General features: G+C 34.4%; 5 protein-coding genes, 1 long non-coding RNA gene and 4 pseudogenes across 7 annotated transcripts; 9 read left to right on the top strand and 1 right to left on the bottom strand.

Annotated features, from left to right (window-relative positions):
* Nucleotides 1-20,147: 20,147 nt before the first annotated feature.
* Nucleotides 20,148-52,472, top strand: LOC115974211 (annotated as a pseudogene).
* Nucleotides 26,642-29,335, top strand: LOC115974210 (annotated as a pseudogene).
* LOC115974213 (patatin-like protein 2) lies at nucleotides 31,696-46,033 on the top strand. 2 transcript variants are annotated; one of them, XM_031094456.1, is made up of 4 exons: nucleotides 31,696-31,952; nucleotides 45,303-45,470; nucleotides 45,641-45,803; nucleotides 45,954-46,033. In XM_031094456.1, the coding sequence occupies exons 2-4, from the start codon at nucleotides 45,339-45,341 to the stop codon at nucleotides 45,995-45,997; spliced, it is 339 nt and encodes a 112-aa protein (XP_030950316.1). In that variant the 5' UTR covers nucleotides 31,696-31,952; nucleotides 45,303-45,338; the 3' UTR covers nucleotides 45,998-46,033. The 2 variants fall into 2 exon arrangements, with proteins under 2 accessions (XP_030950316.1, XP_030950317.1); XM_031094457.1 differs by lacking the exons at nucleotides 31,696-31,952; nucleotides 45,303-45,470; nucleotides 45,954-46,033 and adding exons at nucleotides 41,382-41,561; nucleotides 41,875-42,051 and having other exon boundaries at nucleotides 45,641-45,728.
* Nucleotides 31,945-34,911, top strand: LOC115974208 (patatin-like protein 2). The gene is made up of 7 exons (XM_031094452.1): nucleotides 31,945-32,126; nucleotides 32,297-32,478; nucleotides 32,616-32,805; nucleotides 32,982-33,143; nucleotides 33,294-33,596; nucleotides 34,250-34,422; nucleotides 34,547-34,911. The coding sequence occupies exons 1-7, from the start codon at nucleotides 31,995-31,997 to the stop codon at nucleotides 34,668-34,670; spliced, it is 1,266 nt and encodes a 421-aa protein (XP_030950312.1). The 5' UTR covers nucleotides 31,945-31,994; the 3' UTR covers nucleotides 34,671-34,911.
* LOC115974217 lies at nucleotides 46,410-48,462 on the top strand. The gene is made up of 3 exons (XR_004087859.1): nucleotides 46,410-46,492; nucleotides 46,743-47,589; nucleotides 48,376-48,462. It is a non-coding gene; the product is annotated as an uncharacterized LOC115974217 (long non-coding RNA).
* A 13,017-nt stretch (nucleotides 52,473-65,489) lies between the features above and the next one.
* On the top strand, nucleotides 65,490-68,715 carry LOC115974214 (annotated as a pseudogene).
* Nucleotides 68,716-71,102: 2,387 nt separating this feature from the next.
* On the top strand, nucleotides 71,103-74,277 carry LOC115974207 (patatin-like protein 2). Its single transcript, XM_031094451.1, has 7 exons — nucleotides 71,103-71,437; nucleotides 71,616-71,797; nucleotides 71,923-72,112; nucleotides 72,280-72,441; nucleotides 72,593-72,895; nucleotides 73,548-73,720; nucleotides 73,843-74,277. Exons 1-7 carry the CDS (start codon nucleotides 71,306-71,308, stop codon nucleotides 73,964-73,966), a joined length of 1,266 nt encoding a protein of 421 aa, XP_030950311.1. The 5' UTR covers nucleotides 71,103-71,305; the 3' UTR covers nucleotides 73,967-74,277.
* A 30,487-nt stretch (nucleotides 74,278-104,764) lies between these two features.
* On the top strand, nucleotides 104,765-107,853 carry LOC115974206 (annotated as a pseudogene).
* Nucleotides 107,854-122,754: 14,901 nt separating this feature from the next.
* Nucleotides 122,755-127,359, top strand: LOC115974205 (26S proteasome non-ATPase regulatory subunit 14 homolog). The gene is made up of 6 exons (XM_031094450.1): nucleotides 122,755-123,017; nucleotides 123,250-123,427; nucleotides 124,267-124,348; nucleotides 125,723-125,899; nucleotides 125,986-126,153; nucleotides 126,876-127,359. Exons 1-6 carry the CDS (start codon nucleotides 122,876-122,878, stop codon nucleotides 127,065-127,067), a joined length of 939 nt encoding a protein of 312 aa, XP_030950310.1. The 5' UTR covers nucleotides 122,755-122,875; the 3' UTR covers nucleotides 127,068-127,359.
* Nucleotides 127,360-132,771: 5,412 nt separating this feature from the next.
* On the bottom strand, nucleotides 132,772-134,007 carry LOC115978255 (probable carboxylesterase 2). The gene has a single exon (XM_031100278.1). It carries the CDS (start codon nucleotides 133,859-133,861, stop codon nucleotides 132,899-132,901), a length of 963 nt encoding a protein of 320 aa, XP_030956138.1. The 5' UTR covers nucleotides 133,862-134,007; the 3' UTR covers nucleotides 132,772-132,898.
* Between the last annotated feature and the right edge of the window lie 3,234 nt (nucleotides 134,008-137,241).

The raw sequence follows: 137,241 nt of genomic DNA, 5'->3' as shown, positions 1-137,241 counted from the left end.
TTATAATATATTTTTGTAAGGACACGATTCCTGCGCGGCCCAGTGACATTTTTGGGTTCACGCGGGAGAGATCCCTCACAATACAATTTGTAGAGAGTGGGCTTGAAAAGCTTGGGCTTGGTCACGGGACGATGGTCCGGTCTGGATTTCAGAGAGGTCCCGGTGGAAAGTGGACTGGGCCTAAACGTTTAAAGCCCCGCCGTGCTGCCACTTCTGAGAATGGGCTCCTCGGACTTGATCCGAGGACCCTTGTGGTCCTTTCCGGCTGTCCAACGGAGGACCTTCTCTATTCTCTGCATGGATCGTTCCGGCGATCTTATTCATGAAGTCTTTCTCTTTTCCTCCCCCTCCCACTAGATTCACTTACTTCTCCTTTTATACTAGCGTGCGTTCGATGTCCTTCGTCCACGTGTAGGGTCAGTCTTTACAAATACTGACATTGGTCCCATCAGTCTAATCCCGGAATTGTTGGGGATGACTTGATAAAGCTGCAGAGTACGGTTCTGTCAGGCATTGGGCCTTATCCAGAAGGGTATTTAGGGTAATCGCCCCAAGGTATTTTGGATTTCCTCCCGAATTTGTCCCTTTATTCTGGGGGGATTATGGGCCTGCCGAGGACTAGACTGTCCTCGGCTGCCTCCCAAAATTGGTCTGTGCTCTGCGTCATGGAGCTTGGGCTACAATTCTCCTCGGATTGGGCCCTCGGACTCTCTAAGGGTGAATGGGCCTGGTCCACGAATTGTTGGGCCCCACAATTTTAATTGATAAAGTGGAAGAGAGATGAGAGAAAAGAAAGTGAGAGAGTTGTATTGGAATATATTATATTATTTTAGTGGGTAATATATATTATTTTAATCAGTAGAATAGAAAAATAAAAGTTGGGATGTTGGTTGTATTATAAAATGATATGATATAATTAATAAAATAACTTTTTGAGATGGTAAAATAAAATAAGATGGAAGTTGCGAATGCAAATGTGAATGCTCTAACTTATTCAAGTGCGAATCACAATTTCAAAGACTCTAGGGTTTGGCTCAAGTTCCAAAGGTTTCATAAAGTTAATTTAAACTAATATGATAAACCAATGGCGAAGCCAGAATTTTTATTTAGGGGGCAAAACTAAAAGATAGTGTTAAAATAATGAACTTAAAAATGTTAATCGATATTAATAACAAAAAAAATAAAAAGTTGCAAACAAATGTAATTGTCATACAAATTTTAATATTAACAAAAACTATAATTTATTTTTTTATACCTAGTGCAATTTACTCAACAATCATATTTGTTTTTTCATATTTTAAAATCGCTACATGATTTTTTTCATTCTAAATATTCTAACAATTAAAGCAAGAGATTAATCTAAATACCTAAGGTTTATACATGTAATTTTATTTATTAAAATAAATGACAAAAAAAAAAACCAATCTAAAAGTGTAAAAAATATAGCAATATACCTACAAAATTGGAAACACAACTCACTACACTAGTTTGTTCTTAAAAAATATGTAGAATTCAATAATTCTTTCTCTCTTCTTTTAGGTCTTTAAAATTTGGGTATAGCAAATTTATAATTTGATACTATGAGGAGTCAAGAAAGTGGAGAATGGAGATAAAAAAGAAACTGGATAGGGCTTTATGGTTTTAGACTTTTTTTTCTCAAAAAAAAAAAAAAAAGTAGACATTTAAGTAGTTTTCAATTTGTTATTTTGTTGTATAATTAGTTAAAAACCTGTGCTTTGTATGGTTTTATCATAATATATAGAAGAAGAGATAAATAGAGAAAAAGAATCGTACGGTAGGTTCGCTTTTTTCTGTTTTTTAGGTGTAGTAATAGAGTTTAAATAAATAAAAATAAGAATGAGATGGAACCCCCCCCCCCCCTTTTTACGTGTGTTATGTTTGACTTTTTTTTTTAGGTGTAGTAATATAGTTTTAAAAAAAAAAGGATTAGATGAAGAATTTGGATTGTAATCAAATTAAAATTATTATCAATTTAGAAATTATAGGAGAAGAAGAGAAGAACCAAAAAAAAAAAAAATTATGTATCTAGTGAATTTTTTATAAATCTAAAAACATTTCTACAATTATATCTAGTGAATTTTTTATAAAATGCATAATTATGTATGTGGGGCCCAACAATTCGTGGACCAGGCCCATTCACCCTTAGAGAGTCCGAGGGCCCAATCCGAGGAGAATTGTAGCCCAAGCTCCATGACGCAGAGCACAGACCAATTTTGGGAGGCAGCCGAGGACAGTCTAGTCCTCGGCAGGCCCATAATCCCTCCAGAATAAAGGGACAAATTCGGGAGGAAATCCAAAATACCTTGGGGCGATTACCCTAAATACCCTTCTGGATAAGGCCCAATGCCTGACAGAACCGTACTCTGCAGCTTTATCAAGTCATCCCCAACAACCGGGATTAGACTGATGGGACCAATGTCAGTATTGTAAAAACTGGACCACATGGACGAAGGACAATCGAACGCACGCTAGTTATAAAGGAGAAGTAAGTAATCTAGTGGGGGAGGAGGAAAAAGAAAGACTCATGAATAAGATCGCCGGAACGATCCATGCAGAGAATAGAGAAGGTCCTCCGTTGGACAGCCGGAAAGGACCACAAGGGTCCTCGGATCAAGTCCGAGGAGCCCATTCTCAGAAGTGCAGCACGGCGGGGCTTTAAACGTTTAGGCCCAGTCCACTTTCCACAGGGACCTCTCTGAAATCCAGACCGGACCATCGTCCCGTGACCAAGCCCAAGCTTTTCAAGCCCACTCTCTACAAATTGTATTGTGAGGGATCTCTCCCGCGTGAACCCAAAAATGTCACTGGGCCGCGCAGGAATCGTGTCCTTACAATTTGGCGCCGTCTGTGGGGAAGCATGCGCGCTTGGCGCAGGTGGCGGTGGAGTCAACTCTCTACTAAGCAAAAATTCACGGAGCTTCCGCCGTCTCTTTTGACGTGCAGCTGTTGTTCCGACATAAACTTCTGCTAGGGGCTACTCCTTGCAGCGCCCATGGCGTAGGCCGCCCTAGGGGCTCTTGGCCTCAAGCCGGCTCTCCCCGCCCTGATCTAGGGGCTTACATCCGAAAAACAAACAAATACAAAAAACAAATCTCATAAACTTTGGACAGAACCAAGGTCTTGCATGGTCCTCGGACTCAAACCTATGGGGAAACCAAGTACAAGAGATCAATATCAAAAGTTTTGGACAGAACCAAGGCCTTGCATGGTCCACGGACTCAAGCCTGTGGGGAAACCAAACACGAAAAACAAATCTCATAAACTTTGGACAGAACCAAGGTCTTGCATGGTCCTCGGACTCAAACCTATGGGGAAACCAAGTACAAGAGATCAATATCAAAAGTTTTGGACAGAACCAAGGCCTTGCATGGTCCACGGACTCAAGCCTGTGGGGAAACCAAACACGAAAAACAAATCTCAAACTTTGGACAGAACCAAGGTCTTGCATGGTCCTCGGACTCAAACCTATGGGGAAACCAAGTACAAGAGATCAATATCAAAAGTTTTGGACAGAACCAAGGCCTTGCATGGTCCACGGACTCAAGCCTGTGGGGAAACCAAACACGAAAAAAAAATCTCATAAACTTTGGACAGAACCAAGGTCTTGCATGGTCCTCGGACTCAAACCTATGGGGAAACCAGTAAAGAGATGATATCAAAAGTTTTGGACAGAAACCAAGGCCCTTAGCATGGTCCAACGGACTCAAAGGCCTGTGGGGAAACAAACAATAAAAAACAAATCTAAACTTTGCGACAGAACCAAGGTCTGCCATGGTCCCTCGGACTCAAACCTCATGGGGAAACCAAGTACAAAGCCAGACATCAATATCAAAAGTAAGACAAGATAACGCTAAAAGGAACCTGGCGCGCACCGCGCCCGCTCAAGCAGTGGCGAAGGGAAACCAAACAAAAACAAATCTCATAAACTCTGGACAGAACCAAGGTCTTGCATGGTCCACGGACTCAAACCTATGGGGAAACCAAGTGCAAGAGATAAATATCACGAGTTGTGGACAGAACCAAGGTCTTGTATGGTCTTCGGACTCAAACCTATGGGAAAACCAACTACTCGTAAGGAAAAACTACATTACGTAGAATTTGGATTCATCTGAGGAAAGCTCTCCACTCGCCATTGGGTCAGTTCCCAAATTGCGGGGAATCGCAAGTCTGCTCTTATATCTGCAGCACCAAGGGAATCGACGCGACGTAGGGCAATACGTCCTCTGAGCAAAAGGGAATCGACGCGACGTTACGTCCTCTGAGTTCTTTACCCTCCGTCAACTCCTCGGACGGTACTCATATTTATCACAGAATATTCAATTGTTATCTTTGCTAGTTTCCTGAGTTAAACTTGCTATGAATTATTGCCGTAATGTTTGGTAGTGTTGGTACATTAGAATTGATTGGATTATGTTTCAAAACTTCCTGCTCTAAGTATCATTGAAGAAACAAACACAGGGAGCACACCCTTCCACAAAATAATGTTGCCAAAAGAGCAGTATTCAAAATAAGTAGGCAAAATTTCCTTTTTTATTAAAACAAAGAAACAGTACAGCATACAACAGAAGCTGAAATCAACTTGTGATAAAACTTGCTACATGATAGAAAGGAAAGTTGCAAGAAAGCAAGAGAAGGCCGAGGAGGTAGCACAGACGAGAGGTTGGCTACTGCTTCGAGGCCTTGTCCCTTCCCCCATGCTTTCGCATGCCCATAGCTCCGGCAGCAAAGGAGCCCAACTTGAGCCTCACGCCGCAGTGGGAGGATGCAGGTAGCACAGAGGAGAGGTTGGCTACTGCCTCAAGACCTCGTTTCATCCTCTACGCTTTCACGTGCCCGAAACTCAGGCAGCAAAAGAACCTGACCTCAGGCTAACACCATCTACAAAGAAGGTGCAGGGAGCCGGAAGTTGGGGAGCCCCCGCAGAAATTTGCCGGCTACAAGGTAGACAGTGCTGATGGTAGAAATTCCTTCTTCGGACATACCAAAAATCTGGCATGACCAGAACCTGCTTCGGATTTTGACTAAAAGCGTGGGAAACACCCTCTCCCCTCTGTCATAAGGGAATATCTCTTTGAATCTATGCCTTCGTTGCCCGTATATCACTCTTCTGAGCCTTAGGAGAACGTGGCGCCTTTGCGGCGGAGAGAGTTTTTCTTCCCCGACCCTCGTCTCAAACATGACTTACTGCGGAAGGGAGCTGAAGGAGGAGACTAAGGAGCTGGTGCCTAGGCAAAGAAACTTGCTCTCTTATTTATTTGAGGAGATAGGGTGGTGGCATTTAATTAGCGCAGCTTCCCAAGGAACGCTACAGACAAAACGTCTCCAGCTCGACTTCCAACAAACCTCTGCAACGACAAGACTAAAGGAGCCTCGTGGAGGTGCACCTCGAACATCGGGACACCCAAAAGTGCCGCGTGGCCAAAGACTATGGAAATATCTCCTGATCTGTGGGCCTAGAAAATTCGCGGCCCATGCCCCTGCTACATGATAGCCCACGGACTACGGCCCACGCCGGGTAATAACTAATGCCAGGGACAACCTCCTGCCCGGCTGCGTACGGGGTACCTAAGGAGAGGGAATGAAACAGAACCAAGGCCTTGCATGGTCCTCGGACTCAAGCCTATGGGGAAACCAAGTATAAAAACTATTATTATTACAAGTTTTGGACTGAACCAAGGCCTTGCATGGTCCTCGGACTCAAGCCTATGGGGAAACCAAGTATAAAAACTATTATTATTATAAGTTTTGGACTGAACCAAGGCCTTGCATGGTCCTCGGACTCAAGCCTATGGGGAAACCAAGTATAAAAACTATTATTATTATAAGTTTTGGACTGAACCAAGGCCTTGCATGGTCCTCGGACTCAAGCCTATGGGGAAACCAAGTATAAAAACTATTATTATTATAAGTTTTGGACTGAACCAAGGCCTTGCATGGTCCTCGGACTCAAGCCTATGGGGAAACCAAGTATAAAAACTATTATTATTACGAAGTTTTGGACTGAACCAAGGCCTTGCATGGTCCTCGGACTCAAGCCTATGGGGAAACCAAGTATAAAAACTATTATTATTACGAGTTTTGGACTTGAACCAAGGCCTTGCATGGTCTCGGACTCAAGCCTATGGGGAAACCAAGTATAAAAACTATTATTATTACGAGTTTTGGACTGAACCAAGGCCTTGCATGGTCCTCGGACTCAAGCCTATGGGGAAACCAAGTATAAAAACTATTATTATTACGAGTTTTGGATAGAGTCAAGGCCTTGCATGGTCCTCGGACCCAAACACGGCATCAAACCTCCAGTTCTCTCCTCGGCCAGCATGGTAATTATTACTTTTCACTGGTCGGCCTTATTGGGCCAAACACTTATATTAAAGTTATGGCAACATCTTTTTATTATCAAGTATTTTGGTCTTAGTTGTCATCGGTTTTAGATACTTTCTCATTGAGCCGAGCAGCGTTTACCAATATACAAAAACATAAACGGAATATGCAAAATGAAATAGTAAACACTTTTATTAATATAAGAGATTATTACAATGTACGAAAAAGGGCTCAAACAAGCCTATACAAAAGAAGAACTGCTAAAGCAACGATAACACTCGCAGTACAGAGAAGTAAACAGTCAGGCTTCTTCTAAACTCATCTTCAAGGTCTCTTCAGTCTCTGTCTCAACATTGCTCATATCGTGACAAGAACCTCCTTCGGAAAAGGATGAAGAACAAGGGAGAAGAACTGAAGGAGAAGGAAGAAGAATTGAAGGAGAAGGAAGAAGAATTGAAGAAGATGGAGGAGATGAATGAGGAAGATGGAGGACATGAGTAAAGAAGGAGGAGAAGAAGAGAGTAGGGATGAAAAGAAAGAAAAGGAACAAAAGAGGGAAAAGGGAAGGCACCAAGACGGAACTGGTGCTGGGAAGACTATAAGAAGAAGGTGGAGGAGGGCACCGAGGAGCAAAAGAGGGAGAAGCAGAAGCACTTAGCCCCTGCCTCAGCCCTGACTCCTAACACGTTGGTGCCATATTAGGTACGCTCATGAGGAGCCGGGTGGTGCTGATATTGGGTATTCTCGACTCAGTCACGCCAAGAGTTCGGCGTGATGAGCCCCTGCTTCGGATTTTGGCTAAAAGAGAGGCGGGACGGATCTTAAGTCTGCGCCACCCTTGCCCTGATCGAGTCATTTCAAGTTTTATCAGAATATGGTGTCTAGAGGAGGGGCATGATTTCTTCATCATTTGTCGTGATCTCATAAGAAGGGAAGGGGGTTAGTACGAAAGTGATGGCCTCCTGCTTGCCTACTTATAGGAAGAGCAGAACGGATGGCATTAAATGTATTCAACTTTCCCAAAGAATCTGAAGAAAAAAGAGGCGTCCGTTTCACTTCTCCACCTTATCAAATGAGCCGCCGGATATAAATGAGCCTCGTTAAGGGGATTCATTAAGGGCGCGTCTGGGACATCCAAGCGGCAGGAGCAGATTCTGAGCGGATTAAAAGGAATCCCCCAAAAACCGCCTAACTTCCTGGGAAACCGCTCACATAAATGCGGGATCAAGCTAAATGGGCCATATTAAGGGCCCGGGTTTGCCAAAACCCTCCTTTCCAATCCGGAATTCGGATAGAAGGGTTTTGAGGGGCTATTGTGGGGCCCAACAATTCGTGGACCAGGCCCATTCACCCTTAGAGAGTCCGAGGGCCCAATCCGAGGAGAATTGTAGCCCAAACTCCATGACGCAGAGCACAGACCAATTTTGGGAGGCAGCCGAGGACAGTCTAGTCCTCGGCAGGCCATAATCCCCCCAGAATAAAGGGACAAATTCGGGAGAAATCCAAAATACCTTGGGGCGATTACCCTAAATACCCTTCTGGATAAGGCCCAATGCCTGACAGAAACCGTACTCTGCAGCTTTATCAAGTCATCCCCAACAATTCCCGGATTAGACTGATGGGACCAATGTCAGTATTTGTAAAGACTGACCTACACGTGGACGAAGGACATCGAACGCACGCTAGTATAAAAGGAGAAGTAAGTGAATCTAGTAAAGGGAGGAGGAAAAGAGAAAGACTTCATGAATAAGATCGCCGGAACGATCCATGCAGAGAATAGAGAAGGTCCTCCGTTGGACAGCCGGAAGGGACCACAAGGGTCCTCGGATCAAGTCCGAGGAGCCCATTCTCAGAAGTGGCAGCACGGCGGGGCTTTAAACGTTTAGGCCCAGTCCACTTTCCACAGGGACTCTCTGAAATCCAGACCGGACCATCATCGTCCCGTGACCAAGCCCAAGCTTTTCAAGCCCACTCTCTACAAATTGTATTGTGAGGGATCTCTCCCGCGTGAACCCAAAAATGTCACTGGGCCGCGCAGGAATCGTGTCCTTACAATGTTATATATTTTTCAAGCATACATATTTATTACTATTAGTTTATTAGTATATGAAAAAAAAAAACTTATTATTTATTTATATAGTTTAAAAATTCTTAATTAAATTATTTATGATGTCATCGGTTTGATCCTAGTCGAACCATAAAACCAATAAACAGTCCCTTTTGCAATTCTTTGACTGAATCAATTTTTAAAACCATAAGTTTACTGTAATTTCCCTTATAATTAAAATGTCACGCAAATTTAAAAAAAAATTAAATGTCACCGTAGGCGATCTTTTATCCAAGCAGCAATTATATGTTTAAATTTCAGTTGAAAAACCTAATGTATTAGGAATTATTTTGAGTTTCAATAAAAGCTTATTAAGCATCAATTTTTGACTTTTATGAGCTGATAAAAGCACACACAAGTTTTTGTTAAATACTAATAAATTGAATGAAAAATGGTTTTTGTGCTTGAAAACCCATTTTTACCCATCTAAACGCAATCTACGATAGGGCCTAGAAGAAAAAAAAATTGAGAGAGAAAAAGAGCCCAAAACTCTCTAATTGGAATAAATGAGATTTTTTTTGGTTAAATTCGATATTTACAATGAGGAAGGAGAGATTTTAATACAAGGTGCTCTCATTGAAACACCAGAAAATGTCAGCTGAGCTATGAGACTCTTGACAATTGGATGAAAAATTAGCTAACCTTAATTTCAACAATGGACTTTTCTATGATAATAAATGAAGGTTTTAGATTTGGATAAAATTTTAGTGCTATCTCTATCAAGAATTCATTGCTGGACCAAAATGCAAGATATTATGGTCTACCAAAAGGTTGAAATTTTTTAATAGAGGTTTAGAATGCATTTTGAGCAAAACAATACTCTCTCTCTCTCTCTCTCTCTCTCTCTCTCTCTCTCTCCTTTTTCTTTTTTGTTGAGAGTGCCACATATTTTTTTGTTATGAGAATTAATTAACTTTACTTGGATGTTTTTCAAATGAATGAAGGAAAGGATTTGAATCACTTATTTTTAATTCTCTTAAATGAAAATAATTTAAGTGGTTTCACTAATTTTAACTTGTCAATTTTCCTCTTATAATATTAAATTATGTCCATGTCTTAATATTAATAAAGATGTAGTTTAATTAATATCCTAGTGTTAATGGTATCATTTGCGGTCTCATATATATGGTTTCAAACCCTACCTCCCCCACCCCCAACTACCTATTAAAAAAAAGATTGGTATAATTATTAATTTATACAATTTTCTCTTATTTTCATTTTAATTTTTAAAACATCTAAATAAATAATTATATTTATTCTCTTCACCTTAGCTTTTAAAATATTCAAATAATGAAAAAGGATAATTATTCCCCCCCCCCCCCACCCCTCATGTCTGCTTCCCCCTTTAATTTAAAGAAACAAAAATACACGAAGAGAAGGAATGTGATTTCAACATAAAAATACACCACAAATTTAATTCCAAAGTTATGATAACTTTTAAGAAATATAATAGTAAGTTATGCTATATGATAGGGATAAATCTCAAAGCAGATGGATCCAATTAACGGAGGCAGTCATAAGTGACAAAGTCACCAAAAGAGACGGCCTAGGTACTCTACCAAGCAAAGAACTAGTAGACAGGCTCATAGCCTAGACGGAGAGGTAGGGCTACAAATGAACTCCTTAAGGTAGATGGATCCAAGGGAGACAATTTGTTGAAACCACGTGGCATGAGTGGTCTCCAAGAATCCTAGTATGGAAATGTCTTGCATTCTACACCCAACCATAATCAGAGGAATAACTACAAGGAAAGAATCCCATAAAATACAAGTATTAATGAGAATCTTCTATACAAGGAAATACCTTCTCCGCCAAGAAACGGAGGTCAGCTTTGTGCTACTATAAAAACCCCTAAAGCCCTCATAAATCAAGGTACGCATAATTCCCTAGCTCTAGCACTCTAAAGTTGCAGAAATTCTTTTTATAACTTAACCTTCGGAAGGTACTTGACTAGTACCACACCAATACTCTCTATAAGGTCTTCTCTGTGTTTTTCATTTCGCGGGTTCTGTTAAGAGCACATGAGGACTGTGCGGCTCATTGATGATTTTTTACATCATCACTATACACAACACAATTTATTAAATAATGAGGAACAATTATTCTTTTCTTCTTTTAAGAAACAAACATACACACAAGAGATAGCGCAAAAAACAATGGATAATGACGAGTAGCATACCACTGATTGTCCATCATTCGCAAATCGTCACTAACAGTGACGAGTAAGGGTATGAACGAGCATACATGCATTAACTCCAAGCAATAATCAATAATTAAGCAATGAATAGCACGAAACCATTACCTTCATCTAATAATGCAGAATTAAGGATCAGTTATAAGCAAAAAACGTTAGAGTTAAATTGTCATCTTTGTTGAGGACTGTTTTTTCAGCCCATGTGGCATTACTTCATTGGCACCCCATGCCACATCAACATATTATTGGTTTTTTGGGTAAATCTATTTAAAACCCAAAATAAGCTCATATCTCATTCAACCACAAGGATTGGGCTCACATGGCCTGCAAGAACCTACTTCAAGAAAAGGATTCATGGTCCACATTTCCTCTTCATCAATTGGGATCATAACCCCATGACATTATCAACATCAACATATGGATTGGGTTTAAGCAATGAATCAAAGCTCATGACCCATATTACCTCTCTTACACTTATGGCAAACGGCTTCTTCAACAAAAGCCCATATTTACACAAAATGACAACAAAACCCGAGGTATGTCATCTCATCTTCGGCTTATGACCCAAGCTCATAAGTCTCTTTAGGGAAACTTTGGAAGTCGTGGTTTGGAGGGCCAAGAGGTATATTCAGTAAAACTCCAACGGTTTAAAGTTGATAAAAGAAACATGTTGCTTGGCGTGTCTTCTCCAACTCCCTAAATTCTGACGAGTCCGTGTGTAGCGGGTAACATATGGTAAGCATCTCTTATCACATAGCACTTTAAATGATAAAATTCTCAATTGCTCTTTTCCTAAAACTTAATATTCAACATGTGACAAATACTCAATATCTCCAGCCATCTAACTGCTAGGAGAATAATTGTTCATTCAACTCCTAGCTGTTGCTATACAAATTTAGAAACTTCATTATATTATTCTACATAAATCTCATTACTTCTTTCAGCTAAAATCCAACTCAAACACATGGCCTAATCTGATTGGCTATCTTTTATCTCTCTCTATGCAAAATATTCATGATATCTCTGATACCCAACTTTTGTCTGCCATAATCTGACCATATATTTCTCTGTCAGCTACTAGAGCAGAGCATCAAATACTCTTCTTACTCACCAAGATTATGTCACAACCCAATGAGGCCTTGACTAAAACTCCAAAGCTTCATTAACTTTAAATCTATCCTTCTATTGCTTGCTAAAAATGTATTGTAATGGAACCTTATACCAAAAACACAAACACTCCAAAAGGAAACATTTCCAGCTGAACCCCAGCAGTGTATTCAGCACTTGACACCTGGCTGGAAGTGATGTCATCAGCCATTTAATGCTGAAATCCCAGCAACCAGCTGTTATACCAAAAATAGCAAGATACCCTTCAAAGAGATCTTACCATTTTTTCAGCCAAATTCATCCAATAAATGCTGAAAGACCTCTCCAGCAGTCTGAAATCACCCATCTGACATCATTGGCTTCTGCCCAAAGCAAACAATTTTTCCTAATAGCTGGGACAGCTTTTTCAGAATAGCTGTCACAGCTTTTCCATGATAGTTGTCACAGCTTTTTCTGACAGCTGGGACAGCCTTTTTCAGAACAGTTGTGATAGCTGACCTAGTAGCCTGAACATTACTAATTTTTCCTCATTTGGCTAAAACCAAAACCAACTATTGAAACTACCTTTCTCTTGCTAAAATACTTTCCTCTTCTGCTACTCTTTCCCCAATGGAGTTGCTAAATGTTTGGGGGCCTTTTTCGGATGCCTAGCCATGTGTGGTCCGTTGGAGGGATTACCTTATTAGGCCCGGGTTCTTTTTGAGGAGTTGCGTCCGGAACTCAACATTGAGCCACATGGTCCAACGGCTACCGGCATATTTTTAAGCCTACAAAATCACTAAGGCCAAAGTCTAAGAATCACGATAATGGTCGAATAAATATGTAATATGCGTTTGATATGATAGCTTTGATTAGTAATCGTGATAACAATTGAAATAAAGTATTTATTTAGAGGTAAAGTAATAATGTACTCAATAATGTAAATTTAAAGATAAAGAAGAAAAGTCACTTATCTTTGTATGGTTTATAACTCCAGCTGTGTAACATCAGTGAGCTAATAGAATTCCAACAGACTGCCAGCGATAGAGGCTAGTTAAGCTTGCCCCTCTTATCATGCATTTAAATGAGTTTAAGCCTTGGTTAATAGTTGTAATAGTAGTTGGAATAAAGTAATAAGTATTTAAATGTGAAGTAAACATGTATCCAGTGATGTAAATTTAAAGATAAGGAAGTAAAGTCACTTATTTTTGTATGGTTTGTAGCCCAGCTGTGTAGCATCAATGAGCTAATAAGATTCTAGCAGAGTGACTCCAGCGGTAAGGAGGCAGTTTACCATGATAACTTCGTGATTGAAGGGGGAAAATTGGTGCAACTGGAGGGAGAGAGAGTATGTCCAGCTATCAGCTATGTGTAGGAGTTGGCTAAGCTTGCCCCTCTTATCATGCACTTAAATGAGTTTCCCCTTTGACAATGCTCTTTTAATTGTTGTGAAATTATGAATAGAATTGCCTTCCATGAGAAGGGTTTTTGTATGGAGTATATGTGCCTTCTAAGAGAAGGGCATTTGTAAGAAGTAGTTGTGCCTTGTAAGAGAAGGGCTTTCATATAAGATCTTGGTGCCTTCTAGGAGAAAGGCTTTAGTAATAGAAGTTCATGCCTTCCATGAGAAGGGCTTTTAGTATGAGTGTTTGGCATCTCTTGAGAAGTGTAGAGATGGTAAAGACATAGATGTTTTGTGGGATGTAATATTTGCAATATGTATGATATATGAAGTATGAGAAATATGGAGGTTAAAGATAGTAAAATGTGAGATTATAACTGCTGGAGATGTTGTAGAGATTGCTTTCCAAGAGGAAAGATTTTGTAAGAGAAGAGTATGGAAATGAGTTTAGGCATTTGGAGATAGAAGCAGTAAGATAAGTGTAGAAGAGTATTGAGATGTGTTTATGAACAGCAAAACAGTAGAATTTCAGAGTGAGAGAGTATGAGAGAGGAGCTTAGAAGAGTTGTGGTGTGTTATATGTAATGGTGTAGTAAGTGTGTATGAGATTGTGTAAGAGAAGTGAAGATGTTTAGAGATATGGGTAGCAAGATATATGTATTTTCATAATATGGAGAGTGAGATAATGAGTATAAGAGAGTAATAGTGTTGTAATGTGTTTAGCAAAGCTGCTGGGCTGCTAGAGGAGGTATGAAGGCTTATGAAGGCATTTATGAGCTAAAGGCTGAAGAGTTTAGTTCCTAATCTGGAAACTAAAAAACTTAGAAGCCTAGAACTTCATTAAGAGTTTCAGAAAATTATTAAAGGGAGAAAGGATAGGGAAGTGTATGGGAGAGTTCTCCCTTTTGGTCTCCCCCCTTGAGGTGTTGATGAAGGGTTCCATTAAGCTGAGTTTAAAGGGGTATTTTAGCAAATAATATCAGCCAAAATCTGTCCCAAACAGCAATGAATTTTCAGAGAATCCATCTTAAGATTTGGCCAAAATGGTATGTTTAGCTTCAAGGTATTTTTTTTCTATTTTGGGTAAGAGTTGCTAGGGAAAAAGTAACAGAAAATGAAGGTATTTTAGCAAGAGAAAGGTAGTTTCAATAGTTGGTTTTAGTTTTAGCCAAATGTGGAAAAATCAGTGATGTTCAGGCTGCTGGGTCAGCTGTCACAGCTGTTCTGAAAAAAGTTGTCCCAACTGTCAGGAAAAACTGTAACAACTATCATGAAAAAGCTGTCCTAGCTATCAGGAAAAGCTGTTTGCTTTGAGCAGAAGCCAATGAGGTCAGATGGATAATTTCAGACTGCTAAAGAGGTCATTTCAACATTTGTTGGATGGATTTGGCTGAAAAATGGTAAGATCTCTTTGAAGGGTATCTTGCTATTTTAGGTATAACAGCTGGTTGTTGGGATTTCAACATTAAATGGTTGATGATATCACTTCCAGCCAAGTGTCAAGTGCTGAATGCATTGCTGGGGTTTAGCTGAAAATGTTTCCTTTTCAGGTGTTTGTGTTTTTGGTCCAAGGTTCCATTACAATCCATTTCTAGCAAGTAATAGAAGGATTGGTTGAAGGCTAAGGAAGCTTTAGAAATTTGGTCAAGGTCTCATTGTGTTGTGACATAATCTTGGTGAGCAAGAAGAGTATTAATGCTCTGCTCTAGCAGATGGCAGAGACATAATCAAATACTCTTTTTGCTCAACAAGATTATGTCACAACCCAATGAGGCCTTGACTAAATCTCCAAAGCTTCATTAACTTTCTTCACTTCTCTAAACATCTCTTTCTTCACTTCTCTTACACAATCTCATACACACTTACTACATTATTACATATAACACACCACAACTCTTCTAAACTCCACTCTTATACTCACTCACTCTGAAATTCAACTGTTTTGTTGCCCATAAACACATGTCAATACTCTTCTACACCTTTCTTACTGCCTCTATCTCCAAATACCTAAACACATCTCTATACTCTTCTCTTACAAAATTTCTCCTCTTGGAAAGCAATCTCTACAACTTCTCCAACGGTTATAGCCTCATATTTTTACTATCTTTAACCTTCATATCTCTCATACTTCCATATATCATACATATTACAAATATTACATCCCACAAAACATCTATGTCATTTACCATCTCCACACTTCTCAAGAGATATCAAACATTCATACTAAAAGCCCTTCTTATGGAAGGCATGAACTTTTATTACTAAAGCCCTTTTTCTAGAAGGCACCAAGATCTCATATCAAAGCCTTTCTCTTAGAAGGCACAACTACTTCTTACAAAAGCCCATCTCTTAGAAGGCACAACTACTTCTTGCATAAAGCCGTTCTCTTAGAAGGCCCAAATACTCCATGCAAAAACCCTTCTCATGGAAGGCAACACTATTCATAACTTCACAACAACTAAAAGAGTATTATCAAGGGGAAAACTCATTTAAGTGCATGTTAAGAGGAGCAAGCTTAACCAGCCCCTATACACAGCTGAACATACTCTCTCTCCCTCCAGTTGCACCCATTTTTCCCCTTCAATCACAAAGCTATCATGGCAAACTATCTCTCTACCGCTGGAGTCATTCTACTAGAATCTTATCAGCTCACTGATGCTACACAGCTAGGCTGTAAACCATCAGAGATAAGTGACCTTGCTTCCTTATCTTTAAATTTACATTATTGAGTATATGATTACTTCACATTTAAATACATATTACTTTATTTCAACTGCTATTACAACTATTAACCAAGGTTTAAACTCCTTTAAATGCATGATATACTAGCCCTTACCGCTGGCATTCTACTAGAGTCCTATCGGCTCGCTAATGCTACACAACTGGGCTATAAACCATCAAAGATAAGTGACTTTGCTTCCATATCTTTAAATTTACATCGTTGAGTACATAATTGCTTTACCTCTAAATAAATTGCTTTATTTCAACTACTAATCAAAACTATTATATCAAACACATATTACATATTTATTCAACCGTTATCAAGATTCATAGACTTTAGCCTTAATGATTTTGTAGGCTTAAAAATATGCCAGTAGCCGTTGGACCCCGTGGCCCAATGTTGAGTTCCGAATGCAACTCCCCAAAAAGAACTCGGGCCTAATAAGGTCATCCCTCCAACAGACCACACGTGGCTAGGCAACCGAAAAAGGCCCCTGAACAATCTTTAAGTATTGATTATCCAGCTACAACATAATGGTTTGCTGAGTATGAACTCAACCTAAGGCTATATAAAGCCATGGAAAACAGGTAAAAGGACATGAACACATACAACCATACAAATTACAGTTTTTCCAGAAAGAGAATAAGCTAACTTAAGTATCGGAGGGTCCTAGGCAGGCCCCACACTGGTGTCCTTATCCATTGAATGCTTTCTGTGACACAGGTTTTACAAGTTGTCTTTCAACTGACAAGAAACATACTAACGAAGCAAATTCTTGTTTCATCATATAATACCAAACATCGGATAATTTCTTATCAATAAATAAAACAAATGTGATTATTCGTATTTAATTTCACGTGTTATTCATTATCTACATTGCGTGAATTATCAAAATTTGCCCCCATTTCATGATGTCAAATCGATTCACACACGTCATTTCATCTAATGGGCATTGATTTTTATTTTTTCGTGCACATGTGCAATTGTTTTGTGATTTTTAGTATTAATATCTAATTGATTTCAAACATAAGAAAAGAATGCCGATTCATTTAGGACTAATTAAAATCAGGCACAGTTATATAGCAAATCATCATTTTAATGTTAACTACCAACTAAACTAGCCGCCAACATGCAGTTCATTGCATCCAAACAAGCATGATCACAACCTCAAACTCTACACGTACGGCATATAGACATGGCAAAACGGGCGGGTCGGGTCGGGTTAATCGGGTTATGGATCAAACAGGTCACGGGTCAAAACGGGTCATTTTAAGCGGGTTGAAAACGGGTTCGGGTCAATCGGGTTGCGGGTCAGGTGGGGTTAGGTCGGGTTGACCCGTATTTTTCACATGAAATTTTTTATTTTTTATATTTTTTTTTTATAAAGAAAACAATATGTATTTGCCATTTGGATAGTTATGCAACATATTACTTGATGTAAAATGCATTATTTTGAATTCACTACTTATATCAAGAATAAACTCAGTTAAACTTATTAATACTTATTCAATAATTTTAAAATTATACAAATCCTAATATTGCTATGTAAAACAAAACAACACAAAGATAAGTAAAACAAATATACAAGTTTTATTTTTACACAATATCAACATTCCAAAAAAAAAATTACAAATGACTTATTGGATAACTCATTTGATAAAGAATAAAAACATATAAGAAAGTTACAATTTTAAAATTTAATTTTATAATCTATTATCAATTGTGGTTGACACTCTATTTCAATTTGAGATATACATTAAAGTTTGATTGCTTACTTATTTATACCTAGTCTCTTTTATGAAGATCATATCATTTTTAAGCAGCACACACTCTAGGAAATATCATAATTTATTTTGAAAAGCCGTTTATTTTGAACATAAATTATTAAAAAATAGATCTAAGCATTCATAATTTATGCTAATTTGATACTTTGGCTTTACTATTTTCACACTTGTGAATGTGTCTCACACATATCTACAATTTTAAATCTGTTTTTAACTTTACTATAACCAGATTATCTTGGCATGTACTTTGCTATTTGATATCTAAAAATCTTTACTCATTACAGAATGCTCAACCATTTATTTTTCAATTAATTTGCATGCAGTTATGTAAATGTATCAATTGCTTCCTTAAAACTCACAATAAACAATTAAACCAATATTGTCTTAATTTCACTATTTTTTTTTTTTTTTTTTACCCAAAAAAAAAAATTTTAAAAAAAGGGTTCGGGTTCGGGTTCGGGGTCGGGTTGACCCGCAAAAACACGGGTCGGGTCACGGGTCAACCCGTTTTTGCTTCAGGTAAAAAAAAATCGGGTTTGGGTCGGATATTTTTCGGGTCAGGTCGGGTCGGGTCAGAAAATTCTGACCCGTTTTGCCATGTCTAACGGCATATACATTATCTTTTGAAGCAAGTGAGATCTCTAAGCAATATATAAATGTCATCTATATACAAACCATTAATTAAACATGAAAGAGAGGGTTTATCTTACATCATATATATGATCTAATATTATTTGTAATGTTCTAAGTGCAATCACCCTTTGCATTTCTTTAATCCAAATCGTAAGCCATGCCATTATGGCATGGTCACCAAAGCTGATAAATTCTTTGCCGTAGTGGGTCACCCATGGCGTACTTATAATAATATGTTCATTATGTACTTGATCTAAGATCAGACTATCTATTTCTAAGCTTTAATAAGTTAAATATAAAAAAGTTCAGACTACATATATGCATTACTTTACGTGAAAATATTGGTATCTACCCCTCAGATTACGAGTCCAAGATGGCAAAGTTCGTCAGACTGCAGATAAAGCCTCATAAGTTCTTTAGGATAAAACCTAATTTATGAATGGCTAGGTCCCATTTCAGGTCTCTTTTTGCTAAATGAAAGATAAAGATTACATTTATTCATTGTACGTATTCCATCACTTAATGGAAACGTGTTACGTTCAGTTGAAAAAAATTAATCAAATTAGAGTAATGCATATTGGCTATCATATGCTGCTAGTGAACCCATTCTTATAGTACTACTATTAGACTGTTAGGTAGAGTCGGGTATACTATTACCATTAAGTCTTTTGAATTATGATCATCTTAAAGTAACTCTAGTTAGAAAATAATTTATTTTATAATATCTCTTTAAAGGATTGATAGCATAGTAAAATTTAAACCATTCATTTAAAAGTCAATAAATTCCATGATGAACTTGTACAAAAAATTTTAAAGGGTCTCAATTCTTATGATGTTCTGATACGTTGGTTGAGTTTGTTACAAAATTTGAAGCGTCCTTCTCTGCATAGATCAATCCATGATATTCGCAGAGGAAAGAAATCTTATTTACTTCTTAATTTGTTCTTATTTGGGTCCAAGTCCAACTCACATATAAGCTATGAAGCACGGGTGCATTTCGGGACTCGGGTGCGGGTGCGGGACTCGGCAATTATTAAAAAAGTAGGGTGTGGATGTGGCGAGACTCGGCGATTAAAAAATTATTAAAAATATTTTTATTTATATTTTCTATATATTTTTACTATTAAAAATTTTTAAAAAAACACATTACTATGCCTTTGAGGTGAGAATTTCAGCTGTTCCGGCTAGATTCAAGGCCGATTTCGACCTGTTTCGACTGTTTCCGCCCTGTTTCGGTCACCGGCCGATACGACCTAATACGGCCCAATTCTGGCCGAATCAACTCGATTCGGCGTGAATCGAGCCGCGTCGACGCGAATTGAGTTGAGTCAGCGCGAATCCGAGGGAAAAAAAAAAAGCTCAGACATGGCACCGACGCGCGAGCAACAAAGTCGGACGCCGCGTCCTGCGTCGGGCTGTGTCAGACTCGGGTGCGGCACCCTCCCAGCCGCGTCTGTGCTTTCTAGCATATAAGTGCACAACTAATCATAAAACGGCTTCCAGTTCGTGGAACTTATATATTGGATAATTCTCAGTTTCCCATGGGGGAAAATTCAAATTTCTTTTTGATAATTGAATCCAAAAAGACATACACAGACTAGGAGATTGTTTGGTCTAGAGAAAGATTCAACGTGAAACTAGATAAAGTGGAGTTTCTTGTTCTACCATGCACCTTTTGACCATTGCATAGTTCCCTGAACTTTCATCTTTCTATAACCACAACTTAAGGCTATAAATAGGTCGTTGATGGATCAAAATTCAAATGTAAGAACAAAAACTTAGCTTTCTTTGATCTTATTCCTTACAAAACCTAAGGCATTCTTTTATATTGCAACTTAGTTTCTGATCACTTGCCTACCATTTTCATCTTCCTTATGGAAAAAACATTGTCATTTCAACTTCAACCCCCAACTTATGGTAACTTGATCACCATTCTCAGCATGGATGGGGGAGGTATCAGGGGGATCATCCCTGCTACTATCTTAGCTTTCCTTGAATCACAAGTTCAGGTGGGGTTAAGTCTTAATGTATTCGAAGACATAATTACTAGCTAGCAGCTAGGGCTTTCAAAATATTAGTATTACGCAATTTCTTATACTTGAGCAAGTGTATATTATTAAACTAGATCCATGAAATAAAACTCGATCATTATATAATAATATTTATATAAGAATGTTGTGAATGTTTACAGGGTTGTGTTGGTCTTATGTAAAGTATTCAAAGACATAATTGGTATGGCTTTCAAAATATTATTTATTGCACAATTTCCTATACTTGTGGACGTGTGTATTACTAAACTTGATCCATGAAATAAAACTCATCTCGTATAAAATATTTGCATTAGAGCATTTTAAGTTAATGACATGTATATGTTTGAAAAAAAAAAAAAATATATATATATATATATATGTATATAATGTTATAACAGCCATATTAACTATACATAATTTGACAATAATGGTAGGAGTTGGATGGTGAGGACGCTAGACTTGCAGACTACTTTGATGTCATTGCGGGAACAAGCACAGGTGGTCTTGTAACTTCCATGTTAACTGCTCCAGATGAAAACAATCATTTGCTGCTAAAGATATTAAGCCCTTCTATCTTGAACACTGTCCTAAAATTTTCCCACAAAAGAGGTAAATCTTCATACTTGACTGCCCTTATATATGTATACACGTATGTATTAGAATATGGTATCAGGGTTCGGTGGTATATCTATAGCGACGGCTCTAAGAAAAATTTTTAGGGTGGTCATTAAAAAATTTAAATTATAAAAAATTTAATAAAACGATAACTTAAATATTTACTACAACTACAAGACGAGTCATTAAAGAGAGCAAAATTTTTGCGATTACAAAGCCAAAAAAAGTACCATTGTTGTTGTCACCATTAAGGAGATAACTCACAACCATAATATTCTTTTTTTAGTATCATTTTTTTAAGGAAAAATATAATTGGAAATTATTTTATTGAATAAGTTGAATGATCTACAAATTTATCTTTTTGTTTTATAGTAGGCTTTTTGTTGAATAATTTGTTCAATTCTTGTTGTTTGGTCTTATCTTGTTTTTATTTGATATATGTTTGTTGATTTTTGGGCTAATATTTATTGTTGTTATTTAAGCTTTTTTTTATTTAAAAAAAATGATTAAGGATTAGGTTTGGGGGTAGAATTAATTTTGAAGTAATGCTATGTCCACAACATTTTTATAATAAATCTTATGTAAAAAGCTGTTACTGGTGGGTAAAAAAATAATATCATTATTAGACCTAGATTAGAATCAGTACACATTGGATTTGTAATTCTCAAGTCAAGGTATTCAAAAATTTATTTGGGTAGTCACAATAAGTTATTTTAACATATAATTTTTTTTGGGAGAAAGTATATATATATATTCATTTTTTTGCAAGTCAGGGTGATCTTGTGACCACCCTAGCTTGCATCTAGAGCTGCCACTGTATATTTGAGCTTTGTTTCATGCTTTGCATCTTTTGGATTTGTAAATATTAACTAACCAATTAACAAGAGCATGCATATATTGGTTTCAATGGCAGAGGCTTTTGTGGAGCAATCCAAAAAATATACAGATCACTGAGAGGACCTAGGTATGATGGGCAATACCTTCACAAGGTTGTGAGGGAGAAATTAGGAGAGACTCGGCTGCATAGCACATTGACGAATGTTGTGATAACAAATTTTGATATCAGGCATTTACAGCCAACCATTTTTTCATCCTATGGGGTCTATCTCTTTAACTATCCAAAATCGTCTTATTTGTCAGCGCCATGCCACGAAGTTTGACCCTCTTGAAATGTTTCCTTCTATAGACTTGTATTTCTTCGTACTGTACAACAATTGAAATTTTGAAGTCTTACAAAGGAAATATATAGGGCTAGTTTAGAATAGACATTTTCCTTTGCTGAATAGACTTTAGAGTTTAGACAAAGAAAATTAATGACACTTAAAAACTTTTAGGTAACAGAAATCTTTCACTTTCAATGGCAAGGCAAACTAGAAAAATAGAACAATGACATTGACTCTGCGCCACTTAATTGACATAGTATATTAGGTTTACTATTCAAGTTCAAAGATTAAAATTATTTATGATGTGGTTATAACTCAATTTTTTCTTAATTCAATATAGGCAAAAGATATTGAAAAAAAAAAGAAGGAAATATTAATTTCAATTCACAAGTATATATACTATGATTTTTCCTTTAAAAAATTGTGTTGCATGGATGTTGAAACCTTATTATTTAATATTGTTCACTAGTCGTCTAGTCCCATAATTTGAAGTGCATGAAAGAGTCTAAGGAGCTTCTCTTGAAATAAAAAGCTATGGTGAAAAAACCTAATGATTTGTTTGTATAAGTGAATTTAAAGAGAATGATTTGGACTTTATTATTTAGTTCCAATGACTTGAATATAGAGTATGAAATTATTATATAATTTTTTTTATTGATTAAATTTAGGAAGAGAATTTCCCTTTGTTAATATGTGCATTTGAAGTGAATATGTAAAGATGTCATTTCAAATTCATATTATCACATGTTTTTGCTCAAGCAAAATTTTCAAAACTCACATCATCATGTGTTGATAAATTTATATTAAGCAATTTATGATAACGATTGTTTTTTAGATCCCTTGTTTGTAAATTCTCAAATCAAAACGCAACCTAAGAGAAAATTCTAACTTCGTGCAGGTGAAAAACTTCCCTTGTTTGGATGCTCGATTGTCCGACATATGCATCGATACTTCGGCAACTCCAACTTATCTTCCTGCCTACCAATTCAAGAACCAAGATAATGAAGGGAATGTTCGAAAATTCAATCTTATAGATGGTGGTGTTGCTGCAAACAATCCAGTATATAATCATTTAGAGAGATAAAGTAAATTTAAATTACATATTTGATGCTCAACTTTTGACATTTATTTGAAAATCATCCTTATATACCTAATGGATAAAAAATTTTATATATTGAACTGAATTCATGAAATTGAGGTCACTTTGATAATGTGGAGCTTATGATATGGCATGAATTATGTTTGCCATATTACATTTTTCATCGATCAAATGACATTTTTTTTTTTTTGGTTGAAATATTTAAAGTAGAGGGATTAAAATGAAACATTTTAAAGCATATAGATGATTTTGTAAAGAAAAGATCAAAAGTTGAGAACAAAATATGCAATTTATTCTGAAGTTAAAAGTTTCAATACAAGAAAGCCTAATCTTTATAGTGTTTTTCTTTTCTTTTTAGGGACCATGGTCCAGACATTATTAGCCATAAACCAAGTGACTAAACAGGCCTTTAAAGAAAATCCTGATTTCTTCCCAATTAAACCCATAGACTATGGCCGCTTTCTAGTAATTTCAATAGGCACCGGCTCACCAAAGACAGCAGAAAAATACAATGCTAAAAAGGCAGCCAGGTGGGGCACTCTGGGTTGGTTACATCATGGTGGTTCTGTACCATTGGTGGATTTGTTTACTCAAGCAAGTGCAGATATGGTAGATCTCCATATTGCTGTGCTGTTCCAAGCTCTCCGTTCAGAACATAATTATCTTCGAATTCAAGTAAGAAAAATTCTGGTTTTTCTCCAGGTTTATGTTGAATTCATATAAAGTTATTTAGTATTGACTAGTCTTTTGAAATATGACATTAGGATGACACCTTGACCGGGACAGATGCTTCAGTTGATGTGTCTACAAAACAAAACTTGAAAAAACTTCAATATATAGGAGAAAGAATATTGAAGAAACCAGTATCACGGGTGAAATTAGAGACAGGTTTGTCAGAACCAGTCGAAAATGGAGGCACAAATGAGGAGGCTTTCAAAAAGTATGGAAGAGCATGCATGCATTCACACGTACACAATTACATGCCATTATATTATATTTATATAATCTATAAAATATCATAAAATATATATTATGCCATTATCATAAAATATTTCTCACAATACTAATTTCGCGTAAAATTTTTGTTACTTACAGGTTTGCAAAAATACTCTCACAAGAAAGGATGCTTCGAGATGCAAAATCTCCACACACGAAAAAGCACTTCTAATGCCGATTACTACATCAGATTATTAATGATCTCCAGTCTATATGTCTAGTAGTCCAAAAATGGTACCTTAGGCTGTGTTTGAATTGGGTGAAAACCGTTTCCAGAAATTATTTTCTGTAAAATCCACGTGTTTGGCTGTCACGGAAAATGATATTTTCCGGAAAATGACTTCCGGTTGACCAATATTTTCACCTTTGACCCGGAAATGATTTTCTCCCTCATTTTCACTTCAAATCATTTTCGGAAAAAAGAGAGAGAGAGAGAGAGCCCAGATCAGAGAGAGAGAGCCCAGATCGCGCCGCGCTGATCTCGCGAGCTCCAGTCCGACGACCGCGATCGACACTTCGCGAGATCGCGCCGTCAATCGCGATCTCCAGAAGCATCGATCGCGATCTCGCCTTCGCGAGATCGCGCCGGATCAAGATCGTGATCGACGGCGCGATCTCGCGAACATGAGATCGCGACGTTGATCGCGATCTCGCCTTCACGAGATCGCACCGGCGAGATCGCCATCTTGGATCGCGATCGTTGATGATTTTTTTCTGGGTTGTGGCTTGTGTTTTTCTGGATTTGTGTTTTCCTTCTTCTTTTCCAAACACCAGAAAATATTTTCCGGAAAATTTTTTGAAATGCAACCAAACACATGGAAACATTTTCCTTTTCCGGAAATTAGCATTTCCGGAAAATATGTATTTTCCGGAAAACGTTTTACAGCAACCAAACACAGCCTTAGTTACTTTGCATAGAAAGAAAGATAGAAATAAATGTACATTTATTAATTCAAATGATTCTTTTGATTTTTTATTTTTGGTTTAAATTTCTGACTACAGTTGTGCGTACAAGTTGACAAGAAAAAGAATTCATTATTCGTTCATTGTTTTATGTTATGATGGAAAAGCTACAAACTAGCCACATGTGATTGCTATTTTTTTATTATTATTATTAAATGTGCAATAAGGTAATTAAGCTGTATGATTTTGAAGAAGAGCACTGCTTAATCAAGTCCAAAATCAAAAACATAAAACGTATAACCAATGAAACCGAAATTAATTTTGAACCTACAAATGCATTGTGACTCGTGAGTATGCAAGATCTAAATTCTAGATAGTTTCGATTATTTTAATCCAACATCACACCCTAATTGAAATTCAGAATATATTGTAAAACAAGTTGTACCAAACTAGCACTAAATTAACATTTTAGATTTGGATTTACTATTAATTAGATCTTATTTAATAAATTTAATGTGTAAAAATACATTAAAAAATGACAATAATTTAAAATTTGACCAAAATTTAGTAAACTATATAAATATTTTGAAACTTATTATTGTGACGAGAATAGGAATTTAGATCAAATGTTTAAAAATATCAAAAATGAGTAGAATCTTAATATACTTAGTAATTATATACAACCATACCTATGAGATGATAGATTTTGATAAGAAAAGTATGAATTGCTCAAAGGAACCTAAATGACCTAATTAGAAATGTGACCCAATGAACATCATTATGCATTATATCTTTCAAAAACCGGCGTGATCAAAATATTGAACTTTCTGCATTCCAATCATCATAGTTTGCTAATTATTGAGCGCAACAAGTAGACATTTGCCCTAGAGTGTGCACATGGACACTTACGCACTACAACTTGAGATTGAAAATCAACAACTAGACATTTGCCCTAGAGCGTGCACATGGACACTTAAGCACTAAAACTTGAATTGAAAATCAACAGAACAATGTTAGAGGTGCCTAACTTTTTTACATGGACTCATACTAATACCATCATTTTATTATACATCAAAACATATCATCTCCACTGTTATAAAAGAAGCTGTGAAAAATTTTATATCCCTAGACTTATTGAAATTAAACCAAAAAAGAGTCATTGGATAGGATTTTTATATCCAAAATATTGCCCTTGCTAGATAATGAAATCCACTATCCACATTGCCATTAGGATATCATCACTTCACCTAATTCTTCTTACCTACAATTCTCCTGGAGTCTCAACTACAATTCCTGTATATGTAGAGCCTAAGATGCAATTTCTTCTTTGCTAAAGAAAGATCACTATAAGGAAATGGAATACTCTGTTGAAACTGTCGATGATAAAGCTACATATCAACTCAAACCATATTGAAGAAACCACCATGTATGCATATGGTCCATATTACAGCATTATTAGTCCCATAAAAATGATGAAAATGTTGAAACTTAACTGGCACTTGAAAGCTTAAAGGATTATAAATAGATTGGCACTATGTAGTTTCCGGCAGCACAGCAACTAACCTCCTAGCTCCATAATCATATTCTCATCCCAATTCCTTATGGAAAAAGCAATATCACCCCTGCGGCCTCCAACACATGGAAAGTTCATTACTGTTCTTAGCATTGATGGAGGTGGAATAAGGGGGATTATTCCAGGAATCATACTTAGCTTCCTTGAGTCTGAGTTACAGGTTACAATATTGTTATATACCAGCCAGTTGGCACATGTCATCTATGTGTATAAAGTTCAAATATTAGTTTTCAATCTAAAGTTCTTATTTAATAGAACAGAAACCAATCATTGGTAGCTTGCATAATTGCTTTTTCTTTTTTTTTCTTTTTTTTTTCCAAATAAAAAATGGGTTTGATTAGTAACTTTCATCCCAATATAGTCATTTACAAGACATGCGTGTAGATTAACTTCTAGAAGACCATTTGACAAGCTTGAGCTTTATAAAAATTGACTACAGTGGTACTACATATAAGTCATTCAAAATAGTAATGGCAATTAACATGACTATTTTTTTCACATGGTTTTTTTTACATTTTTTACCTTGTGGTGCAGAAAATTGATGGCCCCGAAGCTAGAATTGCAGATTATTTTGATGTGATCGCAGGGACAAGTACAGGAGGTCTTTTGACTACCATGCTAACTGCACCAAATGAAAACAAACGCCCCATGTATGCTGCCAAAGACATCAAGGCCTTCTATTTTGATAATGGACCTAAAATCTTTCCTCAAGATCGGTAACAATTGAGCCTCAATGTTTTTCATGCTATCACTATGTCTTATTCCATATTAAATGACACTATACTAATATGCTTAAGCAACAGTTCTCCATTTGCTCAAGCAACAAAATTGATCAAAGCCATAACAGGACCAAAATACGATGGAAAGTATCTTCATAGCCTTCTGAAGGAAAAACTAGGGAATACTCAATTACGCCACACACTGACCAATGTGGTAATCCCAACCTTTGACATCAAGCAACTCCAGCCAGCCATTTTCTCCAGCTATGAGGTTTTTAAATTAATCCAAGTTTTTAACTTTACCTGAAATTAATCCAGTCTAATGAGAAGGAATTAACACTTCACATAAACCAAAAAGAACTAACATATATTTGTATCCATGCCTTAATTAGGTGAAGAACCATGCACACTTTGATGCCTTACTTTCAGATATATGCATTGGAACCTCAGCTGCCCCAACATATTTCCCTGCCCATAATTTTGATACCAAAGACTCAACTGGAAGAGTGAGAAAATTCAATCTTATTGATGGTGGTGTAGCTGCTAATAATCCGGTAATAAGTTTAGTATACGTCGCTTTTTTATTCTCTCTGAAATCATACTCTCTTATCAATATCATTGTCTAATTCTCATATGATTCTGTAGGCTTTGATTGCCATTGGCGAAGTGACAAAAGAGATTAACCGGGGGAGTCCTAACTTCAGTTCCATAAAGACAGCAGATTATGGTCGATTTCTGGTTCTATCACTAGGAACTGGTTCAACAAAAGTTGAAGAGAAATACACTGCCAAAGAAGCAGCTCGGTAGGGTATATTCGGGTGGTTAACTAGTGGTCACTCTGCCCCATTGGTGAATGTGTTCACTCAAGCAAGTGCTGATATAGTGGACTTTCACCTTTCTGTTGTTTTTAAAGCTCTCGATAGTGAAAATAACTACCTCCGAATTCAGGTAATAATTAAATTTCAATGCTTAAGTCCAATGTGTGCAGATACTACTATACACAAGTTTTATTAAATTCAGTATTTCATTGATTGATTTTAACTGATGCCTTGAGTTCAAAAAGTGACAAATTAATACCACTAGTTTGGCAAATTAATATGAGAGTGACAAATTAGTTACCACTTGTTCTAAAAGTTTAAGTCTATGGAAAAAGACAACTTTAATCATTTAAAAATTATTTTAACATTGACATTTCAGGATGATACACTAAAGGGAGAAGTGTCTTCTGTTGATATTTCCACCAAGGAGAATATGGAAAATCTTGCAAAAGTTGCAGAAGGATTATTAAAGAAACCGATCTCGAGGGTGAACTTAGAGACGGGCAATCTGGAACCTTCTAAACATGAGACTAATGAGGAGGCTCTCATAAGGTGTAAGATTATTCAAATTTTTGTGAAGTAAAAAAAATCTGCATTGTTAATAATAACAATAGCTTTTATCTAAATAATGCAGGTTTGCAAAGCTACTCTCAAAAGAGAAGCACTGTCGCGAAACCTCATCACTGCAGAAATGAGATGCGAAACATAACTGATGCTAATCTAAGAACTGCAGAAATGATATAAAGTTAATGTAACATATTTCCATGGAACTTTGAACAGGCTTCCAGTGCAATGAAATGGAGCCTAGTCAGTAATTTGCTCGATTCCTCTTGTTAAAGTCTAAAAGACTGTGTATTAAACTATATAGAATAAAGTACAAAGGTCTGCCTTTTATATAGGTAGACAAGATACATTGTATAAGTAATATAAGTGTAGTGGAGACCTAGAATAATTGGCCTAAGCGCCTTGGGCTTATATTCTAACAGCCTCTCACAAATTCATTTGGGTGAGTGGGGACCAACTTGAATTTGGCAGCTAATGCACTAAAACATCTTGGTGGAGGAAGTTTGGTAAAGATATCAGCTAGTCTTGTGAGAGAGAGATTGAGCTTTAAGTTTTAATGTATTATTTATTATTGTTCTTGTTCTTGTTTTTAGTATTTATTCTAATTGGTGTTTTGTTTATCCTGAGTTGGATCTATAGCCATCCATGTGAATTGTATTGTCTTTGCTCTGGCAGCAAGCCTTCAGCCATGCATTAAAAAAATGTCTGGCCGCCGGGTATGGGCGCACTTACCCTTATCAAGAATGTTATTGTTAGTATTATCAGTTTGTGCAGCCAAAATTGGGTAATAGAAGACTCATCTTTCACAATTTACTTATTTGGCTTCCACATTTGTGCATTTTCCTAATATAAATTAAAAAAAAAAATTTAAAAAGCCAAGCTTTAAACCTTTAGTAATATATCATTACCACTGCGCACCTTTGATGCGGTGGTCACTCCAAAAATATAAGTGCTTTCAAGTTTCTAGGAAGAAACTTCACACACATATATACTTAAATTATGCTATAGTAAATTCTCTATCTTGTATAAAAATAAAAAAATAAAGTAATATATCATTTATTATATACCACCCGTGCACTTGCTTTTGTGATGTATGTTTTTTTTTTTTTTTTTTTTTTTTTAAATTTGATGGTCTTCTGTGATGTAGGTTGATGCATCTTTTTCAAATGTTGTCATCATGCTTATTCCTAATGTGATAAAGTCTAACAGGAAATATATTATCAATTTCCATACTTAATTTGTTCCCTTCTCTAAACATAAATTAATCTTCTTCCTACCTTGCTAGTAAACTGCAAATAATTGATTTAAAAATATTGCAGCAATACAAATATCAGTTAATACTAGATTGGAAATGCAGTAAGTCAAATACTGCCATAGAAAATTCTAAACAGGTGGTGCTAAATCTATGTTCCTGTCAAGAAAAAACTTAGTAAACTCTCAACATGAACTACTTACAGTTAGAATAAAGGCTAAATGATTTAATTCACCATTTTCCTATTAGTTTAAGCTCTAGAGGCAAGTCACATAATTTCATGCTGCAGTTCTTTCATTAATCTCTACTGTAATTTTTTTTTTCTTTCATTAATCTCTACTGAAGGTCCTAGAAATGATCAAGTTTTGAAAACAATGCATAAGGCCAATCGAATGACCAAGTTTTTACATTTCTTTTATGCAGCGCTTGAAATTGAATGGTACACATACGTTGAATTGTTGAATTCTAACAAGTACTCGGTTGCTAGAATTGCCTTTGCAAGTTATCCTCTGATAATGGATATAATATTCTTCACGTTTAAAATTCCATTTGCCCTTTCTTCACGTTTGTTTTAGCCAAAGAGAAAAGGAAGCATAACCTAGACAACGCTCTCAAAAGTTTGACTATGTCAACTAGAAAATTTTACCAAAACCAAGTACGTAGCTATAAGACTTACTACTTTTCCTTTTTGACAGAACAATCAAATCTTTTAAGAATGAATAACCATGCATGTCGGATTCGCAAAATGGTATAGATACATAGGGTCAATAATTCAACACAATTTGAAGACAAAATTCATAAGGCCAATAGAATTATCAAGTTTTTCACATTTCCTTTAAGCATTAGATGTAATTGAATTGTACACATTTGTTTAAATATTTAATTCTGACAAGTACCTCAAATGACTTTTCAATGATATGATAACCGGTTGGGTGTATACGTGTTATTGAAGTTCTAAATTGAATAATAATATTAATAATAAGTGGTTAATATAATATAATTGAACTCATAGCAGTTAAACCTTTTGAGTTAAGTGTGTCTTTATAAATTAAATACTCAAAAAGTCTCCTTAAAGTGTTTTATCTCCCCCAACATCACCATCATGTTGGGAAGATAATTCTTAGGAAAACTCCAATTCAGCCCAAGGTGTTTATCTCCCCAACATCATCATCATGTTGGGAAGATAATACTTGAGAAAACTCCAATGGAGTCCTTAATATGACATAGGAGCTCCACTATATTATATTAATTTCTCAACTTCACTTCTTTTTCTCTACATGAACATTCTACTCACACATATTTATCCAACACATCTTTTGGTTACTTGAGGCGCCGCCTTTTGCGAATCAAATTAACGTGTAAAAGGTAAAGACTTGTTATTCTTGAATGTTGCAACCATTGAATGTAGGAAAAGCAAAGCTTGAGAATAATAATAAATTTAATTTTAGCCACTAGGTAGGGATTAACTTGGGGGTAACCATTCATGAGCGCCTTTGTTAGGCCTGTTGCCTTTATGGTCTAACCAAACTCATGCTTACCTACAATTCTTTTGAAGTGGTCTCACCTACAATTCTCACTTACAGTGACCATAGCCTAAAGGTACAATTTTTGTGACAATGTAAGAGGCAATGCTTGTAATTCACCCGAACTTTCCAATCACTACATTGGTTTATGAATTTTCAGTATATATGTACGTAAACAATATCAGCAAAGGTACAAGTTATTGGTCAAATTTGAAACACTTTGATCCGATGACTTTCTTTTAAGGCTTATGGCCCAATCCAATGACGCGGTTGAATCTTTGGACAAGGAGATGTGAGGAGTATTATAAATACACAACTTCCATGAAAAGAAGACATATCAAGTCACATTATCCTCTCTTTTAAACTTCCTTAAAAGTTCATAGTTTTTCTAAAGCTCTTAAATCCTCTCTCTCTCTCTCTCTCTCTCTCTCTCTCTCTCTCTCTCCTTACCTGCATCTTTATCCCAATGGGCTCAATAAATGTACCCCTACAACCTCCAACTTATGGAAACCTAATCACTGTTCTCAGCATTGATGGTGGTGGAATAAGAGGGGTTATCCCAGGAACTATCCTTAGTTTTTTAGAATCTGAACTTCAGGTAGAAAAATATATTATTTATTAATCATACATGTTTCATGCCACAAACCTAAAGAAATTCAACACTTTTTTTCATTCACTAGTGAAGTTCTGCTTTGTTAAATCATTTATAAGGGTTCAATATGCAATCTTTCCAAGTACTTACTCTATATTTGCTTATGTATGGTGCAGAAACTGGATGGTGAAGATGCAAGAATAGCAGATTATTTTGATGTTATCTCAGGAACAAGCACAGGTGGTCTTGTCACTGCCATGCTAGCTGCTCCAGATGAAAATAACCGACCTGTCTTTGCTGCCAAGGATATCAAGGATTTCTACCTAAACCACTGCCCTCATATCTTCCCACAGAACAGGTAAAAATTAGAGTATGAGATATAAAAATATCAATAAAATCTATATATATATATATATATATATATATCTGTTTGATTATTGACTTGACCCCATTTGTTTTGGTTTTTAACATGATATTATTTTTCCCAAATTGCAGTTGTCCAGTACTTCCTCATCTTTCAAAGATTATCAAAGCTCTAGCTGGACCAAAGTATGATGGGAAATATCTGCATAACCTTGTTAAGGAAAAACTAGGACATACAAAATTGGAAAAGACATTGACTAATGTTGTTATTCCAACATTTGACATCAAAAGACTCCAGCCAACCATTTTTTCTAGCTATGAGGTTTGTCTTCTTCTCATTAAAATGGTTTTTTATATGGTTAATTACCCCAGTACTTTTTTTTTCCTTTAATTTCCACAATATATGTAGTGGTTCAGATTAACCCTGGATAAGAAAGTGACTGCAAATGATGGAGCTGAATTGTACTAACATTTACTTTGATTTGGTCATGAAAACAGGTAAAGAAAAACCCAAGCATGAATGCCTTACTCTCAGATATTTGCATAGCAACCTCAGCTGCCCCAACTTATCTTCCAACTTATTACTTTGAAACTGTAGACCCCGAGGGAAATGTGAGAGAATTCAACCTTACAGATGGTGGTGTTGCTGCTAATAATCCGGTATATGTCTTTTTCAAACCTCACATGACTCCTAATGATTATTATATATAATAAATTTCCTAATATTTTTTTATTATAAATCTGTTTAAAAAATAATAAATTTAATCATTTAATCGTTATTCTAGTATTACTAAATTGGTGCAATTTCAGGCTTTACTTGCCATTGGTGAAGTGACAAAGCAAATCATTCGAGGAAGTTCGGACTTCTTTCCAATAAAACCAATGGACTATGGAAGGTTTTTGGTGATATCATTAGGAACTGGCTCACAAAAAGCCGAAGGAAAATACAGGGCACACAAGGCAGCTAAGTGGGGCTTGCTGGATTGGTTAACAAGTGGTGGTTCCACCCCAATTATTGATGTATTTTCTCACGCAAGTGCAGACATGGTTGATGTCCACCTCTCTGTGGTTTTTCAAGCCCTTCATTCTGAGAAAAATTACTTGCGGATTCAGGTACATATATATCATTCAGAGCTTCCATACATTAGAAAATACTACAACTATTACCAATTTTATTACCCAAAAAAAAATTTGATAACTTACATGTCAATAAATGCAATTAATGACACATCAATAATGTAGTAATAAATAATTTTCTTAATTACTCTTTGGGTGAGACTAGGGGTTAGTACATATTTTATTACACAAATCCTGTAAATCGATGTTCATCAATTGAGTTCTTCTATGGGCACAACAAAAATTCACAACATTTTCTCAACAAGTTGAGGTATCAATTCATCATCAATCAATAAAATAAGGTTATACACAAATCCACTACAACTAAAAATAAACGTATCATAAGAATATTGTGAGATTTTTATTGTATATCAAGACTTTCTCATCATGAATTTAAAAAAAAAAATGATTTAAACATTTATTTATTATTTGTTGAAGTGACAATGATCACATTTATTATTACGACGTTAGTTTGAAAACATTTATGGTAAAATTAATAAAAAATTTGATATTTTTCTTACATTTTTTGTTTTGTATTTAAGAATTGACACATTGTTATACAAGTCTTATGTAATAAAATTCATGGTATAAAAGTCAAAAGTTCTTGTTCACTTAATTAACATAGACAAGTTTGAATCAAAACAATGCAGGACGATACCTTGGTTGGGACAGTAACTTCTGTGGACGTGGCCACAAAACAAAATATGGATGATCTTGTGAAAGTTGGTGAAGAGTTGCTAAAGAAACCAGTTGCTAGGGTGAACTTGGAGACAGGAGTTTATGAGGCTTCTAACCATGAAACTAATGAAGCTGCCCTCATAAGGTACTAAAAATAAATATATCAAACTGTTATTATATATATATTCTACAATTTCTTTAAAAAAAAAGTTTTGTTTTTAGTTTTCACATTAAGCTAATCCAAAAGCATATAATTAATGTTGTTGCAGGTTTGCAAAATTACTCTCTCAAGAAAGGCACCTTCGCCATGCAAAGTCCCCCGCCGGACATGCTCATGATCATCAAGCCACCAGTACTCACAAAACAAATGGTCTTAGTAGACTAAGCATATAATTTTTTTGCTAATGTTGTATTAAGGATTGAGATTATATCTAATGCATCAATATACTGGACATATTAAAATGTGGACACATGTTCATATTCTAATGTGTTTAGTGTATTAGTGTATTGGACATAAATCGTGTCTTTGTATTAAAGTATTGTAACATTGAGAATGGGACACAAAAATCCCACCTTTTTATTCTTTGGTAGTATTGGTCTAAATAAAATGTTAGGTAAGATAACTTGACACCGACACAATTTTTTTTTTTTTTTTTTTTTGTGGGTGATTTGTAATTGATAAATGAAAGCCAATTTAGCTTCCATGTATTCTTTTTGTTAATTCAAATGAATTTTTTTTAAATCTCGTTTCTTTAGTCAAATTTCTGAACACTATAGTCCTTGTTTTGTAGTTCTATATTTCTTGGCTCGTGCGTGCATGTAATTGTATGGGTTACGACTTACGAGGAAAGAGAAGAAGAGAGAGCTTTCAATAAATGGTAATATGATCAAATTTTCACAATTGCGTGACCAAGAAAATAAAACTCTAGTCCTTGATTTCACCATTAGTGGTTGGAAATTGAAATAATCAACAATGACTTTAGTGTTGATTCAATACCAGGAAAGTGATTTACTTAATATATTAATCAACCTTTTAATAATATCACCAAATCCAGATATTTCCAAAACTAGTTGAATTTATGTAAGCGTGCTGTCAGCTTTGAAAAGCTGCTTCTACTTTGTGGTTTGTAGTGAGCGTTATCAATAACCATTAATTATACATTCAATTTTTTGTTGTGAGAGCATTATCCATACCCATTGTACATTCAATTTTTTGTTGTGAGAGCGTTATCCATACCCATTGTACATTCAATTTTGTGTACGAACATATATGGGCCATGAAATATTGAGAGAACTGTATGTAAACAGCATTCAGAAGAGGAAAAAAAAAACTGTATGTAAACAGCACTCATTAGCCAACAATAACAATCAATGCTGAGCTACATAATAATCCCGCCGGATAAGGTAATCAAGTGCATCAATTGACTTTGTTTAACATTGTCAAATAAATACACCATTAAAGAATAAAATGCGCATGAGTTTACAATAATGGCCATGTTAACGATGTATTTAGGCCAATTGTTAATGGGTCATATTAACATATGCTCTTAGGACAATTGTTAATAAATTATAATGAAAAAGTTTTGACACCACTTTTATAGAAAATATAAAAAGTTGTCAACAACATATATTATTATTTTATTATTTTCCGAATAAAATGTTTCTAAAAATAATTCATAAACCAATGCTTTAACCAATGCCCTTAGAGCATTAGTTAACAATTCATATTGTTAATAAACCATATTAAGAAAGTTTTGACATCATTTTTATTGGAAATATAAAAAGTTATCAATAAAATTAATTATTTTATTATTCTCATAAAATAGTTCCTAAACCAATACCTTATGGCATTTTTTAACATTTCCATATAATCAAAGTGGGGGCATTACACTAGTGGAAGGTTTTTTTTTTTTTTTTTAAAAAAAAAATTGTCAACCGAAATTAGTGTGCATTTGGGAATAAGTTGAATTAGTGGAGATAAGCTAAATTTTTTAGCTTATCTCCACTTTTAACTTATTTTTGCTACTATTCATGGGTCCTACTATACTTTTTGATACTATTAATAGGTCCCACTGTACTATTTAGCTTAATTTTTAACTTTTTTTTTACAGTTTCAACAAAAAATTTTCAATTTCAACTAAATAAACTTATTCAAACACTAAATGTGGTAAATGTTGATTTTTCTATGTGATGAATAAATAACCTTTTAGCTTTACCTCACTTATGGCATAGACTATGCAAATCAGCTACTAGAAACTACATGATACATAAAAACTATGCAAATTAGCTACCAGAAACTACATGACACCCAAATGAATGCAAATTCCTTCCTTAATCCTACTTCATAGTATATAATATAAAATATATATATATATATATATATATATATATGTGTGTGTGTGTATATTAATCCTTTTTAAAAAAAATTTTATTATCCTCAACACAATTTTTTAAATTTTCAACAAAAGTAAGGTCTTGCAATAACATTATACTCATTGCTTGAGTAGGATAGTTTTATATATATATATATATATATATATATATATCTCAAAAGTAAGGGAAAAGTATTCGATACTCCTGAAATACAATGACGTGATGCTCATTCTTCTTAAAGTTCCTAATAATTACTCAAGAGTAAGGGCATACTCTCTTTACTTAGAGTATATTATACAATTTTTTTCTCATTTTTAGATATTTTGTCATCTCTAATGTAAAATTATCAATTGTCTTAAAAGCTTAATTTATTTCAATTGTATATTTAATTATAAGATTTTAATACCTATTTTTTTGGTGGTCAAAGAGTATATTTTCTTGGTGGTTAATGAATACTTTTCTTGGACAAAACAAAAATACTATGATAAAGTCAAATTAGAATTTTAGACACTATCTTACATACCAAATCTCCATATTACCTTATCAACTCCATATAATAAATCACAAGACTCACAAACAAAGCTAACCTCTACAACACGACAACACACACCACATTGCCATGCTTATCTATTCATCATAGATATATGGCATGTTTGGAAGTTTAGAGAGGGAGGAGAGTAGAGGGGAATGATTCCCCTCAACCTTGTTTGGATGTTTTTAAAATTAGTAAGGGGGAAGGGAGTAATTAGCCCTTCCCCTTATTTGGATGTTTTAAAAATTAGGATGGAGATGAGAGGAAATGATTAAAATAGACAAATTTACCCCTATTTGATAATGGACTTGCAACATTGGTCTATTATTAATTTAGAAATGGTAAATTGAGAAATTTATCTAGTCAATAATTTATTTACTCGACTCTCCCTCCAAACTCCTCCCCCTCCTTCCTTAAAAAACTTCTAAACAAAGTAATTGAATTACTCTCCCTCCCTCTACTCTACTCCCCCTTTTTATTAACTTCCAAACAGGCCAATAAAGTCCATCTTCTTATTGAGCCCCATCCATCAACATCATGAATGTTACCGGACTTAGAAAAATCAATTACCAAGGTTTTGTAAAGTTTTAAAAGGAAAACGACAGTCAAAGATCTTAATTATATTTATTTTTTTAGAGAAAAAATCTTAATTATGTTTGTGGATGGCGTTTCAGAATTTTTTTTTTTTTTTTAAAAGATTGGTGAAGGAGAGAAAAAAAAAATTAAGTCATGTTTGAAATTGAAAAGTTTTTTTTTTTTAAGGAAAAATAAAAAGATTGATGATATATATGCCATAAAATAAAACAAAATGTAAGCATTAACATATATAAGAACATGTGAGTACTTGTTGCTACTCCACTTGACATGAATAGGGCTATAAACGAGCCGAGATTTGTCGAGTAGTGAATGTTCAAACTCGACTAGACAACAAAAGTAGAATGTTCAAGTTTGGCTTGAGCTTGATACGAGCCTACAAATAATATTCAAACTTGAGCTTGTTATAAAGTATAAAAGCTTGAGCTCCGCTTGGTTTGGCTTGGTTCATTAGTCAAAACCAAGCTCGAGCTCTATATCAAGCCCAAACTCAAGCTCGATATCATGTTTTTGAGCTTGAGATCCTACACAAATATATTATCAAACCTACATCAAGTTTATTATCCAACCTATTTTGTTTGGATGAGTGGTCTCAACTTATAATTAATTAAAATTTTAAAAATATATGAATTCATATGTCAAGCTCATATCAATTTTATTACCAAACTCATAAATAAGGCTAGGCTCAACTTGTTTTGTTACTTTTGTATCAAGTCTTAGTGATCACGAGCTTGTTCATGAACAATACTTTTTACTCAGGCTCGACTCGTTTATTAAGCAATCCTAAAACTAAAGCTTAAGCCTGATTTGTTTATAAACAAACAATCATGAAGAGCTTTTTATTGAACCAAGTCCGAACTGTTTATGAACGGCTTAATTCATTTACAGCTCTAGACATGAATATGATTGATAAGAACACTAAAAAAGTCTAAAACTATACATTTTAAGAATCATAAAGATTAATATAATTCATACCATTAAAAAAAAAAATTGGTGACTTTTTTAATGCAAGATGCCAAGAGTACTGATCCTTTCATATGAGACAATTTTCAATTCCTCTGCCTAATAAATAATTCTTTTGGTGAAAGGGAAAAGTTTTTGCCCCGTGCGGAAATAACTCACCCTATGGGACCTCCGGGAAGACGTGTGTGATGATTTTTCAAGCAACAATTTAATATGGTTTTAGATTTTTAGAATAATTAGGACTTTTTTAGAATTTTTTCTAGAATCAAGATTTAAGATTGTTATCATTGATAGAAAATCAAACAAAATAGCATGAGTTATTTTATGGGTTGTGTTAACGGGCATAACAAAATAGCATGAGTTATTTTATGGGTTGTGTTAACGGGCATTGTAAGGTGCCCGTTAACAAGAATATTTTTGTATTTTTTTTGACAAAATTTTTTGTCACTATTCACCTTAATGTCGAATTTTTAGCTTTTTAAGTACCTATGGTGTTCTTTTTGACTTTTTTGGACCAGTTTCTTTTGTCTTTTTTTTGCCTTAACAGGCACCGAACCTGTGTTTGTTAACAAATTCCTTATTTTATTTGTGATGGAACAGAGACTTATTTGATGGAATAGTATGGTGTACCTTCTTATCCACAAAAAAAAAAAAAAAGGTATGGTGTACCTTCTTTCATAAAAAAAAAAAAAAAAAGACTATTGGATTTTTTTTAATAGTACCGTGGCTGCTGCAGTTCAAATCAACCCCTCACTTGGCTAAAAGCCTAAAATTATATAAAAATTTTTTTTTTCACCTTCAAAATAAAATTTTTAACGTTCTAATCCTAAATTTTGTTTACTCCCCCATTGAAATAAATTTGAATATAATTATTTTAGTGTTATTTTCACAATAATTTTATAATAAAAGTTAAGTGACAAGTTTTAACTGATTTTTATCTAAACTTATAAATAACATCACTTTTTTATACATCTTTAACAACTTGTTGTCTAAATTTTTCTGTGAAAGTATTATGTAAGTAGCTAGTTGTACTCTTAAAACTTCTACTTCATTTTTAAAAATGAATAAATAAATCTTTGCTCTGAACTCTAACTTATTTTATCATTGACTGCAAAATGAAGTTGTTTTTTCTGCAATTTTCTTCTTTATTAATAAAAAATTATACAACTTTTAACACATAAAAATTACAACACAGACCCTTAGAAAAAAAAAAATCCCGAGCGGCCGCTGATAGTATATATGAGACTTGAACAGTTGTACTCTTCTCTCCTCTTCACCAATCTTTTTTTTTTTTTTTTTTTTAGGGTGTGGTGGCAGAAATGAGCAAGAGACTTGTCTTTGACTTGAAAAAAAACATGATTTCTACCAGTCAACATAGATAGTGTTATTAACTTTGACTTGAAAAAAAAAAACATGATTTCTACCGGTCAACATAGATAGTGATTGATACCAATTATTCTTTTATTTTTTATATATGACTAGTTTGTGATTTTCTTTTATTTATGGGTATTTATTTCTTTTCACCCAGGAGGCAGGGGCCTATTAAATATGTGGACTTTTCAATGACAGGGAGCAGCAGTATAAAAATTCACAGGTTAAAATTCAGGAATAGAGTTTGATTCTCCTTTGATATAATATCCTTTGCATTGTTGCAATCAAATTGAACTTATTAAAGATTTCCAATTAAAACAACATCTAGAATTTCTTATTGATTGTACTATGATTTTGTTGCGCAACATTTTTTACACCTAAATGGAAATAAATAACTTATTCTTTAGACTCAATTTATTTATTTATTATTTTTAAGAATACTTCTATAACCAAGATCAGAGGCATCAATTTCAACAATTTACCACTAGTGTCTTTAGATTGAACTATTATTTGATGCCAAGTGTCCTTAGATGTTTAATGCATTCCACTTGCATGCTAAGTGTCATTCCATTTTGCTTTGTATCAATTATAATTACACTCAAATTCATGCCTAAACTTAGAAAATGTTAAAAAAAAATCAATTTGAATTTATTATATTTCTATGTAATATAATGAATGTATACAATATATTATTTATTTAAACAAAAAAGTTCCATAGATACACATACAATTGTAGTTATTTCTAATAATTACATTTGTGGATATACAAGAATTATTAGCTAGTAAATGTATATGTTTGAGAAGTAATTATTAAGAACTCTCATATTATATATGGTGATAAGGTGCTCTTTCAACTCACTCATATTCATAGTGAGTCTCATTAATTAAATTTATTGCGAGTCCACTATATATGCAAGAGAATGGAGCATCATGTTACCATATTCTATACGTACTTAATAATTTTTCATATTTGATGGATTGAGACTAATTTAGTTTAGACTCCCTGTACATGTGGGATGGGCTTATAATAAGATGTTAAAATTTGCTTGGGACAGGATCTCTTTAAATTTTCTTTTACCAAATGGGAAATTTTACGGGATCGTTGGGTTTTTAGTTTTAATGCCCTATCATGACCCAAAAAAAAACCCCAAGTCCCTATATTTGGGCCTAGATCTGCAATGAAAGAATTTAAAACTGGCCTAGCCCAGATATCCCTATCGGCTGAAACACAAAACATAAGCCCATTTATTTTCAGTATGGGCCATAAGAAAGAAAACTCAGAAGAGAGAGAGAGAGAAACACACCCTGTATGTCAGGTATGGAGAGATTGCAGCGAATGTTCGCCGGCGCCGGTGGTGGTTTGGGCCATCCGCCACCAAATTCGCCGACTCTAGATTCGTCGGAGCAAATCTTTATCTCTTCCCTCGCTCTCCTCAAAATGCTCAAACACGGTACTCCTCTCTCTGTCTCTCTCTGTCTCTCTCTCTAGCTCTCTGTATATATTGAAGACTCTAATCTTAAACCCTAATTGTTTGGTTATTCTGGTTTTTTCTTTTCAATTTTAGGGTTTTGAGCTAGGTTTAGCTTTTTGTGTGTGTTTGTTTCAATTTTTAGGGTTTTGTATCTGATGAGTACCAAAATTGTTAATAATTATGTATTATTGTGAGTTATATAGGGAGAGCTCTCCCTATATATATATATATATAAATATATATATATATATATATATATATTTTTTTTTTTACTTATCAAAAAAAAATATAGGGAGAGCTGGGGTTCCCATGGAGGTTATGGGATTGATGCTTGGGGAGTTTGTGGATGAGTACACTGTTCGTGTTGTCGATGGTTTGCGATGCCGCAGAGTGGTACGGGCGTTAGTGTTGAAGCTGTCGATCACGTATTCCAGACTAACATGCTCGATATGCTTAAACAGACTGGACGGTAATTCGTGTTTCTATTTTTGTATATGTTAGATTTGATTGTTATGTTATTGCTTGCTATTAGTGGAATGTGAAATCCTAATCTTGCTTGGTAGATTTGTAGGTTATGGGTGTTTTGGGTTTTGCTTATTCTTTTTAAATTGCAATTTGGGAGAATGTAGCTGAATTTTGTTCAATTGGGCACTGGATTTATGAAGGATTTAAAGGTTAGACGATGGTTAAAAGAATTGCAATTGCATGAAACCATTGTTCAAAATTAATTAAGAACCATTAAAATTTAATGGCTTTATGTAGAAACATGAAATTTATGAAACTTCTATTTCCATAATTAGAATTTGTGGCTGTGGATTGGTGGGGTTTTAAAATACACTTTTTTTTTTTTTTTAATTTTATTTTTATGATGGTCTTCTGTGATGCATGTTGATGTGTCTTTTTCAAATGTTGTTATCATGCTTATTCCTAATGTGATAAGGTCTAACAGGAAAGATATTATCAATTTTCATACTTAATTTGTTCCCTTCTCAAATCGATTTAATCTTCATACTTAATCTTCTTCCTACCTTGCTAGTAAACTGCAGATAATTGATTTAAAATATTGCAGCAATACAAATATCAGTTAATACTAGATTGGAAATGCAGTAAGTCAAATACTGCCATAGAAAATTCTAAACAGGTTGTGCTAAATCTATGTTCCTGTCAAGAAAAAACTTAGTAAACTCTCAACATGAACTACTTACGGTTAGAATAATGGCTAAATTATTTAATTCACCATTTTCCTATTAGTTTAAGCTCTAGAGACAAGTCACATAATTTCATGCTGCAGTTCTTTCATTAATCTCTACTGTAATTTTTTTTTTTTTTCCTTTCATTAATCTCTACTGAAGGTCCTAGAAATGATCAAGTTTTGAAAACAATGCATAAGGCCAATAGAACGACCAAGTTTTTACATTTCTTTTATGCAGCGCTTGAAATTGAATGGTACACATATGTTGAATTGTTGAATTCTAACAAGTACTCAGTTACTAGAATTGCCTTTGCAAGTTATCCTCTGATAATGGATATAATATTCTTCACATTTAAAATTCCATTTGCCCTTTCTTCACATTTGTTTTAGCCAAAGAGAAAAGGAAGCATAACCTAGACAACTCTCTCAAAAGTTTGACTATGTCAACTGGGAAATTTACCAAAACTAAGTATCGTAGCTATAAGACTGACTTCTTTTCCTTTTTGACAGAACAATGAAATCTTTTAAGAATTAATAACCATGCATGTTGGATTTGCAAAATGGTATAGATACATAGGGTCAATAATTCAACCTGATTTGAAGACAAAATGCATAAGGCCAATAGAATTATTAAGTTTTTCACATTTCCTTTAAGCATTAGATGCAATTGAATTGTACACATTTGTTTGAATTAGGCCTGTCCACGGGTTGGGTTTGTGTCCAACCCGGAACCGACTCGACCGGATCGGATGGTGAAAATTTGCAACCCGCCACCAACCGAAGTGGTTGATCAGATTGGACAGGTCGGAGCTTTCATAGATGTCTTGTGGATCGGTCGGGGTTGATTATTTGGAAAACGGCTAGAATTCGGCCAAGAAAAGATGAAAAACGGCAGAAATCCGACGAGAAAATTTTGAAAAACGGTAGAAATCCAGCCAGATTTCGCCAGATCCAGCAAGGTCTTGGCTAGATCTAGCAAAATCTCGCTGGATCTAGCTTAAATCTTCCCAAAAAAGACTCAAAACTCACCGGATCTACACCTTCTAGCCGGAAAAATGATGTGTCGGTTGGATCGGGTTTCTCAGATTTGAGAGGAGGAGATCCGATCTCTGACCCGTTGATCTCGGATTTTGGAGAATGAAATCCGTCACCGACTGTTGGAGCAGTCGGTTCGGTCGGCAGTAGCGGGTGGGTCGATTCCGGCGGGTCCTTGGACAGCCCTAGTTTGAATATTGAACTCTGACAAGTACCCCAAATGACTTTTCAATGATATGATCAACGGTTGGGTGTATACGCGTTATTGAAATCCTAAATTGAATGATGATAATAATAATAATAATAATGAGTGGTTAATATAACATAGTTGAACTCATAGTTAGACCTTTTGAGTCAAGTGTCTCTATAAATTAACTACTCAAGAAGTCTCCTTACAATGTTTTGTCTCCCCAACATCACCATCATGTCGGGAAGATAATACTTAGGAAAACTCCATTTGAGTCCAAGGTGTTTGTCTTCCTAACATCATCATCATGTTGGGAAGATAATACTATTGGGAAAACTACAATTGAGTCCTTAATATGACATAGGAGCTCTACTATATTATATTAATTTCTCAACTTCCTTTCTTTTTCTCTATATGAACATTCTACTCACATGTATATTAATTTCTTAGCTCTCTTTTTCTCTGTAATTAATGCTTTTTTGTTTTTCTTTTTGTTTCTTTTCATTTTTGTACTTTGTTTTGCTGGTGTTTTTTTTTTTGGCATCTAGCAGTTTTTTGAATATATTTTTCTTACCTATCAAAAAAAAATATATATATATATATCCAACACATCTTTTGGTTACTTGAGGCGCCGCCTTGTGCGAATCAAATTAACATGTAAAATGCAAAGTTTGAATCTTGTGTGAATCAAATTAACATGTAAAATGCAAAGTTTGATTCTTTTGTTATTCTTGAATGTTGCAGCCATTGTACATTGCAAAAGCAAAGCTTGAGAATAATACTAAATTTAATTTTAGCCACTGGGTAGGGATTAACTTGGGGGTAGCCATTCATGAGCGCCTTTGTTAGGCCTGTTGCCTAATCAGACCCATATTGCGTTTATGGTCTAACCAAACTCATTCTTACCTACAATTCCTTTGAAGTGTTCACCCCTACAATTCTCACTTACAGTGACCATAGCCTAAAGGGACAATTTTTGTGACAAAGTAAGAGGCAATGCTTATAATTCACACGAACTTTCCAATCACTACATTGGTTTATGAATTTTCAGTATATATGTATGTAAACAATATCAGAAAAGGTACAAGTTATCGGTCAAATTTGATGCACTTTGATCCGATGACTTTCTTTTAAGGCTTATGACCCAATCCCATGACGCGGTTGAATCTTTGGACAAGGAGATGACTGAGGAGTACTATAAATACACACACTTCCATGAAAAGAAGACATTTCAAATCACATAATCCTCTCTTTTTAACTTCCTTAAAAGTTCATAGTTTCTCTAAAGCTCTTAAATCCTTTCTATCTCTCTCTCTCTCTCCTTACCTGCATCTTTATCCCAATGGGCTCAACAAATGTACCCCTACAACCTCCAACTTATGGAAACCTAATCACTGTTCTCAGCATTGATGGTGGTGGAATAAGAGGGGTTATCCCAGGATCTATCCTTAGTTTTTTAGAATCTGAACTTCAGGTAGAATAATATATTATATATTAATCATACATGTTTCATGCCACAAACTTAAAGAAATTCAACACTTTTTTTCATTCACTAGTGAAGTTCTGCGTTGTTAAATCATTTATAAGGGTTCAACATGCAATCTTTCCAAGTACTTACTCTATATTTGCTTATGTATGGTGCAGAAACTGGATGGTGAAGTTGCAAGAATAGCAGATTATTTTGATGTTATCTCAGGAACAAGCACAGGTGGTCTTGTCACCACCATGCTAGCTGCTCGAGATGAAAATAACCGACCTGTCTTTGCTGCCAAGGATATCAAGGATATATACCTAAACCAGTGCCCTCGTATCTTCCTACCGAATTAGAGTATAAGATATAAAAATATCATTAACATATATATATATATATATATATATCTATATATATCTGTTTGATTATTGACTTGACCCCATTTGTTTTGGTTTTTAACATGATATTATTTTTTCCAAATTGCAGTTGTCCAGTACTTCCTTATCTTACAAAGATTATCAAAGCTCTAGCTGGACCAAAGTATGATGGGAAATATCTGCATAACCTTAAGGAAAAACTAGGACATACAAAATTGGAAAAGACATTGACTAATGTTGTTATTCCAACATTTGACATCAAAAGACTCCAGTCAACCATTTTTTCTAGCCATGAGGTTTGTCTTCTTCTCATTAAGATAGCTTTTTAATTGGTTAATTACCCCGGTACTTTAACCCAGTACTTTTTTTTTTCCTTTAATTTCCACAATATATGTAGTGGTTCAGATTAACCCTGGATAAGAAAGTGACTGCAAATGATGGGGCTGAATTGTACTAACATTTACTTTGATTTGGTCATGAAAACAGGTAAAGAACAACCCAAGCATGAATGCCTTACACTCAGATATTTGCATAGCAACCTCAGCTGCCCCAACTTATCTTCCAACTTATTACTTTGAAACTGTAGACCCCGAGGGAAATGTGAGAGAATTTAACCTTACAGATGGTGGTGTTTCTGCTAATAATCCGGTATATGTCTTTTTCAAACTTCACATGACTCCTAATGATTATTATATATAATAAATTTCCTAATATTTTTTTATTATAAAAATGTTTAAAAAATAATAAATTTAATTATTTAACCATTATTTTAGTATTACTAAATTGGTGCAAAAACGCTTCTATAGTGTTTTTCCTGTAGTCGCAAGTTTTAATTGCAGCTATAGGTTGAACAATTTTTTTTTTTTTTTTTTTTTTTTTTTTTTTTTTTTTGATAAAGGGCCTATAGCCTGCCTACAGCAGTGTTTCAGTAAAATTCGGCTTAAACCATGTCTATAGCTGCATTTCTTTAAACTCGGCTACAGGTTTGGTATTAAAAAAAAATAAAAAAAAATAAAAAAATAAAAAAAACCTCAGATTATTCTCTCTCTAATCTGGTCTCTCACTCTCCCTTTGACTCCAAACCCTCACCGCCGATCCCCCCCTCTACCACCGATCCTCCTCACCATGGCCGAAGCCTTTCACATCTCAGCCTCAACTTCTCTCTAAAACCAAAACCTATAAACTCTCCCACTCTAGATCGGTCTCACCCTCTCTTCGATCTAAATGACGCACAGCCTCCTAGCTCCGTCGTGAAGCCCAGCCGCCACCACCACGATGGTGGTTCCCAATCTCTCATCACTTCACGGATCTGCCAAGAACCGTGGCAGATCCAGTTCCAGTTTCAGTTCCAGGACCAGGTCGTTAAAATTATTGGGTTGATTTCAATCCAACCGTTTTTGGGCAGAGAGGAGAGAACAGATTCGGAGATTTGGTTGCAGAAAAGTCCAATCGTTTCGTTGGAACGAACTGATTGGCCTTGGAAGGTGTTTTTGCCTCAAGGGTCGGATAAGGATCATGAGGCAGTCAATGTGAGTGGGCCCAACGCGGTTGATATTTTGGGTTTGGAGTATCCGGAAACAGTTGTGTTTGTTGGGGGATTTGACCCATTACAGGATTGGCAGAGGAGTTACTATGAGTGGTTGAAGAAATCTGGGAAACAGGCTCCCTTAATTGAGTATCCAGACATGATGCATGCGTTTTATGTGTTTCTGGAATTGCCTCAGTCGTCTCAGTTGATAGCACAGGTCAAGGATTTCATTTCCTATAAATGCAAAACTTCCAATTCTTATTAACTTTATTCCATGCGTCTTATGGAGTTTATGCTTTTCATGTAACATAAAGTAAATTTATATGCACCCATTTCAATACTGATGGCCATTCTACTTTGGTATCCATTATAAATCTTCTTTTGAGGAATAATAATATTACTACTAAATCTTTTTTTTTTTTTTTGATGTTTTAATAGGGTTGAAAAAAAAAATGATAATTGTAATTGAAAAAAGCTTTTCCTTAATTCCTAGATATTACCGGTTTGATAGTTTTGTTTCTCTTATTGTGTTCTTTTCTCTCCACAGATACTAAATAGTAAATATATGCCCATATAAGCCTGTGTTTTCTCATTTAGACCACTGTACTAATTTGCTGCAGAAGATAACAATAAAGAGACTGAGCTACAATTCTCATATGATGAGGAGACACTAGTTAATTAATATAGTCCAAACCGGAAATTTAAACTGTTTTTGCTTCCTTTTTATTATAAATAAAATGAATACTGGACCACTAGTCTCTAGTTGAAAGGTCGGGCACATACAGTTTCATTTCATTAAACTTGGTATTAATGCTTCAGCTTTTATATAACACTTTTTGGCTTAATCATTTGATCCTCAAGTTTTTGTTTTTGTTTTCTTCTCCCTTTTGACATTTTGTCATATGAATCTCATTTATGCAAATTTCATTTACATAATTTCTTTTGTAATCTAAATGATTATATAATTGGAGTTAAACCACAAACTCGGGGGTACCTTTTGCAGCCAGCCTCCCCTCCTGAGTGCTATGGTTCATGCCATATACAGCAGGACTAGTGATATGCAATTGGTTAGAAAATCTCTCCCTGCACTTCTCAAAGAGTATCACTTTTGGAATTCAGGTACCATAATATATATTTTCTTTGATTTTAAGTGGAATTATGTTTACATTTCTTCCTAGCTTCATTTTTTGTGGCTTGAACTTTTTAACTATTTCCTTTTCTGCTGTTGTAGGAATACATAAGGTGACCATTCAAGATGCTCAATCTTGCAACCACACCTTGAATCGGTATTATGCAATGTGGAACAAACCCAGGCCTGAATCTTCAACAATTGTATGTCCTTCTATCTAGCTTCATGCCTTAGCATAAGATCTTTTGTATATATAAATGGTGGATAACATTTAGAGGTGTAATATTTAACCAATTTTTATCTCGCAGGACACAAAATCTGCTTCCAACATCTCAAATTTCTATGAAAAATAGTATGAATGTGATAATTATGAAAAATAGTTTCTGTCTTCCATTCTCCTGTCAGGAAAAAAATGAGTCTTGGTTCAAACTATGAGAGCACCTTTGCAAAGCCATTGCACAAGATATCCACACTGATGTTGATCTGGTGGATTCAATTTATGGTTTATTTGATGCAAGGGAAAAAGTGTCAAAAACTGTTTTAAGTAATCAATCTATTATAACGCCTTTAATTCATGCAAAATAGACAGAAAACTAATCTTAATAACAATCATTAATACGCCATCTGCAATTCTGAAGGATATTCAATTCATAAAATGCCTTTTCTTGAATATGCGTGGATAACTAGCAAACATTTGGGATTGAATTTTATCATAAAATTTCTTCTTTAATAACATTCTAGTTATGGCATACCTTAATGGCATTGGAGTATAAATTATTAGACAAGTTTATTGTTCTGTGCTGCTTAAGCTGAAATCTTGTTCTTTTGAATTGAAAAGCAAAATTTTATTTTGTTTATCATCAATATTCTATTTTGATGTTTGAATTATTCTACCTTTTGTTGCTCATGCCTTCCTTACCAATGAATTTATTTTTTCAAATCTGTTTCTTGAAATATCCAAAATTGTTTAGTAAAGTGTGATGTTATATTACAAGTTTTTATTTTTCATTTAAAGGTTTATTTATTTGATGTGATTCACTGAAACCTATTAAGTCATGTAGCAGGACGGTTCATTACTTCAGCGTATAGGTTGATTCTTCATCTTTCTAAAGATTTTATTTTTTATTTTTTAAATTTTCATATTTGCTCCATTATTATACTTTGTTATATTATGCTGCAATTAAGTTTTGAAATTTTGATTAATTTTTCATTTTTATTTTTGATTGTAATAATGGAATGGGAAATTTTTTGATGATGTACGAGTAAGTGAATTATGTACTGAAGTATGAGTACACTATTTGGTCAGATTGACTTTTCCCTAATCAGATATCTTAAAAATGCATTCCACTTAAATGCAATAGAAACAAAAGGGTCATCCTGTACGTCGAAGTGTCCCTTGTGACTTACTTTCAAAGGTTAATTGCCATTTCATTATAGGCTTTTAGTGATTTGGTTCACTTTTACTATTCCTCTTTTTTTTTTTAATGGGAAAATACACTATTTTATTCATATTTAGAAATGGAAAGTACATCATGCATTATGGTAAACAATACAAATTCAACAGCCAAGAAGGGGGTGCTTTGAAATACGAGAAAAAGGTGGCGAGACATTCATCAGTCTTCGGGTAAACAATACAAATTTATTTGTTTGTGTTTTTTTTTCCATTGTGTTGACCTTTAGATGCATTATGCATGTCAAATCTGGTTTTCCTCAGTATGTTGTTCTTATGATGGCTGTTGATGTAATTAGCTTGAATTTTCTGCCCCTTGGAAATTGAATGGGTTTTTTGTATTCTACATACCATTAATTGCGATAATGAATTACAGTTTTGTTGTTGAAAAGGCTGCTAGGAATTGTCTCATGAGAATATTAGGTGACATGAGTATAGGGAATTAGCCGCGTGATTGGGCAATAGGTGATCATGTGATTGGGCAAGGGAAAGAAAAAGGAAAAACAAAACAGAACAGAATAGAACAAAACCTATGGCTGTAGCTGCAGCGGCGTTTTTTTTGTCTATAGCTGCGTTTTTAAAAACGCAGCTACATTTTTTGTAGTGATATCTATGATTTTCCCTTTAAAAAATTGTGCTGCATGGATTTTGAAACCTTATTATTAAATATTGTTCACTAGTCGTCTAGTTCCTTAATTTGAAGTGCATGAAAGAGTCTGAGGAGCTTCTTTTGAAATAAAAAACTATGGTGAACAAACCTAATGATTTGTTTTATAAGTGAATATAAAGAGAATGATTTGGACTTTATTATTTAGTTTCAATGACTTGAATATAGAGTATGAAATTATTATATAATTTTTTTTTTTTTTTGGTTGATATTTATGAAGAGAATTTCCCTTTGTTAATACGTGCATTTGAAGTGAATATGTAAAGATGTCATTTCAAATCAATATTATCACGTGTGTTTTTGCTCAAGCAAAATTTTCAAAGCTCACATCATCATGTGTTGTTAAATTTATATTAAGCAATTTATGATTACAATTGTTTTTTAGATCCCTTAAATGTAAATCCTCAAATTGAAATGCAACCTAAGAGAAAATTCTAACTTCATGGAGGTGAAAAATTTCCCTTGTTTGGATGCTCGATTGTCCGACATATGCATCAATACTTCGGCAGCTCCAACTTATCTTTCTGCCTACCAATTCAAGAACCAAGATAATGATCAAGGGAATGTTCGGAAATTCAATTTTATAGATGGTGGTGTTGCTGCAAACAATCCGATATATAATCATTTAGAGAGAGTTAATTTTAAATTGCATATTTGATGCTCAACTTTTGACATTTATCTATTGAATTGAATTCATGAAATTGATTACACTCTAAAACTGTGGAGCTTATGATATGGCATGAATTACGTTTGCCATATTGCATTTTTCATCCATCAAATGATGATAATTTTTTTTTTTTTTTTAAATATTGAAAGTAGAGGGATTTAAATGAAACATTTTAAAGCATATAGATGATTTTGTAAAGAAAAGATCAAAAGTTGAGAACAAAATATGCAATTTATTCTAAAGTTAAAAGTTTCAACACAAGAAAGCCTAATCTTTATAGTGTTTTTCTTTTCTTTTTGGCATCATGGTCTAGACATTAGTAGCCATAAACCAAGTGACTAAACAGGTCTTCAAAGAAAATCCTGATTTCTTCCCAATTAAACCCATGGACTATGGCCGCTTTCTAGTAATTTCAGTAGGCACCGGCTCACCCAAGACAGCACAAAAATACAATGCTAAAAAGGCAGCCAGGTGGGGCACTCTGGGTTGGTTACATTATGGTGGTTCTGTTCCACTAGTGGATGTGTTTACTCAAGCAAGTGCAGATATGGTTGATGTCCATATTGCCGTGCTGTTCCAAGCTCTTCGTTCAGAACATAATTACCTTCGAATTCAAGAAAATTTCTGGTTTCTCTCGGTTTTTATGTTGAATTCATATAAAGTTATTTAGTATTGACTAGTCTTTTGAAATACGACATTAGGATGACACCTTGACCGGGACAGATGCTTCAGTTGATTTGTCTACAAAACAAAACTTGGAAAAACTTCAATATATAGGAGAAAGAATATTGAAGAAACCAGTATCACGGGTGAAAAAGTATGGAAGAACATGCATGCATACACACGTACACAATTACATGCCATTATATTATATTTATAATCTATACATTATCATAAAATATTTCTCACAATACTAATTTCACGTAAAATTTTTGTTACTTACAGGTTTGCAAAAATACTCTCACGAGAAAGGATGCTTCGAGATGCAAAATCTCCATACACGAAAAGGCATTTCTAATGCCGATTACTACATCAGATTATTAATGATCTCCAGTCTCTATATATATATATATATGTGTGTGTGTGTAGTAGTCCAAAAATGGTACCTTAGTTACACCTGCATAGAAAGAAAGAGAGAAAGAAATGTACATTTATTAATTCAAATGATTCTTTTGATTTTTTTTTTTTTTTTTGGTTTAAATTTCTGACTACATTTGTGTGTACGCTGTACAAGTTGACAAGAAAAAGAATTCATTATTGGTTCATTGTTTTATGTTATGAAAAAAGTTAGCTGAAATATATAGATTTGAAAGTTTGATGGAAAAGCTACAAACTAGCCACACGTGATTGCTATTTTTTTTTTTTTGGGGGGGGGGGGGGGGGAACTTGAAAGTTTGATGGAAAAGCTACAAACTAGCCACACGTGATTGCTATTTTTTTTTTTTTTGGGGGGAACATTTTTTATCCCTACATGGAACAATTCTCATTTTGGTTCATAAGTTAATTTTGCTACTAATGTAGTCTCTAAAAAAAGAAAATCGATTTTATTTTGGTTCCTGTCGTCAACCCACTAACAGAAACATCCTACATGGTAGATGGAGTTCATAGATGACATGCTAGATACTGACATAACTAATAAAATAATATTAAAAATAACACGTTAGCATAAAATGCCACATCAGAAAATTAAAAAACAATTAATGAAATAAATTTTTTAAATATAAAAAAATTATCAATTTTAACCCAAAAAAAAAATAGTATTAAAAACCAAAAATAAAAAAAAAATGGAGATTTAGATTTACATTGAACAGTTATCTTTAAAATATAAATATCAGATCCTTATCAACAAAAAAATTAAACACAACTAAATCCAATAACCCCACCCAGCCACACTTATATTTTCCAATTTTGGTATATCTCTCTTTGTCGACTAGAACTTTTTCCCTCTAAGGTTTTTGGGTCTTGGTTTGATCTGGGTTAGAGATAGAGAGAGGCTAAGATCAGTTTGATTCGGGTTAGAGAGAGAGGCTGAGATCAGTTGCTAGCGGCGGTATGGCTAGTGGTGACACGATGCAAGACCAGTGACAGCAGAGCTTAAAAGCTCTGATTCCTTTGGATCGATGAAATCAAGGTCTAGAAACCACCGTGAAGTGGTGGTGGGTGATGAAGCCCAGACATATTGGGTCAAGTTTTTGCTAGATCTATCCCCTTTGAACAGATAAAGATTTATCCCCTTTCTATCTCTTTAATCTAAATGGAGATTCAGTCTCTCCCTCATGAGCATCGCCATGACAGCCATCACAACAACAAAACCAAACCCAATGACATCTCGGACTCTCGCTCTCTTTGATCTACATGGTAGGATTGGGTTTTTGCTATTTGGTTTTCATTTGGGTTTGCTTTGTTTAATTTGGATGAAGGTGGGTAAGGTCTTTGTGTTTGTTGAAGGTCTTTGTAATTTGAATCTTTAAAGGTATTTGTGTTTGTAATGAGAATGTGAAAGAATAAACTTATGCTCTGTTTGGATGTTTAAAAAAGGAGGGCGAGTAGAGTAAGGAAAGGAGAGTAATTCAATTACCTTGTTTGGAAGTTTTTTAAAGAATGAGGGAGAGGGGTTTTGTAGGGGTTTTAACTACCTCTAACCCCTCATTTTTAATTCCCCAAAATTGGAGAGATTTGGAGGGAGAGCAAAGTAAATAAATTATTGACCGAATGAATTCTCCAATTTACCGTTTCTAAATTAACAAAATTACAAACTGATTATATAAATAATCTTTGTTTGTTCCTGAGAAAATTTAAGGGGAATGGAAAAAAAAAATGAATCTCACTATTTAGATGTCGTCGAGTCATAGGTCGTTGATGACGACGTCACCAAGTCCGCATCACTTGCGGCGATCGGTCTCAAGTTGGTGGCTATGCACAAGATTGGGCATTTGCTTGGGCTCGGACATTCATCAGTGGTGGAATCGATCATGTACCCTGCAATCACGTCTAGGACTAGGAAGGTTGAGCTTCATAGTGATGATGTTATGGGGATTCAGTACTTGTACGGAACAAACCTGGCGGGTAACAATGGTTCATCTCCGCCGTCATCTGGTCATGAAACTAGTGATGGTGGTGGCGCCTTGATTTCGATCTCTCTGTTAGGCATTAGAGCCTTTTTGGCCATTGGGTTTGGATTTTTACTCTTTTTTAGTTTTTAGGTATATACTTTATTTTTTTAATTTTATTTATGCTTCTCCAAAAAAAAAAAAAAAAAAAAATTCACTAACATATTCTAAGATTTGGACGAATGATAATCAAGATCAAAATTTTACCAAACTGACATATTAATCATAGACCAATGTTGCAAGTCCATTTTCAAATAGGAATAAATTTGTCTATTTAAATAATTTCCTCTCCTCTCCATTCTAATTTTTAAAACATCTAAACAAGAGGAAGGGCTAATTACTCTATTCTCCCTTACTAATTTTAAAAACATCCAAATAAGGCAGAGGATAACCATTCCCCTCTACTTTCCTTCCCACTACTCTCCTCCCCTCTACTCCCCTCTTCTCTCCTCCCTCTCTAAACTTCCAAACAAGCCATTAGTAATTGTTGAATGTCTTTGTGTTTTGTAAATCTAAGTAATTTTATAGGTTTGGTTGTTAAGGAAATATAAGAAAAGAGAAAAAAAAAAAATCTTGATTCTTTATTTTTTGGGCAAAGTGAGATGATTGACCGTGAAGAACACATGTTCTAGTTCTTCATGTTCTTCCCCAAAAAAAAATTTAATTTAATTCTTTTCTTTTCTTAAGGTTTTTTTTTTTAAATTATTTCATCAATTGATTTTTTATTTTCTGAGGTTGCATTTTATGCTGACGTGGATGCTGATATGCTATTTTTAATATTATTTTATTAGTCATGTCAGCACTTAACATGCTACCTATGCACTCCGTCTACCATGTATGAGGTTTCCATTAGTGGGTTGATGGCAGAGACCAAAATAGAATCAATTTTATTTTTTTAGGGATTACATTAATAGCAAAACTAATTTAGGGACCAAAATGGGAATCAACCCAAAATGTAAGACCAAAAGTGTATTTTTGCCTTTCTTTTTTTTTTTTTTTGGTTAAATGTGTAATAAGGTGAGCTATATGATTTTGAAGAAGAGCACTACTTCAGAATCTTAATCAAGTCTAAAAACAAAAACATTAAAAGTATTATCAATGAAACCGAAATTAATTGTGAACCTGTAAATGCATTGTGACTCATGGAAAATTATTAGGTATACTCCCAGAGTACCATAAATGCGTACTCCTTTCTCTCACATGAATGGTGGGTCCCACTTTGAATTTAATTAGTGGGATCCACCAATTATGTGAGAGGAGGGAGTATGCATTTATAGTACTCTGGAAGTACATAATAATTTCCCGTGACTCGTGAGCAAGATCTAGATTTTAGATAGTTTCGATTAATTTAATCCAATGTTACACCTTAATTGAAATTAAGAATATAGTGGAAAATAACTTGTACCAAACTAGCACTAAATTAACATTTTAGATTTGGATTTACTATTAATTAAAGCTTATTTAATAAATTTAATGTGTATAAATACTTTTTTAAAATGACTATAATTTAAAATTTAACCAAATTTAGTAAACTATATAAATATTTTGAAACTTATTATTGTGACGAGAATAGGAATTTAGATCAAATGTTCAAAAATATCAAAAAGAGTAGAATCTCAATACTTAGTAATATACAACCATACCTATGAGATGATAGATTTTGATAAGGTAAGTATGAGTTGCTCAAAACCAAGGTTATGAAACCTGGACCGGACCGCACGGTCCGACCGGAAAAACCTCAAACCGTTCATCTTTGCGGTTCTTTTAGCCTCAAGAACCGTTCTATGGGAAAAAAACAGGCACCCGTGCGAACCGCGGTCTGACCTCACGGTTCTGAGAACCGTGATCAGACCGCTTCTCACGGTTCTCTACTTTCCATTGTATCTAAAAAAAAAAAAAAAAAAAAAAAAAAAAAAAAAAAAAAAAAAGGCAACAAAATGGACATTTTAGACAGTGCATGGGTTTTTCGGTCAGACCTGGACTTTTTGTTTGAAAATATTCACTGAAAACTTGTCGGAAGTTTTGAATCTTTCATCGTCGATGGGTCATCTTGTTCGCTAGAAGCCGAAAGTAGCAGATCTTGTTCGCTAAATTGATGTTTTGGGGGAGATTTTGCTCGGATCTTGTTCGCAGACGATGCAGCTCCTTCTTCTTCTTTGTTTCTTCACTGCTTCTTCAGTTCTTCTTTCGTTCTTCATGGTCTCCTTCCTTCAGTTTAAAGCAGATGACTTCTTTCAACTTTATTTTTGCTTTTTAGTTTGGTGAGCCTAGCACGTGTGACATGACAAAGCCTTAGAAAATTTCCATCTCATTCTGACTCATTGCCCCTCCCAACGTGATATGATGGAGAAGTGAATGAGCCTAATTTAATATTAATATATGATTGTTTTTGAAAGTTTCTGGCTCATTGCCGTGTGAGCCTAGCACGGGTGACATGATGGAGAAGTGGATGAGGACAAAAATGAGTTTGAAAGTGGATGAGCCTAGCACGTGTGACATGATGGAGAAGTGGATGTGAAAGTTTCTGACTCATTGCTCCTCCCAACATGAATATTAATATTATTATTATTTTTTTACTATTAAGTTGGATTTTGAAACATTATAATAGAATTAGTGATATAAAAATGCATTTAAAAAAGTATTTATTTAGATTATTTTAGTCAAATTTTCAATTTTTACTAATTTAATATTTTTATTTATATTTAAAATAATTATTAAAATAATTATGACGTCATTACGGTTCGATCCCGGTTCGACCTCGGTTCGACCTCAAAAACCTTGAACCTCTCTCTTTTACGGTTCAATGAACGGTCCGGGTCTGAAAACCTTGCTCAAAATGACACTAAATGACCTAAGAAATGTGACCCAATACACATCATTATGAATTGTATCTTTCAAAAACCAGTGTGATGTAATGATTGAACTTTCTGCATTCCAATCATCATAGGTTGCCACCACTTGTGGAAAAAATCCAGATTTCAACCGGTGCTTAAAATGTTTGCCAATTATTGAGCGCAATAACTAGACATTTGCCCTAGAGTGTGCACATGGACACTTACGCACTACAACTTGAGATTGAAAATCAAAAGAACAATGTTAGAGATGTGCCTAACTTTTTTACATGGACTCACACTAGTAACATCATTTTATTATACATCAATCATAACATATCATCTCAACTGTTGTAAGTGAAAAATTTTATGTTGTGAACTTATTGAAATTAAACCAAAAAAGAGTCATTGGATAGGATATTTAAATCCAAAATATATTGCCCACCTTAAAATTCCTTTTGCTAGATAATGAAATCCACTATCCACATTGCCATTAGGATATCACTTCACCTAATTCTTCTTACCTGCAATTCTCCTGGAGTCTCAACTACAATTCCTGTATATGTAGCGTCTAAGATGCAATTTCTTCTTTGCTAAAGAAAGATCACTATAAGGAAATGGAATACTCTGTTGTTCCTGTCAATGATAAAGCTACATATCAACTCAAACCATATTGAAGAAACCACTATGTATGCATATGGTCCATATTATAGCATTATTAGTCCCATAAAAATGATGAAAATGTTGATTCTTAACCAATACTTGAAAGCTTAAAGGATTATAAATAGATTGGCACTATGTGCAGGGGCGGAGCCACGTTGCCCCTTGGGGGGGGCCGTGGCCCCTGCAAAAAAAAAAAAAAAAAAAAAAAAGTCCACCAGCATATATACAAATTTTAATTGGGCCTCCCAATGATGTATACCCGGCCCCCCCTCCCATTTCTGTTCAATACTTCAATTCACTCCCAGACTCTAGTTTCAAGTGTAGGCCTTTTTATCCTCTAATAAAACAAAACATGGCCCATAGCCCACTTATATTTAAATACCCAAAACACTACCCAACAAAACATCATTTTATCACCCGTTCTCCAACTCAAAATCAGAAGATTCAAAACCATTTCTTTTGTTTCTCTTTTTACTCTCTTCTTGTCTATTGTGTATACACGCTACCGCCCACTCCACTGGTTTCAGCAGCCCCCAAACAAAACAAAACCCTCAGCTCAGCTTAGCCCTCCTCTCAAACTCAATCCTTACGATCCCACAAAAAAAAAAAAAAAAAAAAAAAAACTAACCATTATTTTCTTTCTTCTTACTTTCTTAAAATAAATCATTCAGAGCAAGGGTGTAGTCGGAGGATGAGTTTTCAGTTTCCACTTCATCTCTTTTTAGTGTTTTTTTTTTTTTTTTTCTCAACTATCTAAATGTAAGGGCACGATTCCTTTGCTGCCCATTAACATTTTTGGACTCACACACGAAAGATCCCTCACAATATGATTTGTAGAGAGAGGGCTTGAAAAGCTTGGGTTTAGTCGCGGGGCGATGTTCCGATCTTGATTTTGGAGGGATTCCTATAGGAAAAGGAGTTGGGCTTGAACATTTAAGCCCTAAGGCGTCGCACCCTATGGGATGGGACTCCTCGGAGTTGATCCGAGGACCATTGAGGCCTTATCCCGGTTACCCAACGACGGACTTTCTTCAGTGAGATCCAGTGTTGTTGAGAGGTTCTCCCCCATGTAGTCTTTCTTTTTCGGAGGTGGGATGGGACTCGCTTTAGATTTACTTTCCTTCTTCTTTTATACTCGTCTGCGTTAATTGTCCTTCGTCCACGTGTAGGTTCAATCTTTACAAGACTGATATTTGTCCCATCGGTCTAATCCCGGAATTGTTGGGGATGGTTGATAAGGCTGCAGAGTACAGCTCTGTCATGTGTTGGGTCTTATCTGGAAGGGTAGTAAGAATAACTTCCCCAAGATATTTTGGATCTCCTTACAAATTCGTCCCTATACCAGTTTTACCCCTTTATTCCGGTGGGATTCAGGATCTGCCGAGGACTGAACTGTCCTCGGCTGCCTCCCAAAATTGTTTTGTGCTCTGTATTGTAGAGCTTGGGCCACAGTTCTCCTCAGCCCGGGCCTTTGGACTCTCTAAGGGCAAATGGGCCTGGTCCATGAATTATTGGGCCCCACAATAGCCCCTCAAAACCCTTCTATCCGACTTCCAGGTTGGGAAGGAGGGTTTTGGCAAACCCGGGCCCTTAATGTGGCTTATTTAGTTCAACCCCGCATTTATGTAAGCGGTTTTCCACCTGTCCAGGAAGTTAGCCGGTTTTCAAGGGATTCCGTTTAATCTGCTCGTGATCTACTCCTGCCGCTTGGCTGTCCCCGACGCGCCCTTAATGAATCCCCTTTACAAGGCTCATTTATGTCCGGCGGCTCATCTGATAAGGTGGGGAAATGGAACGGACGCCTCTTTTTTCTTCAGATTCTTTTAGGAAACTAGAATGCATTTAATACCCTCCGTTTTGCCCTTCCTATAAGAAGGCAAGCAGGAGGCCATCACTTTCGTGCAGACCCCTTTCCTTCCTTCTGAGATCTGAAACTCGTAGCCTCCTTTAGCGTCTGCTTAGCTCGTTTGTTATACACCATATCAGTATACGCCTACCATAATGAATGATGAAGGAACCATGCCCCTCCTCAAAACACCATGTTCTGATAAAGCTTGAAATGGCTTGATCAGGGCAAGGATGGCGCAGACTTAAGATCTGTCCCGCCTCTCTTTCAGCCAAAATCCGAAGCAGGGGCTCGTCACGTCGAATCCTCGGCGTGACTGAGTCCAGAACACCCAATATCAGCACCACCCGGCTCCTCACGAGCGTACCTAACATGGCACCAGTGTGTTAGGAGTCAGGGCTAAGGCAGGGGCGAAGTGCTTCTGCTTCTCCCTCTCTTTGCTCACTGGTGCCCTCCTCCGCCTTCCTCTTATAGTCTTCCCAGCACCAGTTCCGCCCTGGTGCTGTCCTTCTCCCTCTTTTGCTCCTCCCTTTGTCTCTTCATCTCTCCCCCTCTTCTTCTCCTCCTTCTCTTACTCATGTCCTCCATCTTCTTCATTCATCTCCTCCATCTTCTTCATTGATTTCTTCCTTACTATTTCCTTCTTCTTCATTTTTTTTTTGAAGTGAGTTCCTCTCTTAGTATGAGCAACAATGAGGCAGAGATTGGAGAGACTTTGAAGACAAGTTTAAAAGGCGCTTGACCGTTTGCTTATTTGTACTGTGGATGTTAGTGCTGCTTCGGCAGCCCCTCTTTTGTATAGGCTTGTTGAAGCCCCTTTTTGTACATTGTAATGATTTTTCATATTAATAAAAGTTGTTTCTATTTCATTTTGCATGTTTTGTCTCTGTTTTATAAATTTGCAAGCGCCGCTCGGCACAATAATATAGCATCTAAATCAATGACGACTAAGACCAAAATACTTAATAATAAAAAGATGTTGCCATAACTTTAATGGAAGTGCTTGGCATAATAAGGCAGACCAATAAAAAGTAATACTTACCCCCTTGGCTTTGGTCCGAGGACCATGCAAGGCCTTGGTTATGTTCAGAACTCGTAATAATAATAATTTTTTGTACTTGGTTTCCCCATAGGCTTGAGTCCGAGGACCATACAAGGCCTTGGTTCTGCCCCAAAACTTGTAATAATAATAATTTTTTGTACTTGGTTTCCCCATAGGCTTGAGTCCGAGTACCATACAAGGCCTTGGTTTTGTCCAAAACTTGTAATAATAATAATTTTTTGTACTTGGTTTCCCCATAGGCTTGAGTCCGAGGACCATACAAGGTCTTGGTTCTGTCCAAAACTTGTAATAATAATAGTTTTTTGTACTTGGTTTCCCCATAGGCTTGAGTCCGAAGACCATACAAGGCCTTGGTTCTGTCCAAAACTTTATGCTCTCCCTTTTTTTTTTATGCACTTGTCTTTCCTCAGGTGTCTCATAAGCTGCCGAGCAGGAAGTTGTCATCGGCAACGGTTATTCCTTGGTGTGGGCCATAGTCCGTGAGCTTCCATGCAGAATGGGCCTGGGCCGCGAATTTACCAGGCCCACAGATTTAGAGGCATTTCCGTAATTTTTGGTCACGCGGTACTTTTTGGCGTCCCAGTGTTCGAGGTGCGCCTTCTCGAGGATCTTCAAATCCTACGACTGAGGATGAAGTTGGAATTGAGCCAAGTCTGCTTCGTCCGTAGCGTTCCTTGGAAACTTGCACGAATCAAATGCCACCGGTTAACTTCTGGGTATAAATAGGATAAGGGATCACTTCACTTGCACATGAACTCTCCTACTCCCCTCAGAACCATATTTCTTCCATATCCGCGATCTCTCTTTCTAGTGCCACTGCCTTAAAGCAAGATGTTTGAGGCGTGGATGGGGGTGAAAGGTCTCCGCGTGCTTCAGAGGCACCGAATCCTCAAGGGGATACGGTATGGACAAGGATGGCACAGATTTGGGCCAGTCCTCCGTTTTGACAGGAGAAAAATGGGGTTCCTCCCTCTTTTAGTCAAAATCCGAAGCAGGCTCTGGTCATGCCAGATTTTTAGTATGTCCGAAGAAAGAATTTCCGCCATCAGCGCCGTCTGCCTTGTAGCAGGCAAATTTTTACGGGGGCTTCCCCACTTCCGGCTCCCTACACCTTTTCTGTAGATGGTGTTAGCCTGAGGTCAGGTTCTTTGGCTGCCTGAGTTATGGGCATGTAGAAGCGTCGAGGAATAGTTTCCTTAGACAACATCTTGGAACAGTAGCCAATCTCTCCTCTGAGCTATCTCCTCGGCATCATCTTCACTCTTTTGTACTTTTCTTTTGCTTACGCAGTTAACTCTAATGTAAGCTTGTTTCAGCTTTTATTGTACACTGTACTGTTCTTTTGTCTTAATAAAAGATGTGTTTATTTCTTTATACATACTTTTTTTTTGCAACAACCACTTTGGGTCGGAATATTAAGTCTAAGCCTGCCTTTAACAGTATTCTGGGCAGAAGAACACTTTAACACCAACCCTTATTAGTTTAAACTCGCAAATATTATCAAGTATAACAATGGTAATCCTCAATAGATTAAATTCATGGAACTAACCGAGATAGCTGTTGAGCGCTGCGCGATGCACGCTAGACCAATTCCCGAGAACGATAAACTCTAAACAATTCGTCTGAGATGATAGTCGAGTAGCGAAGGACTTTGTGCTTTCGGGTAATATGATGTACCGTAGCGCATCATTCCCTTTGGTACGGGGGATCCGAGGGTAGACCGGGGAACCCATGCAATTAAGGGATTGACCCAATTGTTAATGAGGAGTTCTCTTCGGATGGATCTTGAGGTTTACGTGCCATAGTACTTGGTTTCCCCATAGGCTTGAGTCCGTGGACCATGCAAGGCCTTGGTTCTGTCCAAAACTTGTGATCTTTTTATGTACTTGGTTTCCCCATAGGCTTGAGTCCGAGGACCATGCAAGGCCTTGGTTCTGTCCAAAACTTATGATCTTTTTATGTACTTGGTTTCCCCATAGGCTTGAGTCCGAGGACCATGCAAGGCCTTGGTTCTGTCCAAAACTTATGATCTTTTTATGTACTTGGTTTCCCCATAGGCTTGAGTCCGAGGACCATGCAAGGCCTTGGTTCTGTCCAAAACTTATATTTTTTTTGTACTTGGTTTCCCCATAGGCTTGAGTCCGAGGACCATGCAAGGCCTTGGTTCTGTCCAAAACTTATAAGATTTTCTTTTTGTACTTGGTTTCCCCATAGGCTTGAGTCCGAGGACCATGCAAGGCCTTGGTTCTGTCCAAAACTTATTTTTCTTTTTTGTACTTGGTTTCCCCATAGGCTTGAGTCCGAGGACCATGCAAGGCCTTGGTTCTGTCCAAAACTTATAAGATTTTCTTTTTTGTACTTGGTTTCCCCATAGGCTTGAGTCCGAGGACCATGCAAGGCCTTGGTTCTGTCCAAAACTTATGATCTTGTACTTGGTTTTTTACTTGGTTTCCCCATAGGCTTGAGTCCGAGGACCATGCAAGGCCTTGGTTCTGTCCAAAACTTATAAGATTTTCTTTTTTGTACTTGGTTTCCCCATAGGCTTGAGTCCGAGGACCATGCAAGGCCTTGGTTCTGTCCAAAACTTATGATCTTTTTATGTACTTGGTTTCCCCATAGGCTTGAGTCCGAGGACCATACAAGGCCTTGGTTCTGTCCAAAACTTATAAGATTTTCTTTTTTGTACTTGATTTATTTATTTATTTTTTTTTCCATAAGCCCCTACACCAGGGCGGGGAAAGTTGGCTCGAGGCTGGAAGCCCCTAGAGATGCCCGTGCCCTTAGTACTGCGAGGTGTAGCCCCTAGCAGAAGTTTTCGTCGGAGCGACAACTATATGTCGCCGGAGATGGAGGAGATCCCAGAAATTTCTGCTTGCCAATGAGTTGATTCCACCGCCACCTGCGCCAACGCGCAAGCTTTCCCACAGACGGCGCCAATTGTAAGGGCACGATTCCTTTGCGGCCCATTAACATTTTTGGGCTCACACACGAAAGATCCCTCACAATATGATTTGTAGAGAGTGGGCTTGAAAAGCTTGGGTTTGGTCGCGGGGCGATGTTCCGATCCTGATTTTGGAGGGATTCCTATAGGAAAAGGAGTTGGGCTTGAATATTTAAGCCCTAAGGCGTCGCACCCTATGGGATGGGACTCCTCGGAGTTGATCCGAGGACCATTGAGGCCTTATCCCGGTTACCCAACGACGGACTTTCTTCAGTGAGGTCCGGTGTTGTTGAGAGGTTCTCCCCCATGTAGTCTTTCTTTTTCGGAGGTGGGATGGGACTCGCTTTAGATTTACTTTCCTTCTTCTTTTATACTCGTCTGCGTTAATTGTCCTTCGTCCACGTGTAGGGTCAATCTTTACAAGACTGGTATTTGTCCCATCAGTCTAATCCCGGAATTGTTGGGGATGGTTGATAAGGCTGCAGAGTACGGCTCTGTCATGTGTTGGGTCTTATCTGGAAGGGTAGTAAGGATAACTTCCCCAAGATATTTTGGATCTCCTTACAAATTCGTCCCTATACCAGTTTTACCCCTTTATTCCGATGGGATTCAGGATCTGCCGAGGACTAAACTGTCCTCGGCTGCCTCCCAAAATTGTTTTGTGCTCTGTATTGTAGAGCTTGGGCCACAGTTCTCCTCGGCCCGGGCCTTTGGACTCTCTAAGGGCAAATGGGCCTGGTCCATGAATTATTAGGCCCCACACTACACTTAAATAATCACATGCTCTTTAATTTTTCATAGATTTTTAAAGAAATATATGGTTGAAGGCATGGGCATAGTGAGGTTGTTTGTGATGAGTCTTGAAGGGAAGATAAAGTTTGCACTTTGTGAAGATAAAGTTTCTAAGGTAAAATTTTTTTGATTTATTACCTATTTTTGATTAGTTAGATATCATGTGACAGTGGGTATTGTTAAACTTTTTTGGTTTATGCTGTGTACTTGTGTGTTTAACTTTTGCTTTTGTTTGAGGGGTTATTCTTAATTAAAAAAAAACTAAAATATAGGAAAATTTGAATAATAGGAATGATGATGGGTTGACTATTTAAATTATAGTGGAAATTTTATTTTTTTCTTGAGTATGAATAACATCCATATAATTAAGTAAAAATTTATAATTAAGATTTTATTTTTTAAGTTCTTTTCGGGTTAATTTTTGAGTCATATTCTTAATTCTAAAAGAATTATGAGCAAACGAAAAATAATTGATGCATTCTTAAAGAAAAAAGATGTTAGCAATTCAAAATTTAGGACATTTGTGGCTGTAAAAACAAATGTGGCTATAGAAATAAATGTTGATACTTCAATGTCTGATGAACACCCCTCCAAATGTTCAAGAATTCAATTTGAATAGATAGATCGTGATCTAGGATCACGTAAACAAATATGTGAATTTTCTATCAACAAACAAGATGAAATACGACGAGCTTATCTCAAAGAAGGTCCATATCAACCTAAATATATAGATTGTCCATACAACGATAATAATCATCGTCGTCAAAAATCGGCCCCCCATGTAAAAAATCATGGCTACGCCCCTAGCTATGTAGTTTCCGGCAGCACAATTAACCTCCTAGCCCTATAATCATATTCTAATCCCAGTCCCTTATGGAAAAAACAATATCACCCCTGCGGCCTCCAACACATGGAAACTTCATTACTGTTCTTAGCATTGATGGAGGTGGAGTAAGGGGGATTATTCCAGGAATCATACTTAGCTTCCTTGAGTCTGAGTTACAGATTACAATATTGTTATATACCAGCCAGTTGGTACATGTCATCTGTGTGTATAAAGTTGAAATATTAGTTTTCAATCTAAAGTTCTTATTTAATAGGAAAAAGAAACCAATCATTGGTAGCCTGCATAATTGCTTTTTTTTTTTTTTTTTTTTCAAATAAAAAATGGGTTTGATTAGTAACTTTCATCCCAATATAGTCACTTACAAGACATGCGTGTAGATTAACTTCTAGAAGGCCATTTGACAAGCTTGAGCTTGATAAAAATTGACTAAAGTGGTACTACATATAAGTTATTCAAAATAGTAATGGCAATTGTACGGCACTGTGGTATCCAGACCCATTTGGGCCTTGGGTTTTGACTCAGCAATGCGGTCTATGGCCCCAGCCCGAACCTACAATAGCCACGGGCCCAAGCTTTGTACTGCTTAAAAGTCTGAAGAGTAGACAATCTACATTAGCATGCACCTTGTTTTACCACCTGGTCCTTGCTCGGTGAACCATTCCCAAGCAAGAAGAAAGGCATTCAGATACACCATCCCTTGTATGCCCAGTAGTGCCTTGGGGAATATCACTACCGAGCATACCTACTAGAGTGGGAACCAGTTCCAAGGCCACTCTCACCTCACCCCACTCCTACCTAAACACCCACTTACGATTAATGATATTGGACCTCCTATTACACTAACTTTGAAAGCAATTATAATCCCTCCACTAACGCTTGGCTATAAATATGAGAAGCTAAAGGAGGAAAAGGGGTTGGAAAGACTTGCAAAGAAACAGAGAATAGAGTGAGGTGAGTAATCCAGAGTGATAAAAATACAATTTTGGTGAGTCTCTGTGCTAAGAACAATCCAACGTAGGAAATCCAAACCCACTTTACAAATGGATTGTGAGCCTGAGTGAGGCCCAGCCCAATAGTCTCATTTTTTGCACGTACAGCAATTAACATGCATGACTATTTTTTTCACATGGTTTTTTTTTACATTTTTTACCTTGTGCAGAAAATTGATGGCCCCGAAGCTAGAATTGCAGATTATTTTGATGTGATCGCAGGGACAAGCACAGGAGGTCTTTTGACTGCCATGCTAACTGCACGAAATGAAAGCAAACGCCCCATGTATGCTGCAAAAGACATCAAGGCCTTCTATTTTGATAATGGACCTAAAATCTTTCCTCAAGATCGGTAACAATTGAGCCTCAATGTTTTTCATGCTATCACTATGTCTTATTCCATATTAAATAACACTATACTAATATGCTTAAGCAACAATTCTCCATTTGCTCAAGCAACAAAATTGATCAAAGCCATAACAGGACCAAAATACGATGGAAAGTATCTTCATAGCCTTCTGAAGGAAAAACTAGGGAATTCTCAATTACGCCACACACTGACCAATGTGGTAATCCCAAACTTTGACATCAAGCAACTCCAGCCAGCCATTTTCTCCAGCTATGAGGTTTTTAAATTAATCCAAGTTTTTAACTTTACCTGAAATTAATCCAGTCTAATGAGAAGGAATTAACACTTCACATAAACCAAAAAGAACTAACATATATTTGTATCCATGCCTTAATTAGGTGAAGAACCATGCACACTTTGATGCCTTACTTTCAGATATATGCATTGGAACCTCAGCTGCCCCAACATATTTCCCTGCCCATAATTTTGATACCAAAGACTCAACTGGAAGAGTGAGAAAATTCAATCTTATTGATGGTGGTGTAGCTGCTAATAATCCGGTCATAAGTTTAGTATACGTCGCTTTTTTATTCTCTCTGAAATCATACTCTCTTATCAATATCATTGTCTAATTCTCATATGATTCTGTAGACTTTGATTACCCTTGGCGAAGTGACAAAAGAGATTAACCGGGGGAGTCCTAAGTTCATTTCCATAAAGACAGCAGATTATGGTCGATTTCTGGTTCTATCACCAGGAACTGGTTCAGCAAAAGTTGAAGAGAAATACACCGCCAAAGAAGCAGCTCGGTGGGGTATATTCGGGGGGTTATCACTCTGCCCCATTGGTGAATGTGTTCACTCAAGCAAGTGCTCATATAGTGGACTTTCACCTTTCTGTTGTTTTTAAAGCTCTCGATAGTTAAATAACTACCTCCGAATTCAGGTAAAAACTAAACTTCAATGCTTAAGTCCAATGTGTGCAGATACTACTGTACACAAGTTTTATTCAATTCAGTATTTCATTGATTGATTTTAACTGATGCCTTGAGTCCAAAAATTGCAAGGGATGTAACTTCATAGTCAATACCCATGTTGGCACATTAATATGAGAGTGATAAATTAGTTACCACTTGTTCTAAAAGTTTAAGTCAATGGAAAAAGACAACTTTAATCATTTAAAAATTATCTTAACATTGACATTTCAGGATGATACACTAAAGGGAGAAATGTCTTCTGTTGATATTTCCACCAAGAAGAATACGGAAATCCTTGCAAAAGTTGCAGAAGGATTATTAAAGAAACCGGTCTCAAGGGTGAACTTATAGACTGGTAATCTGGAGCCTTCTAAACATGAGACTAATGAGGAGGCTCTCATAAGGTGTAGATTATTCAAATTTTTGTGAAGTAAAAAAAATCTGCATTGTTAATAATAACAATAGCTTTTATCTAAATAATGCAGGTTTGCAAAGCTACTCTCAAAAGAGAAGCACTGTCGCGAAACCTCATCACTGCAGAAATGAGATGCGAAACATAACTGATGTTAATCTAAGAACTGCAGAAATGATATAAAGTTAATGTAACATATTTCCATGGAACTTTGAACAGGCTTCCAGTGCAATGAAATGGAGCCTAGTCAGTAATTTGTTTGAGTCCTCTTGCTAAAGTCTACAAGACTGTGTATTAAACTATATAGAATAAAGTACAAAGGTCTGTCTTTTATATAGGTAGACAAGATACGTTGTATAAGTAATATAAGTGTAGTACAAGAAACCTAGAATAATTGGCCTAAGCACCTTGGGCTTATATTCTAACAGCCTCTCACAAACTCATTTGGGTGAGTGGTGACCAACTTGAATTTGGCAGCTAATGCACGAAAACATCTTGGTGGAGGAGGCTTGGTAAAGATATCAGCTAGTCTTGTGAGAGACAGATTGAGCTTTAAGTTTTAATTTATTGTTTATTATTGTTGTTGTTCTAGTTTTTAGTATTTATTCTAATTGGTGTTTTGTTTATACTGAGTTGGATCTATAGCCATCCATGTGAATGTATTGTCTTTGCTCTGGCTTCAAGCCCTCAGCCATGCATAAAAAAATGTCTTGCGGCTGGGTATGGGTGCACTTACATTTATCAAGAATGTTATTGTTAATATTATCAGTTTGTGCAGTCAAAATTGGGCAATAGAAGACTCATCTTTCACAATTTACTTTTTTGGCTTCCACTTTTGTGCATTTTCCTAATATAAAAACAAAGAAAGCCAAGCTTTAAACCTTTAGTAATATATCATTATAATCGCATATCTTTGATGCGATGGTCACTTCAAAAGTGTAAGTGTTTGTAAAGTGTGGAGGACAAAAGTCGAGATTTAAGTATTTAAAAGGGAGTTTCACATACATATATACTTAAATTAGGCTAAAGTAGATTTTCTATCTTGTATAAAAAATAATAATATATCATTTAATATATACCACCCGTGCACTAGCTTCTGTGAATTTTTTTTTTTAACTTATGATGGTCTTCTGAGATGTATGTTGATGCGTCTTTTTCAAATGTTGTCATCATGCTTATTCCTAACGTTATAAAGTCTAACAGGAAAGATATTATCAATTTTCATACTTAATTTGTTCCCTTCTCAAAACATAAATTAATCTTCTTCCTGCCTTGCTAGTAAACTGCAAATAATTGATTTAAAAATATTGCAGCAATACAAATATCAGTTAATACTAGATTGGAAATGCAGTAAGTCAAATACTGTCATAGAAAATTCTAAACAGGTGGTGCTAAATCTATGTTCCTGTCAAGAAAAAAACTTAGTAAACTCTCAACATGAACTACTTACGGTTAGAATAATGGCTAAATGATTTAATTCACCATTTTCCTATTAGTTTAAGATTTAGAGACAAGTTGCATAATTTCATGCTGCAGTTCTTTCATTAATCTCTACTGTAATTTTTATTTTTTCTCTCATTAATCTCTACCGAAGGTCCTAGAAATGATCAAGTTTTGAAAACAATGCATAAGGCCAATAGAATGACCAAGTTTTTACATTTCTTTTATGCAGCGCTTGAAATTGAATGGTACACATATGTTGAATTGTTGAATTCTAACAAGTACTCGGTCACTAGAATTGCCTTTGCAAGTTATCCTCTGATAATGGATATAATATTCTTCACATTTAAAATTCCATTTGCCCTTTCTTCACGTTTGTTTTAGCCAAAGAGAAAAGGAAGCATAACCTAGACAACGGTCTCAAAAGTTTGACTATGTCAACTGGAAAATTTACCAAAACTAAAAGTATCGTAGCTATAAGACTTACTTCTTTTCCTTTTTGACAGAACAATCAAATCTTTTAAGAATGAATAACCATGCATGTCGGATTTGCAAAATGGTATAGATACATAGGGTCAATAATTCAACACGATTTGAAGACAAAAATCATAAGGCCAATAGAATTATCAAGTTTTTCACATTTCCTTTAAGCATTAGATGTAATTGAATTGTACACATTTATTTGAATATTGAATTCTGACATATACCTCAAATGACTTTTCAATGATATGATAACCGGTTGGGTATATACACGTTATTGAAGTCCTAAATTGAATAATAATATTAATAATAAATGGTTAATATAACATAATTGAACTCATAACAGTTAAACCTTTTGAGTTAAGTGTGTCCTTAAAGTGTTTTATCTCCCTAACATCACCATCATGTTGGGAAGATAATACTTAGGAAAACTCCAATTGAGCCCAAGGTGTTTATCTCCCCAACATCATCATCATGTTGGGAAGATAATACTTGGGAAAACTCCAATGGAGTCCTTAATATGACATAGGAGCTCCACTATATTATTAATTTCTCAACTTCTCTTCTTTTTCTCTATATGAACATTCTACTCACATGTATATATCTAACACATCTTTTGGTTACTTGCGGCGCTGCCTTTTGCAAATCAAATTAACATGTAAAATGAAAAGACTTGTTATTCTTGAATGTTGCAGCCATTGAATGTAGCAAAAGCAAAGCTTGAGAATAATAATAAATATAATTTTAGCCACTAGGTAGGGATTAACTTGGGGGTAGCCATTCATGAGCCCCTTTGTTAGGCCTGTTGCCTAACTAGTCCCATATTGCCTTTATGGTCTAACCAAACTCATGCTCACCTACAATTCTTTTGAAGTGGTCTTACCTACAATTCTCACTTACAGTGACCATAGCCTAAAGGGGCAATTTTTGTGACAAAGTAAGAGGCAATGCTTGTAATTCACCCGAACTTTCCAAACACTACATTGGTTTATGAATTTTCAGTATATATGTAAGTAAACAATATCAGAAAAGGTACAAGTTATTGGTCAAATTTGAAACACCTTGATCTCATCCGATGACTTTCTGTTAAGGCTTATGGCCCAATCCAATGACGCGGTAGAATCCTTGGAGTTTGGACAAAGAGATGACTGAGGAGTACTATAAATACACATACTTCCATGAAAAGAAGACAGATCGAGTCACATAATCATCTCTTTTTAACTTCCTTAAAATAGTTTCTCTCTCTCTCTCTCTCTCTCTCTTACCTGCATCTTTATCCCAATGGGCTCAACAAATGTACCCCTACAACCTCCAACTTATGGAAATCTAATCACTGTTCTCAGCATTGATGGTGGTGGAATAAGAGGGATTATCCCAGGAACTATCCTTAGTTTTTTAGAATCTGAACTTCAGGTAGAAAAATATATTATATATTATATATTAATCATACATGTTTCATTCCACAAACCTAAACAAATTCAACACTTTTTTTTCTTTCGCTAGTGAAGTTCTGCTTTGTTAAATCATATATAAGGGTTCAACATGCAATCTTTCCAAGTACTTACTCTATATTTGCTTATGTATGGTGCAGAAACTGGATGGTGAAGATGCAAGAATAGCAGATTATTTTGATGTTATCTCAGGAACAAGCACAGGTGGTCTTGTCACTGCCATGCTAGCGGCTCCAGATGAAAATAACCGACCTGTCTTTGCTGCCAAGGATATCAATGATTTCTACTTAAACCACTGCCCTCATATCTTCCCACAGAGCAGGTAAAAATTAGAGTATGAGATATAAAAATATCAATAATATATATATATATATATATCTGTTTGATTATTGACTTGACCCCATTTGTTTTGGTTTTTAACATGATATTATTTTTTCCAAATTGCAGTTCTCCAGTATTTCCTTATCTTATAAAGATTATCAAAGCTCTAGCTGGACCAAAGTATGATGGGAAATATCTGCATAACCTTGTTAAGGAAAAACTAGGACATACAAAATTGGAAAAGACATTGACTAATGTTGTTATTCCATCATTTGACATCAAAACACTCCAGCCAACCATTTTTTCTAGCTATGAGGTTTGTCACTTAATCTCATTAAAATGGTTTTTTAACCCCAGTACTTTTTTTTTCCTTTAATTTCCACAATATATGTAGTGGTTCAGATTAACCCTGGATAAGAAAGTGACTGCAAATGATGGAGCTGAATTGTACTAACATTTACTTTGATTTGGTCATGAAAACAGGTAAAGAAAAACCCAAGCATGAATGCCTTACTCTCAGATATTTGCATAGCAACCTCAGCTGCCCCAACTTATCTTCCAACTTATTACTTTGAAACTGTAGACCACGAGGGGAACGTGAGAGAATTTAACCTTACAGATGGTGGTGTTGCTGCTAATAATCCGGTATATGTCTTTTTCAAACTTCACATGACTCCTAATGATTATTATATATAATTAAGTTTCCTAATATTTTTTTATTATAAACCTGTTTAAAAAATAATAAGTTTGATCATTTAACCGTTATTCTAATATTACTAAATTGGTGCAATTTCAGGCTTTACTTGCCATTGGTGAAGTGACAAAGCAGATCATTCGAGGAAATTCTGACTTCTTTCCAATAAAACCAATGGACTATGGAAGGTTTCTGGTGATATCATTAGGAACTGGCTCACAAAAAGCCGAAGGAAAATACAGGGCACTCAAGGCAGCTAAGTGGGGCCTGCTAGACTGGTTAACAAGTGGTGGTTCCACCCCAATTATTGATGTATTTTCTCACGCAAGTGCAGATATGGTTGATGTCCACCTCTCTGTGGTTTTTCAAGCCCTTCATTCTGAGAAAAATTACTTGCGGATTCAGGTAAATCTATATCATTCAGACCTTCCATAATCAAAAGAAATACATAAGAAAATACTACAACTATGACCAATTTTATTACCAAAAAAAAATTAATAACTTACTAAATGCAATTAATGACACATCAATAATATAGTAATAAATAAATTTTTTAATTACTTTTTGGGTGAGACTAGGGGTTAGTACATATTTTATCACACAAATCCTATAAATCAATGTTCACCAATCGAGTTCTTCTACGAGCACAACAAAATTTCACAACATTTTCTTGACAAGTAGAGTGTCAATTTATCATAGGTCAAAATAAAATAAGATTATGCACAGATTCACTACAACAAAAAATAAAGGTATCATACAAATATTGTGAGGTTTTTATTGTGTATTGAGACTTTTTCATCATGAAATAAAAAATTGATTTAAACATTTATTTATTATGTGTTGAAGTGATAATGATCACATTTATTATTACAACATTAGTTTGAAACATTTATAGTAAAATTAATAAAAACTTTGATATTTTTCTTACATTTTATGTTTTGTATTTAAGAATTGACACATTGTTATGCAAGTCGTATGTAATAAAATTCATGGTATAAAAGTCAAAAGTTCTTGTTCACATAATTAACATAGACAAGTTTGAATCAAAACAATGCAGGACGATACCTTGGTTGGGACAGTAACTTCTGTGGACGTGGCCACAAAACAAAATTTGGATGATCTTGTGAAAGCTGGTGAAGAGTTGCTAAAGAAACCAGTTGCTAGGGTGAACCTGAACACAGGAGTTTATGAGGCTTCTAACCATGAAACTAATGAAGCTGCCCTCACAAGGTACTAAAAATAAATATATCAAACTGTTATTATATATATTCTACAATTTCTTTAGAAAAAAGTTTTGTTTTTAGTTTTTCACTTTAAGCTAATGCAAAAGCATATAATTAATGTTGTTGCAGGTTTGCAAAATTACTCTCCCAAGAAAGGCATCTTCGCCATGCAAGGTCCCCCGCTGGACATGCTCATGATCATCAAGCCACCAGTACTCACGAAACAAATGGTCTTAGTAGACTAAGCATATAATTTTTTTGCTAATGTTGTATTAAGGGTTGAGATTATATCAAATGCGTCAATACATTGGACATATTAAAATGCGGACACATATTCGTATTTCTACGCATCTAGAGTATTAGTGTATTAGACATAAATCATATCTTTGTATTAAAGTGTTGTAACATCAAGGATGGGACACAAAAATCCCACCTTTTAATTTTTTGATAGTATTGGTTTGAATAAAATGTTGAGTAAGATAACTGGACACCGACACAAATTTATTTTTTTTATTTTTTTTGGTGGGTGATTTATAATTGATAAATGAAAGCCAATTTAGCTTCCATGTATTCTTTTTGTTAATTCAAAAGAATTTTTTTTATTAAATCTCGTTTCTTTAGTCCTTGTTTTGTGGTACTATTTTTCTTGGCTCGTGCATGTAATTGTATATGGGTTACGACTTACGAGGAAAGAGAAGAAGAGAGAGCTTCCAATAAATGGTATTATCATGATCGAAGTTCCACAATTGCGTGACCAAGAAAATAAAACTCTAGTCCTTGATTTCACCATTAGTGGTTGGAAATTGAATATTCAACAATGACTTTAGTGATGATGATATTTGTTGAATCAACCAGGAAAGTGATTTACTTAATAGATTAATCAACCTTTTAATAATATCACCAAATCCAGATATTTCCAAAACTAGTTGAAATTAAGTAAGCGTGCTGTCAGCTTTGAAAAGCTGTTTCTACTTTGGTGAGCGTTATCCATACCCATTAATACATTCAATATTTTGTCGTGAGAGCGTCATCCATGCCCATTGTACATTCAATTTTGTGTACGAACATATATGGGCCATGAAATATTGAGAGAAATGTAGGTAAACAGCACTCATAAGCCAACTATAACAATCAATGCTGAGCTACATAATAATCCCGCCGGATACTGTAGTCGATTGCATCAATTGACTTTGTTTAACATTGTCAAATAAATACATCATAAAAGAATAAACTGTTTATAATCGAGTTCATGTTAATGGTGCATTTAGGTCCATTGCTAATGGGTCATATTAACTTATGCTTTTAGGACAGTTATTAATAAATCATAATAGGAAAGTTTTGACACTACTATAAAAAAAACTGTCAATAACATTTATTGTTATTTTATTATTTTCTTAATAAAATGTTTATGAAAATAATTCATAAACCAATACTCTAAAAACCAAAGTCTTTAGAGGATTAGTTAACAATTCACATTATTAATATGAAAGTTTTGACATCATTTTTATTAGAAATATAAAAAGTTAACAATAAAATTAATTATTTTATTATTTTCTCATAAAATAGTTCTTAAACCAATACTAATGGCATTTTTAAACATTTCCATATAATCAAAGTGGGGGCATTACACTAGTGGAAAGGTTTTTTTTTTTTTTTTTTTTTTTTTTTTGTCAACTGAAATTAGTGTGCATTTGGGAATAAGTTGAATTAGTTTCAGCTTATCTCCACTTTCAACTTATTTTTGCTACTATTCATGAGTCTCACTACACTTTTTGATACTATTAATGGTCCCACTATACTATTCAGCATATTTTTTAACCTTTTTTCTACACTTTCAACAAAAAATTTTCAATTTCAACTAAATAAATTGTTCCAAACAGGTACTAAATGTGGTAAATGGTGATTTTTCTATATGATGAATAAATAACTTTTTAGCTTTATCTCACTTATGACATAGAGTCATAGACTATGCAAATCAACTACCAGAAACTACATGATACCCAAATGAATGCAAATTCCTTTCTTAATCCTACTTCATAGTGTGTGTGTGTGTATATATGTATGTATATGTATCTTAATCTTCTTCTTTTTTTAGTATATTTTTTATTATCCTCAACACACTTTTTTAAATTTTCAACGAAAGTAAGGGCTTGCAACAACATTATACTCATTGCTTGAGTAGGATAGTTTTTTTTTTTTTTTTTTTTTTTTTTTTTTTTGCATCAAGAGTAAGGGAAAAGTATTCAATAGTCCTGAAATACAATGACGTGATACTCATTCTTCTGAAAGTACCTAATAATTACTCAAAAGTAAGGGCATACTCTCTTTACTTAGAGTATAATATACAAATTTTTCTCATTTTTAGATATTTTGCCATTTCTAATGTTAAATTATTAATTGTCTTAAAAGCTTAATCTACTAGGAAAATGTGAATTTAATCATTTAACCATAATTATAATATTTCCCCTCACATGTGGCTCTAAACTCCACCCCCCCCCCCCCCCCACCCCCCTCCCTCCCTTAATAAGTGTGGCCCAATATGTGAGATTTTTAATATTTTAAATGGAACGTAGAGTAACACCAAATATCAAATTTATGATCTCTTACTTTGATACTATATTAAATTAACAATAGTCTCAAAAGTTTAAACTATTAAGAAATGATGAATTTAATCATTTAACTATAATTCTAACATCAAATACTAGTCTGTTGCGGGAAAGTGTCTTTAGGTGACACTTCCACACAAGATTAATTATAAAAATTATTATTGGTTTTTTAAAGATTTCCTAATAATTAATAGGAAAAAAGAAAAAACCAAAAAAAAAAAAAAATCCCAAACATGAGAAGAACACCGGTGATTTACTTGGTTCGACAATAATCTACATCCACAAGTAGTAGCCGATGAATTCACTATATCAAAAAGAGATTACAATGTGTATAAAGACTCAAATAGGACCCACAAATAATAAAATCTCTATAAGGCTCTCTCAAATTAATTCAAAGCCCCTTCTTATGTGGGATGGCTCTTGGGTAAAGCCACCAAATCTTTATTTCAATTGTCTATTTAATTATAAGATTTTAATACCTATTTATTTTGGGTGGTCAAAGAGTATATTTTCTTGGTAGTATTTATTTTTTGTTTTGCTGAATATATTTTCTTGGTAGTTAATGAATACTTTTCTTGGACAAAGAAAAAATACTATGATAAAGTCAAATTAGAATTTCAGACATTATCTTACATACCAAATCTCCATATTACCTTATCAACTCCATATAATAAATCACAAGACTCACAAACTAAGCCAACCTCTACAACACGGCAACACCCACCACGTTGCCTGCCGACTATTCATCATAGATATAAAGTCCATCCTCTTAGGAAAACGGCAGTATAATCACAGAAAACAGTACTTCAAAAATCTAGAAACAAAGATCTTTATTTTATTTTTATTTAGAGAAAAAATCTTAATTATGTTTGTGCATGGATGGAGAGGTTCAGAATTTAAAATAATAATAATAATAATAATAAAAAGATTGGTGAAGGAGAGAAAAAAAATTAAGTCATGTTTGAAATTGAAAAGCTTTTTTTTTAATAAAAGAAAAAAAGATTGATGATATATATGCCATAAAATAAAACAAAATGTAAGCATTTACATATATAAGAACATGTGAGTACTTGTCGTTACTCCACTTGACGATTTTGTATGGGTACAGGATATACCACCTCCCACTTGACATGAATATGATTGATAAAAACACTCAAAAAGTCTAGAACTATACGTCTTTAAGAATCATAAAGATTAATATAATTCATACCATTTTTAAAAAAAATTAAATTTTGGTGACTTTTTGAGTGCAAGATGCCAATAGTACTGACCCTTTCATGTGAGACAAATTTTCAATTCCTCTGCCTAATAATTCTTTTGGTGAAAGGGGAAAGTTTTTGTCCCATGCGGAAATAACTCACCCTATGGAACCTCCAAGAAGACGCGTGTGATGTTTTTTTCAAGCTCCAATTAATATGTGCGTCTCCCAATGGGTTTAAAGCCATCACACACCGCATTCAGGAGTTACTGACTTTTATATATTATAAATTGTGTGATATTAAACCCAACTTTCCATTTTTTGTGTGCGTGTTCAGTCCGTGTCTTTCTAAAAAAAATATTAGGACTTTTTTGGATTTCTCTCTAGAATCAAGATCTAAGATTGTGATTATTGATAGAAAATCAAATAAAAGAGCATGAGATATTTTATTTGTGATGGAACAGATACTTATTTGATGGAATAGTATGGCGTACCTTTTTTTTAATTTTTAAATGAAACCTAACTTTGACTCTTTAACTATTCCTATAATGAAGAGTCAAGACTATTGGATTTTTGAATAGTGTACAGAGGCGGCTGGGGTTCAAATCAACTCCTGACTTGGCTAGAAACCAAAAATAATATATATAACATTTTAATTTTTTTTACCCTCAAAATAAAATTTTGAACCTTCTAACTACAAATTTTGTTTAATCTCAATTGAAATAAGTTTGAATATAATTATTTTAGTACTATTTTCACAATAATTTTATAATAAAAGTTAAGTGGCAAGTTTTAATTGCTTTTTAACTAAACCTACAAATGACATCATTGTTTTATATATCTTTAACAACTTACTATCTAAATTTTACTGTGAAAGTGTTATGTAAGTAGCTAGTTGTATTTTTAAAACTACTGCTTTATTTTTAAAAATAAATAAATAAAACTTTGACTTATTTTGCCTTTGGCCACAAAATGAAGTTGTTTTTCTTGCACTTTTCTTCTTTATTAACAAAAAAATTACACAATTTTTAACACACAAAAATTACAACACTATTGACCACTTAAAAAAAAATCCGGAGCCGACAGTATATATGAGACTTGTACAGTTGTATTCTTCTCTCCACTTTACTTTTTTTTTTTCTTCTTCTTCTTCTAGGGTTTGGTGGCAGGAATGACTTTAAAAAAACATGATTTCTACCAGTCAACGTAGATAGTGATTGATACCAATTATTCTATAATCTATATGACTAGTTTGTAATTTTCTTTTATTTATGGGTATTTTTTTCTTTTCACGGCCAGGAGCCAGGGGACTATTATATATGAGGACTTTTCAGTGACAGGGAGCAGCAGTATAAAAATCCACAGGTTAAAATTCAGGAATAGAATTTGATTCTCCTTTGATATATACAATTTCAAATTCAAAAAAATAAAATAAAAAATAAAAAAACTTAAAAGAGCTTGTGATATTGCAAAAACTTGTTTAGAGGGTAAAATTTTAACATCTTTGAATATAATATCCTTTGCATTTTTGCAATCAAATTGAACTAAAGATTTCCAATTTAAAAGCTTGGAATTTTGAAATAAATAAAACAACATCTAGAATTTCTTATTGATTGTACTATGATTTTGTTGCGCAACATTTTATACACCTAAATGGAAATGAATAACTTGTTCTTTAGACTTTTTTTTTTTTTTTTTTTTTTTTAAGAATACTTCTATAACCAAGATCAGAGGTATCAATTTCGACAATTTACCACTAGTGTCTTTAGATTGAACTATTATTTGACGCCAAGTGTCTTTAAATGTTTAATGCATTCCACTTGCATGCTAGGTGTCATTCCATTTAGTTTTGTATCAATTATATTGACACTCAAATTTATGCCTAAACTTGAGAGATAATTACAACATGTTACTAATCTCGCAGTTCAAACAATTTCCCCCCTAGACCCCCAAGCACTTTGTGCATGAGGAAGTGTCAATTCAGTTACAAAGCCTTTGACAAATTCATGCCTAAACTTAGAAAATGTAAAAAAGCTCAATTTGAATTTATTATATTTCTATGTAATACTATGAAGGTATACAATATATTATTTATTTAAACAAAAAAGCTACATAGAAACACATACAATTGTAGTTATTTTTAATAATTGCACTCATGGATATACAAGAATTATTAGCTAGTAAATGTATATGCATCACTACAAGTATTTTGGTCTTTTGCGACCAATGTTTTAGCGATGACCAAAAAGTCGTCACTATTAGGCACACATTAGCGACAATAATATATGGTCGTTGCTAATAAGTGCATAGTAGCGACAACACTAAGATCGTCGCTAATAATTCGTCGCTAACGTCATGGAGGGAATTTTATTTACTTTTGAAAAATGGAGGGAAACTTTTAGCAACCATAATAAATTTTGTAGCGACAACATTTATGTTGCTAAAATAAGGTTTATTTTAACAACAACATCTATCATCACTAATAATCATCTTTAGTGACGACCTTGTATTTCGTCGCAGATATGTGGCCAAAAATATATAGTAAATATATTACATATACGCTTAATTTATCAGCGATGACACATTGGTCATTGCTATTAGAAGGCTATTAGCGACGATATAATTTGTCGTCCCTGATAGTCACCTTTTAGCAACAACACAACATGTCGTCGCAAATATATCTACCAAAATATAATGGAGGGAAAAATTTTCACTCTCAAAAAGTGGTGGGAATTATTGGAGGGAAGCAAATTATATATTAGCAACGAATTAGGTTGTCGCTATAAGGGATCTTTTAATGAAGACAAAGATTGTCGTCACTAATACGTAGCCAAAATAATTTTGATATAATATGATTTTTTTTTATCAAATCCTCCAAATGCCTCTTAAAATATTTAAAATGACATAAATTCCTTTGAAATATATGAAATGATTAAAATTCCATTAACCACATCAAAATGACCAAAATACCCCTAAACTTATATAACGACCAAAATAACCTTGAAACTTCTAAAGTAATTTAAAACTCTCTAATGACCAAAATACTCCTAAATCATAATATTACCCATTTGAAACTCGAAATTGATAAAAACAAAAATTGAGAAAGTTGTGATTCCACTCAAAATACTGACTAATACCCATAGTTAACAAAATGTGAATTGTGTCGTGAATCAATTTTGGATTTTTTCTGTATCATGTGTCATGAGAAAGGTATTAGTCAATATTTACAAAACTAATAAATTCATTATAAATATATGAAAGGTATATTCATTATAAATTCATAATATATTCAACTAATAATCAATTCAATCATCAATTTAATATTTATTAAAAGTAACTAAATAAAACAAATGAAAATATATTTACAACATACATATATTCAAATTGATTAAAATCAGAAGTGATAATACATGATATATGAACCAAAATAATAAATTTTTTTATCATTTTGCCGAATCAACTTTACCGAAGTCAATGTTAACATGATGTTCATCATCTTTCAAAATTATTTCTTCATTGACATTTTATAACAACTATTCCAATACCCAATATTCCACTGAAAACCTTCCCACTGAACCTAGTTTCACCAAGCCCAATGGTCTCGGAACTATCTATTAAGTTTGATTGGGTTTGACCGGGTTTGACCAAATTTAACTAAACTTTGACTGCACCTTTCTATAAATCCAACCGTCTGATTGTGACCATAATTTACCACAATTAACCTTTCATTACACTCTTTAAATCCAACGATTAGATTTCAAATCAAGGAATGGCGTGTGATGGACATGTGTTGTGTACCTGTATGGTTATGCTCTCTCAATCTGACCATCCAATTGGTCTTAAATTTTCCCAACACTAATATGTCACCATACTCTTCAATACCAATGATCAAAGTTTGAATATGAATTTCACCAAGTCCAGTGGTCTCAGAACCATTTATTAAGTTTAACCAGATTCGACCAACTTTAACTAAACTTTGATTACACCTTTCTCTAAATCCAACTGTCTGATTGTGACCATAATTTACTAGAATCAACCATTCATTATACTCTTCAAATCCAACGGTTAGATTTCAAATCTAAGAATAGCACGTGATCGGCATGTGTTGTGTACCTATATGACTATGTTCTCTCAATCTGACTATCCAATTGGTCTCAAATTTCACCAACACCAATATGTTACCGTACTCTTTAATCCCAATGATCAAGATTTGAATATGAATTTCACCAAACCCAATGGTCTCGAGACCATCTATTAAGTTTGACCGACTTTAAGTAAACTTTGACAGCGTTTTTCTTTAAATCCAACCGTTTGATTGTGACAATAATTTACCAAAATTAACCTCTCATTACACTATTCAAATCCAACGATTAAATTTCAAATCTAAGTATGGCGCGTGATGGAAATGTGATGTGTACCTGTATGGTTATGTTCTCTCAATCTGACCATCCAATTGGTCTTAAATTTCACCAACACCAATACATCACTATACTTTTCAATACCAATGATCAAGGTTTGAAGATGAATTTCACTAAGTCCATTGGTCTCGGGACTATCTATTAAGTTTGACCAGGTTTGACCAAATTTAACTAAACTTTGACTGCGCCTTTCTCTAAATCCAACCGTTTGATTGTAACCATAATTTACCAGAATTAACCATTCATTACACTCTTCAAATCCAACGGTTAGATTTCAAATCAAAGAATTGCACGTGACGGACATTTTGGATTGCGGACACGTATCCAAGACTGGACACGTGTCCGTATCCTGACGGGTCCAGTGGACAGAAATTGAACCTGATAAGTTATTATCTTTCTGTTTTAGGGGGAGTAGAAGAAAAAAATTAGATTTTTTTTTTTTTTTTTGATTGAGAAGAAATAACTAAGTTATAAAATAAAAACTATTTTATGTTCCTACAAATATGTATGTTTTATTTTTAGATGAACAACACAAAGGTTTTTTTTTTTTTTTTTTTATAATATCAATACCTTGCCTGGCTAGGCTACATTCTAGAATTTAGATCATCACAACTACATGTTTTCTTCTTATGTGTTGTTATTACTTATTTGAGTATTGAGTAATAAATGTCACATACGGAGAAAAATATTAAAACAAAAATAATAACAGGGTGAATTAATTTACATTCTCTCTTCTTCTTTTTCCTTTTCTTTTTCTTTTTTTATTTTTAACTTCATGATTCTTTTCCCTCTTTGTATGAATTCTTAAAATTTTACAATTTTCTTTCATGTATGTCTTACCATGTAGTAAACTTGATACTTCGTGCACTTTAGAAAATAAGTATCCACATCATGTCTCATCCAAACTCAAGAAGTTGAAACAGGGCTCATGGGGCTAGGCTGAGAATGGGTGATATTATAATACTGTTTTGAATGATTGACTTATCAAATTATTATTTGAATATCTGATTTGCAGTGATGGTTAGTCCTAACTTTTGGAGTTGGAATGTATTTTCTGGTCCTCAGCTATATAGTTTCTTTATATGGTTGCAAAGTTGTTTTGTCAGGGTAACCATGTGAATAAATTCAACATAGATAATTGAAATTGAACAAAAACATGTCATGTTGATTATATAATTCATTGAATTCACCAAGTATGTTTACCATGTAGGTTTGGAAAAGACAATTTATAAAAAATAAAAAATAAAAAAAAAGTTTTGGAAAAGACAATTTTACAATTTTCTTCGTAGAAAAACTTATTTATGTTTCATCTAGATTTTCAATTCTCTTTTTATGTTCATCAATCCGTCTTGATTCAGCTATCCATGAATTTATAACTCCCAAAATATTTGTGTGAACCTTCCAACTTAATTAGTGAAGTGCAAGTGATGAAAATGTTAATGGTTGTATAATTATGCTTAGTTATATGTATGGAGATAATAAAATAAGTAAAGGTTTAGATTTTGTGCTAGTCTTGTTATACATGAGTGATGATAGAAGTTTTGTTATTTTGTCCCACTGTTTTCATTTCATGCTACACTAGCTACTTTTTTATAATAATTAATACATAATACACTACTTACTAACTTATAAGCATCTATAAAGCAAGAAGTTTACTAACTTATAACTACATCTATGGTATTTTTGAAAAATATAAATGTTAAAATTTTACTTGAATGTTAAAACTATTTAGTAAGTATATTTGTCATCTATTTTAGTTGACCTTTACATTGGTTTATACTTTTTGTTTCAGGTTAAAATATCTCATGCCTTGGGTTACAGTTTTATAGATGATGTCGAGGGGAGATATATTTCATTGCAACAAGTTTTAGCTTGGCAACATATCTTCATGAGGAATATGTTATTATTTGATTAGTATTTGAGAGAATAGATTGGAACTCAAATTATGTTATATGATATTGAACTTGGGTATTGTTTTTCCTTATTAGTAGTTATTGATTGAGCAGTTGTTATGCTTATATATGTATTTGTGATTGAAAATTTGTGATGTGTGGCATTGCGGTTTATTCTTTTCCATTAGGTATACTCATGTAAAATTCAAAATTTAAATTTTATAGAAAAATCCAAAAAAATGTAAAATGTTATTAGCGATGACATTGTCATCGCTAATATTTTATCATATCATTAGTGACAACAAACAATATCATTGCTAATATGAAATTTTTAGTGATGACATGTTTGTGGTCACTAATATATCATTATTTGTGACGACAGCAAGCGTCGTCGCTAGTAATGACCTATTTGCTATCGTCGCTAGTAATGACATATTAGTGACAACAAAAATGTTGTCGTTAATAATAATCTACTAGTGATGACAAAAAATTCGTCACTACTAATGAGCTAGTAGCGACGACATTTCGTCTTGGGTTCTCGAGTTATTTATGACGACAATTGTTACCATTAGCGACGACTTTGTCGTCGTTAATAGTATTGTATTTGCGACAACATTAATATCGTCACTAAAAACCTTTTTTGTTACCATTTTCATTTAACGAAAGTTAGCGACGACATTTTTCGTCACCAATATAATTAGCGACGATATTTAAAGCATTAGCGACTACTATATGTCGTCGCTAAAGACCAAATTTCTTGTAGTGATGTTTGAGATGTAATTATTAAGTACTCTCATATTATATATATTATGATGTGGTGCTCTTTCAACTCACATTCCTTTCAACCCAGGAATAACTACGGTCACCACCATGGCTGGAATGGGTGATGGATTGGGACGTGCACCAGCCCATACCAGTGTCTCGGTAGCTCAGTCACAGCAGCACGTGTTGGTGAACAAACCGACCACTCCTTACGGCATTAGGGCAGACGTGGACAGTGACAAAGCATTAAATCTGGATAATCAAGTTTCAGATGAGGAGTTACAATCTTACACGTGCCCAGGAGTTAATGCAATTATGGAGGGGAGTAATACCATTTATAAACCACCAATTTCCCAAATGTATCCTACCGAATTTGACATGCAACTTAAATGACATTGATTCTGATTTTCACAAAAAATGAAACGGAGGTAACGTCCAAGATATTAGCAACAAGTCTTCAATCCCACCACGCCACATGGAATTAAATGGAAAATATGCAGGAGAATTTAATGATAATCACAACTCCAACACTGATTGTGTCCAGCTCAGCGATCCTCATGCACCACGCAAATGGAAAAGAATTGAACGTGAGCCTCCCGTGAACAGCCAGCCCTCTAATTCACAGAATCCCTCAGAAAAGAAAAGAACATGCAAAGATGGAGAAGCAGACTTGCCTAAGTTACAGAACAAAAAAGTCCATGTTTCGAAGGCAAAAGTTTAGGAAATTTCAATGGTCGAGGCTGCAGGGCAGCCCCACCAAGAACAATGAGTCTGATTGTGTGGAATTGTTGTGGGCTTGGAACCTATGTACAAGGAAAGAGCTTGAAAAAATAGTTCGAGCAAAAGATCCCTCCACTGTGTTCAGGGTCCCAGGATTTCTGGCTAAGGGGGGGCCGGAGATAAGCGAAAAAAAAAATTCAAATACACATTCATATAGTATTAATAAACTATCAAGTATCAACCAAGACAAATTCCCAAAAATCATTGTTTCTTAATATATCAAGATCAACTTTTTGAAATTGTGTTTGAGAGATATGGTTATTTTCCGGAATTAGGATATCGGCATTTTTTGGAATTGGGGAATGAATATTTCTTGGGATTGGAACATCGACATTTTCTGGAATTGGAGAATGAATATTTTCTCGAATTGGAACGTCCACATTTTTTGGAATTGGAATAGCAATATTAGTTGTTGGCAATCCCACGTTGACTTCGGAAGAATTTGAATAATTCTTTTGAAAAAATCAAACATTGTAGTTGATTTTTTCATGATCTACAAATAAAATAAGAATCATATATATTATCTCACGAACGGTTGTTGTTACTAACTAAAGACAAATACTAGAATCTAGGTAATATGCATGATGCATTTAATTATAAATTTAGTAATTCTCACTTCTTTTTGAATTTATAAATTTATTTAATTTAACATTATGAGTTAACAATAGGCGCAAGTGAATCACTGTTGTAGGGATTAGGGCCCAAAATAGTATATTAGGCCTTGGGCCTTGTTCGAGGATATTGATAAGTCTGAGAAGAAGCAAGTAGCTGTTCAAACATTCTCAATTAAAGTCTCAAAGATGGGGAACAAGTGAGAAGTTATCCGAGGAGGAAATCCTCCTTGGATATGATGAATATAGTTCACGACATGTACTCCATCTGTTAGCCTAATCCCCCAGAAAGCTCCAATAAAAGAGACATACTTCATGAACATATGAGAAGGAAGGAAACCCAAAAATATCTAAGGGAAAGCTGCCACCACCGCATTAAGTGCACTGCAGCTACTTTTCTGGCAGCATTTATGTGGAGAAGACCTCTAAACAGTACTACCTTGGCTACTACAACTCACAAAAAAACCTGAGAGGATATCTGATGGAACAAGTACTCAAGTAAGGGTGAAGATGATCAACAGATGGAGGGTGAAGATGATCCAAATGAGGATATATAAGGTGAAAGACACTTCATGGGAAGGGGGACGTGAAAAAGAGAAAGAGAACACGGTAATAATCCAAAATGTTTCTGCATTCAACTGTGATCAATATATATAATTACGGTCTCCTCGGACTGAAAGTCTACTGATATCAATACATCTTGTTTGTGCCTGATTATCATTTAAACTCTATATTAGCCGTTGTTCAAATCATTAGGGTCTAGTTCTTTGACCCACTCTCTACAAATTTATTGTACTGGACTCATTGGGTTGAGATTCCATATACTTTGGATTTGGGCCACAAATCGGGACCCTACAACTATTATTTTCTTAAATTTGTGATATGTGATAATTTTCTATATAATAGGATTTGTTTTTTTCTTTTGTCTTTGGTCTTTGCCTTTATTTATCTTTGTCTTTGTCTTCTCTTTTGTCTTTGTCTTTGTCTTGTACTCTCCATATTTCAGGCACTGACCCAATCCCACTGCAGACACTATAAATTTATTCTGCACTACAAAAAAAAAAAAAAAAAACTTTTCCTAACTTTACCTTCTTTTTCTTTTCTTAACTTTACCTTCTTCTTTTTTCTATCACTTGTCTTTATTGTTGCCCAACTACAAGTCAACAAAAAACAAACAGACAAACACTACACTAATATATTCTCTAATCTTTACAAACTCTACTCTCTTTCTCTCTCTATCTCTCTTTTCTATATAATACAAGAGAGAGGGAGTCACACATCACAGAGTCACAGAGAGTCACAAAGCCAAAAGGCCAAAAAAAAAAAAAAAACACCACAGGCAGAATAAAATTTTAGATTCACAATCACAGAATCACCAACATCAATTCATCATTCATCAGTAAAAACACAAACACCACAAGTCCACAAGCATAGATTTTTAGATTCTGAGATTCATAAACATTTTATTAGGTTTTGAAGGAAATGATAGATTAAATACCTGTGAACTGTGAAGGCTGGAGCAGTGGAGCAAAGAAGCTGGGCTGGGTAGTGCAGATCGAGCAACCGGCGACAATGTCAAGATGGGTCTCCGATTTGGGTATGCGACAACTGATGGCGACGTGGGTACTGGGTAGCAAGATGGGTTTCTCTTGCGTGGGCATGGGCAGCAATGTCATGGTGTGGGCGGCGGCGTCATCACGACGTCACAGCATGATGGGTCTCTCACTCTCGCCTCTCCCTATCTTTTCTTTTCTTTTTTTCTTTTTTTCCTTCGTTTCTGGCTTTTCCGTTTGGTTTTAGGGTCTTACTGACTGGTGGGTTTTCTTCTTTTTCTTTTTTTTTTCTTTTTTACACACACACACACACACACACACATATACATATATATAAGGTTTTCATGGGCTCTTGAAAACTCCTGGGCTAGCCAGCTGGGATAGGGATGGTTGAGGTGAGGGGGGCCCAAGCTAAAAACCAAGGGGGGCCCCAACTAAAAACCAAGGGAGCCAAGCCTTTTTTTGAAAATTTTACATACTAAAAAACTTTTTTTTTTTTTTTTTTTGGCCCAGGGGGGTCCCGAGCCCCCTTTGCCCTCTACCTGGATCCGTCCCTGACTGTGTTTTTAGTCGAAACATGGGCGGATGAAGCAAGGCTAAAAGAAGTACAATGTAATTTGAATTTTGAAAATTTATTTTTTGTTGAACAAAATAATAGAGGTGGAGGATTGGCATTGTGTTGGAGTAACTCAATAAATTTAAATGTTGAATCTTATTCTAAAAATCATATTGATGTTATTATTAACAAGGGTGCAAGGGATGCTTGGAGATTCAAAGGTTTTTATGGTGAGCCAGTTATGCATAAATGCCATGAATCATGGGATATGCTTCGTCAACTCAGCAACAGATTCAAGTTGCCATGGCTCTGTTCAAGAGACTTCAATAAGATAGTGAGAAATTCTGAAAAGCTAGGGGGGAGCTGCAAAAGTCATGCCCAAATGCTACTATTCCGTGATGTTATTGATAAATGTGGATTTATTGACCTTGGTTTCATTGGGTCACAATTCACTAGGCAGAAGCACTTTGTTGATGGGCACTCCATTTGGGAAAGATTGGATTGAGGCCTTGCAAATAATTATTGGTTTATGCAGTTTGCATGAACAAAAATTCACCAGCTCTCCTCCAATGCTTTGGACCATTGCCCATTATAGATTATTTCAGAGCGTCTAGAAATCCTAAGCATTACAAAACCATTCAAATTTGAAGAAATGTGGCTATCCAATAGAGGGTGCACAAATGTTGATGAAGCGGTATGGACATCCCATGAAGAGGCCGATCCTAGCATCAAGGTGATCAAGAAGATAAAAAAATGTGGAAAAGAAATACAAGACTGGAACCAAAAGCATTTTGGGAATGTGAAAAGGGAGCTTGAGAAAAAAAAAATTATTGAGGGAGGCAGAGGAAGAAGCTATGAGAACAAGAGTGAGTTTCCAGGTTAGAGAGCTTAAAAAAGAAATAGATGAGCTAGTGGACAAAAAATATAGGACGTGGGTTCAAAGATCTAAGGTATTATGGGCAACCAATGGAGACAAGAATTCTAAATACTTCCACTACCATGCTACCCAAAGGAAGAGAAAGAATTCGATCCTTAAAATCCGCAAAGCTGATAGGGAGTGGAGTTCAGATATGGACCAAGTCACAGAGACCTTAACTACCTATTTCCAAGAGCTTTATACCTCAGCAAATCTGCCACCATGTGAGGCAGCCACAAACTCAATCAACCAAGTGATCAATGATGAGATGAATGAACAACTCTCCCAAGAATTTTAGGCTTGGGAAGTGCAACAAGCTATAAAGCAAATGGCCCCACTAAAGGCACCAGGTCCTGATAGTATGCCTCCTCTATTTTTTCAGTATTACTGGAATTTAATTGGAGATGATGTAATAGATTCAGTTCTTACTTTCCTTAATTCAGCATATTTACCCGAGCACCTAAACCATACTTTTATTACTCTCATCCCAAAGAAAAAAAATCCCGAATATGCATCTAATTTTAGGCCTATTAGTCTTTGTAATGTCTTATTTAAGATTTTTTCGAAAGTCTTAGCTAATAGGCTTAAATGCATTTTACCAAAAATTATCACTAACAACCAAAGTGCCTTCACCAAAATCCGCCTTATTTCAGATAATATTTTGGTAGCATTTGAATCCCTACATAGCATGCAAAAAAACACAAGGAAAAATGGTTTCATGGCAATCAAACTTGACATAAGTAAGGCCTATGATAGGGTGGAATGGCCTAACCTAGCAGCTGTCATGAAAAAATTGGGGTTCAATGATAAATGGATTAAACTTCTCATGTTATGTGTGACTACAATATCCTACTCCATTCTTGTTAATGGGGAACCCAAAGGATTAATCCATTCATCAAGTCATCAAGGGGCATTAGACAAGGAGATCCCATCTCCCCATTCTTGTTCCTACTATGCACGAAAGGCTTTCATGGCCTAATCAGTCAAGCAGCAGCTCAGGGTGATATTTGAGGCTATTCTTTATCTAGAAATAGTCCTCGCCTAACCCACCTCTTTTTTGCAAATGATAGCCTCTTGTTTTGCAGGTCCACTGTTCAAGAATGTCAAAAAATCCTAGACATTCTAGATACTTATGGCAGGTGTTCGAGTTAGCAGATTAATAGAAATAAAACTACCATCTTCTTCAGCAAATCCATTGATGAGGGTACAAGGGACCGCATAAAGCTTGCATTGGGAGTGGAGGAAATAAGACAATATGAGAAGTACCTAGGCCTTCCCTTACTTGTTGGAAAAAAATAAAAAGGTCAGCTTTAATTACATCAAAGAAAGGGTATGGAGAAAAATTTGATAGGCCAAAAACATATTGACCCCTTGTGATAAATTAATTGATTAATTAACCAAGTTTATTAATTAATCAAATTAACATGCAAATGCGTGGTAGCACAAACAAATCTCCAATAAACTAAGTATGCAGCAGAAAATATATTAACATGATGATTTGTTTATGAATGGGGAAAACCAACACGACAAAAATCCCACCGGGTGATTTTAAAGTCACCACTCCCAGAATTCCACTATTATCACAACAAGTGGTTACAAGCAAAGGAATCTCAGTACTTTATACCAACCTACAATTGAACCCTTACTCTAATATCCAATTGAACAAGTTTTATAGTGACAATTTCTCCTTTTGATGCATGGCTCCCAGTACGTGACTAACCAATTGCGCGGATCCCAGTACGCAACTTCAATCACCAACTAGAGAAGATTGTTGGCTGCAAAATTTTTCAGTTCATCCCAATGATGAAGATCTAGAAGTTACTTAGTTACAAAACCCTACGGTTCACAAATACAGCAACTTCTTCATAAGAACGATGAACCAGGGCAAATTCTATCTCCAGTCACAATTTGCTTAAACAAACTTTTGCTCAACACTTGTACAACTTGTGAACACTTTGACGACCCTTAAAATAATCTTTTTATATGTCTAGGGTTATGAGAAAAGAAAGCCCAAACACATAATCACGGATTAGAGTCAAAACAGAACTAAAATTGACAGATACCCTATTTGTCGTGCCACGGGGCTAAACAGCTCTTTAAGCTCGATAGATGGCTAGCTATTGAGCTTTAATAACAGGCACTTTTCAGCTTGTTTCGTGGACAGACATGCATGGCTTCAACACTTGATCTTGAAACACAGTTTTTTGAAATATTAAACACATCCTAGATCTACCCAAATACAAGTAAAGTGCATTTTGTCAAAGGATTAGCTAATTACATAAAATAATGACATATGATCCTAATAAGTGAATCATATATGTCTTAACAATCTCCCTCTTTGGCAGTCCGTGACAAAACCATAACAAACAAATGAACATATGAGAAAAGTCATAAATCACTTAACTCATATTCACTTGTTGAATACAATAAAATCTATCCTAATACAAACTCTTGAAAAATTTTGCAAGAAAAGAGTTTATGGCAAGTGAATTTTGACAACCTGTATTTCTAAAACACTTTAAACAAAATTCATCAAGGCATCTTTGTGTGAAACAGAAATAATAAATTGCATATAAGTAATAAGAATCATGTGTATAAAAAAAGAAAAGAAAGAAAATAAACAACACATGCAAGGGTAGGTGAAAGAAACATACATCAACAAATGAAGAAAAAAAGTACAATGTATGTTAATAATGGTCACAAGACCCATGTACAAGAATAAATGTATCTAAAATAGAGAAAAGAAAAAGATAGATGTAATTCGTACTACATCCCTCAGATAACAACACTCCCCCTAACAAAATGGTCATATACTAACTCTCCCCCTAAGAATGACTACTCTCATATCCAAAACTACTTCCCCTTTTTGTCACGAGTAACAAAGGATAAGAGTGTCAAGTAGACATCTCATCAGTAGAGCTAGCATCTCCATCATCATCATCAGAAGCATCATCGTCATCACCATCATCATCATCCTCATCCTTAAAATCAGAATCCACAAGAGGAGGTGGAGGAGAAGTTTCAGGAGTAAAGCCACCCATGATCACCTGCCGCCGTGCAATATGACCGAAATGAACGTTCATCGGATGCAGCTTTGTAGAGAGTGTATCAAGGCGAGCATCCATACGCTGTAGCTGCACCATGATGTCCCCGAGTGACACGTCGCTCGTAGAAGAGGAGGGAGCAGATGTGGATGGAGCCGAACGAAAAGGAGGAGCTACTGAATTCGACTGTCGTGACCTAAACTGTGCCTCGCTACCTTTAACGGTAGCGGTGTCTATAACACACATGACAGAAAAGTGGGCGGAAGAGGGAAAAGGAACAGAAAAATGGCATAAAATCTGCGTGATAGCTGAAGGGAAAATGAGCTTATCACGGGTAGTCATATCCCTAAACACATCTATAATAGAAAGAATAAAATGTGAAGGAAAATCTACAATGAGGTGCTCTAACAAAGAAAGCAAAAATTGAGCACGAGGCTCTGTGATAGAGTTATAGTGAGAGAGTGGGTGCAAAACAAAAGTCATCACCATATTTATGAATCTAGGACCTTTAGCAAAGGCCTTACATGGTGTAAATTGACGATCACCCCAATTAGAAGGGCGCTCGCAGAAAGCAGAGATTATCTCGTCTTTGGACACAGTCCTCAGACGCTTACATCTAGGGTAGTCAGGATGCTCTACCCTCGGAACATGGAGCACATCCGCAACAAGTTGCGGTATGACAACAATGCGCGTACCTCAAACGCGAGTATAAAAGAGAGGTACTGAATAATCAAGTCCATGCATGTTGGAGTAAAACTCCTGGATCAGCACGAAAGGACATGTGACTAGGACATCACACAATGACTCTCAACCCCAACTGTGAATGACATCGGGAAAGTTAATGTCGGCAAAGTCCACCAAAATGACTCGACGTTCCAAATGAACACCTCATCGAGAAAAGTTCTCCGAGAAGTCCTTTCGGGCATCCTCATCACAGAACCAGATATGAGGAGTAGGATCAGAGGAAGACGATGCCCAAAACGAAGAGGGTTCTGAGATGGAGTGGATTTACGTTTTGGTACTATAAACATGACTAACGTAAACAGAAAAGAGAGGTAGAGAGAGAGAAACAATCAGAAAAGTCCCAACACATTTCAAATATAACAAGTATATTGAAAATAGAGCATGTATGCATGGGGAATGCATGAATATGGGACATGCAAAAGAAATTGCATCATGGGCTCAGCCTAATCCAATCCTACCAGCACACAATCAATTTGCACACAACTAAATGCATAATAATACTGTTATAATGCACATGAGATACAATGCATGAAGTTTTAAGATCATATAAGCAAATCCCAACCCAAAAATTTCACCAAAACTTCATCAATTTTGAAAAACCCCAAATTTTTAAAAACCCCAAAACCTAGATTTCAAAACATGAAAATGCATGAAAATAAGAGATTTGAAGCTTACCAAGTGATGAAAAACTGGTAAAAGCTTGAAGAAACCTTGAGGAATAAGTTTGGAGGTAGTGAGAGAGGTTTGGGAAGAGAAAACACGAAACTATCGAGAGAGAGATCGAGTGAAATAAAAAACTGGATCACACAGAACCTATATATAGAGGTTCAGTAAATCTTGACAAATAGAGGTGTCGAGACATCTGTCGAAAAAGGTGTCGAGAAAAACAACGTCGACAGATGCAGCTGTTGAGAAGGTGTCAAGGAACAAAGCAAAGACACAAGAACAAAAGCTCAATCGATCCACCAGCTGTCGAGAGGCTATCGAGGATCCAGGAACTTTCTCGATAGATCCACCTAACTTTCGAGGATCTATCGAGATTGCGATAAGAAAAAGCTTAAGAGCTCGACAGATAGCTAGGTGTCGAGGAGGTGTCGAGATTGCTTAAAAACAGTTTTTCAAGAAGAGAAAAACACAGACATGAATGCAATCAAGCATACAACTCAACCAAGGATCCAATCAACATTTTAAACACTCAAAAACATCTCTCAACAGCAATTTTAAGCACAAAGATCCCAAAAACACACACATACTAAACAAATCTAACCAATTTTATATTTCAAAAACAAGTCAAGACAGTTTAGTGAGCATACATTAACGCATGTAAACCTTATGATGGCCAAATCACATTGTACCTGCACATGTATCAAGAGTAACAAAGAATATTGCGTGTTGTGTGTGAAACACATCGCAAGATTGCATAAGTGTATACATGTTATGACAATTTGAGATATGAGAAAATCACTTTGACTCACACATAATCATAACTGTTTGATGGAGACTATCACATTCAAGGTACATCCTATAACTCCCACATCTCCTAGAATACACGCTTGCAATCATATGTAAAACATTTTAATTCTTTTTGCTTTTTATTTTCTTTGCATATTTTCTTTCTAAGCAAATCATGCATGGGCATGTAAGAGATAGAAAAGAAATATCCAATGATGTTAAGCTTTTGACATTGCACTTTTGCTATGCCGAAGCATACAAATGTCATATTATAATTAGCGGCAACAGTGGTGAAATGATTATTTATGCCTTTCTCCTAGGATTTTTTCATCCTTCCCGTCAAAAAGAGTGATACGAGTGTTAAGTATAAAAGATAACTTAATCTTACTCATCACAAACAAGAGCCACAAAGCTCACTTGCTTAGTTGTGCATAGAGATGCTCATCTAAACTACAAAAGATACAAAATTTAGAAAACTTTATTTCAATGGCCATCCAAGGTACATAAGTACCAATGTACACAAAACACACTATTTTTGTATTTTTCTGATTTTTCAATTTTTTTATATCAAAAACAAAATAAACAAAACTGAAAACAAACAAAAATATGTTAAACAAAGCAAAACATAAAAACTAAACTGACTCAAAATAAAAGCAAAACACACAAGTTATGCAAAAGCAAAAACACAAAGAGAGAGAAGAAAGTGATAGAATCACTTGGAGCCATTTTCCTTCCACACCCTGGAAGAACCTTTCCTTTGATTAAACCCTTGGACCGGCGGTAAAGGGGAAGAATTGAAACCGTTCAAGTTCGAAAGAAACATGAGGGTTTTGAGAAGATCTCCAAGAGGAGCAAGAGAGGATTGAAGCTGGTTCTGGCTTCCAGATGCTATCATACCATTGCTCTGTTGAGTGGCTAACCACTTATAGCAATTTGGTCAAGTATGACCGGCAACTCCACAGTGATGACAGAGATGCTGCTTCTTTTGTTTAAGCTTTTGAGAGTTAGCCTTCTTAACCCTAGGATTTTTAACTTCCTTCTTATCTTGCTTAAGGGATGCTCCTAAGATAGATTTACCATTGTCTATGTTCTCACTAGCTAAATCAGTTTTAACATCATTGTTCTCAATTTCAACACTATTACTAGGAGAAACAAAAACAGTAATACTAGTAGAAACAATATTAGAAGAAGAGAAACCATACCCTAAACCTGTTCGATCAGAAGTAAATTTCTGAACACTGAGCATCTCATCAAGTTTTGCACTTGAAATCCTCTCCAATTGAGCTCTGACTTGGAACAACTCCGCTTCAAGCTTCTTAATCTTCTCAGCCAAGAAATTGTTCTTAAACCTCAGTGCCCCAATAGTTTGATTGGCTTCATCAACCTTTGTGGAAAGCTCTTCTCGCTCAAGCTCCACATCACTAAACTTCTTGGAGGCCAACCTATACATCTTCTCATGCTTCTCGAAGACCTTGTGCAACTTTGCATAGGCTGTGTGGATGTAATCTTGTTCATCCATCTTCTCAAACTTAAACTCCACCAACTCCTCTTCTTCATCCACATCTTCAACAATCTCCTCAGTAGGATTGACAGTGGCAGTGAATGCATTCAGGATTCCATCATTCTCATTGTCAGAATCATCCTAAGGCTCGGTGTCTCTTAAAGTAGCAGCGAGTGCCTTACTCTTCCCAATACTCTTGAGATATGTAGGACACTCCTGTTTCATGTGACCGAAACCTTGACATCTAAAGCACTTGGTTCTTGCGGGAATAGTGTACTGATCGCCATCCCTAGCATCCTTCTTCCCTTTGTCTTAACTCTTGAACTAAGAAGAACTGAATTGCCTTCGGTCCTTGTCGAAGTCCTTCCCATTGGCATTCTTCATGAACTTCTTAAATTGCTTGGTGATGTAGGACTTTATCTTAGAATCTTCATCGTCCAAAGACTCATTCGTGTCACTGCTCTTAGCCTTCAAGGCCATGCTCTTGCTTTTGCCCGACTTACCAATCCTTGTTAACCCTAGCTCGTAAGTCTACAGATTACCAACCAACTCTGTCAAAGGAATCTTGTCAATATCATTTGATTCCTCAATCGCCGTAATCTTGGCATGGAATCTCTCCAGCAGAGATTTGAGCACCTTTCTCATAATCTTGGGTTCAGGAATGGTTTCCCCAAGATTGAACATTGAGTTCACTATGTCTTCGAGCTTGGCATAGAACTCATCGAACGACTCATCCTCCTCCATCTTAATCTCTTCGAAACTTGTAGTAAGCCTCTGTAGCTTCAAATCCTTGACAGCCTTGGTTTCCTCATAGGTTGTCTGGAGGGTGGTCTATGCCTACTTAATAGTTTCAGTAGAGGATATCTTCTTGAACTCCTCATTGGTGACTGCACAGAATAAGGCATTCAATGCCCTGCTGTTGAAGTTTGTTGCCTTGATCTTGGCTTCATCCCAATCGATCGACGCTTCCTTTGGCTTGGTCCAGCCAATCTCTACAGCTTGCCACACTTTCTCATCTAAAGACTGTAAGAAAACTCTCATGCGTATTTTCCAGTATGCATAGTTAGTCCCATCAAATAAAAGAGGTATGATTAAAGACTGTCATCTATCCATGACAAACAGGGGTCAATGGATCAACACAATAAAGATAATACCTAATCAGAGTGTGCCTGCTCTGATACCACTTGATAGGCCAAAAACGTATTGACCCATTGTGATAAATTAATTGATTAATTAGTCAAGTTTATCAATTAATCAAATTAACAAGCAAATGTGTAGTAGCACAAACAAATCACAAATAAACTAAGTATGCAATGGAAAATAAATTAACACGGTGATTTATTTACGAATAGGAAAAACCAACACAGCAAAAACCCCACCGGGTGATTTTAAGGTCACCACTCTCGAAATTCCACTATTATCACAATAAGCGGTTACAAGCAAAGGAATCCTAGTACCTTATTCCAACCTACAGTTGAATCCTTACCCTAATACCCAATTGGACTTATTCTGTAGTGACAATTTCTCATTTTGATGCACGACTCCCAGTACGTGACTAACTAATTGCGTGGATTCTAGTACGCGACTTCAATCACCAACTAGAGAAAGTTGTTGGCTGCAAAGTTCTTCAATTCATTCCAACGATGAAGATCCATAAGATGCTTGGTCACAAAACCCTACAATGCACAAACACAACAACTTCTTCACAAGAACGATGAACTAGGACAAATTCTGTCTCCAGTCACAATTTGCTTAAATAAACTTTTGCTCAACACTTATGCAACTTGTGAACACTTTGACAGCCCTTAAAATAATCCTTTTATATGTCTAGGATTGTGAGAAAAGAAAACTCAAACACATAATCACGGATTAGAGTCAAAACAGAACTAAAATTCTGTTTTTCATAAACCTCGACAGATACCCTATCTGTCGAGCTGCTGTCGAGCCATGGGGCTGAACAGCTCTTTAAGCTCAATAGATGACTAGCTGTCAAGATTTAATTAATGGCAGGCACTTTTCAGCTTGTTTCTTGGACAAACTTGCATAACTTCAACACTTGATCTTGAAACACAGTTTCTTGAAGTATTAAACACATCCTAGATCTACCGAAATACAAGTAAAGTGCGTTTTGTCAAAAGATTAGTCAATTACATAAAATAATGACATATGTTCCTAACAAGTGAATCACATATGTCCTATCAAAATTCAAGGATGGAAAGAGAAGCTCTTATCACAAGCAGGAAGGGAAATTTTAATCAAGGCTGTGGTTCAAGCAATCCCAAGTTACACCATGAGTTATTTCAAACTCCCTTTGGGTTTATGCTCCGAAATTGACAGCCTTATAAGGAAGTTTTGGTGGGGTCAAAAAGGAGACAAGAGGAAGATTCATTAGGTTAAGTGGGAAACACTATGTCTTCCAAAATCTTAAGGGGGTATGGGCTTCAAAGACTTGGCCCTTTTCAATGATGCATTATTAGCCAAACAAGCATGGAGACTTTTGCACGATAAAAATTCCCTATTTTATAGGGTCTTCAAATCAAAATTCTTTCCGGATTGCTTGTTTATAGAGGCCTCAAATTCTCATTCAGGATCCTATGCTTGGCAAAGTATCCTAAAAGGGCGTGATGTTTTGTTGAAAGGTGCTAAATGGAGAGTAGGAAGTAGGGAGTCCATTAATGTGTGGCTTGATGCTTGGCTACCATCATTGGATTACCCACGAATCCAATCACCAATTGTTGAAGGTTTAAAGGATATTAAAATCCAAGATCTCATAGATCTGGTGACACACAGCTAGGATGATTGTCTCATTGCAGAGTGTTCAACACTCAGGAGGTAAGTTTGATAAAGAGTATTCCACTATGGCCTACCTCTGTTGTGGGCACACTCACATGGCCTTTCAATGCAAAGGGTACATATACTGTCAAGTCAGGATACAAATTCTTAGTAAGGGAAAAGCTCCACAATCAGTCTCCTGGTCACTCGGATCACAACAGTGAGTTGTGGAAGCTGATTTGGGGTCTTGATGTCCTAAACAAAGTCAAAAATTTTGTATGTAGGTCAAGTAGGGATGCTATTCTAGTGAAGAAAACTTGAAGAGGAGGAAAATCTTGAATGAAGACACATGTGATCACTGTGGGCAAGCTGAAGAATTGGTCTTACATGCAATTTAGGAGTGCTCCAAGCTTACTCCAATCTGGGATGCCATACCAGATTTTTCATTCTGCCAAGCTTGTTCATTTGCAGATATAAAAGAATTGTTTCTCTATGTCTCAAATGCATGTAGCAAGGTGAAATTAATGGTGGTCATTATGTGGAACATTTGGTTTCGTAGGAATCAATTGAGAGTGAGCAACAAAGATCACCCCATGTCGCAGGTGATTCCAACTTCCCAACAATCCATAACGGACTATCAACAGGCAAGCAACGTCCAAAGAGCTCAGAGGGTCACCCCACCACCAACCCAGGTTGCATGGCACCCTCCACCTGATGGCTGTCTGAAAATTAACTTCGATGGGGCAACATTCAGTGACATAAACAGGGCAGGCTTGGGAGTAGTTATTCGGGATGGCTTTGGTCAGGTGCTGGCCTCACTATCAAAGCATATTCAACTCCCTTTCTCTTCGGATCTGGTTAAAGTAATGGCAACAGCAAGAGCTCTCTCCTTTGTTGCAAAACTTGGCTTCTCAAGATTCATATTAGAAGGGGATTCAGAATTGATAATAAAAGCACTACAAAGCAAGGAAGACTCACTAGCTCCCTTTGGTCACATCTTAGCTGCAGCCAAAACCACAATAGATGTCAACCGTGTTTCATTTTCCCACATTCGTAGACTTGGCAATTCTGTTACTCAACCTTACAAAACATGTACAACATGTCGCAGGTTTAAAGGTGTGGATGGAGGATATTCCTCCAAACCTCTATTCTGTATTGTTAATCGACCATGGTTGATTCAGTTTAATGAAATTCAAGTCTTGATTCTCAAAAAAATAAAAAATAAAAACTCACATTCCTGACAGATCTCACTAATTAAATTTATTGCAAGTCCACCGTGTATGTAAAAAAATGGAATATCATGTCACCATACTCCTTAAGTACCTAATAATTTTCCATATTTGACAGTTTGAGACTAATTTGAGTTAAGATTCCCTATACATGTGGGATGGGCTTATAATAAGAGGTTAAAATTTGCTTATAGTATAGGATCTCTTTAAATTTTCTTTACCAAATGGGAAATTTCATGGATTTGTTGGGTTTTTAGTTTTAATGCCCTATCATGACCCCAAAAAAATAAACCCAAGTCCCCATATTTGGGCCTAGATCTGCAATAAAAGAATTTAAAACTGGACTAGCCCAGATATCTCTATAGGCTGAAACACAAAACATAAGCCCATTTATTTTCAGTATGGGCCATATTTAAATCAGGCCCAAAAAACTTTCATATATAAATGTTATTGGATCCGAACCAATATATAAAAAGCCGAAGCCGAAGCCGAAGCCGAAGCCTAAGCAAAAGCTGAGCAGAGAGAGGATTAGAGAAATCTTGATAAGAAAGAAGACTCCGAAGAGAGAGAGAGAGAGAGAGACACACACTATATATGTCAGGTATGGAGAGATTGCAGCGAATGTTCGCCGGCGCCGGTGGTTGTTTGGGCCATCCGCCACCAGATTCACCGACTCTTGACTCGTCGGAGCAAGTCTATATCTCTTCCCTCGCTCTCTTCAAAATGCTCAAACACGGTACTCCTCTTTCTCTCTCTCTCTCTCTCTCTCTCCCTCTCTCTGTATATATTGACGACTCTAATCATAATTACATGGAATCTTAAACCCTAACTGTTTGGTTATTCTGGTTTTTTGGTTTTCAATTCTAGGGTTTTGGGCTAGGTTTAGCTGTTTGTGTGTTTTTTATTTCAATTTTTAGGGTTTTGTATCTGACGAGGGACGGACCCCTCAACCATCCCTATCCCAGCCGGCCAGCCTAGGAGGCAAGAGCCCATGTAAACCTAAAAAAAAAAAAAAAAGGAAGAAAATCCAGCAGTCCAAGACTCCAAAACCAAACGGAAAAGCGAAAAACGAAGGAAAAAAAGGAAAAAAGAAAAGAAAGTGAGGGGCGAGAGACTTAGAGAGTACTCAGAGACGCTGCCCACGCCCACGCGAGAGAGACCCATCTTGCTACCCAGTACCTACGCCGCCATTACGCGAGACCCGTCCCTGTCAGCTGTCGCATACCCAAACCGGAAACGGCCACACCAACGCCGCCACGCGAGACCCATCTTGCTGCCGCCGCCGGTTGCTCCATCTGCCCAGCCCAGCTTCGTTGCTCCACTGCTCCAGCCTTCACAGTTCACAGGTATTTAATCTATCCTTTCCTTCAAAACCTAATATACTGATGAGTGATGAACTGATGTTGGTAATTCTGTGATTGTGAATTGAATCTATGCCTGACGGCCCTGACTGCCTGTGGTGTTTTTTTTTTTTTTTTTTTGGCTTTTTGGCTTTTTGGCTTTTTGGCTTTGTGACTCTCTGTGACTCTGTGTTTGTGACTCTCTCTCTTATATTATATAGATAAGAGAGATAGAGAGAGAGAGAGAGAGAGAGTAGAGTTTGTAGAGATTAGAGAATATATTAGTGTAGTCAGTAGTGTTTGTGTCTTTGTCTGGGCAATAGGGACAAGTGAGAAAAAGAAAGCTAAAGTAAAAGAAAAGTTTTTGTTAGTAGGGCAGAAGGCCTTGCAAAAGAACGTTTTTTTGGACTTATTCATGTTGTTGAAAATGCGGCTTTGACTCTAAAGAAGGGGAAATATTCTTTGTTATCTCAACATTACTTAGATATACAAAATATTCAAGGACAAGGATACGATAGAGCAAGCAACATACGAGGTATGTGGAATGGATTACAAGCTTTGATTTTGAATGGTTGTCCATATGCTTACTACATCCATTGTTTGCACATCACTTACAATTGGCATTAGTAAAAGCATCAAAACAAGTTGTCCCTATCAGTGGGTTTTTTCTTAAATTGCTTTGGTGATCAAAACTGTTAATGCTTCATGCAAGCGTAATGAGCAATTGACAGTTGCCAATGCTAATGAAATAGCACGTTTGATTGATCTTGAAGAGCTTGAGACTGGAAGTGAACTTAATCAAATTGACACTTTACAATGACCTATAGAAACATATTGGAGTTCACATTTTAGATCAGTTTCTAACTTATTAAGGATGTTTACTTCAACTGTTGAAGTTTTACTAAATATAATTGATGATGCAAGTGATGGAGAACACTAAGTAGAAGCAAAGTCAGCTTATGATAGTTTAACTTCATTTGAATTTGTCTTCATCTTGCATCTTGAGAAAGAAACTATGGAGATCACTGATAAACTTTGTCAAGTTTTGTAAAGCCAATCTCAAGACATTTTAAATGTCATGCATTTAGTTTCATCTACTAAAACACTTATCCAAAAATTTAGAGATGATAGATGGGATGGCTTACTCACCACTGTGATATCATTTTGTGAGAAGCATTGTATTGATGTCCTAGATATGAATGCTAGCTATGTTGGGAGGCGAGGTCGAGCTCGTTATCAGCAAGATAATGTGCTATTTCATTTAGTTTGGATTCAATCATAGATGATTTTGAAGATTTGAAAGAGCGTCTAGTTCCCTTTTCATAGATGATTATATAATGTTTTGTGTCTTTTGTTTTTGTTGGTAGATGATTATATCTCAATATATTAAGAAACAATGATTTTTGGGTATTTGTCTTGGTTGATAATTTATTAATACAATATAGATGCGTATTTGAAATTTTTTTTTTTTTTTTTTTTCGCTTATCTCCGGCCCCCCAGCTTGAAATCTTGGGTCCGTCCTTGATGAGTACCAAAATTGTTAATGATTATGTATTATTGTGAATGACATAGGGAGAGCTGGGGTTCCCATGGAGGTTATGGGATTTGATGCTTGGGGAGTTTGTGGATGAGTACACTGTTTGTGTCGTGGATGTGTTTGCGATGCCGCAGAGTGGTACTAGTGTTAGTGTTGAAGTTGTCGATCACGTATTCCAAACTAACATGCTCGATATGCTTAAACAGACTGGACTGTAATTCATGTTTCTATTTTTGTGTATGTGAGATTTGATTTTTTTGTTATTGCTTGCTATTAGTGGAATGTGAAATCCTAAGCTTGCTTGGTAGATTTGTGGGTTATGGGTGTTTTGGGTTTTGCTTCTTCTTTTTAAATTGCAATTTGGGAGAATGTAACTAAATTTTGTTCAATTGGGCACTAGATTTATGGAGGATTTAAAGGTTAGACGATGGTTAAAAGAATTGCTATTGTGTGAAACCATCGTTCAAAATTAATTAAGAACTATTAAAATTTAATGGCTTTATGTAGAAACATGAAATTTATGAAACTTCTATTTCCATAATTAGAATTTGTTGCTGTGGATTGGTGGGGTTTTAAAATACACCTTTTTTTGTTTTTTTTTTTTTTAATGATGGTCTTCTGTGATGTATGTTAATGCGTCTTTTTCAAATGTTGTCATCATGCTTATTCCTAATGTGATAAGGTCTAACAGGAAAGATATTATCAATTTTCATACTTAATTTGTTCCCTTCTCAAAACATAAATTAATCTTCTTCCTTCCTTGCTAGTATATTGCAGATAATTGTTTTAAAAATATTGCAGCAATACAAATATCAGTTAATACTAGATTGGAAATGCAGTAAGTCAAATACTGCCATAGAAAATTCTAAACAGGTGGTGCTAAATCAATGTTCCGGTCAAGAAAAAACTTAGTAAACTCTCAACATGAACTACTTACGGTTAGAATAATGATTAAATGATTTAATTCGCCATTTTCCTAATAGTTTAAGTTTTAGAGACAAGTCGCATAATTTCACGCTGCAGTTCTTTCATTAATCTCTACTGTAATTTGTTTTTATTTTTCATTAATCTCTATTGAAGGTCCTAGAAATGATCAAGTTTTGAAAACAAAGCAGCCAATAAAATGATCAAGTTTTTACATTTCTCTTATGCAGCGCTTGACATTGAATGGTACACATGTTGAATTGTTGAATTCTAACAAGTACTCAGTTACTAGAATTGCCTTTGCAAGTTATCCTCTGATAATGGATATAATATTCTTCAAATTTAAAATTCCATTTGCCCTTTCTTCACATTTGTTTAACCAAAGAGAAAAGGAAGCATAACCTAGACAACTCTCTCAAAAGTTTTGACTATGTCAACTGGGATATTTACCAAAACTAAGTATCATAGCTATAAGACTTCCTTTCCTTTTTGACAGAACAATCAAGCGGGTGTTTGGTAGAGGAGTTTGAGTAATGTTGTTTGGGTGTTTTTTATATATGTGTGGGTGAAAAAATATGTGAAATTATATGTAATGTTGTTTAAAATGTGAAAATGTGTATTTGAACTAACTAACCAAACACCCCCCAAATCTTTTAAGAATGAATAACCATGCATGTCGGATTTGCAAAATGGTATAGATACATAGGGTCAATAATTCAACACGATTTGAAGACAAAATGCATAAGGCCAAAAGAATTATTAAGTTTTTCACATTTCCTTTAAGCATTAGATGTAATTGAATTGTACACGTTTGTTTTAAATATTGAATTCTGACAAGTACCCCAAATGACTTTTCAATGATATGACCAACGGTTGGGGTGTATACGCGTTATTGAAATCCTACAATTCTTTTTGAAGAGGTCACCCGTACAATTCTCACTTACAGTGACCATAGCCTATAGGGACAATTTTTGTGACAAAGTAAGAGGCAATGCTTGTAATTCACACGAACTTTCCAATCACTACATTGGTTTATGAATTTTCTGTATATATGTATGTAAACAATATCAGAAAAGGTACAAGTTATCGGTCAAATTTGATACACTTTGATCCACTGACTTTCTTTTAAGGCTTATGACCCAATCCAATGACGTGGTTGAATCTTTGGACAAGGAGATGACTGAGGAGTGCTATAAATACACATACTTCCATGAAAAGAAGACATTTCAAGTCACATAATCCTCTCTTTTTAACTTCTTTAAAAGTTCATAGTTTCTCTAAATCTCTTAAATCCTCTCTATCTCTCTATCTCTCCTTACCTGCATCTTTATCCCAATGGGCTCAACAAATGTACCCCTACAACCTCCAACTAATGGAAACCTAATCACTGTTCTCAGCATTGATGGTGGTGGAATAAGAGGGGTTATCCCAGGAACTATCCTTAGTTTTTTAGAATCTGAACTTCAGGTAGAAAAATATATTATATATTAATCATACATGTTTCATGCCACAAACCTAAAGAAATTCAATGCTTTTTTTCATTCACTAGCGAAGTTCTGCTTTGTTAAATCATTTATAAGGGTTCAACATGCAATCTTTTCAAGTACTTACTCTATATTTGCTTATGTATGCTGCAGAAACTGGATGGTGAAGATGCAAGAATAGCAGATTATTTTGATGTTATCTCAGGAACAAGCACAGGTGGTCTTGTCACCGCCATGCTAGCTGCTCCAGATGAAAATAACCGACCTGTCTTTGCTGCCAAGGATATCAAAGATTTCTACCTAAACCACTGCCCTCATATCTTCCCACAGAACTGGTAAGAATTAGAGTATGAGATATAAAAATATCATTAGTGTGTGTGTATATATATATATCTGTTTGATTATTGACTTGACCCCATTTGTTTTGGTTTTTAACATGATATCATTTTTTCCAAATTGCAGTTGTCCAGTACTTCCTCATCTTACAAAGATTATCAAAGCTCTAGCTGGACCTAAGTATGATGGGAAATATCTGCATAACCTTGTTAAGGAAAAACTAGGACATACAAAATTGGAAAAGACATTGACTAATGTTGTTATTCCAACATTTGACATCAAAAGACTCCAGCCAACCATTTTTTCTAGCTATGAGGTTTGTCTTCTTCTCATTAAAATGGTTTTTTAATTGGTTAATTGCCCCAGTACTTTTTTTTTCTTTAATATCCACAATATATGTAGTGGTTCAGATTAACCCTGGATAAGAAAGTGACTGCTAATGATGGGGCTGAATTGTACTAACATTTACTCTGATTTGGTTATGAAAACAGGTAAAGAACAACCCAAGCATGAATGCCTTACTCTCAGATATTTGCATAGCAACCTCTGCTGCCCCAACTTATCTTCCAACTTATTACTTTGAAACTGTAGACCCCGAGGGTTTTGTGAGAGAATTTAACCTTACAGATGGTGGTGTTGCTGCTAATAATCCGGTATATGTCTTTTTCAAACTTCACATGACTCCTAATGATTATTATTATATATAATAAATTTCCTAATTTTTTTTTTAATTATAAACCTGTTTAAAAAATAATAAATTTAATTATTTAACCATTATTCTAGTATTACTAAATTGGTGCAATTTCAGGCTTTACTTGCCATTGGTGAAGTGACAAAGCAGATCATTCGAGGAAGTTCTGACTTCTTTCCAATAAAACCAATGGACTATGGAAGGTTTCTAGTGATATCATTAGGAACTGGCTCACAAAAAGCCGAAGGAAAATACAGGTCACACCAGGCATCCAAGTGGGGCCTGCTAGACTGGTTAACAAGTGGTGGTTCCACCCCAATTATTGATGTATTTTCTCATGCAAGTGCAGACATGGTTGATGTCCACCTCTCTGTGGTTTTTCAAGCCCTTCATTCTGAGGAAAAGTACCTGCGGATTCAGGTACATATATATCATTCAGACCTTCCATACATAAGAAAATAATACAACTATTACCAATTTTATTACCAAAAAAAAAAAAAATTAATAACTTACATGTCAATGAATGCAATTAATGACACATCAATAATATAGTAATAAATAAATTTTTTAATCTCTCTTTGGGTGAGACTAGGAGTTAGTACATATTTTGTTACACAAATCCTGTAAATCGATGTTCACCAATCACGTTCTTCTATGGGCATAACAAAATTTCACAACATTTTCTCAACAAGTTGAGGTGCCAATTCATCATAGGTCAAAATAAAATAAGATTATACACAAATCCACTACAACTAAAAATAAATGTATCATAAGAATATTGTGAGATTTTTATTGTGTATCAAGACTTTCTCGTCATGAATTAAAAAATTGATTCAAACATTTATTTATTATATGTTGAAGTGACCATGATCACATTTATTATGACGACATTAGTGTGAAAACATTTATAGTAAAATTAATAAAAATTTTGATATTTTTCTTACATTTTTTGTTTTGTATTTAAGAATTGACACATTGTTATACAAGTCTTATGTAATAAAATTCATGATATAAAAGTGAAAAGTTCTTGTTCACTTAATTAACATAGGCAAGTTTGAATCAAAACAATGCAGGACGATACTTTGGTTGGGACAGTAACTTCTGTGGACGTGGCCACAAAACAAAATTTGGATGATCTTGTGAAAGTTGGTGAAGAGTTGCTAAAGAAACCAGTTGCTAGGGTGAACTTGGAGACAGGAGTTTATGAGGCTTCTAACCATGAAACTAATGAAGCTGCTCTCACAAGGTACTAAAAATAAATTTATCAAACTGTTATTATATATATTCGACAATTCCTTTAGAAAAAAGTTTTGTTTTTAGTTTTCACATTAAGCTAATGCAAAAGCATATAATTAATGTTGTTGCAGGTTTGCAAAATTACTCTCCCAAGAAAGGCACCTTCGCCATGCAAGGTCCCCCGCTGGACATGCTCATGATCATCAAGCCACCAGTACTCACAAAACAAATGGTCTTAGTAGACTAAGCATATAATTTTTTTGCTAATGTTGTATTAAGGGTTGAGATTATATCTAATGCATCAATACACTGGACATATTAAAATGCAGACACATGTTTGTATCCTAACATGTCTAGTATATTAGTGCATTGGATATAAACCGTATCTTTGTATTAAAGTGTTGTAACATCAAGAATGGGCCATTTACCAAATCCAGATATTTCCAAAACTAGTTGAAATTATTTAAGCATGCTGTCAGCTTTGAAAAGCTGTTTCTACTTTGTAGTTTGTAGTGAGCATTATTCATACCCGTTATACATTCAATTTTTTTGTCGTGAGAGCGTTATCCATACCCATTGTACATTCAATTTTGTGTACGAACATACATGGGCCATGAAATATTCAAAGAATTGGGCGAAAATAGTCAAATATCACGTTTTGGCAAAATTTGTTGCAAATTAATACTGATTTGGAAATATTTAGCAATCTATCACTTTTTTACTACTCGAGTTATACAAAATTGAGTTCTAAATAATACTCTAGTTCAGTGAACTCAAGTTCCTAGGTGAGTCGCAAGCATGACATTGTTGACTTGAAATTTGTGTAATTAAAAAAGTAATATGGTACTTGATATTACGAAAATTGAATAATTCTTTATAGTACTCAAGCTTAACAAAGTCGAGTACTTCGGTTTTTTTTTTTTTTTGGTACAAAACTTTTATTTATTTCATCTTTAATTGCTTGTAATTGTTATGGCCATCAAACTAAGTACAGTGTTTGGACTTGAAATAGTTCATGTGCAAGTAACTGGAATTGCAATTAGTTAAGCACAAAGTAACTGGAGTTGCTTGCTCATTTACTTACACAGTTCTTTAAGACTGCACTTAGTCCTCACTTTCTTTGGGACTTCACTTCTTGCTCATTGGCCAAATGGCCTCTCCTTTTATTTCTTCATTTTTTCCTTCTTTTCTTCCTTTCACACTCTTGACATCAAATCACAATAAATGCAACTCACTTGCCTTGACTTTGCTTTAGCTGCTTTCTTTTTCTTTCAACTCTCTCTTAGGCCAAATAGCCTTAATGCATAAGCCCCTTTCTTTTCTTCTTTTTCTCCTTAGCATGTCCAACACACCTAAGTCACTACCCAAGAAGAAAATAGGCTTACTCTTGTGGCTTGTCCAACCAACTCTTTAATGAGGTGTTTATCAAGTGTGAGCTGGATCCACGGTGCTATGATGCACCCAACATGGTGGATACAACGATCACAAGCAATTAAAAATGAAATAAGTAAAAGTTTTGTACGAAACAAAAAGTAGAAAAAAAATACTTGACTTTGTTAAGCTCGAGTATTATAAAGAAGTACTCAATTTCCACAATATTAAGTACCACATTGTTTTTTTAATCCCTCAAGTTCCAAGTCAATAGTGTCACACTGGCAACTCGCCTAGGAACTTGAGTTCACTGAACTCGAGTACTATTTAGAACTCGATTTTTTTAAACTCGAGTACTAAAAAAATAGTATATTGCTAAATATTTCCGAAACAGTGCTAGTTTGCCACAAGTTTTGTCAAAACGTGGTATTTGACTATTTTCACCCAGAGAACTGTATATAAACAGAACTCATTAGCCAACCATAACAATTAACAATCAATGCTGAGCTACATAATAATCCCGCTGGATACGATAATCGAGTGTATTAATTGGCTTTGTGTAACATTGTCAAATAAATACATCATAAAAGAATCAACTGCGCATGAGTTTATAACAAGGCTCATGTTAGCAGTACTTTTAGAACAGTTGTTAATAATTCATATTAATATATACTCTTAGGGCAATTTTTTTTTTTTTTAAATTTTATAAAAAAGAATTTCAACCTATGGCGTCCTCTTCTATTGATAACTCTTTATCATTAAACCAAGACACCAATTGGATTTTGATGTAGGCAGGGATTGAACCTCAGATCTCTTATTATCAGTGACTTTACTAATTGAGTTAACTGAAACCTACCTCTTAGGGTAATTATTAATAAATCATAATATGAAAGTTTTAACACTACTTTCATGGAAAATATAAAAACATGTCAACAACATTTATTGTTATTTTATTATTTTCCAAATAAAATGTTCCTAAAAATAATTCATAAACCAATGCTCTAACCAATGCCCTTAAAGCATTAGTTAACATTTCTCATTGTTAATAAACCATATTAGGAAAGTTTTGACATCATTTTTATTGGAAATATAAAATGTTATCAAGAAAATTAATTATTTTACTATTTTCTCATAAAATAGTTCCTAAACCAATACCTTATTGCATTTTTTAACATTTCCATATAATCAAAGTGGGGGCATTACACTGGTGGAAGGGTGTATTTTTTTTTTTTTTTTTTTTTTGGTCAATTGAAATTAGTGTGCGTTTGGGATGAGCTGAATTTTTCAGCTTATCTCCACTTTCAATTTATTTTTGCTACTATTTGTGAGTCTTACTACACTTTTTAATACTATTAAGGAATCCCACTGTACTATTCAGCTTATTTTTTAACTTTTTTTCTACACTTTCAACAAATTTTTTTTAATTTTAACTAAATAAGTTGTTCCAAACAGACACTAAATGTGGTTGATGGTGATTTTTCTATATGATGAATAAATAACTTTTTAGCTTTATCTCACATATGACATAGACTATGCAAATCAACTACTAGAAACTACATGATGCATAAAGACAATGCAAATTAGCTGCCAGTAACTACATGATACCCAAATGAATGCAAATTCCTTTTTTAATCCTACTTCATAGTATATGTCTATATATGTATATTAATCTTTCTTTTTTTTTTGGGGTATATTTTTTATTATCCTCAACACACTTTTTTAAATTTTCAATGAAAGTAAGGGCTTCCAACAAAATTATGCCCATTGCTTGAGGATAGGCTTTTTTTTTTCCCATCAAGAGTAAGGGAAAAGTATTTGATACTCCTGATATACAATGACATGTTGCTCATTCCTCTAGAAGTACCTAATAATTAATCAAGAGTAAGGGCATACTCTCTTTACTAAGAATATATTATGCAATTTTTCTCATTTTTAGATATTTTGTCATCTCTAATGTTAAATTATTAATTGTCTTAAAAGTTTAATCTATTAGGAAAACTTGAATTTAATCATTTAACCATAATTTTAATATTTCCCCTCACATGTGGCCCTAAACTCCTCCTTCCCCCCCTTAATAAGTGTGGCCCAATATGTGAGATTTTTAATATTTTAAATGAAAGGTAGAGTAAAACCAAATATCAAATTTATGATCTCTTGCTTTGATACTATATTAAATTATTAATAGTCCCAAAAGCTTAAACAATTAAAAAATAATGAATTTAATCATTTAACTATAATTCTAACATCAAATATCAGTCTATTGCGAGAAAGTGTCTCTGGGTGACACTTCCACACAAGATTGATTATAAAAATTATTATTGGTTTTTGAAAGATTTCCAAATAATTAATGAAAAAAAGAAAAGAAAAAGACAAACCCAACACATGAGAAGAACACTAGTAATTTATGTGGCTCGACAATAACCTACGTCCACAAGTAGTAGCAGATGAATTCACTATATCAAAAAGAGATTACTAAAAGTATACAGACTCAAATAGGACTCACAAATAATAAAATCTATATAAGGCTCTCTCAAATTAATTCAATTTAGGTTGTAACCTCATGTATATGTATGGATACATTTGAAATATACAGTAAGATGCATAATATAATTCCTATATATATAATTTAAATACTATTAATAGCCATCTTTATATTTTGTTAACTCTTTAAAAAATTTTGTAAGGATATTATTAAGTATAAAATGTAAATTGTCATTTTTTAAAATAAATAAATAAAATTATTGTGAAGCATTTTTTTTTTTAGATTCATTTTTTTTTTGTACTTAATAACTCACTTAGATGAATATTTATGATGTGATCCCACATTTGATTCTAAAATTAAGAAATAAAACTCTTTAAGAATAAATAAATTAGGACATATTGCGCAAAATTAGAACTCTAATTAGGAATTTTAATTTGAGTTTCTCTCAGTTTCACATGATATACTATATAATAAAAGTTAGGCATAGAAACTGTAGTTGCGCCAAGTGGCTGCACTAAATTGCAGAAATTTTTTTAGAATTTTAAAAAAATTAATATAATTTTTTTTTGTACTTATCTTCATCTCCTATAATTTCTAAATTGATAAAAATCTTAATTTGATTACAATCCAAACTATTCATCTAATCCTTTTATTATTATAATTTATATGTTGATAAAAAAAATTTAATTTGATTACAATTCAAACTCTTCATCTAATCCTTTTTTTTTATTTAAATTATATTACTACGTATTTGATTACAATTCAAACTCTTCATCTAATCCTTTTTTTTTTAATTATATTACTACGTGTGAAAAAAAAAAAAAAAAAAAAAAAAAAAAAAAAAAAAAAACTCGCTCTCAAAGTGATAGAGAAAATAAACAGGTTTATTCTTTATTGCTTTTCTAAATTTATATCTTAATTTATAATTTGTGTTAATTTATTAATTTTAAATTATGAATAATTTTGATTATATTCTTTATATTGAATGTAAATTATCGTTTATAGGTTTTTGGTTGTGTTATATTCTTTGGAAAAAAAGAAATAAAATAAAATAAAAGAATTTATATAAATTTGGCAACAGAGCTAAATAGATAAGGCTAAGAAATGTTTACTAATAATAATTTTATTAGTAACTTTTTTTAACATGATTAAAAAAAATGAATAGAGAGATAATTTATTAACGTGATTTAAACTCTTCTAAAACTTTTTTAAGGGGTTGGTTTAAAAAAATTGCAAAGTAATTTTCTAATTATTAACTACTATGCGCTAATTTCTAACTACCAAAACCCACAATTGAAATACTAATCCATATGAGATACCACTTCCAAATATTAATATCTTAGCTATTATATATTAACGCTGACTTATATATATATATATAAAGAGGGGTTTTCTACCTCCTTGCAAAAAAAAAAAAAAAGGACTATAACAAGAATTAGCTAAACAGGGATAAGATTACACCACCTCTTTTCTACAATATATGTTAAATTCAGATCATTTTTCACTCATATTCACACGCTACACAAAGGAATTATAATAAGAATTAACTAGATAGAGGTAAGACTACACCACCTCTTTTCTACAATATATGTTAAATTCAGATCATTTTTCATACATATTCACACGCTACACAAAGGAATTATAATAAGAATTAACTAGACAGGGGTAAGACTATACCACCTCTTTTCTACAATAAATATTAAATTTAGATTATTTTTCATGCATATACACACATGTAGCATGCAACGCACAAGACTTAAACTTGGTAGGGTGAAACTCACTCAAGTTCCAATGCCTTCTTCCATGCTTTCAAGGACAAAAATTAAATTCTCATGTGAGTCTCTCTCTACTTCAAATTTTTAAATGTTTAATAATTTAGATTGTTCTTAATTATTGAATTGAGGTTTCACTTAAACATTATTTCAATTATTGTTTCGAATAGTTTTTAATTATTAAATTTAAGGGTTTTCTATTTAAATATATGTTATTAATTGAGCCTTAAATTAAGTTCAATGTATTATTGAAAATCATTATATATATATATATATATATTTTTTAGGTACCTCTATCATCTTCCATTCAATTATATATATGCATATTATTATACCTTAGTTTCACACAACATGCATTCATTATGTAACTTAAAAGTAAAATATTTATTTATTTTTATTATTTATTTTAAGTAAATTAATAAAAAATTATTTTTCTAGATAGGGATAAGACTACACCACCTCTTTTCTACAATATATGTTAAATTCAGATAATTTTTCATGCATATTCACACGCCACACGAAGGAATTATAATAAGAATTAGCTAGATAGAGGTAAGACTACACCACCTCTTTTCTACAATATATATTAAATTCAGATCATTTTTCATGCATATTCACACGCTACACAAAGGAATTATAATAAGAATTACTTAGACAGGGGTAAGACTACTCCACTTCTTTTCTACAATAAATATTAAATTTAGATAATTTTTCATGCATATACACACATGTAGCATGCAACGCACAAGACTTAAACTTGGTAGGGAGAAACTCACTCGAGTTTCAGTGTCTTCTTCCATGCTTTCAAGAACAAAAATTAAATTCTCATTTGAGTCTCTCTCTACTTCAAATTTTTAAATGTTTAATAATTTAGATTGTTCTTAATTATTGAATTGAGGTTTCACTTAAACATTATTTCAATTATTGTTTTGAATAGTTTTTAATTATTAAATTCAATGGTTTTCCATTTAAATATATGTGATTAATTGAGTCTTAAAGTTCAATGTATTATTGAAAATCATTTTATATATGTTAAATTTGGATAATTTTTCATGCATATTCACACGCTACATGAGGGAATTGTAATAAGAATTAGCTAGATAGAGGTAAGACTACACCACCTCTTTTCTACAATATATGTTAAATTCAAATCATTTTTCATGCATATTCACACGCTACACAAAGGAATTATAATAAGATTTACCTAAACTGGGGTAAGACTACTCCATCTCTTTTCTACAATAAATATTAAATTTAGATCATTTTTCATGCATATACACACACATGTAGCATGCAACGCACACGACTTAAACTTTAAGTTTAAACTTAAACTTGGTAGGGTGAAACTCACTCGAGTTTCAGTGCCTTCTTCCATGCTTTCAAGAACAAAAATTAAATTCTCATGTGAGTCTTTCTCTACTTCAAATTTTTTAATGTTTAATAATTTAGATTGTTCTTAATTATTGAATTGAGGTTTCACTTAAACATTATTTCAATTATTGTTTCGAATAGTTTTTAATTATTAAATTCAAGAGTTTTCCATTTAAATATATGTGATTATTTAAGCCTTAAAGGTTTTTTTTTTTAGAGAGTTTCAACTTATGGCGTCTACTCCTGATGATAGCTTTTTATCATCAAACCAAGACACCAATCAGTTTTTGGTGTAAGCGAGGATTGAACTCTAGATCTCTTATACAATCATCAAAGATTTTACCAGTTGAACTAACTGGAACCCACGAGCCTTAAAGTTCAATGTATTATTGAAAATCATTTTTTATATATATTTTAGGTACCTTTACCATCTTCCATTCAATTATATATATATATATATATATATGCATATTATGATACCTTAGTTTCACACAACATGCATTCATTATGTAACTCAAAAGTAAAATATTCATTTATTTTTATTATTTATTTTAATTAAATTAATAAAAAAATTATTTATATATAAATTTTGATTAAACCGTGCATCGCACGGACATAATGCTAGTATTACTATATATATAGATTCCCTTCTTACGTGGGATGACTCTTGGGTAAAGCCAACAAACCTTTGTTTCTATTGTCTATTTAATTATAAGATTTTAATTCCTATTTTTTTGGTGGTCAAAGAGTATATTTTCTTGGTGGTTAATGAATACTTTTCTTGGACAAAGAAAAAATGCTATGATAAAGTCAAATTAGAATTTTAGACATTATCTTACTAATAAATCTCCATATTACCTTATCAACTCCATATAATAAATCACAAGACTCACAAACTAAGCCAATCTCTACAACACGGCAACACCTACCACATTGCCGTGTCTATCTATTCGTCATAGATATAAAAGTCCATCTTCTTACTGAGCCCCATCCATCAACGTCATGAATGTTAAAGGGCTTAGAAAAATCAATTACGAAGATTTTGTAAAGTTTTAAAAGGAAAACGATATTTTAACCACCGAAAACAGTACTTCAAAAATCTAGAAACAAAGATCTTTTTTTTTTTTTTTTTTAAGAGAAAAAATCTTAATTATGTTTGTGCATGGATGGAGAGGTTCAGCATTTAAATAATAATAATAATAATAATAATAATAAGATTGGTGAAGGAGAGAAAAAAAATTAAGTCATGCTTGAAATTGAAAAGTTTTTTTTTTTTTTTTAATAAAAGGAAAAAAGAAGAAAAGATTGATGATATATATGCCATAAAATAAAACAAAACGTAAGCATTTACATATATAAGAACATGTGAGTATTTGTCGTCTCTTCACTTGACATGAATATGATTGATAAGAACACTGAAAAAGTTTAAAACTATACGTTTTAAGAATCATAAAGATTAATATAATTCTTTTGGTCTGATCAAAAAAATAATAATAATAATTCTTTTGGTGAAAGGGAAAAGTTTTTGTCCCATGCGGAAATAACTCACCCTATGGGACCTCCAATAAGACGTGTGTGATGATTTTTCAATCTAAAATTAATATGGGTTTAGATTTTTAGAATAACTAGTCGCTAACCCGTGCGATGCACGGAAAAATTATTGACTCTAAAAAAAAATCCAACAATGAGTAAATAGACATTTTGCTAGTTAGTAATTTTTTTTTTTTTTTTAATGAAGAAATATTTAACTCCTTTACTTTTCCATAGTTCAGAAGTGTTGTCTAACATTGAACGTTATTAAGTTGCAAGTGCATAGTTACCGAAACCTACAAAGTAATTTACAATTCTTAAATTAATAAAGCAAAACTCTCAATAGTTATACACACACACACTCAAAACTAATATAAACTGTAAATATATAAACAAAGACCCTGATAGGAAGACACACCAAGTTTCAAATTTGAGTAACAATATGACTTTCTCTTAGTTATAACAATATAGACAATTTAAAACATGGAACAATATCAAAATTATAATACCTAATTCCATTATCTTTTATGTTGAATCCAAATAAATAATTAATTGAAATTAATCCAAAAAAATAATTAATCAACCAAAAATCATAGCTTTAAATAAGAAAACAAAAAATCACATGAACCTAAATAAAAAGCATTTAAGGTCAAGAATTAAGATCAATCTACTGAGACACAAATACCAAAAACCCCAAGACTTAAAATTTCAAAATTTATAGAATCCCTAAATACTATTTCAAAACCAAACCAAATTCAACAAATTTATATATAACATACCAAATAAAAATTTATCGTTCCCTAGGCTGGAAGACATAGGTTGTAGCTTTGATTTTTCTCCAAAAAATTAGAGATGCTTTATCTACCATGTACAATAAAAAAAAAAAAAAAAATTAGTAGAAATTTTAACCCATGAAAACAATGTCAATATAAATATGGAGATTAACCCAAATACTCAAAAGAAAATCAATCCTAAACATAACAAAAGAATAAGATAGAGAAAAAAATCTCAAGCACATATGAAAGCAAATAAAAAATTCGACATAAAAGATTAAAAACAATCACAGGTGCAAAATCAAACGTACCTATTTCAAATATCCGACATGTTCATTAGAACCAAATGGAGTAACAGAAGAATTAAAAGAACTTAGATTAGAAAAAATATATATAATGTAGATGAAAAAAAAAGGGTACCAAGCTTAAGACGTGAGACTTGAGGCAAAGCAGTAATTCAATACCATAGCAAAATTAAACCATGAAAAAAGAATACCATAGGTATTATATGGTTGCATGGAGCCATGCTTGAGCTTTGAGCATGTTAGCAACAGCCAGCCACACCAACTTTATTGTATGTCTAATTCTATTAGCAGTGGCAAAAGCAAAAGCCAAAAATAAAAATCCTAAATATAGCTCTTTCAATTATCATGGCTCTTCATTCTTTTTCAGCTTGTACATTGTTGTTATTGTATTTTATATATATATATATATATATATATATATTTATTTATTTATAGTTGTAGGACGGTGGATAATTTGTTGAGTTGTAATCAGTTTTCAACTCTACTTTGGTTAACGTATTGGTTTCCAACTATTATTAGACAACGTATGGGAATAATTTTTGGTTTCCAACTCTCTTTAGGCAACGTATGGGATAAATAAACGTTAAATAATTTTATTTTAAAAAAATAATAATGATGTGGTGAGGTGGAAAATTGTGGGAGCTTTAAAAGTTTCAGTTTTATATATATATATAGATTAGGACTTTTTTAGAATTCTTTCTAGAGTCAAGATTTAAGATTGTGATTATTGATAGAAAATCAAACAAAAGAGCATGAGATATTTTATTTGTGATGGAACAGATACTTTTTTTTTCCTTTTTGAGAATGGGAACAGATATGGTGTACCATTTGATGGAATAGTATGGCGTACCATTTGTGTGGGTCCTTTTTTTCTTTGTAAATAGTACACAGGCCCAAGTAAAGAAGCAAGGATCTTGAGCTTGATGCTTTATGCTTTAGCAGAGTAGGTTTAGTTCACCGCAGCTAAATTGAGCTGATTTTGAACCAAGTGATGCACAAAGCGCGAATCCTACAACAAATACATATTAACGTACAAAATATATATGCGCATTTAATAGCAAAGAACAGTAAAGAACGAAATAATGAGGAAGAAAGGCAAAATAATGAAATATTTCATTATTCTCTTAATTTTGTAATACATCACGCTCACTAGGACATATTACAAGGTCCAAATAAATTCAAAAATCACAAACTTAGATGGCTCTTCAGGCCTCTAAGACTTGCGAAGTTTGAATCCCTTTAAATTCAAGTGTATACTCTGGTGGTTGTTTGAGGATCCCGAACAGTGTTTTCCCTCTCTTTTCTTCTTTTTGAATTCTACCAGAGCTTTCTTAAGGATTTTTCACTCTAATTCTACTGTTGTTGAAAAATGCCCTTCACCGTTGGCTACCCCTCCTTTTATAGTGTCATCCTAGAGTTTCTGGGGTACCATTGATTCCCTCTATTTACTCTCCTAGGTACCAGAACCAATGTTGTGTTAACAACATTGGTGGCTGGTCACTTCCTCATTTTTCACTATCTCCTTTTTTTGAGGTTCTCTCTTTAAAAACCCCTAGTTGACTTTCCCGTTTGGGGGGGTCTTAGAGGGTTAACCTTTGATATTTCCTTTTCCAAGGCTTCTAAATTCCACATTTTCAGACCCACCTTTTGGTTGCTTTCCCCTTTGTCATTTTTCCTAAATGGGCTAATTCCTTTTTACCAGGCTAAAAGATCTCCAGCCACCTTCCTTCATGGTCCATCTTCCTAGGTCCCTTGAGGTACCAAACCCTTACTCATGAGTTGTTGGTTCCCAAGTCTTCTGATCATTTTTCTACACATTAGGTGGCTAATGGGACATATCTGCCCTCGTTCTTCGTGTTTCTGGGCATGCCCCCTTGAACTGTCTCAGTTTCAACCTGGCCTTGTTGCACATCACGAGGATCCCAAGCTCCTGGGAATCCCTAGGTATGTTGGTCCAGTATTTCTCCTTGGGCTCCCCAGTGATTTTCTTACCTTTGAGGGCTGGGCTGGACTTCTTCTTTCCTTTGTTTCGTGAGGTCCAAAGTTTGCCCATCCATGGACTTAGGTTGCTTCCTATGGACCCTTAATAGATTTGGGCCTTCCCTTTAATATTGAAAGCCTGAATGTTTTCTAGATTTCAATCATTTGTGTTGTTTTGGGCTTTGGTACAACATTGTGATTTTTTGGACCTTAGCACCATTTTTTTTTTTTTTTAAATTTTAATGAAACCTAACTTTGACTTCTTTTTTTGTTCATACGTAGATAAGCCATACTATTTCTATATTGAAGAGTAAAGACTATTGGATTTTTGAATAGTATACAAAGGCGGCAGGGGTTCAAATCAACCTTTGACCTGGCCAAAAACCAAAAATTATAAATAAAATATATATATATATTTTTTTTGTTTTGACCCTTAAAATAAAATTTTGAACATTCTAATCCTAAATTTTGTTTAATCCCAATTGAAATAAGGTTGAATATAATTATTTTAGTGTTATTTTCACAATAATTTTACAATAAAAGTTAAATGACAAGTTTTAATTGGTTTTTATCTAAACCCACAAATGACATCACTTTTTTATATATCTTTAACAACTTGCCACATAAATTTTGTTGTGAAAGTGTTGTGTAGTAGCTAGTTGTATTCTTAAAACTGCTGCTTCATCTTTAAAAATAAATAAATCCACTTTCCAGACTCTGGCTTACTTTACCATTGACCGTAAAATGAAGTTGTTTTTCCTGCACTTTTCTTATTTATCAGGAAAAAATTGCACAATTTTTAACATACAAAAATTACAACACTGTTGACCCCCTTACAAAAAAAAAAAAATCCTGAGCGGCCACTGATAGTATATATGAGACTTGTACAGTTGTACTCTTCCCTCCTTTTTAACTTTTTTTTTTTTTTCTTCTTCTTCTTCTTCTATGGTTTGGTGGCAGAAATGAGCAAGAGTCTTGACTTTGACTTGAAAAAAAAACATGATTTCTACCAGTCAACGGAGATAGTAATTGATAGTTGATACCAATTATTCTATAATCTGTATGACTAGTTTGTAATTTTCTTTTATGGGTTGTGTTAACGGGCACCGTAAGGTACTCGTTAACAATACACTTTTGGGTAACTTTTTTAGCTATTGGCAATTTTTTTTTATTATCTCTTTTGGTAATTTTTTTGACAAATTTTTCCTATTTTTTAAAGTGAAACACAAAAAAGGAAATGTTAAGAAGCACCGCACGGTGCTTGTTAACATTTCCCTTCTTTTATTTATGGGTATTTATTTCTTTTCACCAGGAGCCAGGGGACTATTATACATGGGGACTTTTCACTAACAGGGAGCAACAGTATAAAAATCCACAGGTTAAAATTCAGGAATAGAGTTTGATTCTCCTTTGATATATACAATTTCAAATTTAAAAAATAAAAATAAAAATAAAAAACTTAAATGAGCTTTTGTCATATTGCACAAATTTGTTTAGAGGGTAAATTTTTAACATCTTTGAATATAAAATCCTTTGCATTTTTGCAAACAAATTGAACTAAAGATTTCCAATTTAAAAGCTTGGAATTTTGAAATACATAAAACAACATCTAGAATTTCTTATTGATTGTAGTATGATTTTGTTGCGCAACATTTTATACACCTAAATGGAAATAAATAACTTGTTCTTTAGACTTTTTTTTTTTTTTTTTTTTTTGGGTTTAAGAATACTTCTATAACCAAGATCAGAGGCATCAATTTCAACAATTTACCACTAGTGTCTTTAGATGTTTAATGCATTCCACTTGCATGGTGAGTGTCATTCCATTTAGTTTGTATCAATTATATTTACATTTAAATTCATGCCTAAACTTAGAAAATGTAAAAATGATAGGAGTAGTTGATTGACTTGAGTTGGTGTTAGTGCTGAGTGTATGAGTTACTTGGTATACTAATACTGAGTGTGTGGAGTTGCGTGTGTGAGAATTGTGGTGCTGAGTATGTTAGTGTTGAGCATGCTAGTTAGGGAGTTGGTTAGGTTGCCAGCTGTATGCTGAGCTAATAATTGACTAATGATTGTAATTGTTGTAACTATCAACTGTACTCAACTGTATATAATGTAGAGCTGTGGGAATTGGCAGGTTGAGGAGAAATAACACAAGCATATCTCTCTAATCTCTAATGGCTTGTTTGGAAGTTTAAAAAAGGAGGGGGAATAGAGTAAAGAGAGGGAGAGTAATTCAATTACCTTGTTTGAAAATTTTTTAAGGAAGGATGTGGAGGAGTTTGGAGGGGTTTGGAGGAGTTTCAACCACCTTTAACCCCTCATTTTTAATTTCCCCAAATTTGAGAGATTTGGAGGGAGAGTAGAGTAGATAAATTATTGAGTAGATAAATTTTCCAATTTACCATTTCTAAATTAATAATAGACCAATATTGCAAGTCCATTTTCAAATAGGGGTAAATGTGTCTATTTCAATCATTTTCTCTCCTCTCCATCCTAATTTTTAAAACATCCAAACAAGGGGAAGGGCTAATTTCTCTCTTCCACCTTACTAATTTTAAAAATATCCAAACAAGGTGGAGGGGAACCATTCCCCTCTACTCTCCTCTCCACTACTCTCCTCCCCTCTACTCTCCTCCCTCTCTAAACTTCCAAATAGACCATAAATCTCTTTGTAATCTTTCTGTTTTCCACTTTCTTCCCTTGGGGCTTGGTTCCCTTGAAGAACCCTTGAATACAATCACCATCTCTAAGTTGTATCCTATCAAAAAAGCTCAATTTTAATTTATTATATTTCTATGTAATACTATGAATGTATAAAATATATTATTTATTTGGCAAAAATGCATAACCGATCCTCTAACTTTCTTCAGATTTCATTTCAATCCTTTAACTTTGCTTTTGTTCATTTCAGTTTTTTAAGTTTCAGATTTAGTCAATTAAGGCATTTCCGTTAACTTTTGTTACAAATTTTTGAAAAAAAAAAATCTAGAAAATATTTTTCAATCATTAATTGAATTTTTTTAATTTAAAAAATTTGAAGAAAAATTTATAAAATTGAAAAATTAACCACAACATATAACAAAAGTTGATGTAAAAGTCTTAATTGAATACACTTGAAAGTTAGAGGACTGAAATAAATAAAAGTAAATTTAGAGGACTGGAATGAAATTTGAAGAAACTTAGAGGGTTGGTTTTGCATTTTACCCTATTTATTTAAACAAAGAAGCTCCATAGATACATATACAATTGTAGTTATTTTTAATAATTGCAATTGTGGATATACAAGAATTATTAGCTAGTAAATGTATATGTTTAAGAAGTAATTATTATTATTTTTTTAAAAATAGAAGTAATTATTAATTATTCTCATATTATATATGGTGATACAGTGCTCTTTCATCTCAAATTCATAGTGGGTCTCACTAATTAAATTTATTGTAAGTCCACCCATGTATGCAAGATAATGGAGTATCATGTTACCATACTCCCTAAATACCTAATAATTTTTCATGTTTGACCGTTTGAGACTAATTTGAGTTTAGATTCCCCAAATATATGTGGGATGGGTTTGTTTAGGACATGATCTGTTTAATTTTCTTTACCAAATGGGAAATTTCATGGATTTGTTTGGGGAATGTAGGACATAATTAATTGGGTTTTTAGTTTTAATGCCCTATCATGACCCAAAAAAAAAAACCCAAATCCCCATATTTAGGCCTAGATCTGCAATAAAAGAATTTAAAACTGGCCTAGCCCAGATATCCCTATAGGCTGAAACACAAAGTCAGTATGGACCATATTTATAAATCAGGCCCATAAAGTCTTCATATATATATATATATATATATATATAGATATATGTTATTGGATCCGAACCAATATAAAAAACGCCGAAGCCAAAGCAAAAGCAGAGTAGAGAGAAAGAGCATCAGAGAAATCTTGATAAGAAAGAAAACTCAGAAGAGAGAGAGAGAGAGAAACACACCCTATATGTCAGGTATGGAGAGATTGCAGCGAATGTTTGCCGGCGCCGGTGGTGGTTTGGGCCATCCGCCACCAGATTCACCGACTCTCGATTCGTCGGAGCAAGTCTATATCTCTTCCCTCGCTCTCCTCAAAATGCTCAAACACGGTACTCCTCTCTCTCTCTCTCTCTCTCTCTCTCTCTCTCTCTATATATATATATATATATTGAAGACTCTAATCTTAAACCCTAATTGTTTGGTTATTCTGGTTTTTTGTTTTCAATTCTAGGGTTTTGAGCTAGGTTTAGCTTTTTGTGTGTGTTTGTTTCAATTTTTAGGGTTTTGTATCTGACGAGTACCAAAATTGTTAATAATTATGTATTATTGTGAATGATATAGGGAGAGCTGGGGTTCCCATGGAGGTTATGGGATTGATGCTTGGGGAGTTTGTGGATGAGTACACTGTTCGTGTCGTCGATGTGTTTGCGATGCCGCAGAGTGGTACTGGCGTTAGTGTTGAGGCTGTCGATCACGTATTCCAGACTAACATGCTCGATATGCTTAAACAGACTGGACGGTAATTCGTGTTTCTATTTTTGTATATGTGAGATTTGATTGTCATGTTATTGCTTGCTATTAGTGGAATGTGAAATCCTAAGCTTGCTTGGTAGATTTGTAGGTTATGGGTGTTTTGGGTTTTGCTTGTTCTTTTTAAATTGCAATTTAGGAGAATGTAGCTGAATTTTGTTCAATTGGGCACTGGATTTATGAAGGATTTAAAGGTTAGACGATGATTAAAAGAATTGCAATTGCGTGAAAGCATTGTTCAAAATTAATTAAGAACCATTAAAATTTGATGGCTTTATGCAGAAACATGAAAGTTATGAAACTTCTATTTCCATGGTTAGAATTTGTGGCTGTGGATTGGTGGGGTTTTAAAATACACTTTTATTATCTTGGCTTATGAAACAAAGGGTAGAAGTTTGCAATACTTCCTCCACTCTGACAACCTTCTGAACTTTTCAAATAGAGGTTTGTATCACTTTAACTATAGTTATTGAAGGAAAAAGGCTGGGAGATAAACTTTGTTAAGGTGTTCTGTGTATTGTGTGCCACAAATCTATATGTGAAGAATTTAGCATTTTTGTATTGGCACTCATTTTTGCAACTCTATTTGTGAAGAATATAGCATAATGTATTGGCATTTGTTTTTAATTGCTACATTTGTGTAATTATGAGGATCCAAATCAATGCTGAAGATGTCATATTTTTATGAAGTAGTTGCTTTAGATTTTTAATTTATATGTTAGTGCTTCCATGGTTAACATGTGTAAATAATTTTGAAACTTTTTTCTGGTTCACTTACCTTGTTATTACTTCTTCCTTATATTATTATTTTTTTTCTTGGTATTGCAGACCAGAGATGGTTGTTGGGTGGTACCATTCACATCCTGGATTTGGATGTTGGCTCTCTGGAGTGGACATAAATACACAGCAGGTTGGGTAGTTTATTCTTATGTATTTCTTTTTACTAATTTTTTTGCAAGTGAGTTTATTTTTGTACTTTATTATTTCACGTAGTAGGGTAGTACTCATTTAACCTGCATTGGTATTTGGCACTTTTGTTAAATAATCAATAAGTTTTTTTGATGGTACACATCTTATATTTTACTACAAACCAGGGAACATGTGTCTTCATTATGAAGGCAATGGTATGGGTTTCATAATTTTTTTGCCTAACACCTTTTGTATGTCGGCAGTTCCATTCAGCTTTTTTGTACAAATGGTTTGTCACTTGTGTATTTTTTTGGCTTTCTCCACCTGATCTGAAACATGTGTTGTTAATTAGAAGATCTTTAATGTCATAAAATATTTTCACCTTTTTATAGGATTACTTTCTTGAAGACCATGGTTTAATTAAATAAGTGCTACTCATCAACCACACTCACTTTGCTACTACTGAATTTATTCTTAACCTATAGTCAAATGATAGGGATATGTTATTACTTTTGAGAAATTTCCTGCAGTAGTTTGCTTGTTAGGATGGCCAATGAACTATAGCTCAATTGGCACTTCCTTCTCCCACAATATTGGAATGGAGGGTGAGTTTGTGGATTTTAGACCCATTGGATGCTTGTGTAGCTTATCAATAAAAAAAAAGTGTTGGCTTGTTAGGTGTAGCTTCTGCTTTTAGCTTTTTTTTTTTTGGCTCATGTAAAACTTTTTAAAACCTCGCATTTTCTCACTTTTTATCCCACTTTTAGCAAAAAGAAATCAGCCAAAAGCCAAATAAGCTAATGCCAAAACACACACTAGGATGTCTTTGAAGATTATAATGTTGATGCTTTTTTATGGAGGATTGTTATGATTTGGGTTCATTTGTATATATATAAGTATGAATATTTCCAAGTTACCATATGATACCTGGATCATTCGCCGTGGAGAAGAGGTAGCACCCGTTTAGGAGATAGCCAAGCTTTGAACACGGACATGGGAATGTTGTGAAATGACAGTGTTTGTATGTCCTTTGGAAATGTTGAAATTTAACATACATGTAATTCGACAATAGCGTTAGACATGATTATAAGATGTCTGAGACCTAAAAAGGTCAAACTGGGAAATGCAGTAAGATTTCCAGTAGAATGAGAAATTGAGAAGATCTATGGATACCATGTGCAGAAATATGATATGTGTGTGTGTGTGTGTGTGTGTGTGTGTGTGTGTAACTTTGCCACTACTATGAATATGAATCTATGTAACTTTCAGTTCACATGAATGTTTTCCTTTCTTTTCTTGGTGGCTGGGGGTTGGCTTGTGTTTTTCATTATCTTATTGAAATCCTTGAAATGCTCAAATCTGTTATTCTCTTCAGAGTTTTGAAGCTTTAAATCAACGAGCTGTGGCTGTGGTGGTGGATCCAATTCAGAGTGTAAAAGGGAAGGTGGTGATTGATGCCTTTCGTCTGATTAACCCTCAAACCATGATGCTTGGTCAAGAACCACGACAGACAACATCCAACCTTGGGCATCTTAATAAACCATCCATCCAAGTGAGTGCTTCGCAAATAGTAGTCTAGCTGCTCTTTACTTCTTTGCATTTCAAGCTTTTGACTCTTTTGGTGGCCTTGTTTTTCAGGCATTGATCCATGGGTTGAATCGGCATTATTATTCGATAGCAATTAACTACAGAAAGAATGAGCTTGAGGAGAAGATGTTGCTTAACCTTCACAAGAAGAAATGGACTGATGGCTTGACACTTAAGCGATTTGATACCCATTCTAAAACTAATGAGCAAACTGTTCAGGTGAGTCAAGGTTTATTGTATTTCAAAGTTGCTTACATTACTTGTTTTGTCTTGATATTTTGTGCTTACTCTGCACACTTATAATGGCAAAGGCAGATACTTGTTTTCATGTCTAACATGGATGGAAGGTTCATAAGGTTCATGACCTAGCATCTCCTTTCCAATCCTCTGCCATCAGAAATTATAGAAGAAAGACTGGAAAGCACCTGAGTTTTGTTGCAATTGAGTAAAAGATATAGTTGTCTGTGTTTAACTTTAAACAAAGTTTTATAGACAGCTAAGGTCCTTGTTACACTGTCTGCCATAGATGCCCACTGTAGTGCTCTCCCTACCAAATATCTTTAATTCTGTGTTATTACTTGTTCTGGGTTGGACTTTTGGATTTCATCCTATATCCATGGGAACTTTGTAAATCTCCTGGTTTTGCATATGTTGATCTGTTTATGTCCCCTGCAAATGATAAGCTATCCTTATACTGAGGCTGTGGTTAAAGGAGAATGAAAGTCAATTTTTTGGGAAAAGTATCAGATCTGAACATTGTGCTTTTTTGGTCCTCCATTAGACCTGTCAATTCATCAGCACAGAAATCATGTGTTAGAATGACCATAGGAATTTTTTTTTTAAGATTCAAATGAGTTGATTTTTATTGATATGTTGGTGCATATACTTGTTATATACTGCCAAATTTCATGACATTGTGGCTTTTGTTTTGGGATGTGCAGGAGATGCTAAACTTAGCTATCAAATACAACAAGGCAGTGCAGGAGGAAGATGAGTTACCACCAGAAAAACTTGCAATTGCAAATGTGGGAAGGCAAGATGCCAAGAAGCACCTTGAAGAACATGTCTCCAACTTAATGTCTTCAAATATAATTCAAACCCTGGGAACCATGCTTGATACAGTTGTTTTCTAGAGTTCATCGTTTCAAATCCTAGCCTTAGATATATCTAGAGGCAATTAGGAAACTATTGCATCAGATGGGTTTGTTTTCTGTGAACATTTTGGCAATCAGCTTATAATTGCTAGAAAGACCAATGCTGGTCAAGAAAGTGATGAATGGAAGTTTTAGCACCATATGATTTCTGGTTTTCTTGTATTCCTGTATCAGTTATACTTTTGTCTAATTTGATTCTTCATTCAAATACATTGGTCGTTAATCCCAAGTGTTAAGATCTATCACAAAATTCTTAAATGTGTTTGGTAGAGCATCAGCCTAGTTGATTGAATTTTGATAAATCTTATATTTCCTTTTCTAAGAATGTATTAACTATTAACTCATTAACAAGATGCTGTTAGGAAATTCATAAAAACTCTTGGGTATTCCCATGGTGGGAAGTTGAGGTAGAATAATATATGTTTAGATTTAGTTAAATAAAATCGACACAAGAGCATAAAATTGGAAGGCTAAGATCTTATCTAGAGCTGATGGAGAAGTGTTGGTTAAATCAATTCATCCTGCTTGTGTCTAATATATTATGAACTGTTTTCTTTAGCATTAAAAGTCCATGATAATATAGAGGAGCTATGAAGAACTTGCTTTCAGCAGAATGATTAGAAGGAAGAGCCAACTCTGAAGAACTGTCTTTCAGCAGAATGATAATGAGAGAAAACTTAAGACCTTGGTATTATAGGAGAAGTTTATAGTTATACTTTTTAAGTCTTAACTAAGCATAAAGGTGGTTTTGAGTCTTTTTTTTTTTTTTTTTGGGTATACGTGGTTTTGAGTCTTTTGACATTAGAAATTAGCATGGATGTAATATTAGGTTGTATGGCAAAACATCTTAGGAAAATTTTATTGACGGGGGATGATGTATGCAATTAATGCGGAACAAATATATCAATCTTAGCTAGGGCTGTCCAAGGACTCGACCCACCTGCTTCTGCCGATCAAACTTGATCCGTCGCTGACCGAACCGACTGCTCTAATGGCCAACAAGGGATTTCTTTCTCCAAAAACCAAGATCGGCAGGTCAGATATCGGGTCTCCTCTCAAATTCAAGAAACCTGAACTGATCGACTCATCAATTTTTCCGACGAGAAGTCGTAGATCCAGCGAATTTTTGGATTTTTTCTGGAAGATCTAGCCAAGATCTTGTTGAAAATGGCTGCGATCTCACTAGATCTAGCGAGATCTCGCCAAATTTCGGCTGTTTTTCAAAATTTTCTCATTGGATTTCTGCTGTTTTTCGTCTTTCCTTTGTTGGATTATCGCCATTTTTCAGATCTTCAAACTCGACCGATTTGCCCGACATCCATTGAAGCTCCAACCTGCTCGATCTGATCAACCACTCCGATCACAGCAAGTTGAAATTTTGACCACTCAATCTAGTCAAGTCGGTTCCGGGTTGGGCATAAACCCAACCCGAACCAACCCGTGGATAGGCCTAAATCTAGCTATGATTCTTGGATATAAAAATTATTTAAAAGCCTATGATCTTTTCATTTGAAGGTATCAAATGAACTATGGGTTGATAAATGGTGCCTTATTATCCATTATATGAATTTGTTGATAGTGATAAAACAGCATTGATTGGAATTTTAAGGTTAACTGGTCTCAAATCCATGCGATGCATGAGAAAAAATGTAATATAATTATTTTATAAAATATTAGAAGTGCATGTGTTATTTAAAATTATTTTATATTTTTATAAGTTTTATGTAATGAAACATGAAATCTATTTTGCATTCAACAGCAATACGTAATTATAATATTATTTTAAGTTAAAATGCAAAACTGACCCTCTAAGTTTCACTTTTTATTATTTCAATAATTTAAGTTTCAGTTTTGTCATTTCAATTCTCTAAGTTTAAGTTTTATCAATTCAGTCATCCGTTAGTATTTTGTTAAGTGTTGCTGTTTACTAACCAAAACAACGTGTTTTGGATTTTTTTTTTTTTTTTAACTGGATTTTTTTTCTTAATTTATAAATAAATAAATAAACTAATGGCTAGGGAACGACATCGTTCCCCTGGCCACTAAAAGTCAAAAACTATCTCCACACCCACCGATACCCTAACCCAATTAAACTGAGAAATTTGGGGAAGAAAGAGAGAGAGTGAGAGATCAACAGGGGGAGAGAGAGACTAAGAGATCAGGAGTGGGAGAGGGAGAGACCGAGCGAGAAAGAGAAGTGAGGACTCTAAAATTAATTCTTGGAGAGATCTTCTTGATGATCCGAAACAATGGTGGTATAACTGTGATAGTATTATAGTAAGCGTAGTGGATCGGTGTGGACCCTTCTCTTCATGTGATTGTGTTATTTGATTGATTTTGTTGTTTACAGGCGAATCCAAAGAGTCCTGATTTCAAACATAAGGTTGGTCGGCATTCACTCTATGGCTTACCAATGCACCAAGTTGGGTTTTTTTAGAACTTGATAGAGTGAAATTTGATGTGTAAACTCAAAAATCAAAACAAGTGAAGCAGCATAGAGGTGAGAACGGAGACTTTTGGCTTGGCAAGAAGACAAAAGAATCACTTGTTCAAAAGAATAAAAGTAAAGTATATATCTCTCTATCATTCTTTCAATATTTTCATAAAAAATCATGAATTTGGGAGTTGAATCATAATACCGAGTATTATATAGATTTTGACTTTCATTGGCTAGGGGAATGGCGTCGTTCCCTGAGCTCTTAGTTTCTTTCTTTTTTTTTTCTTTTTTTTTTGTAATTAACATTTTTTTTAGTTTTTTTAAATTAAGAAATTAAAATAAATAAAAATAAAAATAAATTCAAAATGACATCGTTTTGGTTAGTAAACGGCATCACTTAACAGAATACTAACAGTTAACTAAATTGACAAAACTTAAAACTTAGAGGACTTAAATGACAAAACTGAAACTTAGAAAACTAAAATGACAAAATATGAAACTTAAAGGGCCAATTTTGCATTTTAGCCATTATTTTATATAAATGCAGAGGATGTTATTAAAAAGAATTTAAATATATATATATATATATATATATATATACCACAATCAGTTAACTAATTTGAACATATTTGTTTCTCAAAAAAAAAAAAAAAAATGTACATATCCAAGAATATTAAAAAAAAGAAATGTACACCCATATTCCATGGAACACATATAAGTGATATAACATGTTACATTAAATTTAAATTATTATATAAGTTTAAAATTGTAGCATTTTTTTTTCCTTTCCAAATATAATATAGAGAAAATTACACTTTACTACCCTATGCCCCATGTTATACTTTGCACCCTAAACTTTTCGAATGCACTTTTTACATTCTAAACTATGACCCTTGTTACACTTTGCATTTTTAGAGTCTATATGGTTGTATCTCTAATTTTTAATGTCTATTTTATTGTATTTTTTAGCCCAAAACTAACGAGTTTGTTCCAAATAGAATAAAATTTAATATTTTTCAACCCAAAAATTAAGGAGAAAAAAAATGGATTTTTAAGCTCAACACTGAAAAAGCAACATACTAAAAGAATAGATTTAAGGGCCAATTAGACCAAATTAAATGAACCGAAGGAACCAAACTGGACTGAAGTGACTGAACTAGACCGAATTGGACTAAAATGTTACACTAATGTGGTTTAATAAAAGGATAATTACAATAAATGCAACGTTTCAGTTTTTATATATTATTATAGTCTTATAGATTATAGATTATTGTTTTACCAATAAGGAATGTGATATTGATAAACTTAACAACTTAGTTTGTACAAATTAATGGAAAATAGTATTAAAATTTCAGTAGTTAGTACCACTGTTGAAGATATGATGCCAAGGGGGTTAAAGTTCTAGTGTTAAATTTAGTGTTTTAGACCACAAGAATCCATTTGGGAACAATTTATTTAGTTGAAACTGAAATTTTTTTTGCTGAAAGTACTATAAATAAAACTAAAATGTAACTATAATAGCACAGTGAGACCTATAAATAGTACCAAAAAGTGCAATGGGTCTCATAAATAATAAATAAAACTGAATAGTTGCAAAAATAAGCTAAATAGTAAATAAAAACATAAAAAATAAAAAAAATTAAAAAAAAGGCTTTTTAAGCCAATACCAAACTCAATCTTAGTTTCTTAGAGAAATGATCATATATGAAATTCAACATATTAGATGCTCAAATGGATTATGGAGACTTGGTATTTCTCCAATCTCTTGTTCCTCTTTCGTGGGGCTTTTTCCACACACCCTTGAAAACTATCAACATATTAGATTATTATGGATGAAAATTAAGATGTGGTTTAAAATAAATAATTAGCATTGAACCCAAGTCGGTTCTATCAAAATAAAAATCAAATATTCTTACCGGTCTACATGCAAAATATATATAAAGATGGATTCAAGATTTTAAGCTAGCCGAGACCAAAAAAAAAAAAAAAACTTCAAATAGGCATCCATATAATAAATACACAAAATCATTGTTTCTAAATACATTAAAATGCAATCATCTATCAACAAAGAAAAAAACAAAAAACAAAATAATTTTTTTAACACTAGGTTGGCTAGGATATTTTTTTTTTTTTTTTTTTTTTTTTAAGTTAGAGCATTCACAGTGGTAGTGCTAAAAATTTTAGCTTTTAACGCCTTAAAAAACTATTTTATCTATTTTACCACCTCACTTTACAATACACCCAATATAAAATATTCTATTTTTTTATCACTTCATTTAAAATAATATAAATAACTCATTAAAATAATAAATGAAGAAAGAGAATTCGAGTTTTTTAATTGAAGGAAGAGATATAATCTTAATAAAATATTGTATTTTATTTATAACAACTTGTTACAATTAATTGGTATTTATACCAATTTACTATTAGTTGTAAAAAATTTAGCTTTAGCTTCTCTAATAACACATAATTTTTTGATTCCTTGATGGTAAAATATTTTTTTTTGCTAAAATACAATCACCATTGTGAATATTGTTATTGTTTTTGTTAAGTTTTTTAGTTAGATATACTAGTTTGGCTGATTAGGGAGAAGGGGCCTAAGGTTTTGGAAGGGATAACTATAAATAAAAAAATAAAAAAATTGGACCCTGGATTCTGTCCCTGTGTGTCTATATATATATATGCCTGAAAATATTGTTATTGGTTGTGTTGCAGCTATATATAGTGTCAAAGAAATGATGGTTGTTTCGATAAAAATGCTCATGAACATTGATTCCTATAATCGATTCATGCTTTGGAAAAAGCTACTTGAATTTTTCTTTTACTTCTTTCTGGTTCAATGATCGAAATTAAGACTTCTTAATTTTTATTATTATAAAATTGGTTACCGAAAGTCTTAATAATAAAATTGGTATTCCTTACTTCCTCCCCCCAAGCTACCCTTTTTCATTACATTTTTCACACGGTTATTTATATATCACTTTTAAATATTCTAATACTAAGTAAAATAAATAAATAAAAAAGAACTTTTTTTTTTCAGCAAAAAAACCATGCCTAAACTTTTATTAATGAACTACAAAATTAACCGAAACAAAAATATCAATATCTGGTATAACAAACTAACAACGGAAAAAAAAAAAAAGTTTTGCTTTCTGGCTAAGGCATATGCAACCATATAAGTCTAATTAAAGTATAAAATTCTTGACAACAATAAGATCATCTCAGTTGTTATTAGTCCGATAAAAATTAATAACAATTTAACATATTATCTTATTAAATAGTAAAATGTAGTTTACATAACAAGTGCACAATTGACAATACATGAACGCTGAAGTGAATCATAAATGAAAATTAGAAACGTTAAAAAGTCATATCACTGGTTAATGAAAGAAGCCAAGCGTTTAATCAAGCTCTTCGCTTTCTGACAATCGGGGTCAAAGATATGAAACGCATGATCTTCCCCTTCAATCTCGAAGATGTCAGCAGTACCTTTCCACTCACTATTCACCAAATTTTCATAATAATGCTTGCCTCTATCCCTCAATATATCTTTTTCAGCAACAATAACAAGTATTTTATGGCAGGCCAAGTTAGCAAAACTTGGTGCACCATCCACAAATGGGTGAATGAGTAAATCATCACAACCTTTATCACACGGATAAACGAAGTTCCACCACTTGTCCACCATTGCTTTTCTAATTGGGTCCGTGACCTCTACCCCAATTGGCTTTTCACCCCAGAAATAAGGATTTACTAAACCAATCCCAGCGAGCTTGACGAGATTGAAGTCCGAGTTGTTCCTAGCCCTCATGGCTAGGTGGTGTGCAATATTAGCACCAGCACCGTCTCCAACCAAGTAAACTCTCTCAAAATCACCTTTATCTTTGAGCCATGGCTCAACGTCATGATTTCCCGCAACTTGAGAATTCAAGCACTTGAGCCCAGCCCAACAATCCTCATAGGCTGTTGGAAGAGGGTGCTCTGGGGCTAGCCTGTAGTTCACAGAAATAAGAATGATGTTAGCTTCAGCAACTAGCGTGTTGAGGCTTTTGTGGTAGTCGGGATCAAAGACTGATGATACGCAAAATGCTCCCCCGTGAAAGTAAATAACTATAGGAAGCTTTTCATGACCACTGCTTTCTTTGTTGAGACGGTAAAGTCTGACTGAGAGACCGGTTTCTGGTTTGAACACTTTGTCTTTGGATAAAACACCAGTTTGAGGATCGAACCCAGAAGGGACAACTTGGGTTCCAGCAATCCTTTCCAAGGCTCCATCTTTGTGTACTCTAAGAAGAGGAGGTACCTCAAGAGATGCATCTGCTTTACTTGGATTCATTTGTATGTTTTTGTGTTTGTGGTGCACTCGTGTGCTTTGAGAGAGATTGGGAGGGGGTGAGGAGGACTTGGATTTGTTTGTTTATTTATAATAAGAGCATCAGAGGTGTAAAAGCCCCCAGTTCTAAAATAGCCACTGACCGGCTCCATTTGGGATGTATGTCTAAAATATTATACAACCTGTGAATTGTAAGTTCTAATATATTTAGAACTTACTATTCATGAGTTTGCAAACTAAAATAATATATTTTATTCTTTTTTTTTTTTATCCCTCATTTTGTCTCACTTATTTAATATTTATATTATTATTAGATGGGATAGTTTATATTATTTTAATGAGTTGTATATTAAAATAGAAACTGAGATAATGTTAGGTGAATTGTAAAAATAGAGTTTTTTTTTGCATCCCTAAATGCTAATGCTCTCAAAGGAGTGAACTAGGAAAGGAAAATGCTAAAATTATCAACGGTTTCTAAAAATGTTTGTATTTGTAGCATTATCCACTAGGAATAGAATTACACACTATTAGCATTTCTCACTAGGAACGGCGTAACACAATATTAGCATTACTCACTAGGAATAGCATTCACAAGACAGCTTGAAATACAAACCTACCCTGCTTTTTATGTTCAACTTTATATTCAATCAATCACAACTTATCTCCCATTAAAAAAAAAAATCACAAGTTATTGTGTATTAGTTTGACTTTTTCTTCTTTTTAAAATAGCAAAAAATATCCACATAAAACTATCTTAATTTTTGTGTTTAACTTTATTCTTTATCAATCACAGTTTATTCTTTATCAATCACAACTTATTATGAATTCATTGGACTTATCTTATAAAATGACCTTAAGTTTAAAATAAATAAATATATAGCATTCTATAATTGATGAAATAGAAAATGTAAAACACAAAAAATGAGACAAATAATCTTTATCACAAACACTTGGACCAAAACCTTGCCTTTTTTGAGACAAAGATTTTCTTTACTACGGCCCAATTGTTTGAGCGGTGGAAAATGAAATAAGAACTATTTTGTGTATGGAATCATCCTTCTTCTACTTTTTTGAAGCCCATTTCCTTAATTTCAAGGCACTTTAGGTTAGGTAACAGGGAATTCCAGAGATACAAGAATATAAAGATTGGACAAGAGTCTCATTCCAAATTATATATATTTTATGTTAGTTATTGTAAGCACTCATGACTCAACAACGCAGGCAATACAAAATCATACCATACATGTAACATATTTCTTGCTTGTAAAGCAGCCAACAAGGCAACAAGAACCCAAGCAAAACAACAATCAAGCACAAGCATAAGATGTGTTTCACTAAAGTTTCTAGCTTTAATTTTTTTTAATTTAAAAAAAAATTAAAAGAAAAACAATTCAAAACGTTTGCTTTGGCTTCTCAACTGGGAAACGAGCTTCCCAACCTTCCCCCGAAAACAACTACTCCTATAATAGTTTGTTCTTTTGTTTTTAGGAATTTTACACCAAATTATGTTTTCTTGAGTCATTTTATTGATTTATGTTAAAATTGAATGAAAAAAAAAATAGAATGATATAAAGAGAAGAACAAAAAAATAAATGTAAAAGAATTAGCGTGATTCTTCCTAACAATTACTTGCATGATTACATCAATAAATGAAAAACCATTAATGAGTACCTCTACTATTTAGAATTGTATATTAAAAATAGAGAAATGCTAACGAATGCCCTTAGAGTATTGGTTAACAATCTATTTAAAGAAAATTTTTATGGGAAAAGAAAAAAAAAACAATTAAATACGAATGTATTAATACATAACCCAAAATCATAGATTTCGATGAAATTACAAAGTCATGATTTACTTATTTATGATAATATGAATGTATTAATATATTCTAACAATTTACATGCACTCAAACAGCTTAAAATCTTCAAATAATTAAGAAATAAAAATAATTTTGAACTTCAATTGAATGAAAAGTTGGATAAATTACCAATTCTTTTATAAATAATTTTTTTGGTCATTAGATTTTCGCAAAATTTTTAAATATAAGTAAATTATTCCGATATATACATGTATGAATGCGTGGATTCACCTCTATGTTAATTAATTTTGAAAATGACATCCCCAAATTGTGCTTAAAAAGAACTTTGGTATATATAATTGGCTTTTTTTTTTGGCCCACCTCTATGTTAATTAAAGTTGATAATGACATCCCCTAATTGTGCTTAACAAGAACTTTGGTACATATAATTGGCTTTTTTGGCCCCAAATGCCTCGGTCTCACTTTTTGAAAAGAAAAATAATAGCAATAAATATATTTGTACATGTTACATATGTGATAAATGATGACAAAGCTTTTACGTGAAGAAAGCCCAATAGAAACAAGGATATTATTTTTTTCTGAACTGCAAGAGCCCACAATCAAATCAAATCAATGGAGGCATATCCCTATTGAAGAAATCAGCCAAGTGTTTGATCAAATCCCTAGCTTTCTCACACTTCAAATCATACAAATGAAACCCATGATCCTCCCCTTATGTTTCTTCAATCTCCACCATACTCATCCACCCACTCTTACTCAATGCCTCATAAAAATGGCACCATCTATCCTGTTGGTTCGGGCACACAAATGGCCATAACCAATCCACTAAGGCATTCCTGCTTGGATCTTGGGCCTCGAACCCAATATAGTATGAATCCTGTACCAAAGAAACCCCTGAAAGGCCCATCTTAAGCCCAAAGTGGGCTTGGGCCTCTCCATCCTTCATAGCCAGGTAATAAGCAATAGCACTAAAACTTTCTCCAGCCAAGAACACTCTCTAAAAATCCACATGCTCATAATTCAACCATACCTCAGGCCTATTATAGTTGCAATGGCACTCAACCCATCGTAGAATAGCCCAAGAATCCTTGTATGTAGCTGGAATTGGGTTTTCAAGGGCTTTCCTATAATTCACTGAGATTGAAACAACGTTAGCTTTGGATACAAGATTAAAAACGTTTGGATTGGTGAGTGCTACCAATCCAAACCAAAAGCTTCCTCTACTTGGAAGTGGACAAGTAGAGGAAGCTTTTGGTTTGGATTGGTGAGTTTTGTAGGGACGTAAAGGTGAGTGGAAATAAAGATGATGGATTTGGATAGGATTGTAATGTCCTGCTTGCTTTTACTTTTCCAAGATTAAAAAGATTCAAACTGTCAATATCTTGCTCGAATTTACCTTCAAACTTTCATTTATGATTTGATCTTTTCCATTACATTTTTCTCAATCCCATTGAGGTGTGAAATTGTTGATATGGACAATAAAAGGAGGTCTTTCTTACTTATATTAAGTTTACATCCAAATTTATACCTAATTTCACAACTTGTCAATGTGTCGATCACTACA

Source organism: Quercus lobata, chromosome 2 (genome assembly GCF_001633185.2).
Source record: "Quercus lobata isolate SW786 chromosome 2, ValleyOak3.0 Primary Assembly, whole genome shotgun sequence".
In the NCBI taxonomy this organism is placed as follows: Eukaryota; Viridiplantae; Streptophyta; class Magnoliopsida; order Fagales; family Fagaceae; genus Quercus; species Quercus lobata.
Note: the sequence above shows the minus strand (reverse complement) of the source record. Positions and strands in the feature narration are given on the sequence as shown.

Coding starts and splice junctions, on each gene's coding strand:
- LOC115974207 (XM_031094451.1), top strand. CDS start 71,306: ATGGGCTCAACAAATGTACCCCTACAACCTCCAACTTATGGAAATCTA. Junction 71,798..71,922: donor CATATCTTCCCACAGAGCAG/GTAAAAATTAGA, acceptor TCCAAATTGCAG/TTCTCCAGTATTTCCTTATC. Junction 73,721..73,842: donor AATGAAGCTGCCCTCACAAG/GTACTAAAAATA, acceptor ATGTTGTTGCAG/GTTTGCAAAATTACTCTCCC.
- LOC115974208 (XM_031094452.1), top strand. CDS start 31,995: ATGGGCTCAATAAATGTACCCCTACAACCTCCAACTTATGGAAACCTA. Junction 32,806..32,981: donor CCATTTTTTCTAGCTATGAG/GTTTGTCTTCTT, acceptor TCATGAAAACAG/GTAAAGAAAAACCCAAGCAT. Junction 34,423..34,546: donor AATGAAGCTGCCCTCATAAG/GTACTAAAAATA, acceptor ATGTTGTTGCAG/GTTTGCAAAATTACTCTCTC.
- LOC115974205 (XM_031094450.1), top strand. CDS start 122,876: ATGTCAGGTATGGAGAGATTGCAGCGAATGTTTGCCGGCGCCGGTGGT. Junction 123,018..123,249: donor CCTCAAAATGCTCAAACACG/GTACTCCTCTCT, acceptor TGAATGATATAG/GGAGAGCTGGGGTTCCCATG. Junction 123,428..124,266: donor ATGCTTAAACAGACTGGACG/GTAATTCGTGTT, acceptor TTGGTATTGCAG/ACCAGAGATGGTTGTTGGGT.
- LOC115978255 (XM_031100278.1), bottom strand. CDS start 133,861: ATGAATCCAAGTAAAGCAGATGCATCTCTTGAGGTACCTCCTCTTCTT.
- LOC115974213 (XM_031094456.1), top strand. CDS start 45,339: ATGGGCTCAACAAATGTACCCCTACAACCTCCAACTTATGGAAACCTA. Junction 45,471..45,640: donor TTTTAGAATCTGAACTTCAG/GTAGAATAATAT, acceptor TGTATGGTGCAG/AAACTGGATGGTGAAGTTGC. Junction 45,804..45,953: donor ATACCTAAACCAGTGCCCTC/GTATCTTCCTAC, acceptor TCCAAATTGCAG/TTGTCCAGTACTTCCTTATC.